At 42.1% G+C, this 124,491-nt stretch overlaps 1 protein-coding gene across 4 annotated transcripts; it reads left to right on the top strand.

Moving 5' to 3' along the window:
- Window positions 1-19,922: 19,922 nt before the first annotated feature.
- SESN3 (sestrin 3) lies at window positions 19,923-102,332 on the top strand. Of its 4 annotated transcripts, XM_054015617.1 has the most exons (12): window positions 19,923-20,119; window positions 64,077-64,142; window positions 69,286-69,483; window positions 70,211-70,393; window positions 70,808-71,044; window positions 72,523-72,596; window positions 72,845-72,977; window positions 77,114-77,261; window positions 82,265-82,383; window positions 84,534-84,724; window positions 94,798-94,942; window positions 95,779-102,332. In XM_054015617.1, exons 1-12 carry the CDS (start codon window positions 20,030-20,032, stop codon window positions 95,863-95,865), a joined length of 1,671 nt encoding a protein of 556 aa, XP_053871592.1. In that variant the 5' UTR covers window positions 19,923-20,029; the 3' UTR covers window positions 95,866-102,332. The 4 variants fall into 4 exon arrangements, with proteins under 4 accessions (XP_053871592.1, XP_053871589.1, XP_053871591.1 ...); XM_054015614.1 differs by lacking the exons at window positions 72,523-72,596; window positions 72,845-72,977; XM_054015616.1 differs by lacking the exons at window positions 19,923-20,119; window positions 72,523-72,596; window positions 72,845-72,977 and adding an exon at window positions 20,411-20,428.
- Window positions 102,333-124,491: the final 22,159 nt, after the last annotated feature.

Consider the following 124,491-nt stretch of genomic DNA (forward strand, 5'->3'; position numbering starts at 1 on the left):
TGACTCACTTCTTTACAGGTAGAGGAGCAGTCATTGCTCACATGCTACCTTGAACGTTCCCAGGAAGGCTCTTAGATGTGGATTGGAGTCTTCCAAAGTCCATTGTCAGTTAAGTGTTTCTTGATTGGGCACTTAATCTGAAGAGTCCCTTCTCAATAAGCTGGCCAAATGCTTCACTGGTGCTACTTAGAATCCAACACATTGAGATACAAGTACATAGCCAATATTCATAACTTCAAATACAAAAATGATACACATATACAGACAGCATCATTATAACCTGCAAATTACAACCTTTTGATAGACACCTTACTTGACCTCCTTTGTATAAGATTTGGTGTCACTATATGACCTTGGTTGCAACAATGATCTATACGGTCACAGTTCATATTAATAACGTCACAGCCCTTTTACTGTGAAAAAAATCATCCTGAGCTGGAGCCATGCTTTGCTACCAGTTGGAATGGAGGCTACAGACTTGCTTTAGGTTACTGGGTTGGTTGACTAAGAACACTTCCACACAGGAGTCCAGGAAGGACCAACAAGTTTTATCCATAATACACTGAAAAACAATTCCTAGAGTGGCACAGTTTGCTAATATGCTTGGGATATGCTTCCAGAAAACCTAGTGCTTAACCTGGTTTAGTGCAGTGCCAGTGTGGATGCAGCTACATGGATATGACTTGAATGTCACTTACAGTAGCTGCTCAAACCTGGATTCACATACCCAAATGCCCAGGCCTAGGTGAACTCTGGAGTGAACACAAACCCTAATTTTTGTGTACGGGGACTGCATGTGCACAAGGAAAGGCAAATATGCCCAGTCTGAGGAAAAATATTTGTTCTCTGATCACTTCTGGCACATGACAATTTACATACAGGAAAAAGAATATAGCTAAAAATTTCACTGAGTGAACCTTTCTGTCCTAAACTGCAAATCTTGATGCAGTGCATTGTGAAGTTTATAGTAAAATGAGGTCACGTGTAAAAAATAAATTTGCCTTCATTAGGAAGTTTAATCTTTATCATTTAGCATTTTATTCAGCTTAGAAGTAGCCTAATGAGTTTAATTTTCTGGTTCTCATGCCTAGGAAAGCAGTGTTTGCATTGTAAGTGCTACAGAGGAAGTGTAGAGTTCAGGAATTGAGTAGTATACCTTCAAATAGTTTTTGGACCCTTTTGTGGTCCTCGCTGCCTATTTTTCAGAAGCTACCAGAAATCTTGCCAGAGCAGTAGCATATAGGTGTAGCTGGGGCCTACGTGTTCAGTAAACATGGCTCTTTGGACCTAACTGTGCTTGTGTTTTCTTCAAAGTATGCATGTTGCAAGAGATACAACTGCAGTGTTTAAATCCTGACTGTTTTCACTGAAACAAAACCACATAATGAAAACACTTTACAGTATTGGGTTTTGAAAAGTTCTTGCACAAAACCTACATTTTGGCCCCAAATACCTGATGCAATCTTTAAACAACTACTTCACAGTATCACCAGGATTTCTAGTACAATATCGCTAACGTCCATCTCTGGTAGGCAACTGATTTTTCCACTGGCCCCCTCAGGCATTCACATATGGTAGATCTCACAATATAACCAAAGCAAGAGCATGGAGCCACCATTCATTAAAATCAGTTAAGTCTAATAGTTAGTGGAGGGCACTGGACTGGAATCAGAACACCTTGATTCTTTTCCCAGTTGTGCCACCTGTCAGGAACTCAGCGACTTCTGGGCTAGGTGGCCTGGCAACCCAATAAGCTCTGTTGGGCCCAATAAACCCACGCTAAGTGACTGCGCTCCCTGATTGGTAGGTAGGGCCCTACCAAATTCACAGTCCATTTTGGTCAATTTCACAGCCAGAGGGTTTTAAAATTCGTCAATTTCACATTTTCAGATGTTTACAACTGAAATTTCATGGTGTTATAACCATGGGGGTCTGGAACCAAAAAGAGGTCATTAGGAGGATCACAGAGTTGTTGTAGGGGGGTTGCGGGATTGCCACCCTCACTTCTGCGTTGTCTTCAGAGCTAGTCTCTGAAGGCAGCGCAACTGCAGACTTTCCTGTGGCCAGGGGAGGTACCCTGAGATAGGTCTGATTCCCCCTGGAGAGCAGCCATGCAGGGGATGTCCTGTCTCTCCCCAGTGTGGTGGACTAGCAGCTGGAGCCTGGTGAACAGTAGGAGCCCCCACCCCTTCCCTTCTCTCCCCCTTTCAATAGCTAGATTTCACAGGGAAGGTCTGATTTCATGGTCTGTGATGTGTTTTTTTCCCACAGCTGTGAATTTGGTAGGGCCCTATTTATTGGATAGAAGGACCAAGAGCTCACCATTTAAGCCCATACCTGCAGCCATGCCAGACCTTGCTCCACCCTTGCTGGCTCTGCTGCAGCCCTAGACCCTGCCTGCCTCTGAACTCCTGATTCCCACCTTTGGCTTGCCTCTTAGCCACGCCTCCAGTTCTGCCCTCTGGGTCTGCTCTGACCAGTAAGTTGCTCCACCTATACCACTTTGTGACCTTGGCCAAGTCACTTCACTTTTCTGTATCTATTTCCTCTCCTGCCTTTTGTCTATTTAAGCTGCTGAGATCAGTGGCTGTCTGCAACGGGGCTGCTGTTTTGGTTGTGTTGCCAGCTCCTGTGAGTCTTATGATATTTGTTGCTTTTCTTAAAGCTGCACTTCCTGGAATCCTGTGGTTGTAAGAATCTCAACTTTCATTTTAAAATAATAATTGTTAGCCCTCACAGTTGTGGAGAAAACTTGAAAATGTGAGCACAAGAGGCTCAAAAGCCAGACAGCAAATAAGAGCCCTAAATGTATATTTTTTTTAAAAAAGAGCAGACTCATTTCTAGATCCTTAGGGTTGGCAATGCCCAGACAGAATAAATACAACTGATATACAAATAAATACCAGTGGACAGTAAGAGTACTCATGTTGCAGAGGCACTAAGAGAGCAAACATCTAATTATCATGTTTTAAGAGCATGGAAATACAGTTAACTTGCCAGGAGTTGCATAATATCACAGCATATTTTGTTTACAGACACCACTATTCAAAAGAATTATTTTTAGCCCTGTTTATCACATTGCCCTGGTGCTCTGCAAACCTCAGCTTGCTAAAAAGCCTGAATCAGCACTTATCACCCCCCTGCCTATTTGTCTTGATGCAAATGATGTCAAATGTATGGTCATTCTTTTGTACATTTTCAGTGTCTGGAGACATCCTGTCTACGCTGCAAGTGCAAGGGAAGTGCAAAGAGCCCTTGCACTCCACAGGAGAGCTCGCTTTGCTAGGAAACAGTGCTATGATTTTGCTCAGACAGATTCATTTCTCACCTCTGATTGGTCACTTTCCTTTACCACTGACATCATCTTGTTGCTGGGTGGAAAACTTCTGAAGCACAGCGGTTGATACTGTTTTCAGCAAGTTGGGAAGATGACTTGCTCTGTTTTCCAGTGCAACCAGATTACTTCACACATACAACTTTTGAAATTTGTTGGCAAATTGTGACTTCTAAAACTTAAATGATTCAATTGTTGCTTTTAGATTGGTAACTCCCCCTCCACAAAAATACAATCAAATACATTCAAACGATACCTTTGTAAATCAGCCATTTCTCTTTGAACTCAGATGTTACATAAGGAACAGCTGTGCTCCAGTGAGCTGAGAAAAGGACTGGGAATCAGGAGACCTGGAATCTATTGTTGATTCTGCCATTGAATTGCTTTGTGATCTTTGACAAGTCACTTTATGCATAATTTACCCTGTCTGTAAAATGAGAATTAGTTATATTACGGTAACAACTGGGGGACTTAACCTAAATCAGGGTCCCACTGTGCAGGTGCTGTACAAACATAGTACAAAACAGTCCTTGCCCTGAAGAGCTCACAGTCTAAAGACACAACAAGGTTCTACAGGTTGGGAACTGAGTAAGGAAAGACCAAGTGACTTGCCTACAGTCACACTGGAAGCCTGAGGCAAAGTCAGGAACTGAGCCCAGACTTCCCGAATCTCAGACTAGTGCCATAACCACAAGGCTACTCTGGTAAAACTCCCCAAGGTGCACTATATAGTGCAGGGTAGTCTATTTTTTGTTAAGGTCCTAATTTCTTGGTCAAGGTATAGTCAAGGTCCAGACTCCAGAGAAAACAATGGTAAGTAAATAAAGATTTTGGGGTCCGTTCAAAAGCATCTGGCAGTCTAGATTTGGTCTTCAGTCCACCTATTGACTTCCCCTGGTATAATGCTTTTCACTCCTACAAAGGCGAAGTATTGTTACATTAGAAATAATTGGCTACATTCAATCTTTGTGTCAGCAGGTGCAATTCCATTCACTTCAAGAGTGTTACACCAACTCATATCAGAGCAGAATTTGGCCCAATATTTTATGAGTTTACCTATTTATTTTAGAGTTTGCCTTACTAATGAAGGTACAAAGATGCATAGTGCAGTTCCTGCCCACTGATAGCCAGCCACCTTTTTCCTTGCCTTCCCTGCAATTTCTGCCCTGGCATCTTTTCCATGGCATCCTCTTTTTGAAATGACCCCTGGTTCATGGATGCCTGAAGTATCCTGGCTTCTCCAACGAACTGCTCCATTCTGCATTGCTGTCATAATTGCTTATTTTATCTTCTCAGCCTGTGACATTCTCAAAGGCAGTTTCAATATCACTGTTCCTCATTGTCTGTCTTGATGCTTTATTAAAGAAAAAAAAGTCAAAACTATTGCACCAGACTGATCTTCATGATCATTGGCTCAGCTCACTTCAAATAGTTTTTAGAAGGTGGAGTATGGCCTAATACTATAGGGGCCTTCTTCATCTGCCACTTGGGCCCCATATGGCATAACTTTGTTCTTCATTTTTGCAATTGTGCTGCAAGTAGCGGCTATAATTTCAATTTGTGTAGTGCATCTTAAAGTTTCTGGAGGCTGCATTTTGTGATCCCATTCAGATGCTGCTTGCTACAGCAGTGACACCATGCTCTCCGTCCATTGGTTTCTTTTAATCTAAAATAAAAAAGTAATTTAGAGTGAGTACATGGCTGTTCTTTGGGTACAGAGAATCATAACCCATAGGTAGCTGGAAAGGGTTAAAACAGTTCATAAGTCATTTGGTGAAGTGTTTGCACAGGGACATATTTGCGCGTCTGTGCAGTAGGTGTTGTTATAGTGATGCTGGTTGGGGTATTCCACTTGATATGTAACCCCTTTGTTTTTCATTACAAATGTAACTAACTTTAGCCAGCAACTTTTAATAGCTCCTCAACATATTCCTCACATTTGCTGGTGCTTCCATTTGTGTAAAGCAGATTATAGCACCTACTATCATGCTCTTTAAATATAAATATAAGGAGTGAAGTATCATCTTTGCCATATGAAGGCTGAACAGATAGTTCATCTCTACCATCTTCCTTGTATGTTGTCAGACCAATCTGATACATCTTTGATATTAATGGTTAGTTTTCAGTTAGGATGGATATAAGCCAGGACTGAAACCTCAAATCCGTCTACCTCTTATGCTAAGCTTTGGATCCAGATCTGAACTCTGCGGCTCAGTAAAGAGACCAAACTATAGGCAGATAATTCAAGTCCCTTTGAACTTGCGAAACTTCACATTAGAAATTGGCCTGAGCTGTTATGTTCTGGTTACCATAGGAATTTTGCAGCAGTTGGACCACACATGCAGGATAAATCAGTTTCTAGAAGAGTGGCCCAGAACCTTGGGTAATTGGTTTAAAAATCATCTACATTGCTGGATGTTCTTGCTTGCATTTCCTTTTATCATGGTCTTAGATTAGAGATCTGACATTGTTACCCAATGCAGCATATATTCTTCTGTTCTGACAGCACTACAGCTACCATCATCGTTAATCATTCTAGAATGACCTGCAGGGGAACTCTTCTAGCACAAGAAGTGAGATCATTTTCTATTTGTCACACTCCCTCATACACTTTTCCTTGGCAGAGGAATAAATACTCACTTCCACCAGTCATGTAGGTAGCACTTGCTTTTTTGAGTAGTTTTAAATATTTTATGCATGATACCAATAACTTTTTATCAATGCTATGGTTGAGAGCTCAGTAGTCATGTCTGCTTCATCTTCAATATGAAGATCTTGTTTACTTTCCCCATAACTTTTCAGATCTAGAATGTTGCCCATTAGGTGCCTCGAGGAGTAAGCTGCTCTTTTGTGGTTTATTTTCACACTGTCAACCCCTTTCGGCAGACAATTTCAAAAGCACTTTGCAAAAAAAGTCTCAAATCCTGCAGGAGGATAATGGGAGGCAGATAGAGTCTGATTCTCCAGTGTCATGTGCTTTGTGTAATCCTTTACATGCATGCAAAGTGCAAAAAGAACAAAGAGCAAAATGTTACCGTTTGTGTGAATGGAGAATTCTGATTTGTTAGGAGTATCTTACATTTTCTTTGCATGGTTTTAATGACTAAAAAACATGCAAGCAGTAGAGAATCAGTCCTGTAGATGTTAAGCAACTTGCACAAGGTCATCCAAGAAGTTTGTGGCAGAACCCAGAACTCAGATGTCCCACTCAGTCCCCTGCGCTCTAGGTCTGATCCAAAGCCTACTAGAGTCAATGGAAAGATTAACTGGCTTCAGTGGACTTTGGAAAAAGATTAAATGTTTAGAACGGATGAGTTTAGTTGCTGGTATTATATCCACCAATAATGGATTCCTTGGTAACTATGTGCCAGCATCCCCTCCAGCAATACAGGTGTTTAATTTCTGCCTTCATTGTCTTAGTGGGCAAAGCGTAGACATGGTTTAGAATAAACATTTCTGTTTTTTTATTAGAAGCCTGTTATTTGATCGAGTTGTTTTCAATTCAAGTGTATGCTATACCAAATCAGTGAAGATTAAAGTTGTACTTTCTCCAAACATGTGGCTGGTTCACTTGTGCTCCCTGTAACTGAGCGTTTAATGTAAGTGATCATGCTGTAGCAGTGCACATGCAAGCTCAAAACAGATGAAATTAGGTGGCACTTTCACCAGTCATTAGTGAGAATGACAAACAGTTTTTCTCCTTCCCCTGGCTTTGAAACAGAAGTCGTTTAATAAAGTTGCAGACATAGCTTGTAAATATAGGGTTTATATCTCAACAAGGTTTGGACTCAGTGCCTATGTCCCATTTCTCTGATTAAATAAGTGTATACATACCATATTTTATCATGAGGGGAAGTCACTGAAGAGGTTAGAAAGATCCTCAGTTTCTAGAAAAAAATGCTTTGCCCATTAGCTAACTGAGAAGTGTCACTAGCTCAAAGCAACAGAACCTCCACTGCTCTTACAAAATGATGCCATTGTCCCATGGCAGACTTAGTGGCCCTGTGTCTCCAGTGTTTTTGGCTAATATATTGTTTGTATGGTATCACAACTGCCTGCTTTTATTTGAAGGTAATAATATCCTACACTGGAGCAATTCAGTTTTTATAAACGGATTAAGAAAAACAAGTTCTTTGCCCAACAAGAACATGCACATGAATTGCCTTTGTGTAAACACAGATTACATAGAGCAAAGTGACTCCAAGCTTGTTTACCATGAACTCTCCATGAAATTCAACATTTATATACAGATAGTGAGTTGCAGCACTTTTTAGAAGAAATAAGTTTAATTTCTCTTCCTTATTTCAGCCAGATTTTTTTCTGACAACACATTGAAATAAAAAAAAATTAAGCCAATGTGAACTATCTAATCTTTCATCAGCACAAGTAATACTTTTATCTACATTCAGTACTATTTTTTCCTAATTTGTTCAAAATGGTATTTAAATAGAGGGCTAGGTTCTACTCACTGTTTCACACAGCATTTATACCAGTGTCTCCACTGATTAGTGGAGTTACCCTGGATTTCACTGACAGGATTGAGACCAGAATTCTGGCCCAGTGTTTGTAAAATAAGAATATTGGGAGTGGAATTTTGCCAGGAAAGAATTTGGCCCATTGTGTTTAAGTGATGGAGCCAAATAATACAAAAATGTAAGTTGATCTTTAGTCTGTTTATATGAAAATCCACTATTTCCAGTGATTCATAAACCACAGTTAAAGAAAGTTAAAGTTCAGGAGTTATTCAGCATGGCTAAAAATGCCATATTCTTTCTCCCTGTAGAAGGACATTATACTAGAAACAAGGATAAATAAAATTCTTGAGACATGACCTTACTGTTGAAATACAGTGCTTTTATGTAACATCGCAGCTCATTGCATACTTATACCAGGGAGCTGGTATGGGTTTAAGACATCCACATTAGTGCCTCTGCTACCCAATATCCTCACAACTATCAATTCAAATGCTAACAAGTAACAATTTAATTGTGCCCATTTTGGACTTGATTCTACCTCTAAATTTCAATGAGGCAACTGATAGAACATACAACTTAACAGGACTAAGGGTGGCAGAATCAGACTTTTAGCCAATACAATACACTAATTGCTTCCAGAACTATCCCAGAACCCACTGCAAAATACCATGGGCCAAATTCTCCTTTCGGTTATATCAGTGCAATTCTACTGACTTCTGTCTTAGGTACTTCTGTGGCCCCTATTACTATAGTATCTGAGCATCTCTCAGTCTTTAGTATATTTATCTTCACAACACCCTATGAGGCAGAATTTTAGGGCTGTACTATTACTCCATTTTAAAGATAGGAAACTAAGGCACAAAGAGGCTAAGTGACTTGTCTGAGGTAGGCTGTGGTACAGTAGGAAATTTAACCTAGGTCTCAAGTCCCAGACAACTGGATCATACCATCCTGCCTCTTTATGGGGCTGCTCTGGTGGAATTGAGGAGAATTTGTACCCACCGTTCTCTTTGCAGATTGAATTCCTCCCCCCTTGCCTAAAGAGTCCTATCCCTCTACAGAGGCAGCACTACTGTATGAAGTGAAATTGTTCAGAGAGCTTTCAGAAGGGATTTGTGAAGGTCCTATAGCTAAACGAATACACAAATTAAAAGGAGACGGGAGGGGGGAAATTGATTTTGCTGATGTTAGTTGTGGGAAGGAAAAGTTGCTGCTCCTTTTCTCCTATATAATCGTGCCAATGGCTCTGCCCCAGTCTGTATTTTTGTGTATCATAAAAGGTACTGTCTGGCTTCACAAAAGAGGGGAGGAAAACAGAAATGTAAGACTAGTCAGCTAGACACATTCCATTTCTGGTTAGATCAGTCATTTTTTTTTCTGCTGCCTTGGAAGCTGTTTTTTTTTTTTTTTTTTTTTTTTTTTTGAGTGTTTGAGTTTCAGATTTTGGGCCCTCTTACATCCAAGAACATTTCTGGTACCCCAATAGTGTTTAAGACAAAGACAAAGGCTCCCTGCAAATAAGTTCTAGCCCTCAACCCAGAGGGGGAGGGACAGCTCAGGGGGTTGCGCATTGGCTTACTAAACCCAGGGTTGTGAGTTCAATCGTTGAGGGGGCCATTTAGAGAACTGAGGTAAATGTCTGGGGATTGGTCCTACTTTGAGCAGGGGGTTGGACTAGATGAACTCCTGAGGTCCCTTCCAGCCCTGATATTCTATGATTCTAAGCCTCCCCAGCTCTGATGCATTTACTCTCCTGATCTTGTCTCTTTAAATGGTGGCATCTTTTAAAAAAATTGCCACTTCTGTCTTTCATTATTTCGCTGATCTTTATATCATGGAAATAGAAACATCTGTAAGCCAAAATACAGGCAAGGGCACAAGAGATGCAAACCTTTCTGCATTGCAATTTTTCTTCACTTGAAACAAAGACTAAAACTGCCCCATAATTCAGCATAATCTTCCAGTATAGTTTTGTTAAAATCTTGGAGTAAAATGTCATTCCCTTCAATGGGAACCAGACCTTAATTATGGGCCAAATCCTGAAAGCTGCTGAGTATTCTATTGGTTGTGAAAATAATAGACATCATAACATCTACAGTGAACACAGCAGGCTTACTGCACTGATCAGATCCATCCTGAATGTGGTGGTATGCTACAGAATGTGTTTCATTTGCAAGAAGGGAACAGACAGGTTCCCTTTTGCCTGATTAGCTATAGTAACAGAGCAAAACCTTTGTTTTGAAGAAGCTGTTCTGAGTCACTGCATTTACCTACTAGTCACAGCTCCTGAAGAGACCTCTCTTGCAGGTGCCAAACCTAGTCAGACTTGCTGAGTAATCACAGTTGGTAAAGCTGGGTGCTGCAGCCCAGGGACCTGTCTGACTAGGAGAATCATGGGACTCTGGGACAGGAGTAGGCAGAAGCCTGATATCTGAGGATATCACCCCAGCTGTAACCATGACACATGCATTAATTTTGGAATGTTGTTGGTGGGAATCTGTGCTGTATTTGTGCAATCTCCCTCTCCACCCATTGACTGGGTGGTTTTGACTTTTTACATGACCACAAAACGAAATCAAATTGTAGGTTTGCTAATATCCTTACATTGGGCCACATCCTGCAAGAAGCTGAGCACCGTGCACTTCAGTGGCAGTTCAGGGTGCTCAGCATAGAATTCAGCCCTCAATGTGAATGCTTTTGAATGCACATGTAAGCTCATAGGCCCAGCTCCTCACTGGTATTTAGGCACCTAACTCCCATTGGGAGTGCTACGGAGGCAAGAAGTCATTTGTTTACTTTCTGATTTAGAGTACATGCACCACTGGGGAAAGAGGAGTGCTGGGGCTGTTCAAAATCTTTGTGAATCTGGCATCTTAAAGCCATCTGTGATAAGACATGAGAACCTGCCTAGAAGCTGATGGCTATTATTGTATGGCACTTCCCCCTTTCCATCTCCCAACTATTACTTTCATCCTAGTCTTTCAAGATGACACTGGTCCAGTTTCCCTCTGTGTCCTCCTTCAGTAGCTTCTGTCACCCCAACCCCTGAACATTCAGTCTTCAGCCCCATCTCACCCTTCTTGTAACCCCCTCTTTCAGAACATTGGGCCAAATTCTGCTCTCATTCACAGTGCAAATCCAGAGACTCCATAGGAATCAATACAGTAATTCCATATTTACCCATGTAAACAGAATTTTGGCCCCCAGTCTCCAGCCCAAACTGCCACTCCTACGCCCTGACTTCACTCCTCGCTGATTGCATAGACCCTGTCTCTAACCAGAAGCCAGAGTGGCCTCAACAGTGATGCAAATACATTACAAATAATTATTTGTCATTCATGTAGGAGTGAGGGGCAGCAACATGCTAACAGGCCTCACCTTTTAGGCCAATATATTGGCCTTTCCCACAGCCCCACTGTCACTCCTTAAACTTCTTAGGCTAAAACATTTCCAAAGATAACTAGCATGACCCTATTTGCTCTCCAAACCGTCCCTATTTATTGTATTACAGGGTTGGTTGATATGGTCTTAAAGCTGTAGAGCAAGGTAAATAAGTTAGAATACTTAGCAAGTTATAATGCAAATCACAGAAAATATAGAGATGGATAGAGGAAAAATACATTTCATTGCTAGAAAGTGATTTAATGTTTTATAGAATTACACAGCCATGAGAAATTAGAGATGGAAAAGACTTATTAGGTCATCTAATCCATCTTATGGGCCAGTGCATAATTGTTTCCTACGACATACATACTTTTTAGTGCCTTATCTAGTCCTGATTTAAATGCCTCAGATAAAGAAGCTTGCACCTTTCCCTGGAGAGACTATTCCACAATCTATTAGCTCTCACTGTCTCATGTAATTATCTCTACCGTCATTTTGTAAATTAGGATATGTAATTATAAAGTCAGAAAGTTTCATTTTGTATTTTAAAACATTTATGTAATATTATTCAGAGCACAAATATTAACTGCCATCTTTTCTCCCATGATAAATTTAAAATGAAGCAATGCACCAAATCATAAAGGCAGCACTATAGGTCCTTCATCATGTAACAGGAACTTACCTCAAGTACCTCTAGCAGCTAGGTGTGGTAGTGCAGTCCTTTTCTCAACCCAGCACCTCTGCAGGCCAACCTCCTGTGGTATCAGTCCTGGCTCAGGCCCCTTTAAATACAGTTCTTTGTTTGGGTTCCCAATTCAGTCCTATCCCTTCATGGGTTTTACAGTGCTTTACTTGTAGCCAGTATGGGAAACACGCTCAACCACTACTCCAGGTTCCAACCCAGAGACACTAAACACAGCAGCCACATACCGCTTAACTCAATCCTTTGTTGTACTTTCCCTAAACCTCTTCCAACCAGACCCTTTTATCTCCATCCCTATCTCAGGTTCTTCTCTCTCTATAATCACCACTAGGTAAATTCAGTCAGCAATAACACCTAACTAATTATCAAGCTCCTTTGGCCACAGAAGAGCACCTTTCCTCACTCCCACAGTCCTAACTTCAGCTAAGGTGCTAGTCCCTACCCCTCCTTTTATGGAAACCTGCTGGGCTCTGATTGGCTCTTCCATGAGGCCTCTCTAGGCAGGCTTGGAGGAGCCAACTTTGCTGGTCCTTTCCTGGCATGGGATGTAGTAGGACTGTGGGACCTCCTGCAGGGAGCCGTAAAGGCCAGGTAGACCCTGTCACACAGCACTTATGGTCACAAGGTGCCATGCTGGATTTCTTGGTGTGCTCTGGAGAAACTATGTATATTTCTCCTCTTAACTGTATTTTCTTGCTTTTGCTATCTGTTCCAACTTTAACCATGTTTAATGCAGTGTTAACGTATGATTCATAGACTTTTGAGGCCAGAAGGGACCATTAGATCATCTAGTCTGACCTCCTATATAACAGGCCATATAATTTCATCCAGTTACTCCTGTAGTGAGCCCAATAATTTATATTTGATGAAAGCAAGGCATCCAATCTTGATCTAAAGACTTCAAGAGATGGAGAATCTACCGCTTCTGTTGGTAGTTTGTTCTAGTGGTTAATCACTTCCACTGTTAAAATTTTGTGCAAGAAATTGTGACCATTGATTATAAAATCTATGTAAACCAGATTAGGAGAGACCAAAAATGCAGTCCTTTTATAGCTGTTCAATAATCTGTAAAATTAATTTGATGGTCTCATTCCAATTTCTATTTGACAAGTATCTATATCACAAAAACACCCCAGTACATATGGTGCTAACTGGCTTCCTTTGTAGGCAGTCTCAGCAGAAGGATGAAGAACTGAAGGAATTTGCAAACAGAACTACACTCTCACCCCTATATCAGGATTAAAGTTGGGTGGGAAAACATTTAGCAGAAAGTCAGTTTTTTATAAAGGCCCCAATTCTGCAAATTCATAGATTATAGGACTGGAAGGGACCTCGAGAGGTCGAGTCCAGTCCCCTGCCCGCATGGCAGGACCAAATACTGCCTAGACCATCCCTAATAGACATTTATCTAACCTACTCTTAAATATCTCCAGAGACGGAGATTCCACAACCTCCCTAGGCAATTTGTTCCAGTGTTTAACCACCCTGACAGTTAGGAACTTTTTCCTAATGTCCAACCTAGACCTCCTTTGCTGCAGTTTAAACCCATTGTTTCTGGTTCTATCCTTAGAGGCTAAGGTGAACAAGTTCTCTCCCTCCTCCTTATGACACCCTTTTAGATACCTGAAAACTGCTATCATGTCCCCTCTCAGTCTTCTCTTTTCCAAACTAAACAAACCCAATTCTTTCAGCCTTCCTTCATAGGTCATGTTCTCAAGACCTTTAATCATTCTTGTTGCTCTTCTTTGGACCCTTTCCAATTTCTCCACATCTTTTTTAAAATGCGGTGCCCAGAACTGGACACAATACTCCAGCTGAGGCCTAACCAGAGCAGAGTAGAGCGGAAGAATGACTTCTCGTGTCTTGCTCACAACACACCTGTTAATGCATCCCAGAATCATGTTTGCTTTTTTTGCAACAGCATCACACTGTTGACTCATATTTAGCTTGTGGTCCACTATAACCCCTAGATCCCTTTCTGCCGTACTCCTTCCTAGACAGTCTTTTCCCATTCTGTATGTGTGAAATTGATTTTTCCTTCCTAAGTGGAGCACTTTGCATTTGTCTTTGTTAAACTTCATCCTGTTTAACTCAGACCATTTCTCCAATTTGTCCAGATCATTTTGAATTATGACCCTGTCCTCCAAAGTAGTTGCAATCCCTCCCAGTTTGGTATCATCCGCAAACTTAATAAGCGTACTTTCTATGCCAATATCTAAGTCGTTGATGATCATTCTGGTCTTCCTTCTCTGAACCCCCTCTATTCTACAATGTGCTGCACACAGTACCCAGATGAGGCCATATCACTGATTTATAGAAATGCATTAATTTTTTACTATTCTCCATTCCATTCCTGATGTAACTGAACATCTTGTTTGCTTTTTGTGACTGCACCTGCAGACTGAGCAGAGATCTCCATCTCTGTAATGACACCAGGTTACTTTCCTGAATTGATTTTGAACTGTGTAAGTTATGAGTAGATTATTTTTTCCCCTCCAAAGTGTAGTGCTTTGCAGTTAGCAACATTGAATTCAATTTGCCATTATGTTGCCCATTCATCTAGCTTGATACAGGCTCTCTGAAGTTTTTCATGGTCTGCTCTGAAAAGACAATTTTCCTTTGGAGAAATTGTGCTGGCTATACACTGTCACATCATAATCTTCCAGCCATTTTATTATACTATATTTAATTATAGTTTCAACCAACTAGCCCAGTCTGACCCTGTTTAGCCCGTAAGAGCTGATGGGACCCACATGTTAGACATAGGCGGTCAACTTCACCTCACAATGACTTGCTCAAAAGTGACTAATAAAAATAACGATGTCATCTGCAAATTTTGGTACCTTACTGCTCATCCCTATGGTGGCGTGTCTACCCAACACTGTAATGAAAAGGGTTAAAACTGGAGCTTGGGAGCTCAATTAAAAAGTGCCTGGCCACACCTGCAGGGTGGGCCAGTCACGACAACTGATGTATCCTAACTGGGAGAGGAACTGGGGTCAGTATAAACAGAGGAAGTCTGTGGCAGAAGGGGTGACAGCTGAATTTAGTATGAGGGGCTTAGTGAGTGTTTCAGGAAACTGAGGCAACATTAAAAAAGCTCCACTACATTTTTTAAGGATACTCAGCAAGGTAAGAGAGTGTAGTGGCATGGATGTATGGGGAATATAGTAGGTGATGGTTATACTCAGTAGATGAGTCCGCTTCACTATAAAGCATAAGAAGATGAAGGGGGCTGCAGGGAGAGAGGTAGGAACTCTGCAGTTGCTCCCCGGGATTAGGGAATGGAAACAGCCCTAGCAGACATTCAATTGACAACTAAGAGAGGAATAAAAGATCAAGCCTAAGGAGGGTAGAAGGGGGTTTAAGCTTACACTTTTACTGTGGCATTTATTGGGGGATTCCAGGAGGGAGTGCTGAGAGTCCTAGCCCTCCAAGAAGGGTGAACTCACAAAGGTTGTGGGACAGGCCTCCTTACAGGCTTAGTATGAAACAGTCCAGGGAAACCTTGAGGCCCTGGCTATTAGCTTTCTGTCATGGTGAATATTGACTACTTATTCCTTCTCCTTTGTTTTCTTTCTCCTAGCCAGTGTTTGATCCATGAGAAGGCTTTGCCTCTCACCCCTGGACTATTTAATTTATTTAGTAGCATTTTGAGAGACATCTTATCAAAGCCATTTTGAAAGTTCAAATAAGTTGTCAACCGCTTCTCTTTATCTGCTATTTTTCCATGTTCAAAGAATTCTAATATACTAGTGGGAGACAATTTTCTTTTGGAGAAACTGTGCTGGTTATACCCTGTCACATCATAATTTTCCAGTAAATATTATACCATATTTAATTATAGTTTCAACCAACTAACAGGGGCTAACCAGGATCAGACTGCAAGAGCTGATGGGACCCACATGTTAGACATAGGCGGTCACCTTCACCTCACAATGACTTGCTCAAAAGGACCGTTTCTTACCTGAGCACTTTCTTGTAAGGCTTGTTGGGGTCTCGGTAGTAGGGAACAATCCTGGGTTTGAAGTCCTCATCATTCTGGCTTGACCTTCCTCCAGCAACGGAGTCCTGCTGCATTTTCCCAGCAAACAGCCCATTATTTACCCCTGTGTCCATGCAACTATCCTCCCCATCACTCTGGATCCAGGAGACACGCAGCAGACTTAGACTGCATCCCAAGGAGAGGCCCAGGATGAGTGGCAGAGCAGGCCGCAGGAAGGCAAGGAGAGTAGCCAGACGCATGGCAGAGCTATCATGAAACAATATGCAGAGTCTTCAACAAGGAAGTATCTAGAATCACAAAAAATCTGAACAAAGGGAGATCTAGAAATGCACCAGAACCTGAGAGAGCTAGAAAACAGTGATCCAGGAGCATGAGAGGCACGATTTCCCACTTAAAGGCAGTAGTAGGCCACAGATCTAGCCCAGTCATGGGTGTGTAACAGTGTCAGAGATAAACCATAAAATTCAGAGAATTTGGCAATATGGCTCATGTTGAAAAGAGAATTAAATGAGCCCCAGGTAGCGTCCATGCCTGGAGATGCTTCACTTGAGATCAGTGGAACTGGTCACACACTTAAAATTAAGCATGTGTGCAAGACATTGAAGTCACATGGCTTCAAGCTAAGCACATGCATACATTTTTGCAGGATTGGGGCTACAATGAAAGATATAATCTATTTCTTTCCATGGTATTTGGTCAATTATTTCAGTTTTTTAAAAAGTTTTTCTGTTCTTACTCAATAAACCAGTAGCCCCAGTGGTGGCATAGGATGAGAAATCCATTCATGTCCCATCAAGGGCTTTCCCTGATGGACATCTGCAAAAATTTAATTTTGACCCCTTTTGGAGGGGCACATTCTGTGCCCCCCCTCCCCCCCCCGGCAAGAGCTCGCTTTTCCCTCCCTTCTCCCCCGGCTCCAGCAGGAGCTCACTCTCCTCCCTGCAGCCCCAGGGCCCAGAGGAGCTCACTCTCCCCTCCACCTCAGCCCCGGGGCTGGAGGAGTTCTGTGCCCCTGACGATTACTGGGGGGGCCCATGCCCCAGCTTGTCCCCCTTTGTGCACACCCCTACTGATTTCCATTACCGTGAGTCATAAAATTGTCCAAGAAAAAGAATATGTAGGAATTTTTGTTTGTGCGCAGAAACAGTCATCTTCAGAAGAGATACCCAAGAGATTCAGTCGAAAATTTTCTCATAATTCAGTAGAAAACTTTCGTTATCTAACAATCCCCAATTACTGTTTGTTGTATCATTTCAGAAATCACTGCGATGCTTCTGTAGTTTTATACAGTTCCACAGCATATGTAATAAGATAGTGTTTTCTGTATTACATAGCCCACAATTGTTTATCTCTAGCATAGGTTTTTGGTTCAAAGTTTGTTTAGTTGGCATTTTTGGCTTTTTGGAGTTCAATAAAGATAATTAATCATAAAATAATAATAGACTACAACATTTTCATTTATGATTAGATTTTGTGTTAGTGCAAAAAAGAATTCTTCGAGTGATGTGGAAAACCCCAGATATGTTTTTATATGTCTCAATTTGTATCTATTATGTCAATAATTGCATAATAAGCACGAATAACACATTTAGGCTCTCGTTATGCAAATTGATCCATGGAGGTGAACCCATGAACTTGCACTGAATCCCATTGAAGCCAAAGGGGCTCTGACTGGCTGGCAGGGTCTGCCCGTTTGGAAATGGTTACAGGACTGAGGCCTTTTTTACATCAGGTATGTTTAGCATAAAGTATTCTGTGCTTTTTCAGGAGGGAGGACAAGGGCAATGATAGGAGTGGAATGATGTTCTGGTTATGGTAGAAATGTTTTGTCAAATTGTGAAGTTTTTCAGTATTTTTTAAAGATAGTCAGACCTTGTATTTATTTAATCTCCTCTGGAGACATAAACTGTTTGACAGTGTCCCTTTATGCAAATCAGTTAGCTAAAAGTTATGTTACTTAACTTTGCAAAAACAAATGATACTATCAAAGATAAAAATATAGGAACCAGATCATAACTCTTTTTTTACAGCCAATTTACAATTACTTTGACAAGATAAAACGTTAAAACAATGTACATAACAAAATAGTAAAACCTATCTTAGGGATTTCAGAGGGCTATAATATTAGAGCGCTAGGTTTCTGTCACAGATAGATCAAATGACTTTATAGTATTATTTTTCAGAGTAGAAATCATATATTATCCTATCATTAATTTCCAAAAATGTATTGAAGTCTCCAGGATTACCCACATGTTTAATGCACATGCATAAGTGCTCAGAACCTAAAATCTAACGTTATGATAGCCCATAATGGGGGAAATTATAGTGACCTGTGGTATAAAAATGTGCAGCACTATTATCAGAAAAAGGGGAGCTACATCTCACCCACTCTGCCCTGTAAATGATATTTGTCTTTGTCCCAGTTATAGCCTCTGTCTCTCTGTGCATTAGCTTGGAGGCTAGAAAACCTGACTCATCATTTTTTAACAATCCTCCCAACCTGAGGCAACACACACACTCTCCAAACATTCCCAAGTCCCAACTTCCCCTAAAGCAAATATCTAATCTCATCCTGCCTGGCAGCACAGCAGTCTTGTTTCTACGTGTGCAAGCAACTGCCTCAAAGCAGGATTTTTTTCCATAAAGCAATTTTTTCTCCAGATAAGCAATCTGATCTGTACACCTTTGGGATGAAGGAGGTAATAATGCTGTCTCTCTCTCTTGATAAATAATTGATTAATGCACATTGGGGAGGAAATGGACAATAATCCAAATAAGATGGAGTTGATGCTAATGAACTGGGGAAGATTCTGATGTTTGTAGCCTCCTCAAAGAAGGGGTTTGTGTTTACTCTGCCCAAGAGATTTACAGTGTGTGTGTGTGTGGGGGGGCATTTGTACCCTTGTTTGCCCCTGCAAACCAGGAAATTTGGAGGGCAAAAGCAATTTATCTGGTTGCAGCTATGACCGGGCTTCCGGGATTTGAAGCTTGCCATGGTACTTTATGACTTTTTAAAATTCTGGATTGGATTACTGCAATGCGCTCTGCACCAGAGGGCCACTCTGAAGCTCCAGCCAGGGCAGAACTACTATGTGTCTGCTTGGTGATAGAGCATATCACACTGCTTCTGCTGCACAATTGTGTTTACTTCCTATTAAGTTTGGGGTACAGTTCAAAGTATTGACTCTCATCTGTTGACCTGCACTGTATAAGATTTGGGTCCTGGCTATGAGGCACAGCTCCTCTTTCCTTTCACAATGACAGCAGTTGAGATCAGTTGACCTGCTTGAGTTAAAAGATCCCTGGCTGATTGGAGTAAACAGCCATGCATGACGCTAGGATAGGCTTCCTCCATGGGTCTGACAGCCTCAGAATTTGCTAGCTTTTCAGGCATGGCGCAAGGCTCAGATTCCCCCTCCCCCTTTCTGCATGAGGAAATGGTGGTTTGCTATCTGGGGTGTTTATGAGCAGTATATTTTCCTTTTTTCCCCCTCTTGGCCTTTCTCCTCCTCTCTTCTCCCTTTCCCCTCCTCCTTTCAGCTCCCCCTCTCTCCGATCCTTCTTCCCTCTCTTTCATATTCCAAGCTCTTCCTTGAGTCAGCCCACATCCCCCCAGCAGCCGGAGTTTAAAGGGGTGTGTGTGACTGACTTCTAGTAAGCGTGGGCTCCTTTGCCTCATCTGCATAGCCTCGGCAGTCGCCTTCTATTGGCTCGAAGAAGCCACGCCCTCGTGCTGTGGCCCTGTTCCCCAGCCCAAAGACCGCCCGGAGATAGGAGCCTGCCCCGCCCCCTTGTGCTGCGGCCCCGCCCTTTCCCCCGCCCCTGGCTTGAGGCTGCCCGGAGACGGGAGCCGGCGAGCGTTCTGGCAATTGGTCAGCGTCCTGCGAGCTTGTCTATTGGTTGCTAGTAGCGCGAGTGGGCGTGTCCGGCGCGCGGTGATTGGCGGAGGGCTGAGGGATGTGCGCGGGGGGAAGGGGCTGCCCGGGAGCGGCGTACGGGGTAGCGGCTGGAGGATGGGGACTGCCGGAGGAGCGGGTCAGTGAGCGAGCGCAGCCAGCCCCGCCAGCTCCTCCGGCCCGGGCGCACTCGCTCCCCGTCCCATGAGGAGCTGAGCGGAGCGGGGCAGCATGAACCGGGGCAGCGCCGGCTCCATCGGCAGCGCCGCCTCCGCCAGCGAGTACCGGGTCTGCAGCAACTGCCGGAAAGTGCTGAGACAGGTACCCGGGGCGCTGCTGGCGTGACGGGGCCGGGACCTAGCGGGGACGGCGGTGGAGCCGGGATGCGGAGCCGTTGGGAATGCGAGGGGGGCGGGACGTGGTGTGGGGGAGGCCGGGCCGCGCCGCCGAGGGGGGCTGCGAGCCGGTGGGGTCGGTGCCGGAGCGAGAAGGGGGCGGGACCCGAAGAGGTGTGGGTCTGAGGCGGGCTACTGGGGCTCGGCGGGTGCGAGGGGGACGGCGGTGGAGACGGGACCCAGGCGCGGGGAGCGAAGGAACTGGCCCCTCAGCGCACGGGGGGCGGAGAGAAGGGTAACAGTAGATCTGAGGGGAAAGAGCGAGGTAGCCAGGCACTTTAGCAAGGCGAGGGAGAGAAGAGGGGGCACGGGAGGATCTGGGGGTGGCAGGTGGGTGAGTATGAGGAGAACGGGCCATAGTCCCAGGATGGGAGGGGGGTGCCAGCCCCAGCACGGTAGAGAAGAGGGGATGGGCAGATCGTCCTTCCCACCCGACACTGGCCCTCTGGCGAAGGTCCCTCTGTTCTGCTTTCACTGATCTCTGCATCTGCCTCTCCCCGGTGTGAGAGATGTTCCCCGGCCCATTGATGTCCCTGTTACCCGGTGAACGCACATCTCCTATTAGTGGGGTTCTTAGTTTCTCGCGGTTCGCACTCCCCCGCCCCTTTTACTGCCTTTCTCCTATTAGCGATTCTGCCTGAGAAATGAAATATACGTGGGGATTTGTAGGGGGTGTGTGTATGTATGTTTTTCAGCAAAAGTGTTTACTAGGATGGATCATCAGAAACACTGGCTCTGGTTTATTCTCGTAGAGTGGGGGTTAGTTTATCCACGTATCACTTAATAAAAATAAATGTATCACTACAATTTATAGGAAACCTTATTTTCAGACTGCTTCTCTGAAATGTAAAGCTTTTGAAAAAAATTCAGCTGATTATTAACAGGTCCCCTGACCAGAATGTCCTTTGCGAATATTCTAATCCTTTACTAACTCCTCTCAACATCTGATTAATTGGGAACATTAGTTAAGGTGCTTTTTGTTTGTTCAGTGCAAATGAATTAAAATTGCTGAGCTGTGCAAATGCATCAGGACTGGAAGACTCAGAAAAATGCAATATTTTTTTTCTTGTCAAGCTCTCTAAATACATTTTGCACCAGGGTTGTTCTTGTAAATATTAAGAAAGCATGTAAGTCAGCGAGCTCAAATATTTGCGCTCTTTGTCCAAAAACTGTTTTTCTTCCTCTGTGGGTCAGTCCAAGTGCCAATCAAAGTTGTTTTTCAAGCCTCTTTTTGCTGCAGTGGGCTGCTGTTTTTTTTGTAAAGGGGTTGGTTTTTGGAAAAGAGGTGTGTGGAGGGAGGGGGAGAAGCATATTTAAAATGCGTGAGAGAGAGAGGGGTGTGTCTTAATCATGTTTATGGAATACTTTAAGGGAAACGAACTCTTATTAAATGTGTATAGTTGGTATGTGCAGTTATTTTCCCCATAAACTCTTATATTATATTACAGTTGATACTCAGCTCATTGTAGTGCAGCTTGTGAGAAATGTAGTGGATCAGAGAAGTGTATATCATTGCAGTCTAATGTTAACTATTTCACTGCAGGGCCAAACTTTAACTTGCTAATTCATTGTTTTGAGGAAAACAAACACTTAAAGAAAAACTTCTGAGAAGTTAAAAGCCTGAAGCTCTCTCTGTGAGACTTGACATGTTTAAAGGATTGGCTTAACAACTTAATGGTGTCAAATTGGTCTATGTAAAGAGCGGGGAGGGGAACTTGCTTTGTTCTTGTCAAACACAGTTTTTGTTGACTAATAAACTGGTGTTTGGCAATCCTAGTATTTCTAAAATTAAATTGATCTGAAATTTCTTAAAGCAATAGTCTCAAACTGGTGAGTAGGTCTTTTGTTTTATGCCTTTTAATACTAGCAACTGTGGCTATAATATACTTTCTACTAGCCTGTAACATGCATTACTTTCCTAGTAATGATTATGAATTATTATTTATATACCAGCATATCCTCTGATGAAATGTTGCTATTCAAGTAAATTATGGAAAATAATGGTGGCATACTTGGGTATCAGGGTGCTGGACACTGCATAGGAACCTAGTTGGTTAAGTGGACGTGAGCAGCTCTCTTTGCTGGCCTGCCTTATGAATTCCCTGCTAGTGGACTGTGCCACTCTTGCTGGAGGATTCATAATTCCAGTGGCAGTTATTGAAATTAAATTAAGAGCAGGTGACTTGAGAGGGATATTTTGTGATTGAATTGGTTGTGACGTTATGGCCTCTAGCCTTCAGGCTATCCAACAAACATAGCAATATAAAAACAATGAGGAGTCCGGTGGCACCTTAAAGACTAACAGATTTATTTGGGCATAAGCTTTCGTGGGTGGACTCCTCATAGTCTGTATTCACAAAAACAAACACGGCTACTCCTCTGATACTTGATAGCAATATAAAGCTTGTCTCATTTGCTCTGTAAGGATTTAATATTGTTTGGTGTAATAAAGTCAGTGTAAACTTTAACCTTTTGCACTACATTAGCTAATTTACAAATAGAAAATACAAAATTCTTCTCAGCTGTAAATGAGATGCGAACTTCGATCTGGATCTCAATGTATATGCTAAAATGCCCTGAAGATTGTTGTTGCTTCACCTTGTCTTATGACAATATTCTTTTAAAGCTAACATGACAATACGTTGGAAAAATAACTGCTCATAAAACTTTCTCAATCTGTTCCTACTTTCATCTATTTGAGTCTATATTTTAAATGTCTAAAGTATAGTTTTAGCAACAACTATTGGTGGATAGGGTGATATGGCAGTGTGGGAAAACAAGCCTTTCAGCTTACAATGAAATTCAGAACAAACTGAATTTAAACTCCTCTGGGTGAATTGGGGTATCTTATATTGAAAGATGTAAATGAAGAAAAACTAGACTTAGAGTGCATAGTCTGTTTGTTTTGGATTAATCAAAGTTATGCCTTTTTAAAGATATTTTCAATCTCTGGAGAAAACTAATGCTTTTTTCAGTATGGGAGAGCCCATTGTACAAAGGCTTGCATAAATAAATAAAAATGCAGTCTTGCTATAGGGATCTAGCAAGCTAGTTCTGTCGCTGCTGACTAAAGGTGAGGTAATACATGCCACTTGAGTAGCAGAGGTAGGTGGAAATGCTGATATTTGCTTATAGAATTTAAGTGGATTTTCAGGAATGTCATCCAGCCAAGTTAAGGAAATGCCACAGTAGTACAGCCAGTTGGATTTGACTGTCTTTCAGAGTAGGCTGAACCAGGCTGGGAAATGGGAAGCACCTGCCAGACCACACACTGCCTTGTGTACTGTCAAGGAATTATACAGTGTGATTTTCTTTAGGGACCTAGTAGTCAAAGTACTAGTGACATGAATGGATCTCTTCATTTTTACAATGTTACACTTAATTTTTAAAGATTTCAGATGAACTTGTATATTTCCTATGTGCGTTCCACTCTTCCTAGTGGTCATGATGTCTCACTTCTCTGTTTTGAGCTATATCACAGCTCTTCAATTTTATGGTCTTTTAATTAGTCACCTACTGAAATCTCTGATGTGACTCTTTTTTTTTTTTTTTTCCCCCCTAAGGAGCTCTCAGAATGAATTAGCACACATTGACATGAAAATATGAATAGTGATGCCAACTCATGGTTTTATCACAAAACTTGTGATATTTAGTGTTTGTCTTAGAAGCCCAGCCCCCAAAGTCTTTTTAGTATGTGAGAATTTTAGCTTTCATTTAAAAAAAAAAAATTCTAGCACATATGATTGCAAAGAAAAGATTGGAAATGTGAACCCTGAAGGCTCAAAACTAGAAGGCAAATTTAATAGAATGCCAATTTATAACTTCTTTAAAAAATCTCATGATTTTTGAGGGTCTGAGGCATGATGTTTGAACACTTGGCGTTGGCAATATTTCCACCTGCCATAGTTTCTTATCCTATGGTATACACCTGGCTTGCTGGCACAATATTTCTGATTTTAGGCAAAAAGCATTTTATTACTTCAAATTTCTTAGTGTTTTTTGGAAATATTTACAAAAGTGTACACAGCAAGCAGCGACTCCTTTCTTCTAATAACTGAAGTGAAAAGACAAGAATGGTCTTTGATACTTTTCTGACTGCATGGCTCTATATCTTTCCATACTGCAACCCATTTGGATAATTGTACTCTTTCCTTGTTTAATTATTGGCTTTGCTCTGTGGTATCAGAGTGCTATTGTTCTCAGCATGAGATTCTCACATACACCAATATTGAGCATTCCTGTGTTCTTCCACTTATTCCAAAAAAGTGGAGTAAAAACATGGGTGGCAGGTGAACCGGCCATTGGGGGAGGCTAGCCCCTGGCACCTCCCCTTCTGCCCAAGACCCCGCCCCCATCCTCCTCTTCCATCCCTCCCCACCGTGGCTGCCAGACCCCCAGCCCCGGGCCGCCTGAGTGCCGCTAGCCCCAGAGCACTGGGTGGGTAGGGCCATGCTGGGCTGTTTGGGGAGACTCCACCTTCTCCAGCTTATGATACCCATGAGTAAACATATTTTTTGTTTTTCTAATTTCATTTCTGGAAGTTAAAAAATGGAACAGTTAAATTTTCATTGGTGGTCTGAGCAGAAAATATCCTCTACTGAAATGTCATAGTCTTGCAATGAAGAGAAGAACATGTTGTTGTCCTCTTGGGCAAAATTCAGCTACAACAGACGATATAGAGGGAGTGAGAGAGCTAAGGAGAGTTTGGTTGCAGGGAGTGTTCAGTGGCCTGGGGGAAGCCAAGTAGTATAACCCAACTACAAGAAGGGCTAGAAAAGAAACTTATTGGATCCTTTGCACCTAATAAACTTATGCTAAATTTAGGTCAATAACACCCTCTCCCCACAAAAACAAACCAACTCAAACCAAAAAAACAAAAACACAACCCCTGCAAGAGTAAAAATAATGCAGGCATAAGTCCAGCGGCAAAGTGGGGGTATGCAGTTTATTGCACTGAATGTAGCATGAACAATGCCTTGCGGACAGGTATTGTATGTGTGCAGTTGATACAAGCAACTCATAGCCCTCAGATGCAGTATAGGCTCTTGAGGCTAGAGTGGCTGAACTGGAGGAGGTAAGGGAAACAAAAAGCTACATTGAGGAGACTTCCAGGGTTTCAGTAGTGTTCCCATTCCAGTCTGACATCTTGTGCTGTTGGGAGGATGAAAGTCTCGGGGATGGAGAACATCAACAATCCCATAGTTGGGAACTTCCTTCCAGGTGATGTCATGGTATCCTCGCTCTGCAGATACCCCTCCTAAGGAGGGAGCCCCAGTTACTACCAGGAGCAAGTAACTCAAGGGATTTGATTATTAGAAATATAAATAGTTGGGTTTGTGATGGCCAGGAGAGCCACATAGTTAATTGTCTGCTGGGTGTGAAGGTTGCAGATCTCATGAGATGTCTAGATAGACTTGTATGCAGTGCTGGGGAGGAGCCAGTGGCTATGGTACATATAGGTACCAATAATACAAGGAAACGTAGGGGAAAGGATCTGAAGACCAAATTTAGGCTGCTAGGTAAGAGCAGAGAGTAAAGTCCAGGACTTCCATGCTAGCAGTCTCTGAAATGCTTCCAGGTCCATGCACAGAGCCAGAAAGACAGGCAGAACTGAAGGGGTTTAATACACGGATGAGACAATGGTGTAGAGAAGAGAGTTCTTGGTTTATTAGGAACTGGGGAAGACTTTTGGGAAGGGAGGAGCCTAAACAGGAAGGATGGGCTCCACCTAATTCCAAAATGGAACTAGACTGCCGGCATGTAAAATTCTCTATAACCTTTTAATTTTTTAAACTAAGGGCATGGAGATAGTTGTCAGGTGTGGAAGAGCACACAGTTGAGGTGGAGACATCCCTTAGGGCTGGATTTATTAAAGTGGGTAGGAAAGAAGTTGGCAAAGTACAGATAGGAGCTAGTGAGGAATAGTCAAACATAAGAATGCCATTTAAATCTAACACATGAAGACAAGCAACTGAATATTGACCGTGTATAAGTGCTAATAACTGTAGAAGTCTAAATACTGTAGTAAGATGGGTGAACTAGAGTGCCTGGCATTAAATGAGGATATTGATATAATAGGCATCACTGAAACTTGGTGGAATGAGAATAATCAATGGGACACGGTAATGCCAGGGTACAGGAATGACAGAGTAGTTCATGCTGGTGGGGAAGTAGCACTATTTGTGAAAGAGAGCATGGTCAAATAAAGTAAAAATCTTAAATGAATCAAACTATACCATAGAGACTCTGGGTAGAAATTACATGCTTGAATAATAAGAGTATAGCAGTAGAATTATACTGTCACCATCCTGATCAGGTGGTTGGCAGTGATTGTGAAATGCTTAGGGATATTGGAGAGGCTTCAAAAACAGAAAACCGAATAATAATGGAGGATTCCAACTATCTGCATATTGAGTGGATATATGTCACCTCAGGAAGGGATGCAGAGATAAAATTTCTAGACACCATAAATGACTACTACTTGGAGCTGCTACTCCTGGAACCCACAAGGGGAGAGGCAATTGATAACTTAGTCTTAAATGGACCATAGGGTCTGGTCCAAGAGGTGAATATAACTGAACTGCTTGGTAATAGCGACAATAATGTAAATTTAACATCTTGGGGAGGGGAGGAATGTCAAAGAAACCCACCTCAGTAGCATTTAACTTCAAAAATGGGAGCTACCCAGAAATGAAGAAGCCAGTTAAACGGAAATTAAAAATAAGTCCAACTTGCAAACTTCATGAAGTCTATTTAAAAATACCATGATAGATGCTCAAATTAAATGTATATCCTAAAAACAGTAAGAGGACCAAAACAATGCCATCATGTCTAAACAGCAGAATAAAAGAGGTGGTTAGAGGCACCTTTAGAACTTGAAAGTCAAATCCTAGTGAGGGAAATAGAAACAACAGAGCATAAACTCTGGTGAGTCACGTGAAAAGTAAAATAAGACAAGCCAAGAGAGAATTTGAAGAACAACTAGCGCACAGACTAACAGCAAAAAATGTAAATACATCAGAAGCTAGAAGCTGAAAGGTATTTACTATAGCGTCAATTTTAAAGTCTTCAGCGATGATCCTGGCAAACATAGGCCAATAAGCCTAATTTCAGTAGCAGGCAAATAGTTTGAAATTGTAGTAAAGAACAGAATTCTAAGACACATAGATGAACATGATGTATTGGGAAAAGTCAACATGGCTTTTATAAAGGGAAATCATGCCTCACCAATCTATATATATTAGAATTCTTTGAGGGTGTCAACAAGCATGTTGATAAGAGTGATCCAGTGGATATAGTGTACTTGGACTTTCAGAAAGCCTTTGACAAGATCCCTCATGAAGGCTGTTAAGCAAAGTAAGCAGTCCCGTGAGAAGAAGAAAGGTCCTCTTATGGATCAGTAACTGGTCAATACCAGGAAAAAAGAGAAAACAAGGGATAGGAATAAATGGTAGGCTTTCATAATGGAAAGAGGTAAATAATGTCCTCCAAGGATCTGCACTGGGACCTATGCTGTTCAGTGTATTCATAAATGATCTGGAACAATGAGGTGGCAAAATTTGCAGACGGTACAAAATTACTTAAGATAGTGAAGTCCTAAGATGACTGAAGATTTGCAAAGGGATCTTACAAAGCTGGGTGACTGGGCAACTGAATGGTAGATGAAATTCAGTGTAGATAAATGCAAAGTAATGCACACTGGAAAACCTAATCCCAACCATACATACAAAATGATGGGGTCTAAGTTCGCTATTACCACTCAAGAAAGAGGTTTCAGAATAGTTCTCTGAAAACATCTGCTCAATGTGCAGCAGCAGTCAAAAAAGCTAACAATGTTAAGAATCATTAGGAAAGGGATAGATAATAAAACAGAAAATATAATGTCACTAAATAAATCCATGGTACACCCACACCTTGATTACTGCTTGCAGTTCTGGTTACCCCATCTCAGGAAAGATATCTTAGAACTGGAAAGAGCATAGAGAAGGGCAATAAAAATGATTAGGTGTATTGAACAGCTTCCATATGAGGATAGACTAAAAAGACTGGATCTGCTCATCTTAGAAAAGAGGCCGCTAAGGGGGGATATTATAGAAATCTATAAAATCATGAATGGTGTGGAGAAGGTGAATAGGGAAGGGTTGTGTTATGTGAATGGGTAAACATCAAGAGCCATGACTCACCCGATTAAATTAATAGGCCTCAGGTTTAAAGTAAACAAAAGGAAGTACTTCTTCACACAGTCAACCTATGGAATTTGTGGCTGGGGGATGTTATGAAGGCCAGAAGTATAAATAAGTTCAAAAAGCATGAGTTAGCCAAGATGGTCATGAATGCAACGCAGGGCATAGGTCCCTACACCTCCAACTGCCAGAAGCTGGGACTGGACAACAGGGCGTGGATCACTTGTAATTGCCCTGTGCTGCTCATTCCCTCTGAAGCATCTGCCCTGGCCACAGTCAGAAGACCGAAAACTGAACTAGATGGGCCATTGTTCTGACACAGTGTGGCTGTTCCTATGTTCTCACCAGTCATTCACTTCCTGAATTATAGAGAAGCAAGGAAATACAGGTGACAAGGAGGGTTTTTTCCACAGGAGGCCTCTAGATTGTTCACTGGGCTATATTAACTGTTTTAATTATTTTACCTATTGTTTTAACTTACTTCTGTTAGTAGTAAGTGATCTGTTCCAGTACTCAACAGATTATTGGTATGTTCTCCTAACTCACCAGATTGAGTTAGGAGACCTGGGTTTTGTTCTCTGCAGTGCTAATTAGTTTTACTATGACCAGGGAATTTGAGAGAGAAATTCAGTGATTTGTTTTTCTGTAGAACAGGGCTAATGCTCATTTACTGTGAGAATGTGCTTTGAGATCTGCAGAAGAAAAGTCCATTGGAAGTTAAGTATTAAGTTTCTCCTTTCCATTTTGGAGAGAGGTCAAAAATACTGCTCTTTATTTGGATATTCATTTCCACTGGCTTGGGAAGTTGGAGGAAGAGAGAATAGTCACTGAATTCTCCATTCTACCCTGATCTTGCTCAGTGAGGTGGTTTAGGTTGTGCATTTATTGTCTGCGTCTCATTTCCACTGTGGATAATAGGGCAATTAACAATTGTAACACGCCATAGTTCACTCTCTGGGGCTGAATATCTGGTTTTCTCTGGGTGGGTAAGTCTGTCCTTACTAGAGTCCTGCCCATCAGAAAAGAAGCTCAAATTGTAGGAGGAAGAAAGTTTAGTTCTATGACTTCTTAACCATCACAGTAGGGACCTAAATGGTGATTTTTATTTTATTCTCGTAGTCTGCATCTGTAATCCCATCCATCCCAAAATCTCTTTACTAGTGTTTCCTCCGCAGTAGAGCCTGGTGGCATATGCCACCTTAGGTAGAGTTTGCAGAAAAGCTATGCAGATACAACTGCAATATTGTGTGGAACTGTTACAAGAACAGAGGCATTAACCACAAATGGATTTTAGTTGTTGTTGGATAGTTAACTGTGAGCCAATATTTTAAACATGCTAGAAAAGTAACTGATGTTCTTTCCTAACAAAAAATAGCTTTCCCTATTAAAATTCATCACCAGATAAAGGACTTTTTGGCACTTTAGCCTGGACATTTGCACTAGTATTGTTGGTAGCATGGGATGCCATGTTCAAAAATGATGTTTTTAAAGATCCATTTTTAAACTAAATCTATCCAAAGTGGGCATGTGTTTGGTTTGAAGACCATGTTTCATATGAATGCAGGATTTCCACCCCCCTCCCCCAAGTGCTTCAAGATCATTACATGTGAACTTCTAAATAGACCAGAATAGGGGTTGCGAATTGGCTGGCTTGTTGCTGCATCAGATCTCAAGTAGCGCATTTAACAGAAATTACAGAAGAGTGAAACCCATTTCCATTATGGAGCATCCTTCTCTATGTAGATAGCAACCAAAGTTGAGTTATGTCCAAAAATCAGTAGTGGAATTCTGTCTGCTTATTGTTCAGCTGCTTGATAGATGGCTAGAGAAAGTTTCATTCGGAAAGTAAACTGTTGTACAAAAGTCCCATGCTTGTATCATTACTGGTATATCCTCAAGAGATTTGGTAACTGGAGGAATACTTTCATTTAATTTTAAAGAAACTCTTCAAGGAGTATTTACTTTAAATGTCTGTTTTAACCCACCAATCCACTTAGTTGTTTGAGGTAGGCTTCTTAATGGAAATTAAGAGTTGTAAACTTGGGTTAGATCCCACACAATATTTCACCTCTCCAGGATCATGCTGTCTAAATAGTCAAGGTTTAGAAGAAGCAATTACTGATACTGAGTTGCAATATTTCAATATGCTTAATTGAAATGAATTTAAGTGATACTGTACATAATAGTGTTTATTTAGAACTTTGTCCCACCAATCAAGTTTCACTGATCATGACTGGTGCAGACTGAAGGCTTTTTAAGAAGAAAACCTATGCTGTAGGCCTTGTTTCTATCAGAAATTTACCCTAGTTCTATTAGTCAGTGTCAAGACACCAATGTAACTGCCCTGGTGCAGACCCCCAAGTGCAGATGAGGAAGCTGTGATCTGTGCAGAAACTCTAGTAGTCTGACTAGCATCAATGGAACTTCCATGCTGGTTTTATCTTGTGAACGAGTGTAGCTGTGTTGGTGACCGACTATTCGGTTGCTAGATTTGGGGCAGATTACCAATGTAGGCAAGGTCTTTAGCCTGTAATGCTGCATAGTTAGGCTAGTGCAGAACTATCAGGTTAACAGCTTCCTTTATTTTAGGTCAAACTCAAGAGATTTTTATTTATTCACAGTTTCTCTAATTAATAGTTTACTGAAATTGGAGGACCCATTTGGGGGAGGTTTGTTTGATTGAAGCACTAATGCCTCTTTTATCTTTATCCCACTAGAAAATGAGTTACTGGTATCACATGCTTCTTCACTTGATGCACATGGAAAGCAAATAATACACTTCTGTCAAATAAGAATTGGCCACTCTCTGGCCTGAAAGAGACTCCATGTCTTTAAGATCTTACTTATAAAATTTTTTTTGTCACTTAGTTTATTTTGTGAAATATTCTAGTTCCATAATTGTTTGAGTTCTTCAGATACTTAGTTTCTCAATATATAAAACGGGCCTGGTCTTCATGCAAAGTTTGTACTGGTATAACTCACTTAAGAGTGTAACTTTATTTATTTTTTTAAAAACTGATAGTTGTACTTGTACAACCTCTAGTCTGGATGCAGTTAGCTTATTCCTGTGTGGGAAGGGGAATAAGCTATACTGGTTTAAATACTTCTATACCAGTATAATTGTATCTACAGTGTGGGGTGGGGGTTGTATCATTTTACCACTGTACCTGTGTAGTTACAGTGGTACAACTTTTGCATGAGGACACAAGTTATTACTGTCTGAACAGTTGGAAGTATAAAATGTAGCTTGTGTATTTTGTTTGCACTGTACTAACAAAAAAGAAACACACATTTTCACCACTCCATGAGATCTGTCTCAAACAAAAGCATTTTTTTAAACAAATCTGGGGAGGTGTAAAGAGAACTGGATCTGAATACTGTAGTTAAAGAATACTTTAAATGAAAAGAGAATAAAATTACAAAGTATTCTTAAAGCACAGTCTAAAACAGGGTGTCAGACTTTTTTTCATAATGTGGACCTCATCCTAAGAGTGTCTTCTGAAACATCTTCCATTTGTACTACTACTCCTGTTTTTAATCACATAATGTCCCCATGGACTCAGGGGACACAGGGTCCAGATACCCAAGAGAATCACCATAGAATAAGCATCACTACAGAATACAATCTGTGGAACCAACTGATTGTGTACAATATTATTGTACTATAAAAATGTATTATATAAGGTATCATATAAAAATGGTGACACACTGGTCATAAATATAACTGTGCAATGTATGTATGGGTGGCGTGTAAAGAGTTATTGTGTGTGCTAGAAATATGTTCCTAAAGTATGTTTTGGGGGCAGACTTAATGAACAAGTTTTCTTAGGCAAATCTACATTTCTTTGTGTATCTGAGTCAAGCTTTGTAAGCCATAGATAATGAAGGTACACTTACATATAAGACAAGTCCCACCTGTTTATGCTCTCTGTATGTGTGTATATATATCTCCTCAATATTTATTCCACTCTATATGCATCCGAAGAAGTGAGCTGTAGTCTACGAAAGCTTATGCTCTAATAAGTTTGTTAATCTCTAAGGTGCCCCAAGTACTCCTGTTCTTTTTGCGGATACAGACTAACACGGCTGCTACTCTGAAACCTTACATATAAGGTAAACAAAGCAATCAAGTGGCAGAGGCAACAGCTTGGTGAGCACAGAAAGAGAGACCCTGGAGTCTGAACCCCCACAGGATTTTGAGGCAAAGATAATGGACTTTGGGAAATGTGCAGAAACTCTGCTAGTAGGCCAACAGGCTGGTGTGTGTGCTGTCTCTTTGGAGGTAGTGAACCTAATTTCTGAGAGTGTCCCGTGAGAGGAACTAGATGCTGCAGAGGCATTTCTGGGCAACTCTAGAACTGGGGTTCACTGAGTGTACTGACAAGGCAAGGTTTAGACTGGTACAGTCTCAAAGAGTTTGCTGATAAGGCAGACAGACTGGTGTGGCAGGAACCTGACATATAGTCTAAACTCTAGCAAACCTCTCCCTTGCTGAGGCAGAGAGGTAGCACAGTAGCTTAGGTTCTGGGTGCCCTGAGCAGAGTGTCCTAGGGCTGCTACAGCAAATGATTATGTGAAAAGATAACATTTGGGAAGTACTTAATGTATTTCTAATTTCTCTTACTGTGCTTTAGCTGGAAACTAGCAGGAAATCCTGTGGCCTGGTCTACACTAAAAAATTACTTCAATATAACGGTTGTTCAGGGGTGTCAATAATTCATACCCCTGAGAGATGTAGTTATATCAACCTAAGTGCCATGGTAGACGGTACTATGTCAGCGGGTGAGCTTCCTCCAACATAGCTGCCGCCTCTTATGGATATGGAGTTAAGCTGATAGAGTGCTCTCTCCTGTCAGCTTGGAGAATCTTCACCAGAAGCGCAGCAGCGGCATTGCTGCACCATTGTAAATTTGTAGTGTAGACCTGCCGTGTGTCTTATGTCCTTGAAGTTCCCTGTGTACCATAACAAAGTGCTCTGCAGGCTACCATTTGTCCATGGACCACTGATAGGTTTAGACCAACAATTCTTGTAAATGTAAAAACAAAAAAAACCTATGCTGTCTTTATGTACAAAGGCCAAGAGAAATCCAGACTTGTGGCTAAAAGTTATGAGGGATAGAACAGCTCTTTAGATTATCTCTTGAGATGCAGAAATTTCCATAGGGAACTGACTTATAATTCTTTTTAAAATTCAGGATTTTCATAATTGAGTTAAACATTCATAAGCACAATGTATATTTTGATTAGTGCACTTCAAATCAAAATTATTCAATATAACTGTGCCCTTCTTAGAATGTTTAAAAAGAATTCAGTTCACCTTTATATTTCACACCAGAGAAGTCCAATTAGTATAAACCCTGGAGTTTAATGTATGCTAGGGAGGAGTGGACATGAAGATTACTCAACTACCTAATATCCGAGCGGTAGCCGTGTTTATCTCAATCTGTAAAAAGCGACAGAGTCCTGTGGCACCTTTATAGACTAACAGACAGACACATTGGAGCATAAGCTTTTGTGAGTGAATACTCAACTACCTAATGTTTTCACACACACATACTTAGTCACATTATAGTTTTTAATTCCTAAATTATTTAATCTATAGAGTTGCCCACCAGCCAAAAAAGGTGTTTGTGATTGAAGAAGAAAATACGAGTTGTTTTGACCTAAAACTTTTTTTTTAAAGGGCTACCGACCTGTGTATCTCGTCTGTACTGTTGACTACATTGGAGTCACTTTAACTGAATATCAACAAATAGAACTGAAAGTTATATGTATTCTCTTGTTTGTATGAATTTGGCAGTTGGAAATCATTAAATATGAAAGCACCCATACAGAATAGTGAACCAGACCCAACTTAACAGTGAATACTTGTAAATATGTTTAGGATTTCATACTCTAACTATATTCCCTTTGCTACTAATTAATATATTTGAAGAGTTTCTTAAACATATGGTTCTAAATCTGTTTTAATATAGTTATGCCTTTTAAATGAAAAAGCTTTTAATAAAATCATTCCCTCAGATTTGTTTGAAATACTTTTCAGTTTGTAAATCCCCTCCTTTGTTGATCAGAGATGTGGAAATAGTAATTTGCTGTTGAATTTAGAAATTTTATGTAGCTCTCTAATGAAACCAGGATCCTACACAGTCAAAATAGTCAAAGTAGTTGGCTCTCATCTTTGAAAGAACACTTGACATGATGCTTTACTTTACTACAATACATTCATGTCTTGCAACTGTGCATCAAACATGCAAATACCTGCTAGCTGGCCAGAGTAAAAACCTTGCTCTCTGAAAGACAGCATCTGGATTTTCTTATTCTACTGATCATTTGCTAGACTATTCTGATACCTAATTTAGAGACTGAAAACTGGGGCAAACCTATATTTAATATAAACCAATAGTGTTTAACTCTAAGTCAAGTTGACTTCAAAATTGTTACACACACAACAACTATGTAAAATTAAACCTGATTGGAAAGATTTGATTAGGCCACTTTTCTTTATTTAGATACAATTTTAATTTTTAAATGCCGCGTACTCTCGTCATGGTTACAGGGCACTTCTGTCCCCTTTCTGGTCTCTGAATGTACCACCTCCAGTGTTAGGCCTTGTGCTTGTGTTGGGGCATCTAAGGGCTAGTCTACACTGGCAACGCTTTAACGTGGCTTGTGTAGTCACGGCAGAGTGCTGGGGGAGAGGTCTCCCAGCGCTCTAAAAAACCCACCTCCACGAGAGGTATCACTACCAGCACTATGAGTGTGGGTCCCAGCACTGGTGCACTGTCCACACTGGCTCTTTACAGCACTGAAACTTGCTGCGCTCAGAGGTGTGTTTTTTCACACCCCGAGTGAGAAAGTTGCAGCACTATAAATTGCCAGTGTAGACAAGCTCTAAGAGTCATCCTGTCAGGAATCTGTGACCAGAGGTGCATAGTGACCAAAAAGGTCTGAAAACCAAAGTATCGTTAGTTTTAGCGGTAGGAACAAAGCTTTTTGGCGGGGAGGGGAGGAAAGGATTTTGAAAGTCTACATGTGCCATGAATCCTAACTTCTTTGAGCACCCTCTTCTTCCCTACCTCCCAGTGGGTCCCTGTGTCTCAGTCTGGTTCACCAGAACAGATGGCTCTCTTTAAATCCTGCCACAGTGTTTGTTTTCCTGGTTTTTGGAAGATCATTGGTCATTTCTAGTGAGAACCATTTCTGTAGGTTGGATGGAGACAGAGTGAGAATTATCAAAGTTAACAGTTCTGGTATTGTCCCTTAAAGACTCTCACATCTCTATATGCATCTGAAGAAGTGGGCTGTAGTCCACGAAAGCTTATGCTCTAATAAATTTGTTAGTCTCTAAGGTGCCACAAGTACTCCTGTTCTTTTCACATCTCTCAGTTGATGGGTGGCTATCTGGAGCCATCTCTTTGTTTCTGACTGTATTCCAGAGCAACCCCCAGTGAGTTAAACGAATATAGTCATCCAGAAAATCTCTCAATATAACAAGCCAACACATCGTCAATAAATTATTACAGGGAACTTCCAAATCATCACAACTTCCAATTCTGGCTTTAGACAAGGTAACTGAGATTTGCTTTTCAGACTTAGCTGTGGTTCTAACTTCTACTAGTAACATTTATCTGCAGTACTGACTACATTCATCAGTGATGGGAGCCAAATTATTGAACTTAATTTATTCTCCCATTCTATTTTTTCCTCCTCAACTCCCTCCCTTGTAGTAGTACAAGGAATAAGACACCTTGTCATAGCTGGATATCTGTCCAGCCACTAGTTTTTAAGTCAATTTAATGTAAGTTAATCTGCAACCATATGCTTTTTTAATCAATTCTTTTAAGTGATGTGACTCCTGAGTGGAAATGTTAAGTCTTTGTGGAAAGAGATGCATTGAAACAGCAAATTGGGTGTACATCTCCTTTAAAATAAGTTAGATTTAAATTAATAATCTCCCAACCCATAATAGCAAAGACTGAATCTGCCAAAACACCTGAAACAAACTAGGTTATAGACATATTTGTCTCCAGTTTTAATTTTTTCCTCAAAACTTTAACCATGTTGTTTTGGCTGCCATCTTGGATTCTTATATAATTCTACTACTACTCACTTTGTAATCAACATTTGCTAATAAAATAAACTTTAAAATAAAGTTAATTGGTGGAAAGGACTGAAAAAATTGAGATGAGGAGTGACTTGCATTCAAACTGTTTAAAACTGGTTTTCCATCTTTAACACCTATTTAACTTTAATACCTGAGAGGCAATTGGGAGAAAATATGCCTTTGTTAAAAATTCAACACCTTAATTCTTCAGTCAAAGGATGAGGGACCCCCAGTCCACATCTGAGGCCTCCAAGGAGTTATCCAACAAGACTAAGGAAGAGAGCATTTGACATACTTGAACGTTGGGAGAGAATGGGTTAATTTGTATTAAGTACCAACTATACAAGACTAATTTTGAACCAAATCATGATCACTTCTGTGGCTAGTACAAAAGAAGATAAAGTACACTGCACATGGAGTAAGATCCAGCCAGTAGGCAATTAATAAAATAACTGACATGCTTGGAACACCAAGCTCAGTAATTCAGACATGTTTTCCAAAAGAAGCAGGGTGTTTATAAGCAGAAACTGGCTGTGGGAGGTGCTGTAACATTGAATCGGTTTGTATAACTTATCCCATTTTTAATGACAGAGATTAGAGGTTCCCTTCTTTCCTTGTATTTTGAGGAGTTCATCTTCATTTATTTTTTAAAAGGGTTCCCACACAGTCTTAAATTAATCAATGTAATTGTCATATAAAAAGCTTTCTAAAAGACAGTTAGAGAAAACACCCGCTCCTGCCATGTTTTCCTGTCTCCAAATAGAATTTGGCTTTATGCAGCACCCAGCAAATGAAAGATACATTGAAGCATTTTCCAGTGACAGCAACAAGTTAGATGATGGGGTTGTGATTTATAATGTGACAGTATGTATTCACTCAGCAATAGTTTTTACAGAGCTGTGGACTTTAGAAGATGACTTATTGAGACAGTATGTTGGCCAGGACACACATTATCAGTTTCCTCTATTCAAATAGTGCCATGGTTTCTCAGTCTTCCACCTGAACATCTGTGGAGAAGTAGCAAAAAAGCATCTCTCAAACAGCAATTTGAATGGTTTACAGTAGTTGGCTGAACATTGGGTAAAGATGAGCAAGCAATGCTAGATGACCAAGCAAACATCAATAAAAACTGCAGTTATATAGCAGTCTTCAAGGAGAACCTCTGGGGGCTTTACAGTAAAACACCAGTACAGTGATCAGATTTAAAAGCAAGAGCAGACAAATTTCTTAAATTTAATTTTCAATGCCAAGAGATGCTTGATGCTGTGAGAACTATGGTCGGAAGCAAGAGCCATAACAGTGCTGTGTCTACACTAGCAAACTTCATAGCTGCAAATATCATAGGTACAATTAACCAATCACTTCACTGTATGATCTTGGATTATACAGTCTTACCTTCCATTCTTTTACATCTGCCTTTCAATATGCTCATTTTACAAATAAGGGGTCTAACTTCCAGCCCTTCAGACTTAAGCCCTTGACGGTCATGCTATGTTCTTTCCTTCGATCATCAACCAGTAAAACACTTTGTGGGTCAGATTAGGCCCTCTAGGACACGTGTGCAACCTTCTCATCTTCAGAGGGTTGCATGGACATAATTGGAACTTGGCAGGAGTGCTGGAACTATGGGTGCTGAAGGTGTGGCAACACCCCTGGCTTCTATCAGATACAGGGTTTATATTTTTATTCAGTGGCTTTTAGCACCCCAACTATAAAAATTGTTCCACCGCACCTGGAACTTGGTAAACAATTGACGATTCAGGAAAAGGACTAGAACTCAGATCCCTCTTCTTGGCTGTTTTGGGCTTTGAGATGCTAACTATAGTAAAATACACCTCTACCTAGATATAATGCGACCCGATATAACATGAATTCGGATATAACGCGGTAAAGCAGTGCTCCGGGGGGGGGTGGGGCTGCGCACTCTGGTGGATCAAAGCAAGTTCAATATAACGCGGTTTCACCTATAACGTGGTAAGGATTTTTTTTTTTTTTTTTGGCTCCCGAGGGCAGAGGTGTATATCGAGGTAGAGGTGTATAGTAAAACTGTCAGTAAATGAAGGGGTATGACTTTGAACCCTTGTAGTGAACAGATCTCTTCAGAAAAATGGCACTTTTCTAACTTTAATCATTTTTCAGATTAGAACTGCAGTTTGTCATTGAAATGTTACTGCCAAAAAAGTTGAACACACATGAATGTACATAAAAGCAGAAAAACAATCTGGACATAATCATAAATATTTGTTTTGCTTACTTCTGGAGCAAACAAACTATACCTGACCTGAGCATCGTAGATGTGCATTGAACACAATATCTGACTTAATCAGAGTCATAATTTAGAGTGTTGTTTAGTATGTGCCTTTAGTGCTGTTTGCTACTTGATGTTGTGAAATTCATTTATTTCTGCTTTGTTAAAGTACCTTGAAACAAATGATTAGATGCAAGTAGAGACATTAAAAAACCTGAACTTTTGATTCTGATCCTTCCCACCCTGTCAAATGTCACTTAAGGCATAAACAAAGCTCTGTCATCCCGGTCTATCCTGGGTCTCGCTTTAGATGTCATCTATGCTAAATCCGAAAGTTTTTATCCTCTTGTACTGTTCAGAGGGATTCTTTCAGTTGTCCTCTTTTACATGTTCCTCTAGCTGCCAATGGCAGGTGCTCTGGCTTCATTCTTAATATATGTCCCAGATATTTCCGTCGTCTTGTCTGGATAATTTTAGAGATAAAGCAAACGTCAACTCTGACCAATCCAAGCACGTGTTATATGTTTAATAGAATAGGTTCCCAAGGCATTTAGACATCTGTCTGTACCACCTCTAGACTTTCATATTTTACATGACTGTTCTCTATTTGAGTGATAGTGTACATGTACATTTCACTGTAGGTGTATGTAGGCACATGAGTCGGAGACTTTTGCCAGCTGTACCAGCAGGCAGTGCATGGGAGCATGTCCATCACCTCCCTCTCAGTTCCTTCTGTGAGGGATAGGCACAAAAGTTAACTGATTTGTTTGGGCAAGGGATACGTGGAGGATAAATGTCCCATTTGTACCTCTCTTCTGACAAGAATGAAAAAGCAAAGGGACTTAAAGTACATTAATTTAGAAACTCTTCAGAACATGACCTTGTTCATGAAAGGATGGAGACCTCTTCCATGAGGAATGCCCCTCTGGCTGCTCCAGCCCCAAAACAGAAACTGGGGGAGAAGAATGTTCATCTTGCTCTCCAGTTTCCTTTGATGCTGCCTTCGTTCTCTGAGATTCTCAGACATCAGTCTCATTTTTTTGTCCTTGAAGGGCAGATCCTCTTAAAAAATCCTCCAGGGCCAAAGTCACAAACACAGACACTTGCCAGCAGTGACTCTCTGGCAGGGCTGTTGAAATTAGTTCTTTTACTTCCTCTGCCACAGAGATTTTCAACCCTAATGCCATTATGTATGGTACCACTGATATTATCGGAAGAACACTTGCCTCTGATATTTATACTGTTGACACAATGGACTTTCTTTTGTCTCGCTCTCCTTGACTCGCTTTCTTCATTTGCTGGTACCAGTTACTGTAGCTTCAACCATGTCAGCACTACTTATTTCCATGGCACCATCAGTTCTGCCTGCGTTGTTGGTGCTCCAAGCAGCATTGGTGACATTGACTCATCCCTGTGCCGTCCATCTGCCTCAACTGCTTCCACTGGTTCCAATGGATACGTCTTTGTCATTGGTACCGCCTGTGCCCAAGACTTCCACCAACACCTGCAGGAACTGCGCCTACATTCTTTGAAGAAAGCTATTTCTTTTTCTTCAGACTCCGAGCATGCTAGACCTCTCTGTCCTGCAAGGTGTTTCAGGTTTCCTTACAGGTCACACTCTAGAGACATTCACACCTGTTCTATAGAGCAGTAACATTATTTGGAAATGTGCTTGTGTGCTACGCACTACCATGGACAGTACAGAGACTGGACTACCCACGTTGGACTGCTACCAGAACATCCACATCTCCATCAGCCACACGATCCAGGAGAAAGTCACCTTCTCCAGCAACTGTGTCTGTTAGAGAAGATCTTCCTGCAGTTTGACAGCATCCTCCAGTTTTGGAACCCACAGAGGCATCTTGGGAAGAACTAACAAATACCTTTCCCCAAATGAGGCCATAACTCCAGAGTCGTATGTCGTGTCCTTCTGAAGACTTCAAAGTCTTTCAAGGTCTTGTGAAGAGGGTGACCACATTGCTAGGAATGAAAGCAGAAGGCATGCAAGACAATCCACACACACTTGTGGATATTCTGCAACGTCCAACTCCAGGAAGGGTTTCCCTTCCCATTAATAAGGTCCTTTTAGACCCTGCTGAGACCTTTTAGCCAACCCTGGCCTCTATTCCACATGCTAAATATGTGAAGAGACAGTATCAAGTTACCCTGCAGAAACTTGATTTTCTTCACCCATGGTGTCCCAGACTCTGGTGGTCATGATAGTGAATAAGCTCTTAAGATCGCCTTGGGGTAAGACTACCTCAAAGGACAGGAGTACATGAGACTTCTTTTATATGGTAGGAAGGCCTATACCACCCCCACCTGCAAATGAAGATGTCAGATTATTAGGCACTCTTGTTCAAATATATGTAAATGGTCAGCAGGTGCAAAGTTTGTGGTTAAACTGCCTGAGGAATACAAGGAACAGTTCTTGGCTTCAGTCTCTGAAGGACACCACTGAAGGATATGTGTCTTGGACACTGCTTTATGCTCTGTGGCTACAGCCATCTCGATGAGGCACTCTTTGTGATTGCAGGCCTCAGGCATTCTTAAAGAGTGGCAAACCACAATAGAATGCCTTCTGTTTGAAGGCTCCAAACTTTTTATTAAAAGACTGATGATGCCATAAGCATATTAAGATTCCTGTGTGACTTTACTTTCATTGGGAGTCTCATGCTCCAGTAATAGAGAAAACAGTTTGAGTCTCAATTACTATATAGGCTGTCCTATTACTAGCTGAGAGCTCAGGATGCCTGTAGAAGGAGACACTGCCCAGCAGCATCTTCTCTATAGCATGTCCTTCTCACTAGACTTTGGTGACTTTGAAGCAGTCAGTTTGACATTGTGATTGAGCACAGCACACCAACCATCTCTCCTTTTCTGGATTTAGAACCTCCCTTTGTGAAAAGAGAGGCAATTTTTCAGGGCATGGACAGACTGCATCAGACAAATACCGGTAGATGTGCAGCACAGTAAAGGAGGGATGTCATCCTGTTCCTTTCCCAACCCACATTTCCTGTCCCTTTTCAGGGATCTGTCTCTCACAGCTGTCTTACTTCAGGAATTTGGAATTGGGAGCAATAGAAGAAATGCCTTCCCAACACAAAGGGAAAAGCTTCTATTCTCACTTCTTCCTGATCTCCCAAAAGAGATGGTCTATGACCCATTCTGGATTTAAGAAAACTAAACAAATTAATCCTGAAAATCAAGGTCAGAATCATCACCCTTGCATCCGTTTATCTCTTTCTGGGAGATTGACATGCTGCCCTCGAGTTGCAGGATGCTTAATTACATATGGCAATGTAGAAGTATCTTGAATGTGTGGTTGGCAACATGCACTACCAGTACACAGTACTACCCTCCAGCTCGTCCTCAGCCCCAAGGCATTAAAGTGTATGATAGTAATAGCGATACATCTGCTTCGTTCTAGAGTTCAGATAGGGAAATATCTAGATGGTTGGTTAGTTTGAGGATCGTTGAAGCTTCACGTCCAAAACAACATCTTGTCATGAGAGATTTGTTCTCTCCACTGGGGCTAATCACAACGGATACATTTTATAAGAGTGGATCTCAGTAGTACGCAAAGGCTTACCTCCCTATGGACACATTCAGTTCATAGCCTCCTGTAAAAAAGCCTCATGTCTGACCCAAGGACAACAGTGCTTTCTTGCATCCAGCTTTCGGGATATATGGCTTGTACATGTATGTGACTCAGCATGCCAGACTTCACATCAGATGTCTAAGTCTGGCTTCATTCAGTATGTTGTCCAAACACACACCTCAGCAAGTCCAGATAATGTCTATCTGCACGAGCTCTTCAGTCCCTGAATTAGTGGATAGATTCCTAGAATATCTGCAGAATGGTTTCTTTCTTTCCACCAGAGCCAACAGTAACTATTATAACAAGTGTTCTCTCTATGGGTTGGGGTGCCCATCTGGGGCCACTTTGGACACCACAGGAGGCTTTCCTCCAGGTAAATGATTAAAGCATCAATCCATTTGTTGGGCCAGCAAGACTTTTGATTACTGTGATCCGAAATTGGGTGATTCAGGTTCTTACTGACCACACCACTGCTGTGTATCATCTAAACAAGAAGGCTGGTATAAGGTTGACTCAGCTGTATCAAAAGATGATCCAATTGTGGGGCTTCCTCATAAAGAGAGAGATTTCACTTCCCAGTTGTGAGAAACACTTGTTTTGAGGTCCCTCAGCAGATCATCAGGAGCGGTCAGTAAAGAAGCCGATTCTGCAAGGGATTTTCTGTTATTGGAGATACTCTATTATAGACCTCTTGGCAACGAACCTGAACAATAAATTCAGGAAATTCTGCTCTAGGGCAGGTTACAGCCCAGGTTCCATGACAGATGTCTGTCTGTTTCCCTGATTGTCATCCTCTGTATGTGTTCCTTCCAATTCCTTGAATTCCAAGTGTAATCAGGAAGCTAAAAAGAGACAAGGCAGTCTTAACCCTCAGAGTACATATATAGCCACGGCAGTACAGGTACCCAGATCTACATCAACGCTGAATTTGACTGCCCATCTCTCTACCTTTGGTTGTGGATCTCTTGGCTCCAAACCAGGGAAATTCAATGAGCAGTCATCAAATCATAGAAATGTAGGGTTGGAAGGGACCTTGAAGTCATCAAGGCCATCCCTTTGTGCTGTGGCAGGACCAAGTAAACCTAGATCATTCCTGACAGGTATTTATCCAACCTGTTCTTAAAAATCTCCAATGATGGGTTTTCCACATCTCCCTTGGAAGTTTTTCCTAATATCTAAGCTAAATCTCCCTTGCTGCAGATTAAGAACATTACTGCTTGTCCTACCTTCAGAAGACATGGAGAACAATTGATCACCATCCTCTTTATAACAGCAGTCTTCAAATATGTTAAGGGCTATCAGGTTCCCCTCTCAGTCATCTTTTCTCAAGAGTAAACGTGCCCAGCTTATAAAATCTTTGCTCATAGATCAGGTTTTCTAAAACCTTATCACTTGTGTTGCTCTCTTGGACTTCCTCCACTGTATCCACATCTTTCCTAAAACGTGACATCCAGAATTGGACACAGTACTTCAGATGAGGACTCGCCAGTACAGAGTAGAGTGGGGCAGTTACCTCCTGTGTCTTAGGTACAACACTCCTGTTAATATACTCCAGAATGATATTTGGCATTTTTTCACAGCTGTATCATATTGTTAACTTGTATGCAATTTGTGATTACTATAATCTCCAGATCCTTTTCAGCGGTAGTACCACTTAGCCAGTTATTCCCCATTTTGCAGTTGGGCATTTGATTTGAATTTTTTCCCCCTTCTTAAGTGAAGTATTTGCATTTGTCTTTATTGAATTTCATCTTGTTGATTTCAGACCAATTTTTCAAAATAGGTTTGAAATCTAATTCTGTCCTCCAAAGTACTTGTAACCCTTCCCATCGTAGTGTCATCTACACATTTTATAAGCATACTCTTAACAACTTGGATAATGGAGTGAATGAATATATTGAATAGTACTGGACCCAGAACTGACGACCGATTTTTTTTTTTTTTTTTTTTTTTCCCCCCCCCACCCAGCGCGCGCACACACACCGCTAAATACTCCCTCCCAGTATGACAGCGAACCATTGATAACTGCTCTTTGAGTATGGTCTTTCAATCTGTTGTGCACCCATTTTATAATAATTTAATCTAGACTCTAGTTTGCTTATGAGACTGTAATGTGGGACTATGTCAAAGCCTTACTGTATTCAAGATATATCACATCTACTGCTTCCTCCCGTCAACTAGTCCTTATCAAGGAAGGAAATAGGGTTGGTTTGACATACGTTCTTGACAAATTCATGCTGGCTATTCCCTATAACCTCATCTGGATGCCTGCAAATTATTTGGGCGGGGAGATTTGTTTTTTTCATAACTAATTAACCCCATCTGTTTTGCAATTCTGGACAGTCCTTTGTTCTCCACTTGCATATTAGTTCAGCTTCATAAGTATTGTTAAGCCATGTATTGTCTGTCATATCCATGTGCACTTTTTCCCCATAAGAAAGTCAATGGTGATGCCAAACAGGAGAGGTGCAAAGATACACCCTTATTTGATACCATTGTCTGTTTAACCATTCACTCAATTCTGCATTTACTTTTACTGCAAATTACACCTTGATATAAAGCCCTGATGTTCCTTTTTTGTTGACATACTATAACACCTAAAGATGATCCAGAGTGAATTGCAGTGAAGGCTGTCAAGTGCTTTCTTAAAATCGGTGAGGTTTATGATGTCTCTTGACATTCAGTGCTTTTTAATAATTATTGTTGGGTATTTTAATTTTTGATTAGAGTATTGGAAATATTTTTAAAATCTTATGTCATAGGAAGTAGTCTTATACTAGGAAGATTCCATTTTGTTTGCAGGATGGGTGAATGCCACTCAACTTTGCAGCCCTCATAGGGTACTCATAACATTGCTTGTATTATAGACTTGACAAAGCACTTATCATGAGCAATCTTGTCAAGTTGAGAGATGAATTAGATGATCCTTCCCCTCCCCTCCACCCCCAGGTTTTTTGTATCTAACAGTTATACTTCTGTGGCTAGCAGTATACCTGATAGTTCTTTAGCTTTTTTAATTAATATCCATATTTAAAAATGGACTCACTTTATTGTACTGGGACTGCTGTCAGACTTTTGTTCAGATGTTAATTCAGGCATGTTAATGAACAAATAAAGCGGAACCTGGATTGTATCAAATGTTTGTTCTCCCTATTATCAAGAATTTGCAAAGTTGACTTGATGGAGTTATGTCAAATGAATCCAGCTCATTAAGTTCCGTGCTTAGCTACTGTAGTTCTGGACACTGTAGAAAGATTAATTTAGTTGACCACACTTAAAAAAGTTAAAGCAGAATTTGTAGGCAGAACAGGCCATGGCGGTGACGGACCCCTGGGATACAACCTGGAACTGTGGGACCGCTGTACCCCCTTAACTCTCAAGTCTGGGCTGTCTCTCACAATGCTGTGTTGGTGGCACGCAGCAAACTCCTCTGGGTGCTGTGCTCACTCAACCAACAATATGCAGGGAGACACCCAGCTAAGTTGCATGAATGCTGTCTAAGGCCTGGTCCCCACTAAGCCCCCACTTCGGACTAAGGTATGCAAATTCAGCTATGTTAATAACATAGCTGAATTCGAAGTACCTTAGTCCAAACTTACCGCGGGTCTAGACGCGGCAGGGAGGCTCCCCCGTCGATGCCGCGTACTCCTCTCACCGAGCTGGAGTACCGGCGTCGACGGCGAGCACTTCCGGGATCGATTTTATTGCGTCTAAACCAGACGCGATAAATCGATCCCAGAACATCGATTGCCTGCCGCCGGACCCTCCGGTAAATGTAGACGTACCCTAAGACAGTAGCTCTCAGCCTTTCCAGACCACTGTACCCCTTTCAGGAGTCTGATTTGTCTTACATACCCTCAAGTTTCACCTCACTTAAACTACTTGCTTACCAAATCAGACATAAAAATACAGAAGTATCACAGCACGCTATTCCTGAAAAATTGCTGCTTTTCTCATTTTTTACATATAATTATAAAATCAATCAACTAGAATATGAATATTGTACTTGCACTGAAATGTATACTGCATAGAGCAGTATAAACAAGTCATTGTCTATATGAAATTTTAGTTTGTGCTAACTTTGCTAGTACTTTTTCTGTAGCATGTTGTAAAACTAGGCAAATATATAGATGAGTTGATGTATCCCCTGGAAGACCTCTGCATACACCCAGGGCTATGCAAACCCCTGGTTGAGAACCACTGTTCTAAGACACGCATGAATTGTACATGGAGAGACACTGGCAAACCCCTCTAACCCTCATGCCCGTCACCCAAGAAATATACCATTTTACACTGCTCAAGACCTTCTATTAAACAAAGCAAGCCCATTAATTAGTTCACCCCTTGTGCAAAGGATAGTGGACATGCACCAGCCTTTGTAATCTGAGCAGATTCCTCAAGCACTTTAGACAAACTCACTGGTAAGGATAAAACATTAAAATAAGTTTAACTACAGAAAAATTTTAAGCGATTATATGTGTTAGGCAGAGAGGTCAGAGTTGGTTACATAAGAAATAAAATCGCATTCTGAATGTTCAGACTAAGCAAGATTTGAATCAAGAAGTTTTGCTCACCTTACTGCTAGCATTGTAAGCTGTTCACAGTTCTTAATACACAGGCTGAATTTTTTGCTCAGCCTGGGACCAGTCTCCCAAGTTCAAAATATTTTCTTCCAAATGTTCTTGTTGTCATTAGAGTACGTGGGGGAGGCTCCAGGCTGTTGTCAAACACTCCAATTTATAACCCCCTCCCTCACCCCCAATCGATGGGCATGGAAAGATAGTCTCAAACATGGAGTCAGAAATCACATGTTCTATGTCCCAGGCTGAGTCACTGGGTTAAGCAATCTCCATTGTCTATGTACTTCGGGAGGGGCCCACTGGGAGAGTAAATTCTCCTTAATGGGCCATCAACAAGTGGCCAGTTAATCCTAATGTAAAACTGTCTTGGGGGTATTAGTTGCTCCATTGTTGCCACGAAAAAGCCGGCTGTGGATGTCTCCCAGACTCAAAACATATTTCGGTAACACATGCGCACACATAGCAAAACTTCATAACTTCACATACCATGGTAACACATATCATTCAACAGGATAATGTTCAACAGATCATGACTTCTCAAATGATACCTCACAAGGCATACTTTGTACAAACATATCCTAATCATATCACAGTGGTGAATATGGGCGTTCCAGAGTGCTATTTTGAGGTACAGTGTGTCACAATGGCCTCAATTTGTGAAATCGAATATTCCATGTTGAAATAGCTGGTGATGGATAAAAGGGATTTGCAGGGGCGGGGAGAGATAAGTATGTTACTACTTGAGGTTTTTTAATGTAAAGTACATGTTTTCTTGACACACTCATTTATTTCTTTTTGAACAGTTTTGCTATGGTGGCTTAGGGAAGTCGTACAGGAAATATTGTCAAGAAAGAATCTGTTTCAAGGCTCTGCAAATGTAGACTCTGGACAACTCTGACCGAGAGCAACAGCATTAAGTTAGGATGATAATGTATTCCTTATTCCATTATAGCTGAAAGGAGTGTATTTCGATAGAAGCTACGTACACGCGTAAGAGAACCAAGAATAATATAGAAAGGGGAGTCAGTTGAAAATTCTTCGCAATTTCTACAGATAATTGCTTTCACAAACCTATTTTTAGCATAATTACACCATTAATTCCCCCCCCCCCCAAACCCCCCCCCCCACCCATATAGGTAAAAATCTTGTGTAAGATGGGGACCCAAACCAAGACATTTAGTCACTATTCCATTGATATATTTTGTCTATTTTTCTTGGGGAGTCAGGGTATCAAACAAAGATCTTGGTCTCTGATCCATACTGAATCCAAGGTTGGTGAATAATAAAACATCAGTCATCCATGAATGCACATATGCAGGTGCCTCTTTCTTTATCATTGAGACCTAGATGATGCTTCTGTAGTATGAATTTTGTCATGGTTGTCTCCCATGGAGTACTCAGTGTAGCATGGACTGAAAGAGGATTATTGAGGAGATGATCTGACATAGATTTTAAGGTCAGAAAGGACCATCATGATCATCTAGTCTGACCTCCTGCACATTGCAGGCCCCAGAACCTCACTCACCCACTCCTATAATAGACCCCTAACCTCTGGCTGAGTTACTGAAGTTGTCAAATCATGGTTAAAGACTTCAAGTTACATAGAATTCACCATTTACACTAGTTTAAACCTGCAAGTGACTGTGTCCCAAGCTGAAGAGGAAGGCAAAAAGGGTGAGAAGGCCAACACATTTCATTGCCAAAGTGCCTAAAGTTCCATCAGTAAATAATAAAATCTTCAGGATTACAATATATAAACTAGAGAATCCAGACATAGTTTTCTTTAATAGTCAGCTCTGAACACTCATACTTGCCGTTCTAATCTAATATCTAATAACTACAAGAAGGACCCTACCAAATTCAGGGTCCATTTTGGTCATAGGATTTTAAAAATTGTAAATTTCATTGTTTTAGCTATTTAAATCTGAAATTTCATGGTGTTGTAATTGTAGGGGTCCCGACCCAAAAAGAAGCTGGGAGGAGGGGAGGTTGCAAGGTTATTGTAGGGAGGGTTGCAGTACTGATAGATACCCTTCAGAGCTGGGCAGCTGGAGAGTGGCAGCTGCTGGCCAGGAGCCCAGCTCTGAAGGCAGAGCCGCCGCCAGCAGCAGCACAGAAGTAAAGATGGCGTGGTATGGTATTGCCACCTTTCTGCCCTGTCACCTGCAGAGCTGGGCTCTCAGTTAAGTGCCACCACTCTCCAGCCGCCTAGCTCTGAAGGCAGCAGTGAAGAAGTAAGGGTGGCATGGTATGGTATTGTTACCCTTACTTCTGCGCTGCTGCTGGTGGGGTGCTGCCTTCAGAGCTGGCGCCTGGCCAACAGATGCCGTTCTCCAGCCACTCAGCTCGAAGGTAGCGCAGAAGTAAGGATGGCAATACTGCAACCCCCCTAAAATAGCCTTGTGACCCCCCCCTGCAACTCCCTTTTGGGTCAGGACCCCCAATTTGAGAAATGCTGCTCTCTCCGTGAAATCTGTATAGTATAGGGTAAAAGCACACAAAAGACTAGATTTTACGAGGGTGGACCAGATTTCAGAGTCCATGATGGGTTTTTCATGGCTGTGAATTTGATAGGTCACGAACTATAAGAATTTACTATAGGAATCAGACTGCTTTAAAAAGGTACTCATGCAAAATTGAAAAGTTTGAAAAACATTCTTCTGCATTCAGAAAACATTCTGCTTTACATCATGTATGCTAATTTCTTTTTATTCTATTAAGGACGCTTTCTGTGAAAATAGGACCTCTTAAAGAAGGTCCTATTGGTGTGTGCTTTTGGTGTATGTTCTGCACTTTTTACTTTTATGCATGTAATGTCACAATATGTTCCTGTGTGAACTTACTGCAAATGGATTATAATTTGAGGTGTGCGTGTGTGAAAGGAGATAAAAAGCTCCAGGACTTTAGTTGCTTAAAAATTTTATATAAAAATGTTCTTAATGTGCATCATTTTGTATTTCTCTAACACAAGTAGAAAAGTAGTCATAAGCAAACTAGGGAAATGTGGTCTGTATGGAACATTACTATAAATTGGATGCATAATTGGTTAAAAGACTGTACTCAGAGTAGTTATCAGTACGTTGCTGTCAAACTGGGAGGACATATTTAGTGGGGTCCTGCGAGGGTCTGCCCTGGGTCTGGTTCTACAGCAAATGCTGCTTGATAGCACAACCCTGGTATTAACTTCTGGTTCAGAACAATACTTAGCCAGGAACCAATCCCATTAACTTTAATATTAAGGGGTTTCAGATATTGGCAACGGCATGCTGTTTATGGAACTTGTATTTAAGAAAGTCCCTGGACATCAGGTTACCACCTGGCCAGTATTTTTATGGAGTTGCCAGTTGCCAGAAAAACAGTCTGAGTTTTTCTACCTGGGTCTAAAGCTTTGCATTATTATCACAATACACTGGGATACCTAATGTTAAGTTTCTGTGTCCAGCTAAAGATGCTGCAGTGTTCCCACTTCGCAGTTTAAGCGATAACAGATCAAAACTGTTGAAAATACAGCCGCTGTCTGCCCACCAGCACGCAACCACACTGTACATGTGTGCGCGTGAAGGTTCGAGTCATGCAAGAGTGAGGAGGCATGTGATGTTATCAAGCTTTTATCTGTATTATCTCTTTAGATACTATTAGTGGCTGTTGGTGTGTGTGTGGGGGGGGAGGGTTTCACAGAGTTGCCTTGTGGTGTGGGAGTTGGGTTTGCAGCGGGCTTGCCTTGTGGGGAGGAGATTCAGGGTTTTTGCATTTCAGAAGTGGTAACCCTACCCAGCTACAAGCAGGTTTGTGGGGCTGCAGCCAGGGAATGAAGTGGTGGGATATGTCTTCCATGGCTGAAGCCTCACACACTGGTCTTTTGCTTATTGGCAACTGTTAGATAAGAGAAACTTTTTGTTGGCAATGCAGAGGTTGCTAGTAAGTGGACTCTGTTGTATTCAGTGTTTTCATTATTGACTTTAATAATGAAGTGAAGAGTATGTTTATAAAATTTGCAGGTGATACCACACAGGGAGGAGTTGCAAGCACTTTGTGCGACAGGATTAGAATTTAAAACAGGGGTTCTCAAGACTTTTGTACTGGTGACCCCTTTCACACAGCAAGCCTCTGAGTGCGACCCCCGCCTTATACACTAAAAATACTTTTTTAATATATTTAACATCATTATAAATGCTGGAGGCAAAGCGGGGTTTGGGGTGGAGAGTGACATCCCGCAACCCCCGATGTTATAACCTTGCAACCCCCTGAGGGGTCCTGACCCCCAGTTTGAGAATCCCTGATTTAAAATGACCTTAACAAATTGGAGAAATGGTCTGAAATCAACAAGATGAAATTCAGTCAAGACAAGTGCAAAATACTACACTCAAGAAGGAAAAATCAAATGCCCAATTACAAAATGGGGAGTAACTGGCTAGGCAGTAGTACTGCTGAAAAGGATCTGGAAGTTATAAGTGAATCACAAATTGAATATGAGTTAGCCTTTTTTTTGCAAGTGCACCATATTGTTAATATTCTGGCGTGTATTAACAAGAGTGTCATATGTAAGACACGGGAGGTAACTGTCCTGTTCTACTCAGCAAGGTGAGGCCTCAGCTGGAATAATGTTAAGTTCTAGGCCCCTCACTTTAGGAAAAACATGGACAAACTAGAGAGAGTCCAGAGGAGAGCAACAAAAATTATAAAGGTTTAGAAAGCTTGGCCTATGTGTGTGGAGGCATAGGTGCCGACTTCCGCTCTTTCCTGTGGGTGCTCGACACCCCCCCTTGCCCCACTCCACGCCTTCTGTGAGGCCCTGCCCCCATTCCAACCCCTTCCCAAGAGTCCCCGCTCCAACTTCATCCCGCTCCCTGCCGATATTCCAGCTCCTTCCCAAATCCCCGCCTCAGCCCTGCCTCTTCCCCGCTTCCTGCCCTGAGCACGCCACATTCCCGCTCCTCCCTCCCCACACGGAATATGCTAACACTGCCAAACAGCTGTTTGACAGAGGCCTGGCAGGAAACGCTGGGAGGTAGGCGGAGGAGCGGGGACACGGCATGCTCAGGGGGTTGAGGAGGTGGGGCGGGGGGTGAGGGGAACTTGAGCACAGAGCACCCACTAATCTGGAGCACCCACGGAGTCGACGTCTATGTATGGGGTGGGATGAGGGGGACTACTGATGATGATGATCAAATATGTTAAGGGCTCTTATAAAGAGAACAGTGTTCAATTGTTCTCCATGTCACTGAAGGTAGAACAAGAATTCATCTGAAGCAAGGGAGATTTACATTATATGTTGGGAAAATCTTTGACTGTAGGGGTAATTCAGCTCTGGAATAGGCTTCCAGTGGAGGTTGTGGAATCCCCATCATTTGGAGGTTTTGAAGAACAGGTTAGACAAACATCTGCCAGGAATAGTCTAGATCAGTGATACTCAGATTGAGGCTGGGGAGGTGCAAGTGGCTTTTTAATGTATCTCATGCTCCATCTGTCCGGGTTTTACCTGGACAGTCTGGATTTTGGCTTCTGTGTCTGGGTGTCATTTACGGTTGCCGGGTGCCCGGTTTTCAAGGACCTGGAAACCCTAAATGGCACCAGAACCAAAAGTGCAGTTACCACGGGGTGGGGGGGGGGAGGCGCTGATCATTAACCCATGCGAGCCCCTGCTCAGCTGGGGCTGCCTCTTACCTGCAGGCAGGCTCCTTGAGATGATCTGGTGAGCAATGGGAGGGAGGAGGGGAGAGGCGCAATTGACATTGGCTGGGTATTGGAGGAGTAGGGGAGAGGCAGTGCAGGTGCAGGGGCCTGGGGGAGGAGAGGGGGAGAAGGGAACTTGGGGGGTTGGTTACCAGCAATTAGATAGAAGGGTGGCAATCCTACCTGCAGTTCTTTGCAGCACATAATAAAACACTGATTTAATTATTAACCAATGAGGATGCTTTAACTATGTTAACCAATTGAAGTTGGTAAAATTAATAATGCTTGGTCAGAATAACCAAATGTGAGTGTATGTGTATATTAAAATAGTAAATGAAACAATGAATTCACATGACTGTGGCTCTCTTGGGTAATGTTGATTGCTATTTTGGCTCCTGAACCCCTGAGGCCTGAGTGTCACTGGTATAGATATACTTGGGCCTGCCTCAGTGCAAGGGTCTGGAGTACATGACCTCAAAAGGTCCCTTCCAGCCCTACATTTCTATGAGTCTGCATTTCTTAAATTAGGAAACTTCAGAACTTCATAACATTATCTGCCTTTTTTTGTTGTAAGCATATTATTTTGTGTACGCTGATGTTTCTGCCTCTCTTTCCATGGCTCCTCTCTTCTTTCTCTTGTCTTGACTCATAGTTTTCGAGCCAGATATTAAACAAGTGTTACTTGTAATAAAAATGAAACACTTAGTTGAGAGAGAGATTTTTCTTATAGCCAAAAGAAGAGTTTCACTGTAAAAGCAAAAGTATCAAACTGTCATGCAAAAGCAAGAAAGGTTTTCCTTCTAATGAACAAGGACTATTTCATAGCTTCAAATAACCTAGTAATTACTGACCTTTCCGAAAATGTTGAACAGTTTTGACTCAATAAATTGGATGCTTCCAGAACTGCTGCCACAGTCCAAAAATGCTGATCACGTCAGAAATTTAATCCACCCATGAAGTTATGGTTTGAGTTACAGTTGGGTTTTCCGGTTCTGCAGTTAAACGAATAATTGACCCTTCCACTGTGTTTCCACACCCTCCCACAAATAGAATACTGTCACATACACCCAAGAAAATCTCTGCCAGATTCAGAATTATGCTTTCAAATCAAGCTTTAATATACTCTTGCACATGTTCTGTACATTCAGCTTTTGGGCAATTTTGCTTGTTGGTTTGTTTTTGGTATTTCCCCATAGATATAGTCTGTTTATTAGTCACAAACTGTTACTAAATGACTGCTCATATAACTTCTTTCATTCCTTCTTTACCATCTTGTTTAAAAACTAATATACTAGCCTCCTTGGGGGCAAAGTAAGGCATAGTTCTGGCCTTTTCATGGGAAGGTAAGAGCATGGATTGTGGGGGAAAAAAACTGGTAAAACTGAAGCATGCTAAATTGCTATGATTTTAAGACCACTTTGATGTCTAGTCTAGTCTTACTGAAGACCAGAAGGTATGATCACAGTCAGGATAAGTAGGCATTGGTGCTGTCAGGATCCAAGAGCAAAGAATTGGGAAATATTTGGAGTGGTCAACATTTTAAAATGTAGATTAACGTAGCTACGCCATTCAGGGGTGTGACTTTTTTTATCCCAGAGTGCCATAGTTAGGCCAACCTAACCGCTGGCATAGATGTGGCTAGGTCAATGGAAGAGTTCTTCTGTCAATCTAACTACCGCCACTCAGGGAGGAGGATTACCTACATCAACAGAAAAATTAGCATTCATTGATGTAGGAAGAGCCTATACTTTAGCACTACAGTGGCATGCCTGCAGCTTTGCTGCTGTAGCGCTTGTAGTGTAGACACAGCCCTAGCATCTGATAGCAAGAATAATAGAAGTGTAGAAGTTAATTCATGCTATTGGGGTTTTAACTGGGGCCAATAATACTAGCTATTCTATTAGCACTAAAGTATAATTTTTCCCCCCAAAATGGCAGAGCTGTAGTGTTTGACCTCTTGAGAGTCCAACTGGGCTAAACTTGAGATCCCTTGGACAGTATACAGCTTCAGAATGATGCTGTGCCTCCTGCCACCCTGTCCCCCTTTACTTTGTCAGTCTGGCCAGTACAATAGTTGGAAACAGTTGCCATACTTCGCTGTCTACTCAACACTCTGCATCTGACAGCAGACACCCTCCCTGTTGTAGTTACTAAAAATAAATTTTGAAACTACATGCTGGACAGTCTTTGGATCTAGTTTTGGCAACCCATAGTTTGTGACCATATCATGGTGGTAGTAACTTTTTTTTTTATGCCTTCAAGTGCTGCAGTGTTGAGTACATTATAAAATGACTTTAGCTAGAGCCCTGGGTATAAACTATAAAGAAGGTTAAAATGTCAATGAGGTAAAGGATTGTGTTGATAAGAGACAGTATGAAAAGATCGGCCCATCAAAAGAAAAGATGAAGTGTATCTAGTCACAAACCTCAAGTAATAAATACTAATTGTAGGTGCATACTGTGAATCTCTCAGGCAAGAATTTGAGTATGGGAAGCTGTTAAATCTGATGATAGGATAATGAGGAGTTTTAACTACTGCAGTATGAGCTTGGCTGAATTTCATCACTTGGGCAAGGCTTGGAGGAGCATTTTATTGATACCACACAAGATTTGTTTTTATAGCTGCTTGTCTTAGTGCTTTGAAGGGATGTGTTAAAAGGGGCATGGTCAATTTGATATTAAAAACAAAACTTTTTTTTCATAAAGCACCTTTTAAAATAATGTATATAAAAATAAGTGCTTTTAATACTCCCCTGTTGGTGTTTAAGGGTCTTTTCAACCAGAAAAAAAAAAAACTGTATAAGGGAACACAGTGAAAATGACTGACTGTAGAGTGTCAAATGCACAAAGTAAATAAACAGCAAAACTTTATTCTTCCACTCTTAAGTGATGATCATCTTGTCAGTTTTATATATTATGAAATAATAATAGTTATGAAATTTTCAGACACAGTTGACTTCTTTCCCTTAGTGGAGTGCCCCATTAAGTAGCAAGAAGGGGTCAATGCAGAGCATGGATGTAGGAGCTCCAGTGCGGTACAGTGATAGCAGTACAGATTGGCTTGATTCAATAACTGAACATGACATGGTGAGGAAGTCACTCTGACAAATTTTTAAAAAGGCACATCCTTAAAACTCTGAAAGTGTCTCATCGCATACTGAAGAGCAAAGTTTAAAAATACATATGAACTGAAGAATCGGCTTCTTACAGGCTATTTAAGAAAACTGCAATAGAAGAACATATAGTTTGGATGCTTCTGAGTTGGGAAAACAAATTAAATGTGCTTGGTTAAGTAAAGAAATGCATGGATTTAAGGTTAAAAGCATTCTCAAACTGGAAAACCTCAAAAATACCAAGACTGGAACACAGGCAGTGTCAGTCGGGAGGAAATTGAAAATTAAAAAAAAGTATATACAAAGAACAGAGGCAGAAACATCAGAATACACAAAATAATATGCTTGAAATAAGCTAGATATGAAAGGGGGGGAACTAGAGGATGGTGAACTAGTAGAGAATTCTATAAATTGTCCATGTCCTATACAGTAGAGGATTATGGGGAATTTCCTGTTTCAGAGGCACGTCTTATGTTAGATTGGCATATGGCCTTGACAGAGACTGAACTTTGTGAAGAAGTTACAAAGCAACAGAAACTCAAATGAAGTAAAGTGGTGGCGGGATAGTATTTTATCTGGTGTTTTCTAAAGGATGTAAAGTGTGAAATAGTGGACATCAGCAAATTTTTGTATATTCTTAAACCGCTATCTCCTGAAGACTGGAAAGCTATTAATGAGGTTGCTAATATACAATAGGACACCTGCTTTACAAACTAATTGGGAACTGAGGAGTTCATAAAATCACAATTCATAAAAACTAACATCTCAAAATTACAATAGTTGCAGTGCATAAATTGCATTATGATGCACCACATCATTTTGTTGTCCTTCAAACTACTGCAAAGTGATTTCCAGTGCACTGAAGACATCAGAATGTGAAGAGATGTTGACTTGTTCTTAACTGATATCACTTTTGTTATGCACCCCGCCAATGGAAGGAAAATGCTTCATATAACTGGTGGTTTGTAAAATTGAGGTTCTATTATATTGTCTTAAAGTGCCAAGGGACATCCTAGGAATTAGATGGGTAAGCATTACTTAAGTAGTAGGCAGATTTATGCATCTTAGAAAGAGGAGTATAACTTGATAAGGTCAGACCAGTGCAACTTTTGAGGGACAGGTAGGGGAGAGGGGACTTTACTAGGTCACCTGTTTGGTTTTTTCTTTGAAAAACTTGATAAAATTTTAGGTAGACACATGTTTATGAATCTTTCATAAAGTTCCTCACAAGCAAAAGTCATAGTAGAAAGCTGCTCCTCAGAGTGGGGACAGATTAATTGTGGGGTGCTTTGTGTGGGGAAGGGGTCTGTATTCAGACCAGTGCTATTTAATATATGGATGATTACATTGTGGTTGGTAATGTGTAGGAAGGGCAGAGGAGTTGGTGGTGGAGAGGAGTTGGTGGGCCAGATTCTCCCTGTCGTTCTAGCCTCTTTACACCAGTCCATAGGGCTACAGAGCTGGAAGAACTGGCCACTATGGAATACTTTTGACATAAGGGGGTGATCCCTTGGGCAGTATAAAGCTTCGGAATGATGCTGTGCCTCCTGCCACCCCGTCCCCCTTTACTTTGTCAGTCTGGGCGATACAGTAGTTGGAAACAGTTGCCATACTTCACTGTCTACTCAACACTTGGCATCTGACAGCAGACACCCTCCCTGTTGTAGTTACTAAAAATAAATTTTGAAACTACATGCCGGACAGTCTTTGGATCTAGTTTTGGCAATGTGCATGCTAGATTATTTAGCAAGCACGAAGGAACCTCTGATCATGTGGTGTAACTTGCAGAATGAAACTATTTTATACCTTAATACATAATGATTAAGTGCTCTAAAACTCTTAAGTACTCTTCCTAAAAAATCCTGCTAGTGATTACCTCTGTTTTATAGAAGGGAAATAACATAAGTACTTGCTGAAGCCCCCCACAGCTAATGTCAGAACTAGGATTAGAATCCAGGAATTCCTCTTTACCAGTTCAATCTCCAATTAAGAACTCAACATAAATGTAGTTTTAAGTCCTATATTAATGTTACTGATGCAGGAGTCGGTTACTTAAAATCTTGCATCATGGAAGCTGTCCTTTGAATACAGTCTGTAGCATGAATCCTCCCTCCCTAGTCAAAACAATGTGGGGAGAGGGAGATTGTTACACAGGCTCCCCTTTTAAGGCTGCAGGAACCTCTTGAACATACTCAGAATGCTCACCATTGCATGCCTCTCTGAAGGAGGCGGAGCTAATCTTTGACACCATGGAGCCTGGTTCTCAAGGAAAGATGCAGTAGCAAATATTCGTATGGTCCAGTGTGTAATTTCACTGTTCTATGCCAATGTTATGTACAGTATCAGATCAGCATATATTGGAAGGCCTTGATCATGGTTTTCTATAAGCAGCTATGTTTTTCTGAGGATAATAAGCCTAGGAAAAGGAAGCTGACCTTGGCAGTCCTGAGCTATTGATATCTTAATGAGAACTAACTTGGAATGCGCTGGGTTTTTGATTGCTGTATCCTTTACTCAAAAATCCAATGTGTGAAAGGTCTGACAAGATAAATGTCAGCTGTGCCTTACCTCTGTCTCCATGACACCTATTTTTCTATCCTTCTCCCTTTTTACTACTGATAGTCCACAACAAGCTGGATGCTTCTGCCTGTGAAGGAAGTGTGTGAATAATGCCTGGTTCATAGCTAAACTAGGAACCCCAAATGGCTAAGCAACCTAAAGAAACGCTTTGAAGAGCCATCTCCCCAGGGGTGAGGGGGAGAGAGATGCAGGTCTCCATGTAATGAGACCCTGAGATGGTTGTGGAGTGGAAAATCCGAACCAGAAAGTCATCTATTTCTAACCGTATGATATTTGGTTTTGTTTTTACCCTGTTATGTAGCGTGGTGCTTATTTATCCAATTGCCAGTGACTGAACAGTTTTCTATGGTTACTTGTGTTCAGGATGTTAATGACTACCTCAACCACCTTGTTTCTCAAATATCTTGGGACTGACACAGCTACAACTACACTGCTTACAAAGAACCAAACAGCCTATCTTTCATTTGTTTATATCAGACACAATTATTGTTCACCAAAGATTTTGTCTTCATGAAGATGAGCTAGGTTGTAAACTATTTTCTAGGATACAAATTGATGAGATTAAGAATTTTGAAATCTCCGCTACTGATGTATAGTGCACGACTGCCTGAAATTATATGGGGAAGGCTACAAGATCTTTTCATTCATCATAATACTGGTGTAAGAGCAATCTAGTGATATCCTTGGTTTCTAATTAGAGGGATTATTGATGAGCTGGTTAGCAGATGGCTGTCTCTGCTATTAATAAGCTAGGGAAAATTCTTATGGTCCAAACTCCTCTGTTATTTCATCAATTTGAGATTGAAATAGAGTTCATTGTTTGTATTTAGAGCTGGTCAGGAACTGGAATTTTACTTCTAAATTTTTTCATTCCAATTCCAAATGAAATGCTGAAATTTCCTGTAAAACAAAAATTCCCAGATAATTTTAATAGTCCCAAACCAAAAAAAAAATTTCATTTTGTCTTTTGATCCTTATTATACAAAATGTATACATAATCAATGTATAAATATAAACATATTTAATGTGTAGACATTGAATCAAAATACTGTCAAAACAAAATGTTTTGACTTTTTTCCATAGAAAATTTTTGTCAAAATCAACATATCCCCTCAAGTTTAGATTAAAAACAAACAAACAAACAAAAAAGGTACAGTTTTCTCAAACAGGCATCTCAGGCTAAAATTATTTGACTCATTCTCATTGTAATTTGTCTCCAGATTCTTTTGCACAGCCTAATACATATTGGCACATCCCTGATATTGGCAAACTGAGAGTTCAGATTTTTCTGTAGCTTTTGCCATGTTATAGGGGAGGAAGACTCCAAAGAAACACAGGAAATACCCAGTGTAATGTGAAGCCATTTTGTTGACTTACAAACTAGAATTTTAGTATTTTTATTTCTCAATTTGTCTGTGTAGTTGAAAATCTTTTGAAGCAGAATGGATGTTAGTTAGGTAACTAAGCACTTAATAGCAACTAAAATTCAGCTGTTAATCCTATATTGCAAAAGCTTTTTGGAGGGTGGAGAGCTTTCCAGATGCTTTTTTTCCTATTTGAAACTCGTTCTTTATAGAGTTGCTAGCTTCTGTGTAGTTTCTGGATCCCTTTGCTGGAACTTGGTAACTCACTTTAGGTTGCTAAATTGATCAACCTGCCAGGATTCTGCTCCAATAGCTTTATTTCTGTCGGGTAAGCTGCTTTCACTAGGTGTGTTTCAGTGGAAGATGCAACGTTCATGAACATGTTTATATGTACAGTTAATCCAAGGTTTGTTGTATACACATACGTGTGCTGTGTCTGGAGTCACATGGTTTAGCATTTAGTTTTAATGTGCTTTATACATCTTAACCAGTGTGACATTTGGTCACAATTTTTTAAGGGGAGCGTGTAGATCCTGCCATCCGAAAAACGATGGATCCTCAAAGCTAGTTTATAGTAAATATGCTGCCCTTCCTTTCATGGGGTATTACACCAGCCAGTTGGTTCTCAGGAGCGTGTTGCAATTTCCACTTGTCTCTCCAGGGCTCCATAAAAGTATTGATGCTATCCCAGACTCTAAAAACTTATCTCCCATCTTGAGAGAGTTTTCCTTCTCCTGTCATGGCAAAAGGGCCACTGAGCAGCCTGGTTTTAAGGCACCAGGTACTCAGCTTTCACATCCTCACTCCCTGTTTGGAACACCTCTGCAATGAGAAAGCAAGTGGCAGGAGTGTGGTTGTCACCTAGGTGGTATTACTCTGACCATTTAGAGCACTTTTTATAGGGACTATGCTCATCCTCTGACCCATGGCAAACCTTTAGGAGGCATTAGCCTACTTGCCAATAGAAGCTTGAATTATCACTAATCCTCTGACCCCATCCCAATTATCCCCTCTGAAATGAAGATTATCCCAAAATTAGGATTTTAAAATAACTTCAAAACAGAACAAATCAAATACAATTCTAACTATGGAATTAGTAGTTACTTTAGGAAACATTTGTTTTCATTATCAAAAATTTCCATACTTTCTACGTAAGGGTATTTCAGTGCTCAGTTCTCAAAGTTAAATATGTAAGAAAATACAATAAAACAACTTGCATGTGCCCACATCCCATTAAACAAATAAAGTATTTACCCCTTCTGTTTTCCACAGGATTAACAAATTTGATTGATAAATATCGTAAATTATCCTGGGACTTTACTGCAATTTACTGGGTGTAAATTGTTAAACTGTCTCCCTGCAACTGGCTTTCACGTGAATAGCTCAGATTATTTCAGAAGGGGTGACAGCATTTCCTCAGCTATTGTCACTTCTCTGCCAAAGTAACGAACATAACTCCCATGTAATCCCTAAATCATCAAGCTCTTGTTTTAACTTTTCCTGAATAATTGGCACTGACATTATTTCTGATCATCTGAAAAATCAAGATAGGTGGGATTTTTTTTCCCCAGAAATGTAACAATAATATGAACCTCTAGTGTTTTTACTTCCCTATGCTGCAGTCTGTTGCAAAGAATAGTGTTTAAACTAATCTCAAAATGGTGCACATAATTCATTTACAAAATTAGTGTATTTCTCAAACACCTCTCTGATGGCATTGTTGAGTGCATCTGAAACTTGATTGTGAGATGAACAAAATATTTTGAGTGCAAATCTGGTACTGGTGCGGATGGTCAATTTCTTAAAAGCAGCCACTAATAATGGGTAATTACATATCTATAGAAATCAGCAATCATGTACCTCGGAGGGTAAGAACTAATGCTTTTGAAAGGAAAGTAGTTGAATCGATATGAGCCATTTGATGAACAGTAACTTTGAGGGGGTGCACAAGTCTTAGGACAAGGTATTTATGCTGCTGTTGGAAAGCATCTTTTCTCCTTTTACTTGAGGTGAAAGGAATAATGCAGATCTGTAGACCAAAGACTGACTGACCTTGTTTATTTTTTCTCCCAGCATTCAAACTTGGTTGGCATCTGGCAATGAAACTTGTCTACACATTTTGATGTAGAGCATCTGTTTATTTCAGAACTTCATGGTTGTTTGCAAGGCATACAATAGTTCATAGTTATGCAGTTGCATGCAAATCTTCATCACCTTGTATATGTGAACTGATTTAACAGGCTAAAACTGTTTTCCCAAGGTTAGTGATTTAGGGGGGCTATTAGTTGATTATTATTGAACCAATAAATCAACTCATTCATTCTTATGAAAATTAAGCTGCTAGTGAATTTCAGTCAATGGGATGTACTATTGTAACATGTGCACACAGAATCCCAGGCACTTTATTGACACATAGTAATAGGAGTGCAGAAAGTTACAGGAGTGGATGATGACCATGTAGTTCACTCATCTCTTACTGTGTTAGCATTTGGTCGTACCCATCTTGGACTTGATCAAGCTCCTGTTAAAATCAGTGGAAAGACCTACCATGTAAGTCAGTGAAAGCTGGATTGAGACCCACGTGTTTTCTTTAAAACTTAGTTCAGTTCTTTTCTGGAGGGGGTGGGGGGGAATACACTGCCTATTGCTGTATGTAGTAAATATAGGGTTACCATATTTCAGCAAGCAAAAAAGAGGACGGGAGGAGCCCCGCCCCCATCCTGCCCTAGCCCCGTCCCCCACAGAACCCCCAACCCTCCCCCCCACTCCTTGTCCCCTGACTGCCCCCTCCTGAGACCCTCCCCCCATCCTAACTGGCCACCTAGGACCCTACCCCCTACCTGTACCCTGACTGCTCCAACCCTTATCCACACTCCAACCCCCAGAAAGACCTCTGGGACTCCCACACCCCATCCAACCACTCCCCACCCCCTGACAGCCCCCCCCCCCCCCAGAACTCCCGACCCATCTAAACCCCTCTGCTCCCTGTCCCATTGACTGCTCCGATCCCTCTCCCCACTCCTGCCCCCTGACAGCCCCCCCAGAACTCCCAACCCCCCCCTTGCTCCTTATCCCTTGACTGCCCCCTCCTGGGACCCCTGCTCCTAACTGCCCTCCAGAACCCCACCCCCTACCTAAGCCTCCCTGTTCCTTATCCCCTAACTGCCCCTTCCTAAGACCCCCCTCCAACTGCCCCCCAGGACCCTACCCCCTACCTGTACCCTGACTGCCCAAAATCTTATCCACACCCCCGCCCAGAAAGCCCCCCCCGAACTTCAGACCCCCCCCCCCGTCTCTTGACTGCCCCATCCAAAACCTCCCTGCCCCTTCTCCGACCCCCTGGCTCCCTTGTTGTTGGCCTTCGGTTCGCCTAAGGTCTCTGTGAGCTTGCTCAGGAACTGCCTGAGCCGTTCGTCCCAGCACGCTGGGGAGTGGGGGAGGAGCTCCAGACTGCCGGAGCGATCTGCGACTGCAGGGAGGGAGGGAGTGAGCTCTGCTGCAGGGGGGAGGAGGGGCTCTCTCTGGCTGTCAGAGCCCCATGTAAGTGGCACCATCTGGCCGGCCGTGCCCGCTCTGTATGGGGGGGGGGGGGGGGGGGAGTCCGGACATTTACAAATTCCCCCCGGACGCTATTTTTAGCTCAAAAATCCGGACATGTCCGGGGGAATCCGGACGAATGGTAACCCTAGTAAATACATTTTGCATGAAGAAACTTGACATTAGTTCTTTTTGGTGCCTGGCTCTTCCTTAGCTTTAGTATGCCTTGTATCCTCTTGTCTCTTCGGAATTGGATACAGCTCAATTAGGTCATCTGTTCCTCAAAGAGTGGAGGCATAGCTTTTCTAGTACAAGTTCTTAAATCACTCTAGTTGCTGTATGTGTGGGTAATAGCTTTTTTCGTAAGAATACTTGCCACTTCCAGAGCATTTCTAATCTTCAAAGCCCTTAACAAACATTATATAATTAAATTCAATGTTGAGGGAAATGGAGTTGAGAACCATCTCCCATGTGCAGCCTCGTCAATCTTCTGTCTAGTATCATGCAAGAATTTCTTTTGAGTTCAGTATTTCTCTCTATTCTGGCAGTTTGGTTGCTCTGAAGTATTGTGTCAAAAGTTTGAGCACTATTGCCACATGTTCTTGTATAGATATGTAAAGTAGTCAAGGTTAGAGTTCTGAGTGTGGGTTTTTGTTTTTGTTTTGAATGTCCTGTCATTGGCCAAACTTTGTGCAGTCTATTAGCAAGCAACATAAAGGACTGCTAAATCAATCCAACTGATATGGCATGTTAGCCTCATCTGTTAACGAGTTGTAAAACATGCAGACAGTCTTTTAAAGATAACTAAGTCAAGGCCTTCAGCATCTAATCTTGTAAGATAAAGTAAGTTAATATGTTATCCTTGCTAATGCTAATAAAAGCATGTGACGTTCCTTTGCAGGAAAAAAGAATCCGAGTCTCTCAGCCATTAACAAGAGGACCAAGTGCCTTTATACCAGAGAAAGAAGTAAGTTTGCAAACTAAAACTACTCTGCATGAGTAGTAACTGCATAACAAAAATATTCAGGACCAGAGTCAGGCATTCTTCATCGATTGGGCAGTACCTACTCCATGTGGAGTCCCATTGAGAGTCCAGTGCAGTTATTTGTGGACTAAAGGACCATTTAGTTTGAGCATCAGAATCTGGCCCTCAGTGGTAAAAGTCAAAATTTGCTCCTTATCTTCAGGTAGCACCCATTGACTTGTAAACTAACTTCTGTCTTTAGATGCAGACATGCAACGCTCATTAAAGCTGCGGGACCTGCAAACGCATTGTAAACTTTTTAGGAGAAGGACTCCTCTATTATTTATACAGTACCTAGCACAGTGGAGCCATGCCTTGCTGTAGTCGTTAGGCAGTACTGCAGTATTAATGTTTAGTAATCTGAGCAGGATCTGACTTTCAATTTTCACAAAAGTGAAAGTGTGATTAATTTTGTGGAACACAACTATGTCCGTAATAAAATTTATAGTTGCAAAGGTGCAAACTCAGATTGGCCGAGTGAGTAATTTAAATGTTTAAGCCTTGATTGAAGATTGCTGCAGTATACATGCAGATTGCTGCAGTATATGTAAAACTTGCATGCATAGTTCTGTCTAGGAGTCAAATCTTTACAGGAAAGCAAATTGTAAAGGCAAGTCCTGCTTCTTTTTTTCTTAAAAGAGCTAGTAGCTGCTAAAGCCAGGCAATTAGAATAATAAAGGATGTAAAAGTTAAAACAAAATAAAGGAAAGGCAGGGCTGTAGTGTTTCTTGGAATAGCTCTCCAGTCCTAGGCAGAAGGAAAAGAAATTGCAGGACCCCACCCAGTACTCAGGATGATACAAGTATTGATTATTCACAAAATCCTGTCTGTGGGGATTAGAGAAAAATATGGGAATGAGCCCCGGATTGATTTTTATCAGGGAAAGGTGTGTGTGTGTGTGTGTGTGTGTATTAACTATGTTTTGAGCCTTTTAATGGTATTGTGTACATTTTAAATCTATAAACCCTAAATGGTTTGATGATATGGTTCCTGAGATAATGCTCTTCCCAAGCGGTATTGCCACAGTTAAGATCAGCAAAGGCACTTTAAAAGGAAGAGTGCTTCTGACTTGTGAGGGGTCTTGGGCTCTGGAACTTGCTCCCCGTCCTGTAGTCTTCCAGAACTCAGATTTGTTAATTTCTAGGCATGCTGCAATATCCATCTTTTTAGTGGGCATTTGGTTTATAGGAGTCTGAGCTGAATGTCCATCAAGTTAGGGTCTTTGGTGGTCCACAGTGGGATATGGTTGGTTAGTTTTGCTGTTGTGGGACAGTCCAATAATCAAATGAACTATACTGCAATTTTTAAATTTTGTACTGAATGTTCCCAGTAACATGAGCCACCGAGGCTTGGGATAAGCAATGGATAATAAATCACAGAATTCTATTCTTTTACTTACTGAATCCAGCAGGCTACACTAATAAGTGGGAATATGCCTTCCGTTTTAGGGGTCATTTCTAATAGCTATGTTTAGGAATCATGTCTAATAGTGTATGCCAAAATATGAATTTCCAGGGCTATAATATATTAGACCCAGGAGCAATAAGGAGCATTATAAAGACTAAATCTCATGAAATCCTGCTCAAATATTTGAATCTCAAAAAACAAGAAATATTAAAACGTGCACTGGAAATGGAGAGGTCGGGGAAGAAGCAAACAAGGATACAGGTTAAATTGCTGCTTGCAGAGAAAAGATCAAGGCAACCAGACTGAGTTACTGCTAGCCAAAGTTGCAAAGGGGAGTGAAAAGGCTTCCACTGATATCACACAGGGATCTGAGAAGCTGATCTTAAAAGCAAGCCTGTAATGAGAACAATGAAGTTTGGACAGCTGGATAGCATGGAAAACGCCATAAAGACAGATAAAAAGCAAAAAGTGAATATTTTGAATATGAACATGTAGGTTTTGAGAGAATTCTCTGAGCTTACTGTATCAGTTAAAGTCTGGCGTGACAGAAAGAGTCCTGGGATACCATATAAAAGAAGTTAGGGTATGTCTAAAATGTATAGCGGCACTGTTGTAACTCTTCAGTGTAGAGACTACTAACGTCTCCTGTCAGCATAGGTAATCCACCTCCCTGAGAGGCAGTAGCTAGGTCAATGGAAGAATTCTTCTGTTGACCTACCACTGTCTACACCAGGGTTAGGTCAGTATAGCTATGCATCTATACCATTGTAAATTCCTAGTGTAGACCAGGTCTTAACCTTCAGAAAGGAGTATAATTCTGCAATTACTATCCCATAAGCTTGTCTTGTATCGCTAAGGAAATAGTGGAACAAATATTCAAACAAATCACTAAACTTCTGTACGAAATTAGAACTATAAACAGTAAGCAGTGTTATAAAGACTAAAATTGCTAGGCTGGCTTGACTTTGTTTTTGTGATAGTTATCAATATATTTGATGAAGGGATACACTTGATATAATTGTAATTTAATTAAACATGTTGGTACATCTCAAAGCTCGAGAAATTAAATAAAACTGACTTTGGTAAGAGCGGTGTGGAATAGATTGAAAACAGAAGGAGTGAAGAAAGAGGTAATGACAAGCATGCATCAGAAGGTGTAAAAGTACTATAGAAATCTGAAAGGGCCTTTTATTGAATCCACAGATGTTACTAATTTGCAAAGTAGTACAGATACCTGTTAGAGCAGAAGAGTAATACTTGTTGAACTAGTTACACAGTCAAAAAATACGAAGTCAGCCTGGAATATGCAAGCTGATATATCTAGGGGGAAATGATCCAAAACCACTTATTGTGGAGATAATCCAGAGAAGCAGCAATGCTCAAACAGAGTGTAGTTCTGTAGCTGTCTATGCAAGGCACAACAATACATGACAAGTCCTCTCTCTCTACAGAAAAATGTAACTGCACGTGAATCAGTTTTCTGTTAGGAGTACTTCCTTACAAGAAAGATGCTGACAAGCTGTAGGAAGTGTAGAGAAAACTGGCAAAGATGATCAGAACTTGAGGAAGAAACATACTAGAAAAGATTGAGACCAATATGCATAGTTTTCCTAAGAGACTAGTAACTGGGACATACTTCTATAAATAATTGAAGGGTGTAATCACCAAGGAGTGAGAGGTATAATGAGAGTGGTGTATAGGGGTATAACAAGGACTAATGGGATAACATTAAGAACAGATTTAGGCCTGGTCCCTGACTTAAAACTTATGTCAACCTACCAACATTGCTCAGAAGTGTGAAAAATTCACACACATAATTAAGCTGATCTAAGCCTCAGCATAGACAGCACTGCGTTGACAGAAGCATTCTTCTGCTATCTGCCTATCTGCTGCCTCTTGGAGAGGTGAAATTTCCTACAGCTTTGGAAGAACCTTTTCCATCGCTTGTAATAAGTGTCTACCCTACAGCATTGCAGCTCTGCCACTGTAGCGTTTCTATGTAGACAGGTTTCAGGGTAGCAGCCGTGTTAGTCTGTATCCTCAAAAAGAACAGGAGTACTTGTGGCACCTTAGAGACTAACAAATTTATTAGAGCATAAGCTTTCGTGGGCTACAACCCACTTCTTCGGATGCATATAGAGTGAAACATATATTGAGGAGATATATACACACACAGAGAGCATGAACAGGTGGGAGTTGTCTTACCAATTCTGAGAGGCCAATTAAGTAAGAGGAAAAAAAACTTTTGAAGTGATAATCAAGATAGCTCAGTACAGACAGTTTGATAAGAAGCAAGTGTGAGAATACTTACAAGGGGAGATAGATTCAATGTTTGTAATGGCTATATGCATCCAAAGAAGTGGGGTTGTAGCCCACGAAAGCTTATGCTCTAATAAATTTGTTAGTCTCTAAGGTGCCACAAGTACTCCTGTTCTATGTAGACAGTTAGTCTGAAAAACAACAGAACGTTTCTGATGGTCAGAACAGCCTCCCAGGAAGAATGGTGGAAGGCCCATTGCTTGGTACGAAGAACAAAAAGAGGTGTTGCAGGGAACAATTCTTCATGGAAAGGTGATGGGACTAGTTAACTAGATGACTGAAAAGAGACTCTTCCACCTCTGCCTTCTGATTCTACAAGCTAAAACAAGGAAACCTTAAGGTAAAAAGAGAAGGTGCAGTAACTTGTTCATATTGGGATGTGTGTATATTTTATTCCTTAAGAATAAAACTTGATTTGTCGAGAAACATTTTTCTCTTTGCCAGTTCAAGATTTTTGTGTTAGTTTGTGATGTAGTAACGGAATCAAAAATTCAACAACAACCGAGCTATGTTCGATAGTTGCAGGGATTTTATCTTTTAATTCCTAGTAAACCAGTTGGAGTGGAAAAGAAGGTCATGCTATTTGTAATGATAAACTAGCTACCCTAATGTTCTATTATAGGGAGTTAAAGAATAACTCTTGGTATTCTAGTCCCTTTCTTGCAACTTTTTTTTTCCACAGATAAACATGTTTAGAATGGTTGTTCTTTGGTGATAAAACACTGGCTAATAGCTGCTAATGTTTTTTTGTTAAGGCTTGCATTTCAAGAGCTACCGTTCTACCACATGATTTCATCTTGTAACCCAAGGTCAGGGTTGGCTGGAATGGTTTGTAAAGAACAGTTTAAAGAAAGCATTAAATTCCTGTATTTAAATAATGTTGTGAGCTTTTAAAAAAAGTAGCATTTGATCTCTCTAATTATACAAACCTAAAACTGGTAAGCGGCAGACAGACCACTTCTCTGATTTAGTTACATAACCCAACTCCTCCCCATATTAGCTTAGAAGTAACGTTTTGGGGCTGAATTCTCAGTTGGTATGTCAGCATAGATACGTTGACGTCAGTGAAGCTATGCTGACTTTCACCAGCTGAGAACATGACCTTTAGAAGGATTTGTGGAAAACTGCGCTTCATTTTTATGGAAACATGTCAAAGTAACATATTGAGCGTACAGCTTCTTTAGATTTCTTATTCTTTAATTTTGTTAAGCATTTTCTGTACGTATATATGCACAAACATCCCAAAGTCCACAGAAGTTGGAATTTGCATGCACAATTGAATTATGTAGGTATCTGGGGTTACTTGAGGGGAGAGTCTATCTTAGTTTATCAGTTTTAGATTGTCTACTTTGCTCTTAAGGTTATGCAAGCAAATGGTTTGAATGAACGTACTAACCTTCTTGTGGAAGAATACTCAACATCTGGTCGCCTGGACAACATCACACAGGTCATGAGTTTACATACTCAGTACTTGGAGTCTTTCCTCCGCAGCCAGTTCTATATGTTGCGTATGGATGGGCCCCTTCCTTTGCCTTATAGGCACTACATTGCTATAATGGTATGTACCAAGAATCCTTATATTAACACACATTTTCCTCCCTGTCTCCTTAATGCCCCTCCCAAAAAAACTCCCAAAACCTTGTTTATAAATAGACCTGCTTTAACAACTTCCTATGGTGCAAGCTCTGCAAGCCTGAGTCAGTTCACTTAGGCCAGGTCTACACCACAAACGTACATTGGTATAACTAAATCGCTCAGGGGTTTGAAAAATCCACACCCCTGAGCGATGTAGTTATACCGACCTAACCCCCAACGTAGACAGCACTATGTAGAAGCTCTCCTGTCAACATAGCTACTTTCTCTCACGAAAGTGGATTAACTATGCCAACAAGAGAAGCTCTCCTGTCGGCGTAGTAGCGTCTTCACTAAAGCGCTACAGCAGCATAGCTGCAGAACTGTACCTGTAGACCGGCCCCCAGACTCTGAGACTTGCTTCTGTGTGGTGTTTTTGCAGTGTAGATGTAACCCACACACCTCCTGAGTGTGGTGTTCTGTCCCATCTAGTGCCACCGAGACCACTTTAGAGAGATTAACGAGTCTGCCCTACAGCTTTAGCTAATGGCCATGTGGCTTTCAGCTCTTGTAGTAGAGGCTTATGCATTTAGCTCCAGAGGTCCCAGGTTCAATCCTGCATGCTGCTGACTGGGGTCTGTGGGTGTTACATAGACATATCTAAATCTGCTGCCCTTGTAATACCTCTTCCTGATTGTTTTAACTACTTTTAGGCTGCTGCCAGACATCAGTGTTCCTACTTAGTAAATATGCATGTTGATGAGTTTCTGAAGACTGGAGGGATTGCAGAATGGTTGAATGGTTTGGAATATATCCCACAAAGACTGAAAAATTTGAATGAAATAAACAAACTTCTTGCACACCGACCCTGGCTGATCACAAAAGAACATATTCAGGTACCCATCAAAATGTACCTAGATTAGCAGTATAATTTTATTAATGAAAAGTGGTAAATAATATGTAAATATCTACTTAGGCTTTATATTTTTGTTTTATAATTTCATTATTAAATGAGAAATCTACATATTTAGTAGAAATTCTGAAGATATTAGGATATTAAATAATTGTATGACTATTCAGAATGTTTTTCCCCCTCCCCACCCCAAAAATGGAATTAACACGAATAATTCAAAGTAGAAAATAGGACAGCATATGCGCCTTTATTAGGATGGGGGTGGTTTGGGATGAAAGAAAAATTATTTTTGGAGGCAGGGAGTCAGAGCCATCCCATCCATATACATTCTCATACACTTTCTATGTTGGTCTCTAGAGCTCATATATTTACTCTCTCTATTTTGTTCTCATTTCAGAAACTTGTCAAGACTGGAGAAAATAATTGGTCTCTTCCTGAATTGGTACATGCTGTGGTCCTGTTGGCACACTATCATGCCTTGGCAAGTTTTGTATTTGGTAGTGGCATTAATCCAGAGAGAGATCCAGATACCTCTAATGGTTTCAGACTTATAGCAGTCAACAAATTCTGTGTCTGTGATCTTGCCAATGACAACAACATCGAAAATGCATCCCTCACAAGTAGCAACTTTGGGGTTAGTGTTGCAAGAGTATTCTTTTGCTTGCTTCTGTTTTGTATTAAGTTTTTTTCCACTCTTTCCTATTTAAGCCTGAATTTTTTGTTTCTTTTGTATATACTGTTGGAATGCTAGGGTTCTGGTGGCATATAAGATTTTAGCTCTGACAGTTTGCAATATATCAGATTCAAAAATCACATAATTCTGATTACAAGCTTCAGTTGCAAAGTGATTTTTAATAGCTGATCTCCTGAATTACTGGGTAGATTAAGGCTTCTTTTTCTTAGAAAGCTGGAAGCCCTAACTTTTAAATAGTATAAATCGCTGTTTGAGCTCCGGAGGCTCATGAAATAGAGGGTGCTGAGATCAAAATGGGAAAAATTGCAACATGATAATCAGAATTGTGATCTATTTAAAGTCAATGATCTCAAAACAGGCTAATGTATGAAATGCTTCTGCAGATGAGACCAAGTACTTACTTCCAGGATCAATAAACTTTTTTTCAAACAACTTTTTTTTTTTCCCCCGAACCAATCAGCAGAAAGAATTTTCACCTCTAGTTAATTATATTGTGTAAATCTGGGTGTTTGTTACAAATCTAATTTTGTAATGCTTTGAAAAGGAGGCCTTAAATTGTACTACAGGTTGATGTGCTAGGCTATTTTGGGGGGTCAGGGACCCTTGCTGCATTTTAATTAGTAGTTCTTAAGTTCACTGCTAACAATAAAATAACTTTTCACAAGTAAGAGATTGAAATGAAAGGACAGAGAATAACAGATGTAGGTTATCTGAATGATAAATGCAGTAGATTGCAACTGGCCTTTTTTGTCACTACAAGATGTAGTTGTAATATGCAGTCTCTTCCTTGTAATATTTTTATCTTTATATGTAAAAGCAACTAGTTTGGGTTAATAAAACGTTAAAATAGAATACTGATTTACTTTCCTAGGTTGGGCTTCTGTATTGCTGGTATCATAGACAATATGACTCGTTAGTAAGATGGCTGTCAGCAGCAGTAGAACCAGAAAAGTCAATTTTAATATTAAAAACGGTCTTCCAGAATACATGTCAATGTTTATTCAGGGATAAGTGAATTTTTCTGAACCTTCAGAATGTTGCAACATGCATTATGGATACAGTTTCCTCTTTCAAACAGTGTCTGCATTTCTCAATTACCCCTGCTGCAATAAAACAGTTTGATAGGCTTGAATAGTGCTCTCAGGTCCGCCCCTTTTCACTGCCTTTCCTTGTAACTTTTTAGGTATGTCTACACTGCAGTGTAAGCCCAAGATCAAGCCTAACCCCACCCCTTCATCTACACACATCATGCTAACCCAGGGCTAAGACCTAGGGCTGCAGGGAACAAGCCCAAATCACACCGGGACTCAGGGTTTGAGCCCTATTGCTTTGCAGCCTCACTTAACTCTTGTTCTGGGTGTCTGCCAGAAGTCCCACAATCCCATGGGCTTAATCCTCTCTCTGCCAACAATCTTTAGTTGACTCAATTGAAAATGGAAGCCACCCTTCCCTGCATGCAGCAGCAGCTCAGTGAGGCAGCATTAACCCTTCCATAGGGGGGAGGGATATCTCAGTGGTTTGAGCATTGGCCTGCTAAACCCAGGGTTGTAAATTCAGTCCTTGAGGGGGCCATTTAGGGATCTGGGGGGCGCCCACACCCACACCCCCACACCCACACCCCCACACCCACACCCCCAACTGTCAGGGACAGTACTTGGTCCGGCTACTGAAAGCAGGGGACTGGACTCAATGACCTCTCAAGGTCCCTTCCAGTTCTATGACATAGGTATATCTCCATCTATTGTCTTCTAATCATGGAGCTGCAAACACACCATCAGAGAGCCTTCTATGGTTGCAATGGAGGCCCAACAGAACAAGCAGTTTGCAAAGCGTGCAGCAGACATGGAGGAGACAGAAGCCACACCTAAGCCTGGTAAGTCTGACTCCCATTTAAAGTTTATTACAGTAATGGGAGGGATTTCTACTCTAAGAACCAATGCAAAAGTTATGAGAAGCCCTGGCTACTAGCATGTATCGGCGAATGGCAGATTGTATCCCAGCACCTTGTCATCCCCCTTTCTTCTCTCCATTCTTCTTCCCTGCCCTCCCCCTCCCCGGTGGAGTTCAAAATGGCAACTGGGAATTGCAAACAATAAAAACCTGCTTTTAAAAGGCTTTTTTTTTTGTTTTTTTTTTACACAGATGTTTGCTAGGGTCATTCATGTTTTGCTTTAAGTAATAATGGCTTTAAGTTTGTGGCTCTGTATTCATTCAATGGTCTATGCAGCTGCCTGGAAACAGTGAACTCCATCCGTGTGTGTGTTTGTGTGTTTCTGAAACTGTATTCTATTTTCAAATCTAGTCCATGTCAATTAAAGGTAGTCCAGGCAGTCTGTGGGTGACAAAATGATTTCTCCCAAGTATGACTGAGGTATGAATTTTTGTCCAGAAATGTGCTGTGGAGGGGGAGTAGGAAGACTGTGGAGTTCTGCGTGTTTGCATGAGGCATAACAGGGTAAGCCATGTGTATGCAAGCTAATGCAGCATTATGTTAATTTCCTCATGGATTCTGACCCAATCCTGGTTGCTGATGGCTGCAAACTTTTTTCCTGAGGTAGGATCTCCAGATTGATAGTCACATGGTGGGGAAAGGTGTATTTTCCAGGGTCCCCCCCAGTAGCTGACTAGTCCACTCCACTCATAGATATGCTGTTCAGTCACTATACGTTTGAATACTTTTCCTGTATACGCTGCAGGTTTCCCACCAGCAGCTTGGAATAACATCAACCTTTGCCAATCGGGCACCACAAGAACAGTTATGTCCTCCAAAATGTGAAAGGCATGAAAGAGAGAGAATTTTGTTGCAAGGCCACTTTCTGTTCACTCCCTCCCCCCCTCCCCCCAGTAGTTATTCAGTTTTCATAAAAAAAGAAAAAGCTTATAATTTTAAACTTACAGAAGTGCAGCGAAAATGGTAACTGATGTTACCCAGGATATATCCAGAGAGATTCTGTGGACTGAAGCATCCCTTTCACAATATATTTTGGTTCAGTTTTGAAATGCAACGTTTTATTGCCTTGAGATTCTATAAGAATCAATTGTGCTCCTCCACTGAGCTATTTTAGACAATAACCCTTTGTTTCTTGTACTGTTTCAGCCCTCTTGACCTCCACTGGCTGTTATATATCCAGAACTTGACCCCTGCCCCAACATACCTGCACAGACCATGCCAAGCAGAAGCGTTTCCATGATGAAATTATGGTTGAGGTTCTTTAGAGGGTAGACAAGCAGGTCCGGTACCAGCAGCAAAGGGATGTAAGACTGGAGCAACAGCATGCTGAGAGGCAGGAGGAAAGGCTTAGGCTTGCCACACCGCTGGAAGAAAGAGTTTCAGCAAGGGAGCAGGCACTTTCGTGTGGTTCCTGGAACAAGACCGGCAGCTAAGGGAGGAGGACGGAGCTCAATAGTGAACTGTTGCAGAGCCCATCTCCAACATGCCTGGAAGAGCATTGGCAGCTGCTTCCTCTCACACACCCCTGCAATGTACCCTCAGACCAGAAGTAGCTTGGGCAACTCAGTGTTGGGGTGGCCCATACATTTAAGTTCCATGAGTGGCTGGGCAAGGCAACTAAACCCCACGCAGCCTTCATTTGCGAACCCCTCTCCCGTGGCTACCTTCATCCCTGTTCTCTCGGTGCCAAGTGCATGGAAACCAAAGAAAGAAGGAGAATGTAGGACCAGGGGACACGCAGCAGTAGGGCGTCTGTGTCATGTTTCCTGACCTTATTTTTCTTTGGAAATGTTCTCCTGTTACTTGTTTTGGGGTGTTGTACTGGAGGCTGCCCTGCCTAGCAATAGATGACTGTTGTACTGTTTTAACACCATTTATAAATAAAGCCTTTAATATCATCAAGAAAGTTTACTATCATTGCATCACATGATACAATCATGATTTGAGATAATAAAGCTAAAAACAGTATCAGGAGCAATTACACATTACTAAGCAAACACTATTCCTCATGCATTTAGGTACAGTGATTCACAGTGCAATACCTTCCTTATATGAGCCTATATTGTGATTCACCACCCCCCACAATTCATTATTTTTTTCATGTCATTCATAAGTTTAATTGCATGGCAATCAAGCCCAGACCTCTTCACCTCACAAGAACATTTTTACAGGTACTATTCCCCCTCTTCCACTGAGCCATGCAAGTTCATAATGTGGGAGCACAAAGCATCCCTGACTTCTGTTACCTGGGTGCAGGTAGCTCCAGCTGTGGTAGGTACACTTTCCCACTGAGTGTACTGATTCAGCAACCCATCACTATCATAGGTCCATTCAGGGGGAAATGGCTCACTTCTGGCTTCACAAAGATTGTGAATAGCATAGCAAGCCACAGAAATGCGGACAGCACTGATGACACTGGCATCCAGACAGGTCTGTAGAGATCTCCAATGGGATTTTATTTAACTGGCCAAAAGCAGGTTCTACCCATATTCTACAACCATTCTGCACCTGCTGAGTGTAATTAAACCTCCTTTTGCCAGGGCCTCTGAAATCAGGGTATGGTTTCATAAACCAAGGCAAAAGGTGTGTGGGGGGGTGGGGGGGGTGGGGGGGGGTTGAGATTCAGGGTGCCCCAGAATAACGGTGTGGACAGTAACTGTTTAATACAATGTCATCTGGGGAATAGTGTGCCATCCTATCCGTGAATGTAGACTCTCAAGCAGCGAAAAACTTTTCTTCATTAACTCTTCCAGTGCAGCCCCTGATGACATTCATAAATGGGCCTCTGTGATCTATGAGGGCCTGCATAACGGTGGAGTAGTACCCTTTGCAGTGTAGGTGCTCGTGTGCTCCTTGAGAAGGGCAAACTATGGGCATGTGAGTCCATCAGTGGCCACAGCACAGTTAGGAAACCTCATTCTCTCAAAGCCAACAATTACCTCAGGAATATCTTTAATGCCTGCCACTTTGTGGTAAACCACATGCCCGATTGCCTCAGAAAACCCACAGTTGACTTTCCAACACCAAACTGATTGACAACAAACCTGTAGCAGTATGGGGTAGCCAGTTTCCAGACAGTTATGGCAACCTGCTTCTAGATAGGCAAGAGTGCTCTCGTGTGTGTCTTTACGCTGGTGACTCAGAGCAAGCTGCTCACAAAGCCCCGAAATGTTGCTTTCTTCATGCAGAACTTCTGGACCTGCTGCTTGTCATCCCAGGTCTGCATGACTATATGATCCCACCAATCTCTGCTTGTGGGCATGCGCCAGTTTATGTAGGGGGCATCAGTGACTATGCTGATTGTACTGAGCAGCATCTGCCAGTATGAGTCTGCCATGTCTGGATACTTCTCCTCTGCCGCCACCTCCTTGCTCCATCATGAAATCTGTCAGGTACTTTTGGTAGATCAGAAAAAGCCGCTAAAATGTCTGCCAGTGCCTCAGAGAAGCTCTATCTGTTTGTTGACACAAGTGAAAACACAAGCAAGAAATTCTGCAAAAGGCACATCCACCATGTCGCTGCCCCTTGTAGCTGGGAGCCCACATATCAAAATGTCTCCCTGCAGGCTATGTTGGCAGGTTGTTCAAGCTTCCTTTAATGAGCAGCATGGGCAATAAAATTTTCTGACCGTGCGTCACAGTCAAAGGGCTAGAGCAGCCACGTTTTGGGAGGGTGCTAGGGACTCTGGGAGATGGTTGGTTTGACTTGGGTCATTGTGCTGCAGTGTGGATATCAGGACCACAATTTTGAGGCCGGGATACAAAAGTCTTAACGTACGATTAAAATCCGTGTAGATGCTCAAGCCTAGGGTTCTCTAACACGGGTCAGCTGTCTCGAGTCCTACTAACCCTGGGCTTACATTGCAGCATAGACATACCCTCTGTGAAAGACTTTTCATATAATGCATTCAAAGTATATGTACCATATGCTGGATTTTCAAGGATGCAGATAACTTTTGAGAATATTAAATTTGAGCTTTTACTTCTCGACAGCTATGATGCCATTTACTTTCTAATTTTCCAAAATATTGTGTTTTTTTTTTTTTTTTTTTTTTCCAGATTGCAGATTCTTTGAGTGAGCTGGAGGCCTTAATGGAAAGAATGAAGAGGCTGCAAGAAGAAAAGGAGGAAGAGGAGGCCTCGCAGGAGGAAATGGCAACTCGTTTTGAAAAGGAAAAGAAAGAGAGTCTTCTAGTAGTCACTGGAGGTACTTCACCCTCTCTGCCTCCCCTTCTTTCTCTGCTCCATTATAACTAGAATTCTCCGGTCCAATCCAATTAGTGGACTTTAGCAGTTACTCTAACTCTGGATTTTCACAGGTTAGTAAGGCTGGCTCATGTGTCACTACCTGTTTGATTCAGATTTCTTGATTCTCAAATATATTAACCTTCATTGTTACTAAAAATTCAGTCTTCTTTTGTTAGTAAGAAACTTGCACACAACTTCAGGAGAAACCGCTTTTTCATAGTGCAGTTCATTAAATCCCAGTTTATTCCTTAATAGGATTTTTGAATAGCAGTCTTCTACAACATTTTCAAATAGTGTTTTTGGAAAGTCCCTTGCTAATAGTCCTGAAAGCTGAAATTTTCTGTTCAATAAATAAGTATAGCACAGACTGTGGCAACGCAGACTTCCCTACATTACTCCATCATTGAGCTTCAACCTTCTCCTGAAGAGACAATCTCAGGGAGAGGGGGTAAGGAGGATGGATTGAAATTATCTAATTTTGAGATGTTGTTTTGTTATCCTGTAGCCCTGTCCTGTATTGTGATGGAGGTTTGTATAGAACATTTTTAATTTATTTCTAAGTTATCCTTCAAAATTCAGAGTTGGGGAATCTGCCTTGCTATGTTTCTCTCTTAAACTCCTGAGGATAATAGTTTCATCCATTGACAAGGTATAGCTGAAGTCTGCTTAACATTACTCCTGGGGGAATTCTGCACCCAATATTTTAAAATTCTGCATATTTTATTTGTCAAAATAACAATATAATCACATCAGTTTCAATTATTTTGGTAATTTATTTCAAAATACCTGTCAGCAAGTATGTCTGTAACAATACAGACAACAAAAAAGATTCAGGAAATGTTTCTTGACAAATAGATTCCTTACTAGGCATATTAATACAGAATTCTAAGTAATTCATTTAAACTAGAGAACAGAACCATATTTCCTGGACTCCTCAGAAGCAGTGCAGAGACTTGGGGGAGTCAGGGGTAACGGAGGAGCAAAAAGAGAGGGAAGTAATTGCTGGGAAGGAGCCTGGGTATAAACTGGAAGGGTTGTTGTGTATGGGTGGGGAAGAATATGGAACAGGTTTCGGGGGGGGGGGGCAGGGACGGAAGGATTATTCGGGAGTGTCCCCATGGAGACCCTGGCTGACCCCTAGCCTCTCCCATTCAGTCAGGCACATCTGCCTCTGTGCCCCCACGTGTCCTTGCACCCTGTGTCCACATGTGTCCCTCAACCCCCATTCAGACACCCCTTCCCCATACGTCCATGCACTCCCTGTCCCCATGTCTCTCTGTGCCCCCACTCAGCCATCCCCCTTCTTCCTGTAGCCCTGTACCTCTCCCGCTCTGCCCATGTGGCACTGCACCTCCATTCCCATTCAGCCCCTGCCCAGTCTGTCCTCCCCCACTAGCCCTTATAAGCCCCTGTCTGTGGTCCCCACCCCAGCAGCCCCATGCTGTCTGTCTCCCCATATCTCCTGTCTTCTTGACCTGGCCCAACAGGCACTGTGAAAAAGGCAGGCTCTTTCTCTTCCCTAGCTGGCTGGGGCTTGCCAGGAGCGGCTGCTGTGTTCTAGCACCACAGTGCCCTCTGGTGGGCAAAAGATGGAATTGCATCAATTTTTCAACAGAAGTTATTTTCTGCAAAAAAAAAAAAAAAAAAATATGCGTGGCACATGAAATACGCTTGTGTACAGTGGCGCAGAATTCCCCCAGGAGTATAACAGGTGTGTGACATTAGGGTACAATCTGGACTGTTGAACAGCTGTGTCCTCTCAATTCTCCAACCTAGGGTTCCTTTTACACTGCTTTGCTGTGAGAGCAACCACTCACAACACAACCTCCAGCATGTAGATTACTCCCAGCTGTATTGTGAATGCTATAGCCAGCCACTCCTGAATTATATTGCAGAGCAACACCAGCAAATTCCCAGTCCTAGACTTGTCCTCAGAAATGTGCGTCTCGCATTACCCAGCCCTCTCTTGGGCAGTACAAGTTCGTATAACGTCTGTCATTTTATTAATAGAAAATGATATCCACAAATCCTGTTACCTCAAATGGAGTTTCCCAAACACTTCAGTCCAAACACAGCGGTCTAGATGAAACAATAAAATAAGTTTTAAGTACAGAAAGATAGATGTTAACTTGTTACGAGAAAACAAAAGGTAAAACGCAACTAACATGTAACTTAACAAGCTAAATGAATTCAAAGCAAAGGTTTCTCACCACATGCTTTTGCAGTCTTACTGGCTGGATGCCTTTCAGCTAGGACCCCTCCCCCCAGTCCAATGCTTCTTTCCTTGTCCTTCAGGTGTTCTGGATGCCGTGGGCAGAGAGAAAGGGAGGAATCACTTGGTGTCTATTCCCCACTCTCTCATATTTTTTCCTCCTATTTGAGAATGATCTCCAGCTGAGATTCAAGAGACAGAATGTCTGTGGGTAGGAACCTCCAGCTGTTCCTTTGCCAACGTGTAAATTTCTTGCTCACACCCTTCTTTCCTGCCAAAGAATGGCTGCTTTAACCAGGTGATAGTCCTTTTGATTTTTGTTGACACCTGGCTGAGGCATCAGTTTGCCTTTTTGTCTCTAAGGAACTGGTTTGTGCCTGCTTTTCTAAATTTGGAACATGCCTCAGTTATGTCATACAGTAGAATTTTATAACTTTATTACGATGTTGCCATATATTTTACTAGGACAATAATGATCAGCAAATTATGAGTTTTCAAATGATACCTCACAAAGCATACTTCGCACAAAATTTATCATAGTCTTGTAAAAGGGATGAACATAACGGTACAGGCTGTCACAATGTGGTACGGTAGATGCTGGCTATAACACCCTTCACAATTACAAACCTTGGGCTAAAGCGAACCTGATCTCTGGATCCCTCCTCCAGCCCCGGGGCCAGAGGAGCTCTCTGCCCTCCGCTGCAGCCCCAGCAGGACTCTTTCACTAGAACAAACCGCTGGCTATAACAAACAAATGGCTTGGATCCCTAGGGGTTCATTATGGCAAGGGTGTACTGTATTAGTATTTCTTGGGAACTGTAGTAAGAGAAGATGGCTAGAGATGCTATGCTTCTTAGCTTAGCCTTTTTTTTTTTTCTTTTCCTCAAAAGGTATTTCATAGGTACTGAACTGTAAGACTCCAATAGTTTTTCCCCAAACACTCTAATGCTAGAGTTTGTCGTATAGCTGCAGGAAGCAGCAAATAGGAAAATACAAACTGTTAACCAGTGAGAATTAAATCTACCGTGAAATAATCTTCAGAGGTGATTACCTGGGGCAGGTGCCATGCAAGCGTCTCCCCACACAGTTATGTATTGATTGGTTAATGAGCCAGAGAGAAGATAAAGCATCCCAGTGATTCTTAGATTAACTGATTTTTTTTTTTCTTTAAGTGTGAACAGTGGACATCTGGCAATTTTTCTGTCAGTGCATGTGGAAGTGAGCCAAGATTTAATATCAGGGTCAAATGCAGTCAGCTATGTGGTAATCAGCTCCTGTAAAGGTAGTTACACAATCAAGCCACCTGTTTGTTCGGTGGAGATGAATTGATTCCTGCTAGAGAACCTGTCCTCATTTAGTAACACATTGTTGGAGCTCTTCAGAGATGCATAGTTACTGTAACTCTTGGCATAAGTTCAGCTTGAAGCTTGATGAACTGTAGAGTTCACTGCTTTCATGTTGTTTTGAATTGGTATCTACAAGCCAAATCTTGTATCATTTAGTTCTTCTTCAAATGATGGTCCCTGTATGTATTCCAAACACGGGTGTGCATGTGCGCCAGTTGCAGGAGCTGGAAAGTTTTGCAGCAATGACCGTTGTCCCTCACATGCAATTGTACGTAGCCTCGTGGTGCAGGCAAAATTATATGAGGCTGTGCAGGATGACGCCCCCTCAGTTCCCTCTTACTGCCGCATGGTCGGAACTGGAATCCTCGTTCCTCCGTGCTCATAACTTGCTTGCGAGAACACTTGTCCATATACATAATTAGTGTTTCTTTTTTCTTTACTATATTTAGTTAGTGTTAGTTGGTTTAGTTAATTGGCCCTCACCCCTCATTAAGTCTATATGAATGCTTACCACAGCTCACAAGTGTTTTTGTTATGTGGCATGTGCTCTCATAACACTTTGCTAGTTTTGTATATAGTAAGAAAAACATGAACTACAGTTGTGTGTTGTAACTTAAGGTTTTTTGTTATAAACAATACTGTAAAAGACATACCACTCCTTTCAGTCTTATATAGCCTGCTGTAATCTCAAATTCAGTAGAGCCAAAACTGAACTTACCTTTTCTCCCGAGCCCTGTGCTATCTCCATTCACCGTTAATTGAGTCACACCTTAATTCTTCCTAACACTCTAGGCAGCATTAGGGTCATCTTTGATATCTACCCCCTCAACCAAGCTATGACTAAGTCCTAACCTTTCTTTTTTCGTCTCCAAAATTGAACTTTTCCTCCCTAGTCTAACAACTAAATTACTGATCCACTCCCAGGTCATCTCAAACATTCACTATTGCAATCTTCCCCCTCTCTGGTTTTCTTGTTACTAACCTCACTCCATCATCCCACCCTGCAATCTATTTAAAAACATCTTGCCCATTGTTTCAATGAAGGGTTTTAGAAAATCTCTGAAAAAGGGAGAAGTGTAAAAATAAATTTAAATATTTACTTGCAAAATTAAGAATCAAAAACTGAAACTCTGGTCCGAAGTAAATCCAGCAAATTACTATGAATTAGACATTGACAAATGTACACAAGCGTAATATAATAAACTGAACGGAAATTGATTGGAATTCTCCCAATACTCTTCCTACACCAACATGTTATCCTCTTCTTTGTACACAGAATTAGTTGCAAACTTTAAATATTTTATTCGCACGCCTTGTAGTCTTTGTTGAGGGAGAGGATCAGAAGGCTACAAACGGCCTCCATACTTATCTGTCTTAAACACAGCATTTTGCTGTCCTTCTCAGCATTTGATGATGAAATGGTTTCCACGTCGGATGTCTCCCGTTATATCGAAGATCCTGGTTTTGGGTACAAAGACTTTGCCAGGCGGGGAGAAGAACATCTGCCAACATTCCGAGCTCAGGTACTTAAGTGCACTTATTTTTTAAAATAAATTAACCCCAGCATTTTAAGGGTATGTCTGCATGAACACTTGCTGTGCAGAAAGCTGGGGCACAAATCGATAGCACACCAGCATGCCTTGCACTAACTGTCTGTGTGGACTGTGCTGCTGCACTCTAAAAGTTCCCTAGTGCCCTTTGATGTACTGTAGATTTATGCCCCAGTTTGCTGTGCAGCACGTGTTCATGCAGACATGTCCTAAGTCTTTCTTTACTGGAAAAATAAGATGTTGTAGTAGCAGAAGATCCTCTGCTTGGACATGGACATTTAATGAGGATGAAGAGCCTGTCTACAATGAAAAGTTAGATCACCATTGCCAAATCCCTCGGGGGTCTGAAAAAGCCACACCCCTGAAGCACACAGTTAAGCCAACCCAACCTCTGGTGTAGACAGCGCTAGATCAATGGAAGAATTCTTTCAACCTAGCTACCACCTCACAGGGGTGGATTACCTACAGCAATGGGAGAACCCATCCGGTCACTGTAGTGTGTGTTTCTACTGAAGTGCAGTGCTGCAGCTGTGCCACTGTCATGTTTTAAGTGTAGACGTAGCCCAAGTAGATAACTGCTCCTTATGGTATATTTTCATATTTGTAGCATTTTGTTCAGTCAGCTGTTTAAATATCTCAAATGAAGAGGCTTCCATCACTTCACTTGGATGACTAGTCCACCCTCTATTAATTGTAAACCTCAGGCCAGGGGGTACTAGGTCTTCTGTTGTGTTAGCAGAACAAGTGTATGTAACAAACATCTTTTTGTTATGTCCATGCAGTGCCTTGCACTATGGGGTCCGAATCCATGACTAGGACTCTTATGCACTATTGCAATACAAATAAAAAAAATAGGGACAGCTCTAGGTATTTAGAACAGATCACTGACTAACATCCATTTGATCTCCTGGGAATCTGATATTAATAAACTGCAAGTTATGGGAAAATCTTGAAACATGTCAGAGCACTTGTAGACAAACCAAAATAGGTGCAAAAAAATTCCTTGGTAAAGCAAAGGAGTCATGATTCCTGTCAGCAGACCTACTTAGGGCTAGTCTACACTTGAAAGTTAATTTGGATTAAAGTAGAGTGTGAATTTAAAGCACAGTAGCTATTCCTGAATAACTCAGTGTTGACAAGCCCTTAGATTTACAATAGTCTGTGCTGGTCAGGATGAATTCATGCTGCAATCTTTCATGTACAGTAAACCATGTTTTGGGAGGTGACGCAAATACCCCTTGGGTGTGTATTGTGGACAAGGATAAGGCAAAGTTTTTGTGTCTGAGATCAAAGATACTGCTGACCTTTCTGTGAACTTTAGAAGGCTCCCCTGGGAGAAGGCTGACAATTGTCATTGACTTGAGACAACGTTAGGCATGTACAGCACTGCTTCAGAAGAGCTTTATGGAAGGTTGCACTGAAACCGAAATGTCTCTGCCTGCAGGCAAGGGTGTTAAATTACTGACTTCCAACTTCAAAAGTTTCACCTTCTCCAAAATAGCTAACTTGTTTAATAGCTGAATGATGGTAGAATGTGAGACCTTTTACCCAAATCAGATCTTCTATTGTAACAATTATATTACAGAATCATCCAGGGGCCCCAGTGATGGAGCAAAGCCTCATTGTGCTAGGTGGGCACTTCATGACTATAGGATAAGCGAATACCTGCCCCAAAGAGTTGGTTTGAAGTAATATCCTGTGGAAGTGTTGCTGCTCAGGCACAGCTGGCAGCATTTTTCAAACTAACTCTTTTCCTTAGTCATTGGTGCAAGAGTGAAGTCATGTCTCTAAGGAACAACACGTCGCCATGTTTCTGCTCTGGCTCATAGCTTTCCAAAGCAGCAGTCTCTGAATAATATCAGTGTGAATATTTTCCAGTCTGAACCAAATCTGCAGGACCTAAGGACTAAAGCAGAACTGACCAGGGAAAACTTACTGATTAAAATCTTCCTTTTGGTGGGGGGGCAGGCACGCAGGTGAATTAATACATTAATAAAGCAGAATGAGAGACAAAACAGAGAACAAGATCTTCAACTGGGGGAGAAACCAGAGGGAGGATCAGGTGGGGAAGGCACTATTTGCATATTTATGCATCGCTGGTGTATTTCTTTGTGCTCTTACAGGACTATACCTGGGAAAACCATGGCTTCTCCCTTGTGAACAGGCTTTATTCTGATATTGGGCATCTCCTGGATGAGAAGTTTCGGATGGTCTACAATCTCACATACAACACTATGGCTACACACGAAGATGTTGATACAACCATGTTGAGAAGAGCTTTATTTAACTATGTTCACTGTATGTTTGGAATCAGGTATGTAACAAATTGACCTGTCTAAGAAGTGTATTTGGAAGCATGTAAGTAAAATATATTTACTTTGGGACAGGAACACATTAGGTCTTGATCACACTAAAGCAGTGTTTTAAAATTGGTGTCTGTGGCTTTTAAATTTGTTTTCTGCAGTGAAATTGTTACAAATACTGGTAGTAGTATAATTTAATCTCTCTATTTTAAAAAAATTAGTTGGTATTACAGAATCAAATTAGGATTGATATTATTACAGAAATCTGTCTTCTCTGAACTCATGGACAACATTGTCAGTTCAGAAAAAAGGAAATTCCACCCTATTTAAAAGGCTCTTAGGAACTGAGTAACTTTTGTTCTTCTTTGAGTAGTATCCCTATGGGTTCTCCATGTCCAGAGGCGCAAACGCACATTCGCTGTTGATCAGTGATTTGTCAGCAATGTCTGTGGGTCCATGCCTGCTCCCCAGATACTTTCATGTTCTCGTATTGGGGTATATAGGTAGGGTGCAGACCCACTGCCACTCCGGTTCCTTCTCAACCACCTATGGCATGAGGTGGAACATCATTGTCAGTTAGCTAGCTGCATAGCTTGCTACCTCTCTCACACATCCTTTCTTTTCTCAGTATATTCTTTATTTTTGTTTTTTGCACTGTTTGTACTTTTTTGGGGGGGGAGGGAGTGTAACCCCTTCTCTTATTTTGCCTCCCCCATGCTGATGATTTCAAGGCCATTCAGGACCTTTCTGTAGCAGAAACCCTGCATATTCCGTTATAGGAGACACAAGAATACCAACATTCCCTGTTGGACGTTCTTCATACATCTGCTGCAGGCAAAATCACCTTGCCCATCAGTGATGATCTGCTGACCTCTGAGTGGCAAACTCCAATTACTATACCAACTATGTGTAAATGGGCTGACAGAAAATACTACCTCCCAGTCAAAGGATCAGAATATATTTTTTTTTTCTCCTCACATTCTGAACCCAACTTCCTGGTCCATAGAGGCAGTTATTGAATGGAACAGATAACATTGGTTCCACTCAACACCATCCAACAAAGAGCTGAAAAGACTGGACCTTCTGGGATGCAAGAGCTACTCTGCTTCGCTGCCGTTCAGAGTAGCTAAATACCACACCCTGATAGCAAAATACAATTTTACAAACTATTGCAAGTTCATCTTTTATTGAACTCCTGCCACATGATCACAGGGAACAATTTCAAGCCCTCATAACAGAAGGCCTGACAATCAGCAAGGCATCTTTCCAGGCCTGACTCAATGCCACCGATACAGCTACAACATTCCCTGGCTACAGTAGTAGCCATACGCCAAGTTTCTTGGCTGCAATCCTCTGGTCTGCCTCAGGAGGTAGAAAACACAGTTGAGGATCTTCTTTTGAAGGACCCAAGTTGTTTTTTGAAGCCATGGATGGGTCTCTTTGTTCTCTTAATAGTGTCGCCCAAGAGTCTTTATCTCTGGGCATCTATACGCTTGTGGCAAAGAAAAAGTACAGTAAATTGCAGATGGCTCAGCAGTCTTACCCAGAATGTCCAAGCCCCCGAGAAAGAAGCCAGGATAACAAAGAAAAAGGGCTGTCCTTACAATAGCCTTCCAGTCAGCAACATCCTTGAAAGAACTGGCTTTTGAACCTTTGGTCCAAGGTCACAAACTGTCCTGCTCCTCATCCTACGCTGTGTGTATTCCCTCCACCCCCCCATTGAGATTGTCTCCCATTTCCTACCTTCCTGGGAGCTCATCACCTCAGACAGGTGGATTCTGAAGATAGTTTCTACAGGTTACTCCATCCAGTTCAGCTCCTCCCCACCCACCCCCAACTTCTTCCTCCCTCCCTCTTCAGGGACCCCTTTCATGAGAATCATTTTGAAGTATAAAATATAATTCCTCCTAACACTGGGAACAATCAAACCTGTTCCACCAAAATTCATTGGAAAAGGGTTCTTCTGCAGCCTGGTGTCTCCCACAATTCTGGACATCTAGCTGATCTCTCTCTGAAGATTAGCGTTTTGGCATTGTACAGTCTGCTCCTACTTGCTGCCAGATTCTCTACCTCTGCAGGAGCAAGTAGACGGTGGTTTCTTTTGCTTCCATCTCTTTTCCTTCTATTTTAATTTTTTCTGCCCTATTTTTGGGCAGTGGGGAGCAGTGTTCTCCCTCCTTAGCATTCCTTCTCTCTGGATCAGTTAATCTTTTGGGGGCTTAACTCTCCCTGAGCCTCTGCTGTAGTGTCTCCCTGCTGGCTCCTCTGTCCCTTACAGGCATGGGAGAGCAACCAAAAAAGCACCGGGTTAAATCCAAGCAGTGCTCTATTTGTGAGGCAGCCTTCTCAGGCTTGGAACATGGTGAGGTATGCACCCCTAACTGCATTAGGTCCCAAGGCTGCCAGTCAGACAAGCAGGTATAGTTCCCTGCCCACCAAGGCAGCCGCAGCTTCAACAAGGGAAATTTGGACCAGGAACCAAAAGTGAGGAGGATCCTGACCATTCGACTAGGTGGGTAAGTCCCAGAGGACCCCTGCAGAACAAAGAGGGGAGGCTTGCGAACCACAAGTGTCCACCCCCCCCCCCCCCAATGCTAAAGTGGGTCCTGAGCACCCCGGGAAGAAAACAGGGTTTCTAATCAGCCCTTCTCTCTCTCTCTCAAGCTGATAGCAAGTCCCCACCCTTCTCCCAGGGGGAATGGGAACCAGTGGTGGAGGATTCTGAGGCAGACATCTCAAGAGAGCACCAGGCCCTAATGAAGGCAAGCTACAAAAGGCTCACCAAAGCCACAGCAGGGTGTCCATGCTCCTAAAGCATCCAAAAAGGTTTTTTGTTTAATTTTAAAAAGGGGGCATGTTAAGGGGGAAACACCCCAAAATATCAGGAGATATGTGTCATCCTCCATCACCACTGAGGAAGGTGAACTGTCTGGCTGAAACTTGAGCAAGCCCTTGTGAGTAAGCCTCAGAGTATATATATTTTTTCCCCCCTCACAATCTTCTCCTGGTGCTGCACTATCCCTTCACTTCTTCTTTGAGGAAGTGATTAGGGATGAATGGAATAAGAATGATCAGGGCAAGCATATTAATAAGATCTAACTGAGGCTATATATCATTAAAAACGAAAAGGCTTTATTGCTGAGATAGTGAAGGTTGATGCTGCTGTAGTGTCCCTCATCAGGGATATGGTGGTTCCCTCAGAAGGGGAGAAAGATGGAGGCTACTCTCAAAGATTTTTTTGAAGCCTCCTCCAAGCATCCCTGGCAGCTACCTGCTTTGCAAGAGCATCTCTTTCCTGCCTAGAAGATCTCAAAGCCCTTAACGACAGAGATCGCCCTAACCTTGACTGCACCTTAGAGTCTCCCTAGCAACAGCATTTGTAGCAGAAGCCTCAATGGATGCAATGGGGTTTTCAGCCTGAGCCCTGGCTTCCAGCCAGACACCACCTTGGAAGATGGATACTCAATCTAAGCAGGTCATATGCACAGCCAAGCTTACAGGCTCCCTCCTTTTTGGAGAAAAGTTGGAGAAGATGGTGGCTGAGAGTGTGGCAAGTCCAAACAGACTGTCCCTTCCCACTAAGTTCCCTAAGGAGAGAATATAGGTCAGCCTTCAGACAGAAGCTGTCCTTTCCCCATTCTCGGAGGTACTAGCAAAGGGACAACAGATTCCCCAAGGGAAAACAGTGGAATCAAGGTCTGGGGCACAAGTCCAGAGGGACCTCAGCCCCCCACCTGTTCCCCAAATCCCCTTTATGACAAGTATCACATAGGCATCTGCCCAGAGCTGTAGTGAAGGAGCAGGATTTCCCATTTCCCAGAGAAATGGTTTTCATCAACCACAAACAAGTGCATCAGGGAAATGGTGAGCCAGAGAGAGACCCTGAAGCTGTGGACACCACCCCATCTGTTTTTCGTCCACTCATCAGTTCCAGTGACCCCATAAAACACAATCTGATCTGGAACAAAATATCTCCTCTTCTGGATATGGGAGTGACAGAGAGTGTTCCCTCAGAAAAAAGGTTCTCTGGGTTCTAATCCATTTTTTGCATTCTACAGAAGCGCACATGAAGAAAATGAAGTTTTGGATGGAGACCCTGTCCTCTGCAGTGTCACCCCTATCCTGGGAGAACTTCATTAAACATTTTCAGTAGCGAACACTCCCATTTAGCCTGACCTCTGCCCTCAGGGTTGTTACAAAGGTGGTGGTGGTGGTGGTGGTGAAAATAGCCAGACTCAGGTTGCAGGGACCCTTTCCTGAACGACATGCCAATCAGAGCTTCCATTGCAGTCAGCAGCTTGCAGGGTTACATCTTGGACGTTGAATCTCTTCCAGGCACACAGCTTCTTCATCAGTACCATCCAGGAATTTTCTTGCTCTAGAGCTGCAGGAGGCCTACCATACCACTATGCCTCCCAACTGCTAGGACTCCTGGTGTTGTGCATAGGCACTACTCCATGGGCACAATCCTGCATCAGAAGCCTTCATACCTAAGGTCTGGGACCACTCCTCAAACACAATGATGATCGAGTACAGGTTCCAGCACTGGCGTTCATTTCCTTACTGGGGTGGTCAGCCCGCAGCAATGGCTGCAAAGGGCATGCCCATAAGCCTTCCAGATCCTTTTCTCCTCACAAGTGACACTACCTGGAGGGCTGAGCAGAGTGCACTTGGAAAACCAATCAGCCCAGGGCCTCTGGAACATAACCCTCCTAGAGCTGAAAGCAAACAAGTTAGCTCTTTGAAGGTTCCAGCCTATCCTAAGGGGGAACCACATCCTAGTTCAATCAGACAATACAACTACAGTCACCTGTTTAAACAACCAAGGAGTCCAGCACTACACGTGAAACCAGTGGTAATAATGAGGTGGGCAGAACAGTTCCTCTTTTCTCTCAGAATGATCCCCATCACAGGCTTCCTGAACCAAAAGGAATACTGGTTCATCAGGTGAAGGTCAACAACTCTGGGTGGTGCCTGAATCAGAAGGTGTTCGATCTCATTGTTTAGTCTCTCTTCAACCAACCTGTTGGTAAACCGTACAAATGGAAAGAGATCAAAATACTTCACAAGGGAGGCAGATGCAAGATCCGTGAGGTCAGATACCTTACCATACAGCTGGCACAGGGCCTACTTTACATGTTTCCACCCTTTCCACTACAGGGGAAGTTGGTCTAGAAAATAAAATGAGAACAGGTGATGGAAATACAGATAACTCCTCATTGGCTGAGGAGACTTTGGTTCTCAGACTTGATAAAGCTGGCACTGGAGCCCCCACTCCTAACTTCCATGGAGACCTCACAAACTCTTACAAGGGTCTCTTCTTCATTCAGACCCGAAACATCTTCAATTAATAGCCTGGCTATTGAAAGGGAAGCACTAAAAGACCTCAGTCTATCCTCCATAGTCATTAGGACATTGCTTTTGTATATGAGAATATCGACACTAAAAGCATACTCCTCTGTCTGGTCCATAACTGGTGCCAAGAGCACAATGAAAATCCCAGAAATTCCAACTGTTCTCTAAGAAGCCTTCAGCCCAGTACCATTGTGGGTCAGGTGTATGCTCTTAAGTAGCATGCTATTCGCAGGATCCTCAGGCTCCCTGGCAGACAATCCCCAGGTAGTTAAATTGCTTCAAGCTGTCCAATAAGCCAGCCAAACTGGTAGTCAGACTACTCTTCCCAAAATGGGATTTTCTGCTAGTTTTGAGGGCCCTGGCAAGCCAGGCCTTTTGAGCCTGACTTCAGTGATGGCCTTTTCTTTATCTATTAAGAGTTAGCAGAATTGCACACAGAATTCACATCTTTCTCATGTTTTAAGAAAGATTAATTCAAACTCAACGGGTGCAGAGAAGGGCTGCGAGGATGATCTGAGGAATGGAAAACTTGCCTTAGGAGGGGATACTCAAAGATCTTGGCTTGTTTTAGCCAAACCAAAAGAAGGCTGAGGGGAGAGATCTGATTACTCTCAATAATACATCAGAGGGATGAATATCAGGGAGGGAGAGGAGTTAAGTTTAAGCACCAGTGTGGACACAAGAACAAATGGATATAAATTGACCATTAACATGTTTAGGCTTGAGATTAGAGAGAGGTTTCTAACCATCAGAAGAGTGAAGTTTTGGAACAGCCTTCCAAGGGGAGCAGTGGGGGCAAAAAAACCTAACTGGCTTCAAGACCTGAGTTTGGTATGTTTATGGAGGGGATGGTATAATGGGACTGCCTACAATGGCATGTGGCCCATTGGTGACTGCCAATAGCAAGAATCTCCAACTGCTGGAGACGGGACAGTAGATGGAGAGGGCTCTGAGATACCTGGGAAAGAATTCTCTATAGTATCTGAGAGGGATTTTGCCTTCCTCTGTAGCATGGGGTGTGGGTCATTTGCAGGTTTAAACTAGTGTACATAGAGAATTCTCTGTAACTTGAGGTCTTTAAACCATGATTTGAGGACTTCAGTAACTCAGACAGAGGTTAGAGGTCTATTTCAGGAGTGGATGAGGTTCTGTGGCCTCTGATGTGCAGAAAGTCAGATTAGATTATCACAATAATGCCTTCTGACCTTAAAATCTATGAATCTGAGTCTTGTTTCTTAGTAGCTGTCATATCCGTCAGGTGAGTGTTGGAGCTGGCAGCCTTATCCATATAGGAACTTTACTGCATGTTCTGTGAGGATGAGGTTGGACTCAGGACACCAAACTCCTTTCTTCCTAAGATAAATGCCTCCTTCCACACTTCCCAAGAGGTGGTGCTTCCTTCATGCTGTCCAAAACCATCCAACTGAAAAGGCATGGCACATCTTAGGGTACATGTACATGTACACTGGAATAAAAGACCTGCGGCAGGCCCGTGTCTGCTGACTTAATGTTTTTCCCTACCTGGATTGGCTTCTGAAAGGTCACTCGTTTCTCACGGAATAGACAGCAGCCAGCATGGCCCTATATCTGGTCCATTCATTGGGCCTCAGCCTCAATGTGGAACAGACTGTTCAGACCCACTTAATGACTAGACTTCATCGTAGCCACTCTGTACTCCTCTGCTGCCAGAGCTTATTTGCCCCAGGACAGATGTGCCCTATGTCGAGCTTGTCTTAGCAATACAATAGAACCCACAAACAATAGCAAGGGCTTGCCTACTACTTCTGTGCTATGTTGCAGCTTGTATGTTTGAGACACCCTTAGCAAGACTGCACTCCTGGTGTCCTCAGGCCTGGCTGAGAACAGGTTAAACCTCCAACAGGCAGTCTGAGGAGAGTTGGCAGTTTTTTAAAGGGACACTATTAAGGGCCCAAAAGCAAGCTATTCCGCTGGTTAGGAAAGATAGAAAATGTGGCAAAAGACCACCTTGGCTTAACCACGAGATCTTGCATGATCTAAAAAATAAAAAGGAGTCATATAAAAAATGGAAACCAGGACAGATTACAAAGGATGAATATAGGCAAACAACACAGAGAGGGGACATGATAGCAGCTTTCAGGTATCTAAAAGGGTGTCATAAGGAGGAGGGAGAAAACTTAGCCTCTAAGGCTAGAACAAGAAGCAATGGGCTTAAACTGCAGCAAGGGAGGTTTAGGTTGGACATTACAAAAAAGTTCCTAACTATCAGGGTGGTTAAACAGTGGAATAAATTGCCTAGGGAGGTTGTGGAATCTCCATCTCTGGAGATATTTAAGAGTAGGTTAGATAAATGTCCATCAGGGATGGTCTAGACAGTATTTGGTCCTGCCATGAGGGCAGGGGACTGGACTCAATGACCTCTCGAGATCCCTTCCAGTCCTAGAATCTATGAATCCAAGCAGATATCTGTTCCTCAGAGGTGCCTCGATTCTCTAAGTTTGTGGAAGGATCCACAAAAGGTGTGCATGTGGGAGTTCCTTTCTTACAGCCTCCTCCCCCAAGGATTCATGATAGAGGCCTCCTTGATAGGTTGGGGTGCACACTTCCAAAACTTTACAACCTGGGGCAGATGAACCCCTCAGGAGGTGATCCTCCATATCAATGTATTAGAACTCAGAGTGGCTTGTTACGCTTGCCAATACTTCCTAACCCATGTCAGGGGCAATCCAATGAGAATAGTATTGGACAACAGAACAGCAATATATTACATCAGTCATCAAGGAGGAGCAAGATCCCAGTCCTTATGCACCAAATCCATAAAACTGGTGTGTATTAAACTACTGAGATCTGTATGTGGTGTAACTACCAGGACTGCAGAACCAGTGGTGGACTCCCGTATCAGGCATTTCAGCATCAAACACAAGTGGGAACTGAATGAGGTATTCCAGGAGATGTCTTACCTAGTGTCATCCACAAATCTTTGCAACTCCATCCGATATGAAGTACACAGTTCTGCTCAGGGGGAGGGCATGGTTGCAACCCAACAGGAGATGGCCTAGTCATTCCTTGGCCTCACATATTTCTGTACATTTATCACCTGACTCCCTCACTGCACTGAACAAACTGAAACAAGAAAAATTAGTAGCTGTGCTCCATAGCAGTCTTGGATGAGCCAGGTGTGGTTCCCAGATCTGGTTCGCATGTCCCTGCGATTGCCTCTTCCCTGACCACAAATCTCGTCACCCAGAAGTTGAGATCCATCACCCACCCAAACCTATCAACAGTTCATCTCAGGGTGTGGCTACTAGATGGCTCTCTGGTGTAGAACAAGACTGCTTCTCTAAGGTACAAACAGTACTGCTTCATAGCAGAAAACCCACAATGAGGAAAATTTACCTGCAGAAGTGGAAATGCTTCCAGACTTGGTACGATTACCAATGTATACTGCCTTTCAAGTCTTGTGTAGTGAACATTCTCTATTACCTGTTCAATTTAAAAGCCACAGGATTATTGCTGAGTTCCATGGAAGTTCACCTAGTTGCTGTCACAACTTTTCGCTCCCCATCGAGGGGTTTTCAGTCTTAAACCTCATAGTGATTGGGTGGGTGATCAGAGGCCTGTTCAACCTTTTCCCTTCTGTCAAGGAACCAATTCCATCTTGGGACCTCAACTTAGCTCTCAATGCACTGAAAAAAAACTCAGTTGAGCCTATGGCAAATATTGATCTATCCCTTAAGACCTCATTCCTCATAGCCATCACCTCAGTCAGGAAGCAGGACAGCTTGGAAGCTTGGTGGCTAACCCCACTCTACACAGTGTTCTGTTGAACAAGGTGACACTACGACCACACCCTCCCTTCTTACTAAGGTTTTCCAGAATTCCACATTAAAAGATTCACCTGCTGGTGTTTATCTCAAGCCTCACTGTTTGAGAGGAGGAACGAGCTTCCATATACTGAAAGTAAGAAGAGTCCTTGCTTTTTACCTAGGCCCTTTAGAGCTTCACCCAGGCTTTTGCATCTCAATTGCAGAACGCATGAAAGGAGGTACGATTTCCACACACATACGCTGAGTTATTGCTCATTCCACCAGGGCTCAGTCTACCTTTGTAGCTATACTGAAAAACATACCTATCCTTGACGTCTGCAGGGCAGCCATCTGGTCTTTAATGCACACATTTTCCCGGCACTTTGCTCTTATATCGACTTCCAGAGCTGAAGTTGCTTCAGTGATGCTGTTCTACTGAATCCGCCTCTTCAGCACCATCCTCCATAAATGAGGTACTGCTCATGAAACTTCTGATGTGGAACACCCATAAGGACACTACTTGAAACAGGAGAAGTTACTGGAGCCTAACTGGAGTTCTTCAAGATGTGTTCCTGTGGGTATTCTACTTCCCATCCTTTTTCCCCTCTGCCTCAAAGTCTTTCACTAGACTTCCATGGTTGAGAAGGAACTGGCCTGGCAATGGGTCTGCTGCCCCCTCCCCATATTCCCTCATACCAGAGCATGAGGGTGTCTGGGGTGCAGGCATGGACTCGCAGACATAGCTTGCAAAATCTCCTATCAAAAGAGCACAGGTATTCGCATGTCCTGACATGGCGCACCCACATATCTCTAACAGCTCCAGTTACTATACAAGATAAGTAACCACTCCTTCTAGTATTTCAGTTCATAAATTCTGAAACGACATGTACTTAAAAAGCCATGTGGGTCCAGAAAAAATATTCAGTCTGCCTTATTTTGCTTAGGTATGATGATTATGATTATGGAGAAGTTAATCAGTTACTTGAACGCAGCCTGAAGGTTTACATTAAGACAGTGACCTGCTACCCAGAGAGAACTACCAAGCGCATGTACGATAGTTACTGGCGTCAGTTCAAGCACTCAGAGAAGGTAAGTGTTTCATAGCGAAACATTACACAAGAGACCCTGTGCTATGTAAACAATGCAAATAATACGGTGGATTGCAAAAGGGTGTGTGTATACTAGAGTTAACCTTTTAACAAAATAGAAAAAGCTTAAAGAATTAACTTAAATACTGTACAGCAGAGCCATACCAGTTACTTCAATGAATGTTAAATTTCACTGTTGCAAAAACATTTTCTTAATGAGCACACTGTGGACTATCTCTAGAGACTCCTACATGAAGCTAGATCCATAGATCTCTATATAGAAAAATGGGCAGATTTGGAAATGGTGAAGTAGTCAGCTGTTCGGAAACTTCTTGATTCTCATAGAGAACATAAATTAACTTCACCTATGCTGCTTTTCATTGGTAAAATACATTGTTTATCTATACGTACGTGTGTGTGTGTGTGTGTGTGTGCGCGTGTGTGTACATACACACTATTTTAAAGTTCACTATCAAGCATTGATAACACTTGTATGCCTTTTTAGTATGAGTCTTCTGTTATGATTTCCATTACTGTACAACATTGTTTTGTTGTGATTTCTGTTAAAGCAGATGGAACACTGCTTAAAGCAGTAATTAAGGCTTGTTACCTGGGAGTCCAGAATGTCAGATAAAATTGGCATATTAGATAGCCATCTGGAGAAGAAATGGCAACACTTCAGTCTAGTACGTGGCACTAGAATGTAGAGAGAAGTGATGCAGCTATTTTCATTTGGCACAAAAATCTAAATCTGTAAGATAATTAAGTGATTAAACTCTTCTGCCTGTTGATATGTAATGGTGAAATAAATTACTAATTTTTTTTTATTTTAAATAGGTCCACGTAAATCTACTTTTAATGGAAGCCCGTATGCAAGCAGAACTTCTATATGCCCTTCGTGCCATAACTCGTCACTTGACCTGAAGTATCAATTTGGAGGGGGCGAAGGAAGTTAAATTGATATGTAAAGGCCTTTTTGAAATAGATACACAACAGAAGCTGTATGTGATGTAGCATCAAGTTACTCAGTTCTCTAGTGTCAAAGTTTAGCCGTGTTTTTCACGGCTGTAATGTGCAATGAAGTGTTTTATTTTCTTGATGCTTAACATTACTAATGATAGCAAAAATAACACTGAGGAGCACTACTTTTTCTGGTTGGATTTCAGGATACTGGTCAAAATCCTAAAACTAGTTTTGTTATACTCCACTCTAGCGCTTTGTTCTGAAACACAGGAAAAAAGTGTTTATCTTTTCAAGCAATCATTTTTCAGATTAGTAGAATTCAGCAAAGGCTTTTTGGACGTTCTAAGAGATCTTAAAACAATGTCCTAATGCTAGCAGAGAGAAGCATGTGATATATTAAACTGAACTGCCTACAGGATTCTTTATCTCCTGGAGACTACTTGTCAGGCACTGTTTTACTACAACAATTGAAGGTGATGTGAAATATAATGCCAACATTGTCCACGTTTTAATGTGACATTAATCATGATAAATTCTACAGCATGCTACTGAAATGCAAAATTCAGTTGTTTTTTTTTTTTTCCTTTCCTCTTTCCAAAAGAAGAGGTTTCACAATTATCCATTTCAGTTGTACATATTATGGTTCAATCATGGATAATCGTGTCTTACTGACAGTCACCCTCAATCTTTTTTACAGCATACATGCTCATCATAGTGTTGCTTGCAAGTTCACCTAGTTGGCGCCTGTAAATGTAATACAGAGACTGACCAAAAAAAATATATATATATATATATTTTTTTGCACTCTCCTTTCTCCAGTGCATTTTTTAATTAAGTAAAGCAAAGGAAGGCTATCATACCTGTTCTTTTCCTAGTAGGTTATAGAAACTTATTTCCTAAAATTTTTTCATTCATAGTGTCTGAACACTTTAATATTCAAAGCTAAAATTGTGTTTCTATGCATTAATGTGTGTGAACAAAAGAAAAGTGCAATATTTAAAAAGAAAGCAAGCTTTTCCCTATTATGTCACTACTGAAGTGCCCTTTTTATATAACCATAAAGAAATTTTAAAACAATTTCTTTATTGTCCAAGGCTTAGCATTTTTGTTTTAGCTTGAATGGCTTCAGCAAACTTATATTTAAGTGCCAAAGCAGCCACAAAATAAAATGTACTTGGACACCTGGTAATATTGGGGAAGGGAAAAAATAAGCTGCCAAAAAGTCACATTTTTGCATTATTTTGTGTTGCTTGACTAGACTGATTTTAAGAGCACAACATTTCAGTGTTTATAGCTTTACTTTGGATTGTGTTAATGAACCAGTGAAGTGCCTAAATTGATGCTTAAACTTTCCCAGTAGGACACAGCTGTCACTGCTAAAAAAAAATCTTTTGGTTTTGGTTTTTGCTATAAGAAGGGTGACTTTTTATTTTGCTTTTACATGTATTAGAAACTAACCAGTTAGGTTTTTTAAAGTTCCTCTGAATTGTAGTAGATGTAAAAAAGCTTTTCCATTGAAGACTGCAGTATAGCTTTTTTAACATAGTAGTCATATTTTTACATCTTTCATTGCGGGGAAACAAACAAACATGGACCAGTATGCTACTAAAGTTAGTTTTCGTCCTCCTTCCCTCTCTTAATAACTTGCTGTGACACCCCACATGTTGGGAGTTTTTGCTTTAGCTGTCTGTTCCAGATTGGAAAACTAAATGATTGTACATTTAAATACACTTTTTCTGCACTTTTGGACAGCAGTCTATTTGCATAAAAAGCCTTGTGAGAAAGAAATTACTAATTTTTTTAAGCCAAGATAAGAAATTATCTATCAAACTGTGCATCAGAATCTCTCTTGTATAAAACATTTCATAAATAAGATTTATTAATCTTGTATAGCCAACTACAAAGATTATTCAGACAAAGTGGTGAGAGGTTGATATGCATAACCTTAGATTTGACTTTAACTTGTTATAATCTTTTTCAACTTAACTATAGTGGTTGCACCTACTGAGTTTTTTTGCTTGTAACAATTATATCTGGTAAGGACGTTCTTCAGTTAGCAACTCTGTCTGTCTTTAAGTGATGGGAACTGTACAGTGAAATTCCTTTGATATGAGAAGCCAGGTATTTCTCAAGAACAGTTAAGTTTTGGAAGGAAGGTGAAACTAGTTTTAGGTAACTATCATAACCACTTAATTCCTCTTCAGAAATATAAGGATTTTAAAGTAGCTTGAGTGTTAGTTGTGGAAACTTTAGTGCCTTTATTTTAATCTTTCGCTACAGAATTTACTTTTCCAGCTGAATTGCCTTCTCAGCAAAGTATGTGATTAGATTTTGAAATACATAAACTGTAAATGAATTGATCTCTTCATAGTGAATCAGTTTTAAAAAAACAACAACAAAACTTGATTTCAGAAGGTGCCATATTTAATCTAATATGGCCCTCATGGCATTCCATGTTGGGAAATGTCATTTGACAACTAGTTTGCTGTAACTTTTCTATATAAAATGCAAACTTAAAAGTTACAACGCTGTTTTCCACTTTTCCAGAGTATTGAATTTACTGTATAATCATTTATAGCCTAGCTTTTATACTCAAAATGTGATATTTTTAAAATATAGATGTTTGTTCAGGACAGGTGTTAAAAGTATACGATTATACCGTATATTTTACCTACAACTTAGGCTCACTTTGTGCCAAACTTAAATGTGCAACTGTTTTTAAAAAATGCACGTGTGAATGTGAATCCTCAAACTTCGTTGCTTGTTAACTTCCTTTGTCAGAAATGTACCTTAATAATCCAGGGGAGTACATGCACAGATACTGATTTTTTGCTTTCCCTTGCTGGAGTTTATATTTACCAGCATTAACATTTAGTCATCAAAATCCCAATCTTCACCAAGGTAAAAAGACAAATGCATCATCTCCTATCTGCTGAAGAAAAGGCCTGAACTATTGGCTCACTAGGGTAATGACTAACCACATACTGTAGGAAATGCTGTAAATAGGGAATCCCTTTTTTTATGCGATTTTAGTGTTTATTAACCTTAAGCGCATTTTAAAAATATTTGTATTCTGGTCAGGTGCAGAACAATACTCTCCGAAATTGCTTGTCTGTAATGAAAATCAGTGGGGAGAAGTACAAGCTAGAAAAGCCATTTGCATTAGCTCAGTATTCTGTGGAATATAAAACTGGCAATTGAACATCATGGGATTGTAGTCCTATAATAACAGAATTCATTTTAAACTAAGTAAAATACAATTTAAGCTAACAGCAGGTGATTCAAACTGTTGTGGAGTCCCATGAGAACTAATTTTTGAAATGCTTCTGTAGTTCATTTATCCATCAAAATCCATGGTGCTACAGTTCTAGTGCATAGGATGTCTCCATGAATATTGCCGGGATTTACGCAGAATTGGCCCAGAGAGTTCCCCCCCCATCAGCTTTTTAACAAAACAACCAAAAAACAAGCTAATTTATTTAATGTTTTAGCTACAAAATCAGCTGCAAATCTAAAAATTACATATTTAGGGTTACCGTAAATTTAAGGCAGATTGGAACAAATCAGAAAAACAAGGTTTTTAATAATAAAAAAAGCTTAAATTGAAAGGAACAAAGGGCCAGATTTTTAAAGGTATTTAGGCACTTAAACATGCAGATTAGGTGCCTTCTAGGATTTCCAAAATGCCTCCCCATTACGTTTAATGGATGTTAGGTACCTAGGCACTTTTGAAAATCCTGGCAGGCTCCTATCTCCATCTCTGAACCAGATTTTTGAAGGTGTTCAGTTGCCAAAAGTTAATAGGATGGAAATAAGTTTCCCTGGATATTAAAGGAATAGTGTGATTTGCATTGGTTTATTGACATACATAGGTTTTATTACCTTTTTCAAAAGATCTTAATCTGTAGGCTGTAGAGTAAAATCTTGACATCCTTTCTCTTGCATATGCATTTGTTCATCATAAGTACATGCATTTAACAGATGTGCTCAGACTGACCAGTTTAGATTCTTGTCTTCTAAGGGGTAAATTCTGCAGCCTCCACTTAAACCAAGCACCCATTGGATTCAGTACGCATATAGCCTATGTCAGGTCTTTATATCCATAGGGCCTGATCCAAAACCCATTGACTTCGTATTGACTTCAGTGGTCTTTCAAGCAGGCCCATAGTGCATAAATAAGAGAGGGAAGTGGATTAACCATCTGTAAATGAAATTTACCCATGGCTGATCTAGACAGGTGCTCTGCTTGTGGCACACAAATGCTGCCAACCTGGCCAAAAGTGTCAAATTTTTCAGAATCAGTTTTTAAATTAGAGGGAAAGGCCCCATCCTAAGTGGTGCAGCCACTAGTTTCTTTATTTCTGGAAGATTTTAAATCAAGAAATCTTTCCCAAGTGAAAGAGTTTGGCAAGCTGTACACATCACAAAATCACACACCCCTTAGGCATGGGAGACATGTAGGACAAGAATAGCAGAGGTGTCCCAGATTAGGATTGATGCATTGGCAGAGCAGTGGGCGGATGCATGAATAGCATCTGCGTACTCTATGCTATTTTAACCTTTACAACAGCTATACTTGGCCATGCAGTTGGTCCCCACAGGCACCCCATTTCCATCTCTTGTCCAGCTGAATAATCCTCCTGCTTTTCACCAAGGGCTCTGAGCCCCTCTTTCCAATGGCTAAACCTGCCTACAAAAAGGTCTCTCTCTCACTAAATGTTCGGAGATAAGTTCCCAGTCTCTGACCTGTCAAAGCCTAAATGTCATGCTTCCCTTCTAAAAGTTCAGTATTGAGTACCTATTTTAAATAGTGAAATCACACGAACTGTCAAGGAGGGAGACTAGCTTAATAGCTTTATTTCTAAGGGTCATCTAATTCTGCCATCCTTATGATATGAACCAACTGTACCGCTTGTGGAGGGGTGCTATCAGTATGGGCAATCGGGATCAGATTCTGGCTCTGATTACAATAAAAAGCCTAAAGAAGAACTCTGTGCAAGCTTGAAAGCTTGTTTCTTTCACCAACAGAAGTTGGCCCAATTAAAGATATTACCTCACCCACCTTGTGTCTACAATAAAAGAAGCCCACTAGTACCTACACTTGACCCACTCATGAAGGCTCTTCTCAGGCAAAACTGCCCTTGACTTTGGGAGTTTTGCCCATGTATGGGCTTTAAACCTAGACCACTCAGTTCTCTTACACATTCATTTTAGTCTCTTACTCAGTTGTATAAAGGTATTTCAACAGGGAATCACTTGAGACTACGTGAAAAGACCCTTAAAATGGGGTAGATTTCATAATGGCCTCTAGAACAAATTATCTTCTTGTAGGACAACTCCTAAGCATAAATACATCTGCTCATGATTACTTGACACAGCGAAGGTTTTTTATCCCATTTAGGAGGGCCTGATTCTGCTTTAATTGAAATCAGTGGGAAGTTTTGCTCCTTATTCTGATATCATAACATCCTTATGATATTGATGAATATACAAAATAATGGGCCTAACCATGCAAATACTGTTACCTGAGTAAATTTACTTGTATGAATGAAGTTACTCATATGCTTAAGCATCTGCAAATATGAGGTTGTTTAACAGGAAGGAAGTAATAAAATTAGGAGGGAAATCAATGTTTTTATTCCCTAAAATAAAATATCATTAAATGGATAAAAATACACAGATTGTACTTCTGTATGCAGGGGCGATGTTGGCAACACTTTATTTTTCCCCCAAGATTACCAATGAAATTTCCTTACAAAAGATACGGCTTTGAGTTGCTTGGTTGCAATGGAGTAATTGTGGTATCTTGCCCATTTTTATCATTCTGCAGTACAAAGGAATAGGGGGAGCCAGCCTTTAATTTTTGAAAGCACAAACAAACTGTTGTTCGAATCTCCTTTTCTGGCAGTTATAAACTTCTTTAAGGCAAAATTTTAAGAATTCTGGAGCATCAGAGGCCTGTTCAGCTTTAAGGATGTAGATAAAATGGCACCAAATTCATCCAAACTGTCATCTACACTTTGCCACATCCAGTTTTACGTTGTGCCTCTTCATGCTTAATTCATTTTGTCACCATGATTCAAACAGTGCCCCCCACCAATACACATGATAAATGAAAAGGTATTGTGTGATTACAGGGAACAATATACTCATGCTCACAGGACAGGTACAGCTACTCAACAAGCCTCCAAAAGTAGGATAAATATTGAGATCTTGTAAACTTGGGCTCCAGTCTTGAGACTCTGAGAGAATACACAAAGCCACAAAATACTTTCTTGATTATGACAGAACTGGATATAAACTGTAGCTTACAAGATAGGTTTTTAACTTGAAATCTGTACCCCAATTTTTGCTGGACAGCCACATCATGAATGTATATGCTATGTCTTTGTATCTGAAACACAATTCAAAAATCACACTGCCAACTACTTTTGGTTTTGTTCAACATGGTATTCACCTTATTTTAAGTTGAGCAGTATATGTAGCATGCTGTGAACATGTTTGATCTTTATAGTTATTCTTTAATTCATCAGTATTAACACCTATTCTTTTTTGTGTTCTTTGGTACTTTTATCCAATGTAATCAGAAGCTGTGATATGCCTTTGCGGGCCTGTGCTTTATTACTGTAACATTTCTATTTTTGTGAAGCACATGACTGTGGGCTAATGTGAGGCAGGCAGTGTGATCATACAGGACTGCCACTTATCAATCTCTTGTATTATGTAAGGTTTTAAGTAGAATAAGCTTTTAACAGTTAATTGATGCAGTTTAGGATTCACACAAGTTACAACGTTCAGTATGTGAGAGTCTTTGTATTTATAGGTTTTAATTTGTAAACTAGCAAATTTGATAAACATAGACACTTTAAACTGCTCTTGCGAAACAGACCCTGCTGTAGATAAAATACCGCTGTAAATGTGGGTAGTAGAGGAGTGAACTAATGGCAATGTCTTGAGGACTCTCTATAGATTGTGGATGGGTCAAAGTCCCTTTCTATGAATGAAAAATCTCCAGTGAGATGCTTAAAGTTCAGGCAGAGGCTACTATCCATTTGGTCATAAATCTTTCCAATTAGCATGAAGAGCTGTGGTTTACAGCACATTGTAACCCCTCCATATCAGTGAAAATATTATTCATAAAGTGAAATTTGTCCCTATGCAGAAGATCAATGGAAGCATAATTTATTAGGGCTGTCAAGGGACTTAAAAAAATTAATCGCGCTGTTAAACAATAATAGAATACCACTTGTTTAAATATTTTTGGATGTTTTCTACATTTTCAAATATATTGATTTCAGTTACAACACAATACAAACTGTACTTTAGATTTATTTTTATTACAAATATTTGCACTGTAAAAAACTGAAAAATAGTATTTTTCAATTACCCCTTTACAAGTACTGTAGTGCAATCTCTTTATCATGAAAATTGAACTTACAAATGTAGAATTATGCACAAAAAAACTGTTTTTTATTTTTTAATGCAATGTAAAACTTTAGAGCCTACAAGTCCACTCAGTTCTAGTTCATGTTCAGCCAATCACTCAGACAAACAAGTTTGTTAGCATTTGTTTGTCTGAGCAATTGGTTGAACATGAAGTAGGATTGAGTGGACTTGTAGACTCTAAAGTTTTACATTGCATTAAAAAATAAAAAACAGTTTTTTTGTGCATAATTCTACATTTGTAAGTTCAATTTTCATGATAAAGAGATTGCACTACAGTACTTGTAAAGGGGTAATTGAAAAATATTTCTTTGGTTTATCGTTTTTACAGTGCAAATATTTGTAATAAAAATAATATAAAGTGAGAATACTTTGTATTCTGTGTTGTAATTGAAGTCAATATATTTTAAAATGTAGAAAAAATCTAAAAATATTTAATAAATTTCAATTGAGATTCTATTGTTTTAACTGTGATTAATCACAGTTAATTTTTTGAGTTAATCACGTGAGTTAAGAGCGATTAATTGACAGCCCTCTCATTTATATGTTCTACATGTAACTCGTGCACCTCCTGGGTGTGGTGTTCTATCCCCTCTAGTGGCACCGAGACCACTTAGAGAGAGATTAATGAATCTGCTCTACAGCCTTAGCTAAGGGTCATATGGTTTTTAGCTCATGCGGTAGAGGCTCATGCATTTAGCTCCAGAGGTCCCAGGTTCAGTCCCACCTGCCGACGACCAGGGTCTGTCGGTGTTACACATGCAACCGCTCAAAACAGGGTTATGGGGGGATTTGAGTGTTGCCTAGACCTTGTGCTGACCTGCAAGTCAAGATTATCTTCTATAGTTATCCATTGAGATTCCTTTTATGTTTTTATTTAAACTGAAAATAGCAACATTACTTTTAATTTGATGTTCAAGAAGCCCTGCTCAGCAAGAGAAAAATGTTCCTTTCCACTTGACATTAGGTCTCCAAAGGTTTTTATGGGTGTAATTTAATTGGGACTAGATTGTGATTTAGTCATCTGCCTGGAGTAAGGAGCAATAAGTAGTTGTGCTGCCCTTGGAGCAGCCCAGGAGGGTGATTGTGAGTTGGAGAGAAACAAATCCCGCCCCGGGGCCTCATACTTCAGGGAGGAAGTAAATTGTGCAAGTTTATACTTTATGCCACCTACACTCCCCAGTGTAGCTAGGCAGGCAAGCTGAAGGGATGGAATCAAGGACCCAGCTCTGCCCATCCATCTGTAGGGTATGAGGGAAACAGCAGTTCTGCAGAGCCTTCTTGCTGTCCTGTGCTGCAACTTGTACTATGGGTAGCCAGCACAAAAGAGTAAGTGTGCATCTTACCCAGGGCAGCGGGGTGGTAATCACACAAGTTGGGCCTCACTTTGATCCTGAATGCTCATGCGCTTTTGCAAATGGCATGCCCATTAGACGAGTGAGTAGTTTGGAGTTCGTTGCAGGATTCAACAAGAGCTTTTAGCAAACTTTTTTCCTTCTGTGTTGCCGATTTTTGGATAAACTGACCTAGCTGGATCCATTTTTGTGACTTTTTTTAGCTTTTAGTTATCTGACTTGAATTCATCTGAATAGATGCAGAAGGAACTTTTTAGTGAATTAAGAGACAAAAACACCTTTTTAAATAAAGGAATCGTGTGTGTTAACATGTTAACAGCAATTCATAAATCTGCACTTTTTATGAGGTTTTGAAAATTCTATTTATAGGTACGGAACAATGGGGTTTGTTAAACTATTGCATTTATACTTGCTGAAATTTCTTTCATTGTTATCAGTAGGAATTTTATTGGTTCAATAAAACTGGCAAAACTGTACTGTGCTTTGTTCTGTCTTTTATTTAATGTCTGTTGGGAAAACACTTCGTTGCAGAGGTATGTTCCTGCCTGCCTTCAGAAATCTGCCTTCTGAAAGGCTGTGTCAGTTGTGTAGGTTTTCTTCCGCTGCCATGCTGTTGGCATGGTTTATCACATTGATATGTGCACTAGTCCTTTGAACATAGGTCATAGAAAACATGTGGTCATTGTTTAAGTCATTATCTTTAAATACTCATAATGAAACACCACGATCGCCATTCCTGAGATGGCTGTCACAATTCAGAGCAACTGCACTTGTATTCCACTCTGATCCAGCAAAGGCACCCACTCTAGGCATCCCACTCTCCCACCATTGCATCTCTTGGATGGAGAGGTGCATGTCTCCCTTCTGATTAGGATATTTCCACGCTGCACAGTCCCCTGCCTATACTGGGAAATCTCCAGGAAAAGACAGGCTGCCTAAGCGGGCTGCTTTTGCATTCTTTTCAGAGATGGCACATCGTGTAATTGCGACAGGTATAACTTGTACACCGCTCTTTCTAAGAAAACACATTTTATTCTTAAGGTAAAAGCATTAGAGAAAACAGACGAAAAACAATCAAAGCGCATACATGCCTGCTATCCAGCTTACTACAGGGGGACTCACAAAAGGAGTTACAAATTTGTCTAATCACCTCCTGCTGTTCTTAATTCCTGGAGGGCTGGGTCCCCCTCCCCCATGGAATTACATAAATCCCTGGCCCACAAGGATAGATATACGATTCATGTATTACAATGGACTCCAAAGATACTCCACTTAATTCAATAAGGTTTGCAGGAAATTGCCATAATTGTCACAATGACATTATCGTGTTCATGCCTGGTAAGCTATATAGGCTTTATTTTAAAGGAATCTAACTGTTCCTAATTTTAAAAAAAAAAAGTTTGCCTATCTGTGTTGCTGTTAACAAGCAGCCTGTATTCTTACATTCTGCATCAAAGATTCAAAGGTGCAAACAGTTAAAGATCGAGGATTGTACAAAAGTAATGCTCTCTGAAGCAGGATTCCCCATCCCTAAGGATTAGGTTGCATAGTTGCACTAATTGTTTGATTAAAAGCTGAAGTGTTACAGGCCCTTTAGCAAAAATTTCCCCAGCTCAAATTATGACAAATGACTTGGGTCAACAATCTTCCACCATGAGATTTATTTTTTTCAGTTGGCCTCCCCTCCCTGTGCAATTTAGCCTCTCAACCTATTGGCACCATGTTAATTCTGCTGATGATCACGCCTAGCTAATGAGCACACACCCCTGCAGCAGAATTCAGTGGAACTTTGTCTAGAGCTCGATTCTGCTACCCTGACACTGACCAGTTTATGTGCTGCTGCAATCAGTGGGCCTGACTTGAGGAGTAAGGGACTACTTTCCTGCTTTGAGCAGGGGGTTGGACTAGATGACCTCTTGAGGTCCCTTCCAACCCTGATATTCTATGATTCTACTTACTGTGAGGGAGGGTGACAGAGTAACCCTTAAAAAGGACTTATTCCACCCTACTTTGGGGCCTGATCCAATGCCGCTTGATGTGAGATTTAGATTGGGCCCTTAAGCAGCATGGAGGCATTACGTGCGCAGGGATGCCGATGATGCTGTCCTGCCCCACCTTCTACAAGCAGCCATGCTCCTCCTTATTCTATCGGCTGCTTGTTGCAATAATGGACCACAATAAAGCCAGCACTTGTTCCCAATGCCACAAATGAAGATTTGCCCACTACTTAGCACTACTAGTAATTTCAAGGAACGAGCAGATATTACATTTCAATGTCCAGTGGTAGTGTGACCCCCACACATCCTGGGTGTGTTGTTCTGTCCCATCTAAAGAGAGAGAGACCGAGAGATTAATGAGTTTGCTCTACAGCCTTAGCTAACAGCCAGCCGATGACCGGGGTCTGTTGGTATTACAAGTGGGGGCTCATCAGGGATTTCAACAGGGAAGTCTCTGAAGCTCGGGACGCACTTCCTCAGCTAGGGGAAGTATGTAACGCACACATCTCCTGTGTGTGGTGCTCTGTCCCATCTAGGGGCACACACACAGAGAGAGGGGGGGAAGGAGGAAGGGAGAGGGATAGATAGATATTAATGGGTTCGCTCTACAACCTTAGCTAACAGCCAGTTACTGAGGACTGGGGAAAACTGAAGAAAGTTAATGTATGGGGGGAGCTGGATGCTCTCTCTTGGTCTCTCTCCCCTTTCAGCTGATACCCCAGAGGGTCACTTCCCCTCTCACAGGCATCTTGGCTCTGTGGTAAAGAAGCAATCAGAGCTCCCCTCTTTTGGGACATATGGGGGCTGCTGCTTTAGTTCCCTCCCTCCAACCTTCTCTCTGCTTAAGGGCTGGTCACCTGGCAATGGAGAAGCAATGCTTCTGGGATGCAATCTTTGGTCCTGGTTGGGCCCCAGGTAAGTTTCACAGTCCATTTCCCTTCCCACTTCCTGGTAAAGGGATTGGGGGGGGGGGTCACATATACATTTACACTGAGCCATGATAAAATTCAGAATGTTTGCTTGGGCTTATCTTACCAAGTGGTCCAGCTGACAGTATCAATGATCTGCCCTCTTCATCATTTACCACACCCTCAACTTTTGTCATCTGCAAACTTCATCAGGGATGTTATGGTTTCTTTCAGTTCATGGATAAAAATGTTAAATAGCATCAGGCCAAGAACCGATCCCAGTGTGAACCAATAAAATTCCTACTGATAACAATGAAAGAAATTTCAGCAATAAATGCAATAGTTTAACAAACCCCAGTAGGTGCATTCAGTGTTCACCTCCATGGGCATTTTGAAGAGCTGCTTCCCCTGGGCAGGGTGGGCTGGACCACTCTCTTCCTCAAGTTCCCCATCTCTGTCCCTCTAAACTCCCCCATATTTGTCTCTCCCCTTGTTTATCTCTTTCTCTGACCATGAGGCCTCATTTCTACATCCCCTCATGACAGCCCTCTGCTCCTCCAGTAGCTCTTGGTCCCCTCTGGGCCTCTCACCCCTTTAGGGACAGCTTACAGGTCTCTGACTATCCTCCTCTAGCTCTCTTCCCCCTCCCTGGGACCCGCCTCCTGCTCACTGGCCCTCCTCCAGATTTCTGCCGCCGCCTTAAAACCCAAACAGTCCCCAGTCTAGCTCACCACTCATCTTGTTGCTGGCACCTCCAGGCTAGGCATAGTTTGACTTCTGTATGTGGGAGGGCAGCTCCAGTCAGGCCAATGGGGCTGTGTATGGTGGGGAGAGGGCGAATTCCACACCTGCCTGAGGCTTGCCGTTTGGGGGGGGGGGGTTGATGCCATCCCCATCTACTCCCCCAAATTACACCCAGGGAGAGGAAGGATGGTCTAGTGCTAGCCTGGAACTTGGGAAACCTGAGTTCAGTTCCCTGCTCTCCACAAACTTTCTTTTGCCTTGGACAAGTCCCACAGGCCAAGTTTTTTTAAAGGTATTTAGGTGCCCAGTGGTATTTTCAAAGCACCTAGTTGCCTAGCTCCCCTGATTTCAACTAGCTCTGCTAGGAATAAGGGAGGAGACCAAGCAACTTATTTTCATTCATCTCAGTAGCTTTGATTTCCAAAGGACCTCCCTGACTCTAATTTCAATAGGAGCTAGGCATTTCTGAAAATCCTATGATGGATCTGCTAAACAAGGGACTACAACTCCCATCAGCCTCCTCCCCAGTGCCCTTGGTTTTCTCCTGACCAGATAAGAGGAAGGGTCCAAACCAGGAAGTGGGTGAGCTCTGTTGGGAAGCAGCAGCTGCTTGGCTAGCCAGGAGCTGCAGAGAATCTGGATGCAGCAGAGAGGAACCCCCAGGAACTGTATACAGAGCCAGGTGGCTGTGATTACCAGATAGTACAACTGAGTGGTGGGTTGCCAACCCTCCAGGATTGTCCTGGAGTCTTCAGGAATTAAAGATTGTCATGTGATGCAACCTCCAGGCATATGTCCAACCAAAACTGGCAACCCTGCTGGGTGGGATTTATTGGGCAGCAGCCGCTGCTTGGCAGAGAGTCAGTGCAGAGGGGCCCTAATAAGAGATGCTGAGCCTGGCCTGGAAAACAAAAATCTCCTGTTTGCTTAACTGGACTGGAGAAGGCACCACAGGGCTACAGAGGCCTACAGAGTCCTGACGCTCGACTGGACAGCCCCCTACGAGGTGATAGGGCTGACCTAAGAGTGAAGGCCTTAAAAGACAGAGGCTAAGTGACCAAGGGGAGCTAGCTAACAGGGGGTTGCAAACGGGAGTTTGAGAAGGAGTTTGAGGGAGAGAGATGTAATATAATCGCTATGGTTAGGAAGGGCCTCATCACCAGTGCCAACGCTGCTCCTGGCTCCTCCACCTGCGCCTGTATCCAGACAGACCACCTAAGACTGGAGACCTCTACCCAGATCCTGGTGTGAACTTTCAGAGACTGTGGTCTGTATTCCCCACTCTCAGAAAGCCAGGCTGGGGGGACCATCCAGCGCGAAAGGTGCCTGCTGGTGGAATCTCTCAGGAAGCAGATAGGAGAGCAGGAGGAGGTGGCTAGGCTGAGGAGCATCCGTGCCCATGAGGAATCCCTCGAGAGTATTCACATGGAGACGTCCAAGGCTGAGGAAGCTATCCAGCTACAGAGGACTGTTGTCACACCACCAAGGCACAAAACAAAATTGAACTAGTTAGAGACTAGTTGGATGGACCTTTGGTCTGACCCAGCATGGCCGTTCTTATGTTCTTATGAGACATAAAAGGTAACAAGAAAACATCCTACAAATACATTAGAAGTAAGAGGAAAACCAAGGACAGCGTAAGCCTGTTAGTCAATGAGGGAGGAAAAACAATAACAGAAAATGTGGAAATGGCAGAGGTGCTTAATGACTTCTTTATTTCAGTTTTCACCAAGAAGGTTGGTGGTGAATGGACATCTAACCTCGTGAATGCCAGTGAAAATTAGGTAAAATCAGAGGCTAAACTAGGGAAAGAACACGTTAAAAATTACTTAGACAAGTTAGATGTCTTCAAGACACCAGGGTCTGATGAAATGCATCCTAGAATACTCAAGGAGGTGGCTGAGGAGAAATCTGTGCCATTAGCGATTATCTTTGTAAAGTCGTGGAAAACGGGAGAGATCCCAGAAGACTGGAAAAGAGCAAATATAATGCCCATCCATAAAAAGGGAAATCAGGACAACTTGGGGAATTACAGACCAGTCACTTAACTTCTTCACCTGGAAAGATAATGGAGAAAATAATTAAGCAATCAATTTGCAAACATATAGAAGATAATAAGGTGATAAGTAACAGTCACCATGGATTTGTCAAGAAAAAATTGTGTCAAACCAACCTGCTAGCTTTCTTTGACAGGGTAACAAGCCTTGTGCATAGTGGGCAAGTGGTAGAGGTGATATGTCTTGACTTTAGTAAAGCTTTTGATACTGTCACACATGACCTTCTCATAAACAAGCTAGGGAAATACCTTTTAGTAGCTCCATCTAGATTGTAAGTGCATAACTGGTTGGAAAACCATTCCCAGAGAGTAGTTATCAGCGGTTCACAGTCATGCTGGAAGGGCATAACGAGTGGGGTCCTGAAAGGATCAATTCTGGGTCTGGTTCTGTTCAATATCTTCATCAATGATTTAGATAATGGCATACAGAGTACACTTATAAAGTTTGCGGACCATAGCAATCCAGAAGGAATTGCCAGTGCCTTGGAGGATAGGATTAAAATTCAAAATGATCTGGACAAACTGGAGAAATGGTCTGAAGTAAATAGGATGAAATTCAATAAGGACAAATGCGAAGTATTCCACTTAGGAAGGAACAATCAGTTGCACACATACAAAATGGGAAATGACTGCGGAAGGAGTACTGTGGAAAGATATCTGGAGGTCAATCACAAGCTAAATATGAGTCATCAGTGTAACACTGTTGCAAAAAAAAGTGAACATCATTCTGGGATGTATTAGCAGGAGTGTTGTAAGCAAGACACGAGAAGTAATTCTTCCGCTCTACTCTGCGCTGATTAGGCCTCAACTGGAGTATTGTGTCCACTTCTGGGTGCCACATTTCAGGAAATATGTGGACAAATTGGAGAAAGTCCAGGGAAGAACAACAAAAATGATTAAAGGTCTAGTAAACATGACCTATGAGGGAAGATTGAAAAAATTGGGTTTGTTTAGTCTGAAGAAGAGAAGACTGAGAGGGGAAATTATAAGTTTTCAAATACATAAAAGGTTGTTACAAGGAGGAGGGAGAAAAATTGTTGTTCTTAACCTCTGAGGATAGGACAAGAAGCAATGGGCTTAAATTGCAGCAAGACAGTGTGATGGGTTCCCCCTGGGGTGCCACCTGGAACTGGGATACCACTGAGCCCACCTGACTCACCAGCCTGGGCTCCCTTTACACTGTATTGCTGTGACAGGTCCTCAAGCCCCCACCAGCACACATACAGGTAGGGACACACCCAGCTGCAGCTACACATGGATGCTGAGATCAGCTCTGCATGGGAAGGCTCACAGTTTCTAAGGCACGCACCCCCTTCTGGAGTGTAAACCCCAAATTATACCATCTTGCGCTGCACAGGGAACTGTACAGCGTAAGCACATGAAATTCACCCCCTCCCTCAATGTGGAGAGAGATATGCAACAGCTTTCTGCCCCAGTTATGAATTCCACACACTGATTTTAGACAAAGCAAAAACAAGTTTATTAACTACAAAAGATAGATTTTAAGTGATTATAAAAGATTACCTAGCAAATAAACAAAACATGCAAACTAAGCTTAAAATACTAAAGAGATTGGATATGAATAGAAAATTCTCACCCTACATCTTGTTTTAGGCAGTTTGCTGAGATTCTTAAGGGCAACCTGCACTTGCTTGCAGCTTAAAACTCCAGGTGTTCCTTTCATGGGCTAGAAATCCCTCTAGCCTGGTTCAGACCTTCTCCCCTTTGTTTCTCAGATGTTTCCAAGAGTCTCCTTCATGTGGGGAGTCAGTGAAGAACCATAATGATGTCCCTCCCCTGCCTTAAATAGCTTTTGCATATGGTGGGAACCAGGGCCGGCTCCAGCTTTTTTGCCGCCCCAAGCAGCGAAGAGAGAGAGAAAAAAAAAGCCGCGATCGGCAGCACTTCGGCAGCTGCTGTACCGCGCCACTTCATTCTTCAGCGGCAATTTGGCGGCCGGTCCTTCCCGCCGAGAGGGACTGAGGGACCCGCCGTCAAATTGCCGCCGAAGATCCAGACATGCTGCCCCCTTCCAAGGGCCGCCCCAAGCACCAGCTTGCTGCGCTGGTGCCTGGAGCTGGCCCTGGCGGGAACCCTTTGTCTCCAACTTTAGTTCCCACGCTTTTCAGTGGAAAAACACTGGTATTCTATGATGGAGTCCAGTACCAGGTGACTTGGTCACATGCCTGTGTAGCGCCATAGCAGTCATGAGTCAGAGGCTGTTTGTAGCATCCTAAGGAAGGCTCCTGGTGGGAGATAAGCATCTTCTAAGACCTTTTGTTCTCCCTAATGGCCCTTCCCAGCCAGCCATTTAGACTGAGTGCATTCTGCCTAGTGGGCGTTCCCCAGATGTAAATCTATTTGTAATACAGATATATAGTCAATATTCCTAACTTCAGATACAAAAATGATACATGCATACAAATAGGATAATCATATTCAGTAAATCATAATCTTTTCAATGATATCTTGGATGACCTATCTTGCATAAAGTACATCATGGTTATGCCGTAATCATATCACAATAATATCTCTATGAAGAATATGGGATATAGTGTCACAGGAAGGTTTAGGTTGAACATTAGGAAAGACTTCCTAACTGTCAGGGTGGTTAAGCACTGGAACAAATTGCCTAGGGAGGTTGTGGAATCTCCATCATTGGAGGTTTCTAAGAGCAGGTTGGACAAACACCTGTCAGGGATGGTCTTGATAATACTTAGTCTTGCCTTGCATGCAGGGGACTGGAATAGATGACCTCTCAAGGTTCTGTCCAGTCCTATGATTCTATGATTGATTCTATGTTGAACTGTAACGGTTTAAGCCTCTATACCCAAGGTATTTGCAACCTGGCCCTTCCCTGCCAGCCCCAGTAAAATGCCCTTTCACTTAGCCATTGGTCTGAGTGTTTATTGGGACCCTCCAGGGCTCGCAGTTACAAGGCCTAGCTTCTAAAGCACCTATGCTAGTGTGCTTGCCTCTGAGTCGCAGTACACCTGGCACCCTAGGGGTTTGGAGTATTCCACCACTGAGCAGCTCCAATAATTACAATCCCACTAGGTGCCCAGCTGCACCTTTAGGTGCCTAAATACCTTTAAAAATCTGGCACTCAGTCTCTCTGTGCCTCAGTTCCCCATCTGTAAAATGGGGATAATAGCACTGCCCTGCCGCACAGAGGTGGTGTGCAGATAAACACCTTAAAGAGTGTGAGGTGCTCCGATACTAATGTAATGGGGCCCTGAATGAGGCAGAAATTATGGTATGTGATCAGGTAACTAAAGACTGTATCATAATGCATACCCACAAGGGGGGCAAATTAAGGTGACAGAGGCTGCCTAATTGTTGGCATTTCTTGGCTTGAGCTTTACTCTTTTCAGGCTTAACATTTGTTTTTTGGCACTGCTTTAATTCTACTTGTATCGCACAGTACCTTACACACACATTGCTTCTTTTTTCACTGCAAACAGCATCTACTCCGACTCAGGACAGCAGCCTAACATTCAGCCACGATCAGTTCAGGATCAGACATTTACAGTACGAGGTGGCGCTGAATGACAACGGTGTCAAAAACACCACTGTGGCAAAGCAGCTCCGCTTTATTCCTCGACACTGAAGGTTCATGCCAGGTTCACGCTTCGCTCCTTGCAACTCCTGGGGGTTGTTTGAAATGACGTATAGTATGGCGGGGCCTGCAGGTTGCAGTGAGGGATCAGAGCCCCATGGAGCTATGTGCTGTACAAACGGTCCTGAAATGTGAATGTAAAATGGAATCATTAATGGTCATGTGCAGGTGAAGGCATTGATAGGAACTTTCCACTCTGTGAGGAAATGAATACTGAAAGGAGTGGGTTGGAAAGGTGATAAACTTTCATCCTTCTGGGCATAAGAAAGCCTCTAATACAGGAGATTGGACAAAAACCTCCTTAGCCTGATATAAATTATGCGATCTATTTTAGGGTTTTGTACTGTGACTCATCGCTACAGTATCTGGGGCCTTCCATGTCAAATTTATAGCAGTAGCAAAGTCTCCAGTGGACGACAGGGAGTGTGTGGTTCTTCTCCCTTTTCAGGGTGACATGTAGGAAGATAATTGTCCACTTCTGGATTTCTTGCACCTTTCTCTGAAGCATCTGGTACTGGCCACTCTCAGAACCAGCATAGTAGGCTGGACAGCTCGCTGGGCTGATCTGGTACGTGGGTTCCTAGGTTCCCTGATCATTCATATATCTTTGGCTGAATCTGTGTATTCATGTGTCCAGTATTCAGTCAAGAGCAGATTACACCATCAAACACTAACATCTTGGCATAGTAATGTACACACTGGAAATGGGGCCAGGCTTTGGGGTCATCTTACCCTCCCCCACAATTTGTGAGTATTTGGATCGCGAGGTCCAAATTGGTTCATAGAGCGAGTCCTATTCATGAACGTTGCATCTAGAATCGGGGCAGGACTTTCTGTGCATCGTCTCCTCCTTTCTCCTGGGTGTTGTAGGAAAGCTGTGTGAAGGAAACTGGGCTTTTGAGAATGCTGAGATCTGTGGCCGTTCCAGCTGCCTTCACAAGTCAGGGCCTTAATCTTGGGCTAGCTGCTGGGGAAGAACTGAGTCCAGGGTCTCCTTGTGTGCTTGTTTGCGTTTATTTTAGATTCCCTGGACCCTGGCCATACTGGCTGCTGTGACTGTGCTAGCGACAAGATCTGGCTTGGAAAATGACCTTCCGTACAGTTCTGTGAGACGCATGTTTGACAGCTATTTCATTGCACAGCTGTAGTTAAGGCAGTTCTGCTCTGGGGCGCCCCCAGAAATTCTTCACACAGAACCCACGGCTGAACCACACTCACTTAACTTAGCAGGGCGGCTCCATAGACACTTTTTTATCTTACACTAGGCAGAACGCCCTTGTGTCCACCCCACCCCCACTCCTGGGCTCCCTGTTGCCCCTCTCCCAGTTGCAAGCCCTCACCCCAGCTCCCCATCCTTGTAGCAGGTCTTGGGGCTGTTGCTGAGTGAGTCCTGCAGGCAGAGCAGAGGGGGCTGCTGGAAGTGATGCAAGACCGGGCACACCCCAGGGGAAGCCCTGGTGCAGGAGCCCGCCCTACAACAGCAGCGATGAGGAGCAGCGCTAGCCGCCCCACTGCCCGCTCAGGTTTGGCCTTGCAGCCTCTCCATCATGATGGGGCATGGGGGGAGAGGGGGCTGCAGGGTCACAACTGATGGAGTGGCGTTGCGATATAGTGCACAGGGGTTGCAGTGCCAGGCCGATTTGGCCACTCCTCTTCCCCATGACAGTGGTCCAGGGAGCCAAACCTGAGTGTCGCTGTGAACCCCATGCACGAGGATGCAGCGCCTCTCACTGCTTTTGCCCATGCTGCCCCACCCCATCGTGATAGAGAGGACATTGGACCAAAATTGAGTGGGCAGTGGGCCAGCCAGCGTTGCTCCTCACTGCTGCCACTGGCTCAGCTCCTGCAGCGGTACCTGAACCAGACCAGCTGGAGCTCAGGTTAAGCAACGGCTTAGGTTGCCCATGCCTTTATCCAACCCTGCCAATGGCACATAACATGCGTATAGCTGCAGGTGCCACTGGTTCTCTTCCTATGCCGAGAGGAGGTGAAGCAGCAATCATCTCCCTCTGCCACTGCTTTATTTTTCAATAATAGTTCATCTTTCTCCTGCAACTGAAGCAGCTGACTAGCTTGTCTCTGCTGCCACCTAGCAGCATTATAGAATGAATGGTCTCTCTTTAAAGCAGAGCAAAGTATATTAAAAGGCCTTGTACCTTCAGCAAAATTAGAGCAGTGCTTGAAGCAGGCCTTTGGCAAGCAGCCGGAGAAGAGCTGCTGCGGGGTTAATGGAAGACTGCCAGATCTGTTAGTTTGCTCTTACAGTGAACAGATGTACCCAAGGGATTCGGTGTATACGTTGCTGCTCCTTAACCCAACGTCATGCCCCAGATAGCGATAGCTGGCATGACTCTTAAAGAGACCTTTGTCAGGACCTTTGTTGGCAGGACAAAACACTGACAATTGTCCTGCATTGAATGATCGTCTTTCAATTACCATAATGTATGTGCACCGCTGCCCTCTGCTGGGTAGAATCAGAGCTGCCCAGCCATGTCATAAATTGTGCCCTGCTAAAAGAGATTCTCCTTTAGTTTAAGTGCATAGGTCTCTGATTTTCAAGCAAGAGGTTCTGAAGTCCCACGGTTTTCATAAAGTTTAGAGTGACCATTGTGGGCAGTAGAGAATGAACACTGAAGTCCTAGACTGGCATAGATTATTTCTTAATGTCCCCCCCACCCTAACTGATTGTTCCTACTGTGGTGAAATTAAGTAAAAAAAACCTGAGTATGATACTCACAAAAGGATTAACCAGTCTCAGAAGTTGTCCGGTAAGTGCCCTCCCTCAGAATGTGTCCAGCCAATGAATTTGCTCTGATGCTAGAAGCGTTGCATGAGGTAATGCTTCCACTCTACTCCACACTAATAAGGCTTCAACTGGAGTATTGTATCCAGTTCTGGATGCTACATTTCAGGACAGATGTGGACAAGTTGGACAAAATCCAGAGAAGAGCAACAAAAATATTTAAAGGTTTAGAAAACATGGCCTATGAGGGGAGATTGAAAAACATGAGTTTGTTTAATCTGGAGAAGAGAAGACTGGGGTGGGAAGAGGGGACATGATAATAGTTTCAAGTACATAAAAGGTACAAGGAGGAGGGTGAAAAATTGTTCTTTTTAACCTCTGAGAATAGGACAAGAAGCAATGGTCTTAAATTGTAGCAAGGGAGGTTTGGGTTTGGACATTAGGAAAAATTTCTAAGGGTCAAGGTAGTTAAGCACTGGAACAAATTGCTTAGGGAACTTGTGGAATCTTGGTCATTGGAGGTTTTTAAGAACAGGTTAGACAAACAAGTGTCAAGGATGGTCTAGTTATTACTTGGTCCTGCCTTAAGTGCTGGGTACTGGACTAGATGACCTATTTTGAGGTCTCTTCCAATCCTACTCTTCTATGATTCTATGTCACTCAATGCCCTGTTGAGTTCTGGATGAGGCCAGCATAGTCAGCTCTCCCGCTTAAGCAGTTTGAATAGGTCACTCTCAATAAAGCCATTTTTTTCTGAATCACTTCTGTGTTCTTAGCACTCAATGCAAAAGAGGAACTTCAACTTCAATGTCAGCAAACTCCTTACCTCAGCTTCCCCAAAGTTCTGGAAGATCAGTGATTTGGTTTGGGCCTCTCTCTCTCTCTCTCTGGCCAATCAACAGAATCCACAGACACAGGATTTCCTGTTAGACTGACAGTAAACAGTCATCTGGGGCGAGGGATAGCTCAGTGGTTTGAGCATTGGTCTGCTAAACCCAGGGTTGTGAGCCCAATCCTTGAGGGAGCTACTTAGGGATCTGGGGCAAAAAATCAGTACTTGGTCCTGCTAGTGAAGGCAGGAGGCTGGACTCAATGACCTTTCAGGGTCCCTTTCAGTTCTATGAGATAGGTATATCTCCATTAAAAAAAATCTTAGGGGGTGTTTTATTATTCTAAGTGTGACGGATTGCCCCCCAACTCCCGAGGTGCCGCCTGATGTACTGGGGTACCACTGAGCCCGCCTGTTCCACCAGCCTGGGCTCCCTTACACTGTCCTGCTGAGCCAGGCCCTCAAGCCCCCTCCAGCACACACACAGCTAGGGAAACACCCCACTGCAGAAAGACAGACACTGAAATCAGCGCTGCTGGGACAGCTCAGCTAAGGAATTGCCCAGCCCTCAAGTGCACTCCCGCCCCGGAGGGTAAACCCAAAATTGTATTGTCTTGCGCTGCACAGGGAACTGTACAGCATAAGCTCATTGAAACTTGTCCCCTCCCTCAGTGGGGAGGAAGATCTGCACGGCTTTTTGCCTCCCTGGTTACGAATGCCACAAACTGGTTTTAGAGAAAACAAAAGCAAGCTTCTTAACTACAAAAGATAGATTTTAAGTTATTATAAGCGTTAGCAAACAGATCAAAGCAGATTGCCCAGCAAATAAAACAAAAACACAATATAAGCTTAAGATACTACAGAACCCGGTTACAAGTAGTAACTTCTCACCCTAAATGTTGTTTTAGGCAGATTACTTTTGCTTAAAACTCCAGGTTTTTCTTTCACAGGCCAGACACCTTTCCCAGCCTGGGCTCAATCCTTCTCCCCCACTTTGTCTTTGTTTCTTAGATGTTCACAGCAGTCATCCTGGGTGGGGATTCAGTGAAGAACAAACACTGATTATGTCTCTCCCCTGCCTTAAATAGGTTTTACATATGACAGGAATCCTTTGTTTTCCACTGTGGTTCCCCTCCCGCCCCCCAGTGGAAAAATACTGGTATTCTATCATGGAGTCCAGTATCAGGTTACTTAATCACATGACCACAGTGTCAAAGCAGCCATGAATCAGAGGTTGGTTGTAGCATCCCAGGAAAGCTTCTCAGGAAGGTGGGGGATTAGCATCTTCAAAGACCTACTGTTCTCCCTAATGGTCCATTGACTAGCTAGCCAGTCAGACTTGATTGCATTCTGTCTGGTGGGCATTCCCCAGGTGCAAACACCCTTGCAGTACAGATGTACAGTCAATATTTCTAACTTTAGATACAAAAATGATACATGCATACAAACAGGATAATCATATTCAGCAAAGCATAACCTTTCCAATGATACCTCACATGCCTTATCTTGCACAAAACATATCATAGTTATGCTATAATCATATTATAACAATATTTCTATGAAGAATATGGAGTGTGGTGTCACACTAGGAACATAGTCATATTAAATCAGACCAACGATCCATATATTTTCCTGTCTCTGACATTGGTCAGCACAAGCTGTTTCAGAGGACAATGCAAAAAACCCTGCAGAAAGAACAACCTACCAACAGGGAACATTTCTTCCAAGTGCCCAGTAGGTAGTGCTTGGTTTATGCCCTGTACTTTACAGGTTTATGCCCCTTCTAAATCCCTAGGGGCCTGGTTCTCATTTGCACTATGCCCTTGTGTATTGAATTGTTACTCTTATAACTCTGGATGGTCTTGCCAGCCAGGTAAATGCCTGATCCTTTTCTGAATCCTAGAAATGCTGAAGGCCTAGAGGAAGATGCAAATCTGCCAGCCTTAAGGTGAGTCCTTCAGGTAAGTTAATTTCAGGCCGACCTAACCTTGATAGTATTCTTCTTAAAAAAAAAAAAAAAAAAAAAAAAAAAAAAAAGTCACATACAGAATCCATTTCAAAGCCGTAGCGTGCTATCATGGCAACCCAACTCTGCAGTGAGATGGCCGAGGATGACCTCTGAAAATAAACAGCTAGAACAGACATAGCAACCGTACATAGGCTAGCTGAATATTTGTCTAGGAGATAATGGATACTGTTTAATATGAATTGTCTCTATACCTGGATTAGTGCTGTAATCGCTGTGTAAATCAAAGGATTATGGTCCTATCAGATGTCTGCTCTTGTTTATACACCCATTCAAATACAAGACTGAGTGACCTCAAAATGTGTGTCACCCCCTCGCCACTATTAGTTTTTCATTGTAGAGAAAGAAAGGAATGTGTTGATTGGTCACTGAGTGAAGGATCTGAATTTAGAAAGTTCCCAGGCAAAGATGACCTGGGCCTGCTGAGAGTGGGGTGGGGGGGCAGCTAGCTACAGCAGAGTTACTCAGCATGCTCAGTAGAATCATAGGACTTGAAAGAACCTCGAGAGGTCATTTAGTCCAGTCCCCTGCACTCACAGCAGGACTAAGTATTATCTAGACCAGCGTTTCTCAAACTGGGGTCCGCGGATCCCCCTCCCTCCCTCAACTTCTCCCCCCAATCCCAGCACCTCCGGCATGCCGGGGAACAGCTGTTCCCTGGCATGCCGGAGGTGCTGGGAGGGAAGGGGAGGAGTGGGGGGGCACGCTCAGGGGAGGGGGCGGAAAGAGCCAGGGAGGAGCAGGGGTGGAAAGAGGTAGGGTGGGGGAGGGGTCTGGGGGAAAGGAATGGAGTGGGGGGCAGGGCCTGTGGCTGAGCGGGGACTGGGGGGTCCACAGAAAAAATTAAATTAAAATGGGGGTCCTTGGGTTGTTAAAGTTTGAGAACCACTGATCTAGACCATCTAGTACAGGGGTCTCAAACTCAATTTACCTTAGGGCCAGTGCCAGTCCTCAAATCCTCCCAGCAGGCCAATAATGTCAGTCATGCCGACCAGAACCCCCCCCCCCAAGACTCTGCCCCCCAAAAAACTCTGCCCCCCCACCTGCCTAAGGCTCTGGGAGGGAGTTTGGGTGGGGGAGGATGTCCGGGGGAGGGGATTGGAGTGCAGAGTGCAGGCTCTGGGAGGGAGTTTGGGTGGGGGAGGAGGTCTGGGGAGGGGATTGGGGTGCAGGGTGCAGGCTCTGGGAGGGAGTTTGGGTGCAGAAGGGGTGAGAGGTTGGTCACTGGGAGGGAGTTTGGGTGGGAGAGAGGGTCTGGGGTGCAGGCGCTGAGATGGAGTTTGGGTACTGGGTGCAGGCTCCGGGCTGGGGTAAGGGGTGGGGGTACAGGAGGAGGGGGTGGAGTTGCAGGCTCTGGGAGGGAGTTTGGGGGCTGGAGGGGTGTGGGGAGGAGGTGCAGGCTCTGGGAGGGAGTTTGGGGGCAGGAGGGGAATGTGGGGAGGGTGTGGGGGTGCAGGCTCTGGGAGGGGATTGGGGGTGCTGTACCGCTTACCTGGGGCTCCAAGACGAGGTGGGCCAGGGAGCCTCCGTGCACTGCTGCCCCTAGGCACCGCCCCCCGCAGCTTCCCATTGGCTGCAGGGGCTCTCAGTGTGGGGGCAGCACGCGGAGGCACAGCCCCGTCCCTGCCCCAGGGCTGCAGTGAAGGGCCGGCAGATGCATGGAGTGAGCACGCAGGAAGTCGCTCAGCTCCCCTGCACTGCCGGTGGTGGGTGGGGCCCCAGGCCATTTTAAATCGCCCGGGGGCCACGCAGGGGGAGGGAGTACCCGGGGGCGGTAGGCAGGGCCAAGGGAGAGACCCGGCCCCAAAATTGCTTGAGCTCCGCGGGCCATATTGGGGATGTTCTCGGGCTGCAGATGGCCTGCGGGCCGGGACTTTGAGACTCCTGTTCTAGATAGATACAATGTTCCGAGCTTCCACCACCTGCCTGAAGTTATCTTTTCCAGTCCTTTTGTCCATCTCTGTTAAGTTAACTCTCTGAGCTGCCCCCCATTTCTCCATCAGGCAACACAGGAGCCAAGCAGGAGGAGAAATTAAAGCCTACTGAAAGATGAGTAGTTTAGAAGCTGCTGCGTGGTTTCACCCACGCTGATCCAGCCAGTGGAATTGAGTGAAGACACCCTGACTCTGTCTGATATGGCTGGTGATCTCTCTTGCCTTTGCTGCTGGCCTCAGTTGGAACAGATCACCCTCTTACTGCCTCCCATTCTAATCTTTTAAGGCTGGAAGGTGGGAGTGGGACCAGGATATCTAGTGGAGGAACAAAGAAATAGAGGAGGAGGAAGAGGGTTGGAAGGCAAAAAAAACATTAAGGCAGCATTTTCATGCAGCATAAAGACAGGCTTAGCAGCAGCTCTGTGATCACTGTACTGCAGAATTAATCACATCGTACATGGGCCAAATCCTGTGGCTCTCATTGAAGTCAAGGGGAGCTGTACCATTGATGTCAATGGGGGTAGGATTTGGGCCCTAGCTATTCTTGGAACTATTCTTGGAACTGCTCTCCAGCTCTCTTCGTCTGCTGGACAGTAGATCTCTAGAGCATTAGCAGCTGATAAGAAACTGGTAACATTCTGCTTGCTTCATACTGATGGAATGTGGGGACCCAAGTTGGCTCTGTAGTGTGGGAAAACCTGGAGGTTGTGTGAGCTCACTGAAGAGCTTGCATAGCTCCTTATGGAAGAGGAGGAGCCATTTTAGCTATGTACTGTATGGAGCTCTAGCTCTATGCACACTGCCTTTGAAACAATGCAGAAAGATTAGTGATACCTGGGAGCACAAATGGTGCAGAGCATGACATGCTGGTAGCAACACTTGGATCTTAGCTAGACTAGTGCTAATGCTGTTTCTAGATACAAACATTTTTAGTATACAGGCACCCCATGAAGCATGAGATATGATTGCCCCAATTTTGGCATTTAGTAAGGACTGCTTGGTGTCTAAACTATAGGACTGGGAGTGAGAAGATCTGAGCTCTATTTCCATCTCTTCCTCATATTTCCTGTGTGAGCTTGGGAAAATCATTTAACGGAAGACATTAAGATGGCTGAGATGTTTAATGCCTTCATTTCAGTCTTCACTAAAAAGGTTAATGGTGATCAAATACTCAACACAATTAATATTATTAACAACAAGGGGAAAGGAACGCAAACCAAAATGGGGAAAGAAAAGTTTAAAGAACATTTAGATACGTTGGATGTATTCAAATCAGCAGAGCCTGATTAAATTCATCCTATGGTACTTAAGGAACTAGCTGAAGTAATCTCGAAAGCAATTATCTTCGAGAACTTGTGGAGGACAGGTGAGGTCCCAGAGGACTGGAGAAGGGCAAATATAGTACCTATCTTTAAAAAGGGGAACAAAATGGACCTGAAAAATTATAGACCAGTCAGCCTAACTTTGACACCTAAAGAGAGATTGGAACAAATGATGAAATCAATTTGTAAGAATCTAGATGATGATAGGGTTATAAGGAATAGCCAGTATGGGTTTGTCAAGAAAAAATCATGCCAAACCAACCTAATTTCCTTCTTTGACAAGTATCAACTAACAGATGTATTGGAGCATAAGCTTTTGTGGGTGAATACCCACTTCCTCAGACGTGCTCCGATACATCTGTTAGTCTTAAAGGTGCCACAGGACTCTCTGTTGTTTCTTTGACAAGGTTACTGGTCTAGTGGATGGGGGGAAGCAGTAGATATGATATATCTTAATTTTAGTAAGGCTTTTGACACAGATCCACATGACATTCTCATAAAGCAAACTAGGGAAATGTGGTCTAGATGAAATTACTACAAGGTGGGTGCACAACTGGTTGAAAGACTGCACTCAAAGAGTAGTTATCAATGGTTCATTGTTCAACTGGGAGAATGAATCTAATGGGGTCCTGCAGGAGTCAGTCCTGGGCCCAATACTGTTTAATATTTTCATTATTGACTTGGATAATGGAATGGAGAGTATGAGTATAAAATTTGCAGATGACACCAACCTGGGAGGGGTTGCAAGCACTTTGGAGGACAGGAGTAGAATTCCAAATGACCTTGACAAATTGGAGAATTGGTCTGAAATCAACAAGATGGAATTCATTAAAGACAAGTGCAAAGTACTTTACTCAGGAAAAATCAAATGGACAATTACAAAATGAGGAATAACTGGTTAGGTGATAGTACTTCAAGGGGGTTCCAGTGGATCACAAATTGAATAGGACTCTGCTGGAGTACGGTATCCAGTTCTGAGTGTCACACTTTCAGAAATATGTGAATAAACTGGAGATAGTCCAGAGGAAAGCAACAAAATAGATAAAAGGTTTAGAAAACCAGACCTTTGAGAAAAGGTTAAAAAAAACTGGGCATGAGAAAAGAAGACTGAGGTGGGGACTTGATAAGTCTTCAGATATGTTAAGGGACATTGTAAAGAGGACTGTGATCCATAGTTCTCCATGTCCACTGAAGGTACGATAAGAAGTAATGGGCTTAATCTCCAGCAAGAGACATTTAGGTTTGATATTAGAAAAAACTGTCCAACTGTAAAGGTAGTTCAGCTCTGGAATGAGCTGCCAAGGGAGGTTGTGGCATGCCCATCATTGGAGGTTTTTAAGAGCAGGTTGGACAAACACCTGCCAGGGATGATCTAGGTTTACTTGGTCCTGCCTCAGTGTAGAGGGCAGGACTTGATGACTTCTTGAGGACCCTTCCAGCCCTATATTTCAATGATTCTCCATGCCTCAGTTTAATAGGGTTAGAAGACATGAACTCTGAGGAAAGAATTGGGCATCCTTACTCGAGAGAGGAGAAGACAGAAAGGGGACATAACTGTTCAAATATGTTAAAGGTTATTATAAAGAGCATGGTGATCAATTGCTCACAATG

This window comes from Malaclemys terrapin, chromosome 1, assembly GCF_027887155.1.
Source record: "Malaclemys terrapin pileata isolate rMalTer1 chromosome 1, rMalTer1.hap1, whole genome shotgun sequence".
Lineage (NCBI taxonomy): Eukaryota > Metazoa > Chordata > Testudines > Emydidae > Malaclemys > Malaclemys terrapin.

Bases quoted from the DNA above. Each gene is read 5' to 3' on its own strand.
- SESN3 (XM_054015617.1), top strand. From the start codon at position 20,030: ATGAACCGGGGCAGCGCCGGCTCCATCGGCAGCGCCGCCTCCGCCAGC. The intron at 69,484-70,210 runs GTATGTACCAAG...AACTACTTTTAG, and splicing joins GGCACTACATTGCTATAATG to GCTGCTGCCAGACATCAGTG. The intron at 70,394-70,807 runs GTACCCATCAAA...TTCTCATTTCAG, and splicing joins TCACAAAAGAACATATTCAG to AAACTTGTCAAGACTGGAGA.